This window comes from Gymnogyps californianus, chromosome 8 (genome assembly GCF_018139145.2).
Source record: "Gymnogyps californianus isolate 813 chromosome 8, ASM1813914v2, whole genome shotgun sequence".
NCBI classification, from domain to species: domain Eukaryota; kingdom Metazoa; phylum Chordata; class Aves; order Accipitriformes; family Cathartidae; genus Gymnogyps; species Gymnogyps californianus.
In genome coordinates, this window is record NC_059478.1 from 16,416,271 (window position 1) to 16,560,449 (window position 144,179).

The 144,179-nt window shown below is 40.8% G+C and overlaps 1 long non-coding RNA gene across 3 annotated transcripts; it reads right to left on the bottom strand.

The window, feature by feature from the left end:
- Nucleotides 1-38,491: 38,491 nt before the first annotated feature.
- Nucleotides 38,492-101,091, bottom strand: LOC127019147 (uncharacterized). 3 transcript variants are annotated; one of them, XR_007766865.1, is made up of 3 exons: nt 101,020-101,091; nt 100,535-100,761; nt 38,492-38,537 (listed from the first exon to the last, which is right to left on the bottom strand). It is a non-coding gene; the product is annotated as an uncharacterized LOC127019147 (long non-coding RNA). The 3 variants fall into 3 exon arrangements; XR_007766866.1 differs by lacking the exon at nt 38,492-38,537 and adding an exon at nt 57,016-57,061; XR_007766864.1 differs by lacking the exon at nt 38,492-38,537 and adding an exon at nt 87,506-87,674.
- Nucleotides 101,092-144,179: the final 43,088 nt, after the last annotated feature.

A 144,179-nucleotide genomic window follows, 5' to 3' on the forward strand; every position in this document is an offset into this window, starting at 1 on the left:
GTGTTACAAGAAGTGTTCTCAGTTACAGGTGTCCAATTCAGTCATCAGGGATACGTAGATAACAAATTATCCACAGTTTCAAATTTTTCCCTATCTAGTTCGTAGCTGCTGTACAAAACCTTGCCTGACAATGGTATTTTTATGAAAGCTTAACTCCCATCGACAATACATCATTGATTTAGGAGATGTGCTCTAAGTGAATATTTATAGTCTGAGTTTCTGAGAAAAGAAAACGTTATCCAGGAAAACTGTATACGACAACAAGAAGCATTCTTTGGGAGGGGGCAGCAGTACACAAGTTACAGTCAGACACCACAGCTTTTACATAAAAATACGGAGTTTACTGTAAGAGGTGCAAACAGCAGGGCACTGAGTGCTGAGAGAGGCAAGGATATAGTACTTGTGTTTGTGAATAGGACTGTGCTAAATGCTGAAGCCATTCAAGGGCACAGTGCAGAAGCGCGTGTTTACAAGAAGATCTCAGGCTTGTAAACAGCAGGGCTTTCAGCAGGCGGAGAAGAGTTCACGTTCCTGAGAAGGGAACGCAGCACAAAATGTCCTGCTCCTTTGCAGAGAGTCACCCCGCTTGCAGCTGTCTAAAATTAGAGACACAGCCATTGTTCCAATGGATAATCAGGGCTAAGAGCTTTTTTAGGACATCTCTTGACAGCATGAGGGCTGGTACAATTCGGCATGTCAGTTTAGCTGCACTGAAAATCTGAAAAGGCCAAATTACAGTTTTATTTTTCTCTATATTTCATTACAAAGATACTAACAGTATCAACAGGATTAATTTGATGATGGGATTAAAGAGGTGTTAATGCCTTTTAATGAGATCAATCACATTCTGAAAAAAAGATGAAACTTTATCAGGAGGGAGTCAGGGGAGTGATTTGAGAACAGGTTTAATGCAAGTGCAAAATTTGGTGTCTGTAAAAGATCTTTTGCAGAGTTGTTTAATTCACTTTAATCTCCACATAGTAGAGTCTGGAAGTCCATTAGGGAGAGAACTATAGTATTCCAGTTTTGAAATTAGAAGGCACCACAGTAATTAATGTTCCTGCATCAGTGTCTGAGGGGGAGAGCTTTCAGTCGCCCCGCATTTCCGAGGAAACGGGATGCTGATAGAGGATGGCAGAAATGAGCTCACTGAAGTAGAGCCCCTGATAACGGCAGGTACCTGCTGAAGTCCTTGAAATGGGCCCAGCGCTGCTACACAGCAGAGTGTCAGTTTGCTTGAATTCACTAGAAACCGCTCTGCTTCCACTTTGCTATCCAAGACACTGTCTCCAGCAAGTAAAATGGATGATCAAGTAGGAGACACCGTGGTAAAGTGGTTGCAAACTAATATGTGATCTGTACCATACAGGATATGGTAACAATAAACATCATATGAAGAATAACACAGAAATCCCAAAGAACCAAAACTGTGTAACCCAGGATCAACAAATAACAAAGAAGGAAAATATTAGTTGGCAAGCATGCCTGATAAACCATAAATTACTCATTAAACATTACAAATTATTCAACAACTTTCTAAATTTAATTACATAAGGTCTTCCTACAAAAATCCATGCCTTTGCAGTCCAAATTTGAATATGATGTGAGCAAAACATTCTATTAATGCAGCAACTAACCAAAAAATTACATTAATGAAAAAAAAGTAATTACAAACCAGAGCCATTTTTGTGCTCTAGAGCAGTAATTTTTCCTTTCTCAGCACAGTATGGGGCTCGCTGTCCATGTTATCATGAACACACTGATTCAAAGTTTCACAAATGTTGATTCAAACTTCAAGCAAGCATTCTGTTCCCTATGATTTCAGAGGATTATAATATTCAGAGTTTATTATTCCCCCAATTCACTGACTGCCCCTTCCACTTCAAGGAAGCTCAGAGGACTCCATAATTGAGAAAACAGGTCTCCCAGTCCCCCTCTCCATCTGCAAACAGAAGAGTATGATTATCCAGACTGCTCTTTTTTACTGCTGTGACAAGTTTAGTTTTTGCACATTGACTTCTAAATTTGCAGTTCAACTGAGAATTGCCATTTTGAGTAGGAGCCTACACCATACTTGATTGCATATCCCACTCACCAAGCGTATGCTCACGTGTCCTACACATAAGAGTCTGGTGCACCAACGTGTTCCAGACACACTGTCCGAATATACTGACTCAACTGCACTGCAGCCACCCTACTCTTACTTGCAATCACCATCTCTAAAAGAAGTCTGATTGCTATTAACAAATGCCATGGGAGATACTGCAGCAACTTCTCTCTCTACTTACAACAACAAGAATAAGCCCAAGGAAGCTGCGTAGTTAAACAGCAATGCACCCGGTAGCAAATGCAGTTTTCTGAACAGCACCACCAGAGCCAGTGTAGCTCCTTGCCCCTCCAGTCCCTGCTTGCTGCACCCTCCTCGTCCACCCACCACTTTCTACTAGTTATCACAGTACCGAGAAGTAGACACAGCGCTCAGGGAGCAATCATGCCAAAAGCACGGTCAGTCACGTTTCTTCCTTTCTGCACCATCACAAAATGCCTGTGCACATGCGGAGGAATAGGCATTTACCCCTTCAAGTCCCAGGGCGGGGAGGCGATATTATTCTGTGGCCCCAGCTCTCCATCTTGCAGCTGCTTCAAATTATACTCTTTTAGGTGGTCTCCTCCATTTCTACCAAAGAAAACCCACTCCACCTTTTTCAGCCCATGCTCCTTTTTTCTCCAGTCCATGGCATTCCCCGTCCTAGCTGCAACTGTACCTCTCCATTTCTTTGCATCGTTTTAATGTCGTATTCCTTTCTAACTTTCTTGGGTGATACCTTCTTACCGATTAGGACTGCTCCAGCCTGATCAAGGCAAACAGGATTATTCAAGATAATTAACATTTCTATAGGGCACTGACAACTACACACAGATTTGAAACCCAGAATACAAAAGAGCGACACCAATTACAATTCTAGGAGGATTCTCATTCATTATCATGTTTACTTGCAAACACGAATTTAGTGATGCCTGGATTAAGATTAGAAACAACATGAACTGCTATCACAAATAAAATCTTTTCAAGTGTATTTCACACATAGTACACGCAGTATCTCTTAAAATATCAAAATTATAGTATCAAAGATACTCTAATGGAGGGCATTTTTTTCTTAAGAGTAGAAATACAGCTATATAGAATAGAGAAAATGGCTTATGATAATTTATTTAGATTTCTTGCCAGCAATATACTTTTAAAAAGAAGAGGCATAACAAGCTGTAAACCAAGGTATAATATTTAAATTAAACTTCAAAGTTCAACTATATAATTCAGAATCTTTTTTTTTAACAAAAAATCACAAAAGGGTCATAAACAGAGTTCATCTTGTTTCATAAAACTGTATTTGAATGGTAACATTGACGTTAATTGTTAGAAGTCAATTTAAAAGATAATTTTGCTGTATGCCAGAGGTTACAGGAAGAACATAGTGTACCAAAGATAACAAAGTTGTACTTCACCCCTACAAAGACAGTGCTTTTTCCCTGGTCAAAAACCTGAGGGTGATTGTAAGTAAGAGAAAAAAAACTAGCAATAATTAGCAGCATTTAGTAAGTCAGAAACAACAAACAGGAGCCAAGTGAATGGGGGGCTTCTGAAAGGCGCATATGGCACACTTTCCTCTGACAAAAGGCCCCACAAGCAGAAGACAGTAAATGTGAGCAGTTAAAAACCCGCCACCCTCAGCCTTACAACCTGACAGTGGAACAGATCACAGGGACGTAATTAATACACATGGCAGGAAATACATTTGAAAATAGGGGTTTTAACTGAAATCTGTTCATTCAACCCCCTGGAAGATAGCATGTATTTTTCTTTAAACACAGTTCAACAATATCCCAAGCCATGACCACCCAACTCAAAGTCCCTGGGAGGACCCACTTACATGCTCCAAAATGGCGCTCTCGCCCTGGATAAATTCCTGACTGCTGCAGACTCCTGTCCTGCCTGGCTTGGCTTCACCTATGACCGAGCCTGAAAACAAATACATCCATTTCTGCCTTTCTTATAAGGCAGCCTGAGCATCTTCAAAGTCTTTCTTCATTTGATTAAGTTGATCCAAGGTACAAGATACAGCTCTTTGGAGGACTGGGACTGAGACGTCCTTGGGTTTCCAGTATTTGGGGCGGGGGGAGGCATTACTTCCTTTTTCCCAGGCCTGTTTTTTTGTCTCTGAGAACGGAAAGCTGCTTGCCTCCTGCTCCGAGGCCATGCAAAACCAACAACACTGGGTCTCAAGCCTTTGCTAGGCGTCTTTGATTTTCCTGTTGTCATCACGTTAGTAATAATTCCTACCTTACTATATGACACTAAACGTCATAGCAGTGTGACAGACACAGTAAAGGCAATAAATACAAGCAAAGCAGTAAAGGGCCTCTGCACGTAAATTGGGCTTTGGTTTGTCAGGTTCACAGGGACCTTCCCAGAGCCCGGGAAGAAAGGTTGCCCCAGGGCTGCAGCCCCCCAAATGCTGGTGAGGAGGCTGCAGAAGACTTTGGGAGGTCTGGGTTTTAGAAAATGATTTTAAATTAATTTCTCTCCTCATTTTAGGACAGCCATGGAAGAGTAACAAAAGCCGTATGCCAGACTCTTTTTTGAAGAGGAAGTGAAAAAAACAACTTAATATTTTGATTCCAGACCTAAATTTAGACCGTAACAATTTTTAAGTGAATTCTCTAAGTAACGAACTGAGTTCTTTCTCACCTCTTCTTGTTTACAGTCTCATAAACTGGGATCCCACACTACCAGTGTCACACAGGATGTCATTTTTTCTCTTGGCAAGTAAACACATGTGAAAGAAAAGGCATTGCATTTATAATGATAGCAACAGAACTTGCTAACATAGTTTTTACCAGGTTTCAAAGGGACAACTTCAGCTTTCTGATGTACAGTGCAATGTCTCTTAGATTCACATGTATTTTTTTTCTACCCTGCTGAGCACAGTTTAAAATGCAGAAGCAGCATAATTCAATATTAGACTATTTCACAGTACCACACGAGTTCAAAACAGAAGAAAAAACATTAAAAGCAGTGAAATCAATCAAATGAATTATCTGAAAATAAAATTAGAGCATAAATAAAACAAAAGTAGGCCCAGGAATAGACAGACTGTCTCCTCTTTTTCTCTCGGGACAGATTTCTTTTAGTATGGCTTCAGTCACTTGCCCTGACATTTCCTCGGACTCCCCGGAGCCCCTCACAAGCATGGGTCAGGATTGAGCACTGAAGTTGGAAGACGCTTCTTAGCATTTACTTAGCAGGAAACAAGGGAAAAACAGCCATGCTCTTAAAGCACAGAATACCTGTGCATTTTGTAAGGATTTTCTTAATCTTTGATTTAATATGTAATTAATTTTCAAGTACTTTTTAAATTTTTTTAATCTCAAAAACACATTCCATCAGGACTTTTATATATTAGCTCTCACCCTTGATTCTGCCAGACTTTAGTCTTTCTCCTCTCCAGCATGCTGCCAGCACCAGACTGCTGCTTGCCTCCTGCTCCTAACTCAGTTCCCTTGATTTGAAATAATTTCTCCCTTTCTCCTTAGATATTATCTGTAATGATTGATGGTCAGTAGCTGCTCTGCTCCTACAGCAACTGGCGGCAGGCAGGGAGAGGCAGGGCTGCTGCAGAGCGCCCAGCCTGCGGTTTCACCTGAAACCCAGCACCAGGAACAGCTAAAACCAGACCTTGAAGACAAGCAGCAAGGGGTGTCTGTCGGCAGATCTCCGCATCTAAAAGTGAAAGTCCACAGCATGAGTTTGGCGAGCTCCGTCTGGCACAAAAGGGAAGTTTGGGGGTTTCTCCCCTTCCCCAGGGTGCGCACTCTGGTTTGGGGGAGATGAATCAGGAATACATTATCAAAATATGATAGCAAAAGATAGAGTTTGTCACAAAAGGAAAGAAAAATGAGAAAAGAGTTACGCTTAAAGGGAGCCCTAAAGGGAGCAAACTTCTGTTTTGTGTAAGAGGAATGAAAGGTTATTGCTCCTACATGACAAGAATAGCATTTTTAACATTCCCTTTTTCAATAATAGCAGCTAAATTCTCACAGGATTCAATTTTTACGCTCACAAAAATCAATTTTTCCCTTTTATTAAAAAATTATGTACAGTAAATTGCCGCTACAACACAATCTACATTGTTTAACATACCCTGCTTTGATTTACTGTTCCATTCATAATCTGCTGATGATTAAGCTTCTCAAAAACAATCCACTAGCCTTTCTAAGTGATATCAAGTTGTTTGTTTTTAATCTGCTGAAAATCATCCTGTAGACAGATGCATTATTGAAGAATTACATTTTAATTTATTTTCATGCAGTGTCTGTGATGGGCATTCGGATTAACAGAGTACAATAATGCTTCTTTATGCCTGTATCTATTCAAATCAGAAATTACCTGCATACACTGTCTCTGATGGTGGTCAAAAATTGTACAAAGAACTGAGAATAGTGCTTCTTAATATCACACAGCCCTGCTGCTCATCAATGAGTCTTTTTCTGTTCTAATGCTTTTGTCATGTATATGAAAGTCATTATGTAGTTTAGAAAACAGGAGATGAAGTGAAAGAGGAAGATCAGGGACCTGGGATGCATTAATATTCTACCAGCGTCAAAGATATTTCCCTCGAGGGGCTCCTACAGGCCACACTGTTATTACAGTGCCTATCCATTATCTTGTGCTGTACTTGGTATTAAGACAATAATGGAGAGAATAGGATTATGTGCAGATGATAGGAAATGCGAAGGCAATTCAGCAAGATAGGAAATGAATGGAGACATGATTCTTTCATCGAAGCTGAGGATGGTTTAGCATAGGGTAAGGGAGAAGATAAATGAAGCAAAATGAAATCTTTACAGGTTAGCTGGGGTAAAATGAGTGTTTACATAGAATCCGATGCGTTTAACCTTTTTGATACAGAATATCGCAGCATCTTTCTTTAATGCACCAGTGTATATCCCTTCAGAGGTCTGGTTTGATCTGAAAACTTACTCGACACACATGGGGAAATGACCAGTGTTAATTTGATAGAGGTGGCCTTATGTAGCAGATAACCCTCTAATTCACTCCAAGAAGGGGAAAATTCTGAACGCCACTCCAGGTTTCTGCATTTCAACTACAGGCTAGAAAAATCGTGTCCTGCCCACTGAACAAACAGAAAATAAATCAAAAAAAAAAAAAGCAATAAAGAAGGATTGAGCATAACTAAGTGAAACGCTGATCCCACATTGAAATGCTCACATTCTGCTTTACTATTGCACACCTTTTAGTTCCACAAGCAAGAGCCTGTGGCTGATAGCAAGTAACAAAGGCTAATAATTTTAGGAGGCCAGCAATGCATTATGATAGTGATAAACAAAGACAGGACCAGATTGTGTCATTTACAGACATTTCTCTGGCTTATGTCTGTCATATTTTTTTAATTAGGATAAATCACACTCATGCATTTGCGATAACAGCACAATGCCAAAAGAGATCATTTTTGCTCCCTAAAGTACAACTATAATTTTATTCTTTTTAAGCAGCGCTTGAAGGCTTTCCTTCGGCTAGGTTAAAACCCAACAAAGTAGATCAGCAGCACGATGCATCCAAACGAAAGCAGACATCAAAAAGGCATGAGGCAGCTCTATCACAAACCTTGCAGCACACACGCTGCCCTGGTACTGGATGGTAGGAATGGCAAGTTTGCAGCACAGCGATTAACGCACACTTCACCAAACTGAAATGCCACACTCCAAGTCAAAACGAGGATCCTCACTAACGTACTACCAAGCGATGAAACGTGCCTGTATGCATAGCAGAGCTCCCAGCATAGAAAAATGGTACTGCTGTTGCTGTTGTGCACCGCAGGCGCTTCCTCGCAGGCCTGGCCCTGCATCAGGCACCTGCCGGCCGCACCAGCGTGGCTCCATGCTGCTCTCTGCTGCTGTCTCCCACTCACCGCCTCCGCATCACCACGCTTTCCTACTCCTCCCTTTGTCTCGGGCCCTGCTGTTTGTCCATCGTGGCTTAGATATTGGCTTGCCTTGGCTGGTGCTGCCGGCTAAGCCACGTGATGTATTGATCCCGGCTGCTATTTCTGCTCTATACCTGATCTCCCTCCCAGCTCTGCAGCTGTCCCTACCAGCGACCGCTGCCTGCCAGCCACCAGCTTTTACACCCAGCCTGATCACGCAGCAAGGCTTTCCTCGGCTCCCCACAAACACCCCCACCCTTCTGGGAACTCTGTCACAATGAGGTCTTTCTTCATATGAGAGGTTTCCTGTATTTAAAGTTTGCAGGCCAGACCCTGAGCAGATGAAAATTAAACCTCAGAAGTGCATGCCTGTATGTGGCACTGCCTGCACTACGTTAGGCACCACCTGGGCAATGGTGGAACACTTAGGTTTAAAAAAGCCGATTTCTGAGCTTTTAGTCACATCCTGCACTACTTCGTAGCACATCCTGCAAGGGGGCAAAGCCATCTGTACAGTGATGATTGAACCAGGCACTTGTGACAGCCCCTGCGCAGGCAGTGGCAGTGCTCAGGGAGAAGAGCAAAGTGCGCTTCAGAGCAGAAGCGCAAACTCTGCACAGCCCCGTAAAATTGGAGCACACCTGATGCAAGGCCCTGCTCCCCATTTCAGCTGGGCTGGGGCAGGGGCCTGGCTGTGCCCCCCTACCCCTGCCAGCGGCACCCAGACCTGTCACTGAACCTGCTCAACCCTCCCGGCCCCAACAGTGCAGAAAGCCGGGTAGGGAGCTGCTGTGCAGACCCCGGGAGGAGGAGGGCTGGAAAGTGTCAAGTTTCAATATTGCTACATAGAAGACTGGTAGCCCAGATGCATCCCAAACACCAATAGCTCAGGGCCCCATAGCAAGGGGTTGAGACAGCAAAACTACCCAGCTCCGAGCTAGGGGGTCATCTAGTACCAATGACACCTTCCTTTACATTTTTTTCTCTTTCCCCGTGATCAATAGGTGCGAAGTTCAGCCCCTTCATACCTGTGTTTCACCCCACAGTTCAGCAGGGCCAGCATGAGCAAAGGCACACAGCACCAGCTGAATGCAGAGCATCCTCACTACAGCTGGGAGCGAGGACAAGGTTTCCTTAGTGCCCTAAATCAGCTTTTCTCATCAGTTTCAGGTGACAAGAAGCACTTCTGTGAGAAGTGCAAATCAGCAAACTTGGGGAATTAGGAACATACTCATTAATTTTACATAACAGACATAAGTATGGGGAGAAGTTAAATAGCAGCAGCAGAGCTAGGTGTCAGGATTGCCCCTTGCACAGGGAGGTGGGGACTGTGCTGCACTGCTGGGGGCTCTCTGCTCGCCCTCTTGCATCAGGCAGCACCACATACTCCAAAGATATTGCTAGAAAACCCACAAAGAAAACTGTCCACCGAAGAGTAACAGTCTGAACTACGTTGTGTGGCTGGCTGGTGACTTGAAGAAAAGTGTTTATAACAAGGGTTTAATGCTTCTTAACATAACAAACATTTATATAAATGTCTAATTATGTTTTGAATTAACCAAGTATGAGCCTAGACTGTCCCATAACAACACATGGGGGCAATGAGAGATAATGATGCATTGTATCCTTTTATCTTGTCACCTTTTAATCTTATGCAATGTTACTAGCTTTTATATTACCAGAAAGAGTTAACAAGAACGGCCAATTTAATTAATCTGCTCTACTTACTTTGTTAACTGCCATTTCTTTCTCAGCTGAGTGCAGGCTGACTACTCATTTGCACTAGAAATTACAAGTGAGTGAAGCAAGTAGCTCCATGAGTCATAAACTTTACCAATCTCTTACGTCAGTATCTTTTGTCAGAAGTTAAAGGCAACCAGTTGATGAAGCCACTTTCAAAAAATATGGATGGATTAAGCACTTTCCAAACCACCAGTTTCAGTATGATAAGGTCTGACTGCTTTGAATGACCCAGAAGGTTGCCCTAGCATGAGGTCAGACCCACTGTTTTGGTTTGCTGCATCATATTTTATTGTCTGGTTTAAGAAACAGCTGAGGGATTTTTCACCTGGCAAGGCTGACTAGCTAGAAATAGTCAATGCAACTTATGTAAGGGGAAAACCTCAACAAGTATTTCCACCCCAAGGCTAAGAGCTGTGCAAACGATACCACAGCCAACTTGTCACGAGCAAATCATGCCCAAGAACATAGATATGGCGGCTGCCCCGCAATAAACACAAATGCAAGAATATGTATATAAAGGCAAAGCCACACTTCTCATAAATGGTGACCTTGGGGACAGCCACAGGCATGGCCCTGCCCTAATCCTCTCTGCCCCCGTCTGCCTGCAGGTGACATGCTGGGGTAAGGGCTGGGCACCAGCACTGCACAAACTGTCCCTGTCCCCCCGTATGCCTCTGGCCTCTCTGCGGCATCACTGGCACCACCACAATGGGACTCCTGCTCCAGCTGGTGCTGGGGTTAGTGCCTCTGAACGGGACTCCTATACCCCTCGTAGCCTCCCCCTAAAATATGGCCAAAGCTCTCAAGTCCTTCCCTGCTGGGACTTCTGGATGTGCAGGCAGGATAGGTTCATTCAAACCAGCATCAGACTGGAAAATCTCGGGAATCCTTCTGCTTCAACTCTCAAGTCCAATGCATATTCAAATTGCGTGGAATGGGGTCAGAGAAGTAGTTTAATGATTAAATCTATAATTCAATGGCTACAATTTGCTCCTACAAGGAAACTCCAGGCTTGAGGATGTTGTTTTGTTGCTTGCTGCCCCCAAGGAACACAGATGCAGGCTAGAGAGCCAAGGTTTACAGGGAGAAGTAATATCTTTTATGAGACCAACTATTAGAGTTGGGGGAAAAAATACACAAGCAAATAAGCCATTCTTCAGGTCTGAAACAGAGGTTGCAAACTGCAGTAAAAGCATGTTGGGAAGATATGCTCTGGGATGAAGTTATTATATTATCAATTAGACAATATGAGAGGAAAGGACCACTAGCACCTCTGGAGCAGACAGTGGCCCCAGCACGGGGAGCCATGCAGGGGTCACTCGCTCCCATGGGACAGCAACGAGAGAAACAAAGATAGTTGGACAGGAGTGAAAAGTTAGCAGGAGGGGAATGAAAATTACAAAATGTCATAAACCAACCCCTCTCTGTTGGGTCCCTGCTCTTTAGTATCTCCTAGAACGAGCAATTTTAATTTGCAGGGTTTCTCTTCAGCTTGTTTTGTAAATCTGCTTTGAAAATCAGGATGTCAGAACAGACAGTTTTTCTGAAAAAAAAAAGTTCATAATGGTGTTTCTGTACCTCCTTGATTGCCTGAAGGAGTTAATTTTGGTGTATAGGGCTCATTGAGTCTCACTCACACCATTTCCACAGACCCTTCTGGTGCACTGGGTAAAGCCTACCACAGTAATGGTACCTATATGCAGGATGCCTACACTGTGGAAAAATAAACTGGACTACAAAAAGACTACACAGTACCACTACATAAATTAAAGTTGTGTGCTTATCACAAAAATATCAAAATAATTAAGAGAAAACCTTTCTTCTTTTTTTTTTTTTTGGCTTAGCATTCATGGATTGAATCAGTGAAAAATAATTTACTTATGATCCGCACATTAGCTTTTTTATTTTTTCTGCTTTGCCTAATACATTCAAAATCATTGTGGACACCATCATAAAGAAGTCAAAGCAGAAATACATTAAGTACACTCCTCACCATTTCTAAACAGAAAGAGCCCAGAACACCTTTGTGAACATGAAATAATTGCTAAAATACTAACTACTACATATCACAGCAGACTGCACCTACCCTGGCTACCAGCTTTCTGCATCTCGACCTCTGGAGGAAGAATAAAAATGTTTGGAAACACATAGAGCAGGCAAGAAAATTATTATCTTGGATTGCAGAAACATTACCAAGTCTAACCTAAGGTAAGGATTCAACCTTGTTTTGTTTGATCCGGTGGACATTAAATGCCACCTTTCTGCTGACCCCAGCGACTTCCAGCTCAGACCCGTCACCTCATTAAGACGATTCCAGCATTTCCGTGCGTCCAGCTCCTATGGGCAGAGCTGTCCATAACGAATCACCACTACCTGTACCCAACTCCCATACCTATAAGATACATTCAAAGGGAATTACAGACTGCATTTATTAAGACAGCTAACAAGGACAACAAAGAAAGCATAACATCAAGATGGAGCACACTTTACCAGAAATATTTTGCCTCTGCTAACATTCATCTGGTTCACAGACAGCAAACTATTAGTCTGATACACCTGAACTGACACTCCTGCTTGTTTGAATTTCTCCTCTAATTGTAAGGAGTTTCTGGGTGCAATGTGCCCCATCCAGTTGCACCCTGTGAGCCATCTCCTTTCACAGCAAGCACTGAGGATGCTGGTGGCTCTCAGACCTACCCAGGCTCTGGGCTGGAGATAGTCGGGGCACTACTACCTCTGTTCTCCACTCTCATAATTGCTTAAGGCCCAATCACCTCTGCCCATCAAAAGACTTTAAAGGGAATGTTATTGAAGATCTAAAATCAGGCTGTATTTTGGTTCACATCACTTACCATCCTCCGAAAGACAATGTTTTCCTTGGCAGGTGATAAGCACCACCTCCCACGTTCTACTGTAGATGCTGCTAATTAAACCACAGTGAAATTCAGATAATTAGCAACCTTTTCTAACATGGCAGGTTACTTATTCTAAACCTTTTTCCAGATGAAATGGTATTTAAGACATTTTTTAAAATCTACTATTTTCCATGCTCTCAAAATTATTTTCTGTTCTAATAGGAAGAAAAGAAAAAAAACAACAAAACAGAACAAATCATATAGGATCCTGAAAGCAGGGCAAGCATTCATCACCAGTGTTTGTTAGCATTTGCATTGTTTGACCATTTGAATACTGCAAAGAGTATGTTCAACCTCTCTAGCAAAGACAGTCCCTCAGATTATAATGATATGGCATTTTTATTTAATTTTAAAAACAAAAGTAGATTTGTAAAACCAATTCAATGCCTGTATACCTTTAGTGGATGTTCTTTTTAACTTTCAGCAATGTATTACATTCCCAATGTTTGGTATGCGGTGAATTATCTAATACTTAAGCACATGTTGCTGATGTTTCTATAAAAGGAGATTTGTTTATATTTAGGATTAATATAGAGATGGCATAATTACTGGGGTGGAGGTATGCCTATCCCATAGGAAATACTGCGCATCCACCAAATCCTTCCCTTGCTCTGCTGGCTGAAACCTCTGCCCACACACACGCGTAGGGGGACTGCCCCACCTGCCCTCTCACTCCAAAATATTTATGCTATTGTTCAAAACAGTGGCCATAGAGAATACAAAAACCTCCATTCCCTTTTTCTCCTGACTTGCAGCCGCAACTGTCCACTCCATCCCCTTCCCGTCACACTCTGCCATGTTTAGCAGGGTTGCTGAAAAGGACGTAAGCAGGGCAGGGTTGCCAAAGCTGCTGTGCTGAGGGACCACAGCTGACCCTCACTCATTACACTGCAATTCATCTGGGAACTGGGGGGCACGGTTGCAACTGTTGCCTTCTGCTGCCTACAGCCTTTGAGCACCCCTAATTACTATTATTCAGCTGTTCTCCCCCTTCTACACACCTCTAATCACACTTCTCCCTCATCAAGCTGGGAGCTCTGCAGGGGTTAACCCTGAAAAATTTTACAGTAAAGGCAGCTTTTATTGTAGTGGCAATTACAGAAAGAGAAAAAGCAATTTAGTCTTTTATGTGGCTCACAGTTTCATTAATGCCATACACTTTTAGCCGACTTGAGTTGTTATGCATTGACTCAAAAAGGCATGGTACACAAACACTGCTAAAATAAAAAATAGCGTAAGACGGGGCAAACTTTAACTCCTCAAATACAGGCTTAATTCCTCAAATACCAATAATGCTTTTATATAACAGCCTCATTAGTGCCCTCAGCTTCAGGCCAAAGTCACTATGAAGTAAACTGCTCAAACAATGCTGCAGAAACAAGAAAGAAAGAAAGATTTAAACAATCTGCAAAGAATTCCTTACTCCTCTTGTGGTGTACTGGGGAACTCTGCTCCTAGCACTTGCTGCACCTCCTGTCGTGTGACGACAAGAGGAACTTAGATAAAAGGCAACGTGCTGCAGCAGTAGTAGTTACATAGTGTAAATCTTCCAATGCTACCTACACAGCCCATGCTTCCCCTCTGCTGGGAACAGCGACCAGGAAAACAGCAGCCACTTCAGCATTTCTCATGCACCCGCTATGATTCTGAATATTGGCCTCCTCCTTCCCAGCTTTCTACTCAGGGATTTCTTAGCCACAGAGAGGAAAAGCCCACTGTACTCAGCCTTTCTGGAGCATCCCACACTAACAGTCCATGGAGACTCACCAGCCTAACATCATCTAAGCATAACACTGCTTTCTTTTACTGAACACTAAGATCTGTTATAGAAGACCAAGAAGTGGCTGTGGGGCTTCCTGATCACAGCAGCTTCACAAAGCTATCAGTGGTGGCCTGAGACAGCTGGTACTTACCATCCAGGAGGCAAGCATCATGCTGATGACATCTTCCCTTCCATTTGCCTTGGTGGCCCGTTGAATCAGCTGAGCAGCAACGAGGACTCTCATTGCCGTGGGACACCCCTGGTGGTCTAATCTGTTCAGAAGCAGACTTCCATAATCTTGGTTTCTGCTGACATTGTGCAGCATTGCATGCCTCCAGCACTATCTTGTCCTGTTGGTCATTACCATTTGTCTGGCATTAAGAATGTCATTCCCTCGAAGAAAACTGTTCCAAAGACAGGCTGGAAAAAGGTCTAGTCAGTGTTTCCTCGTCCTTTCCTTCCCATCAGGTATGGATTGAAGCTCTCCACAGAAGCTGAGAGATGTTTCTGGCATTCTGCTGATACTATAACCATGTTAAATAAAGTTCCTCCAAAGTGATAAGTATCATTTTATCTTTGGCCTGCAAAAAAGCACAGAGGACAGACTGAACTAAGAGTAATCACAGGAATTATTTTGGTGAGCCTCAGCCCCAAAATTCCAGAATTTGGAATTGTGTGTGAAGAGTTGCTGGCGTTGCAGTGCCCAGCATGCAAGCAGATGCCAAGCACTTATACTGAGGCTTTCCAAGTATTTCTGAGCAGTGCAGTTACAAATAAAGAATTAACTCTGTTACCCTGTGGGATCAGGATGTATATGAACAACTTACAAAGCAGTTCTCACTTATTACTTAACACTGTTACATAAAACCCGTATCAAATTAAGGGCATGACTACATGACTATGCTTTAAATAAAGCTTGTACCATATATCTGTGTCTATGGGTTTTTCTACAAAAGATCATTCAGGAAATTTAAGATAAATCAACTAAACCCATGATGATAATGCATGTAAGTTAAAATGTGTTGAATTCCTGTGTGGATATACTCACTGAGAGGTAAAGTGGTCTGACTTTACTGTAAAAGAGGATTAAGCTACCATGAACTAAGGCCATTTTCCTTTTGAATTAGAGCATCCACAGAGGAGCTTAAAGCACTGTAGGTTTGGTGCACTTACTTCACATTTCCTCTATTTGTCTGAATTTTCCTACAATTGGAAAAAGCCTTGGTTAAACAAAAATCTCCCCTACTGTATTTCTGGCTGATACTAAAGCACGTCACCAGTTTACTTGGTTTACAAATGTCCTGTAAAAAACAGCTAAAGCTGTTTTGCAAATAGCAGAACCAGAGCCATCCCTTTGTACTGCAGAGGAAAACAACAGCAGCAGGCGCAGAGCTTGGGACACCCAACAGGATCACCGACTTCAGTGCTCATACTAAGCTGTTGCTAATCTTGAAAAGCAAACAAACCAAGAAACAAAACTTGAATTCAGTGTTACATCCCATCTGAAAACATCTCCTTAGACATGAAAAGACAGACAAACAAGGCAGTCTCCTGGGACAAGGTTGTGATGGAAAGCATCTGGCAACTTTGTCCTCTAGAAGCCTGAGCTGGGCAGGCATAGCCCTGGGGTACCCCTTGTCACTGAACAGAGGATACGTTTTTAGAGGTTAAATAAGATGCACTCTGAAATTTACCCATCCCAGGCTCACAGATGAAATGCTAACTAATGAACAAGGAAGAGCAAACACTTTCTCGGGTCTGATACCAACTCAGGTGTTAGTTTATCCGAATGCTAAATTTTACACTTGACTAAAAAGTAATTGATACAATTCACATTCCCGAGTATTGGCAAGTAATTGAGATGTGGCAAATAGAAATGCAAAGAAAATAAAGCAAAAACATATTAAACAAATATTCCTCTTGATCGCTAAAAAGCGGTTTGGCTTCAAAGGTGTCAGGGAACAGAGAGCATTAACTATAATACAAAAAAAAGCAACTAATTTTTAAAATATTGTCTTTATCCAATTTTCTCCACAGCAGATACAGGCATGTATCTGTAATACAGATTTTGCGCTAAACTATCTATTGCTATTCCCTACAGATCTGAGCTACTAACATTGACAGTGGGAAAGTTTAAAAGAAATCTAACATGGACAGATGTTGAGCTTCTGTACTTCATTTTTTATTATTTCTTTGTTATTCCTCGACCTTCCCAAAAGGAATGAGAAAGGATATGCCTACCCAAACAGGGCGGTAGCTGCCAGGCCCTCTGCTGGCCTCACACCTGCAATCCAGATGTCAGCTATGGCAGCAGCTCTGAGTGCCCGGTGCAGAGGCGGCAGCCCTGCTGCCAGTGGTCCCGCAGGAGAGCTCTAGAAACTGCTGCTGCTTTGATTCCAAGCAGGTTACGATTGCCGCCTCCATGCATCTCCAAATAACCAGTGTCAAGACTAGGTTCGTGTAGACTAGACTCTTACACCTCTTCACCAATGAAAACTTGGGATAGTTTCTCTGGTCTCTGTGATGGTATGGTGATCTACATCAGGTTAAACAAGAACCACATCTGAGAAAAGAGTCTGGCATGAATTCAGCAAAAACAATTGAACTGGAAGGAAAATACTATGTATTGTTCATGAACTAGGGAATATGCTACCCTCACATGTGCCAGTAGAATGTTTGAAAATTGCTCAATCATCCCCTACAAAAAAACAGGAGATTCCGATCATTTTTCTTACAGGTCTCTCCTCCATCAATGCACAAGCCACCCCAGAAAGAGCACCCCTACAACTCCCACAAATATAAGACCTTTCATACTAGCTTATAACACAGACTTTTACTTGCTTTTTACACCCAACATGCTGGAATTGCCATTTGCACTGCATTGTGTTAAATCATTATTATTTATAACTTAGATTTATTTAATCCCTAGCTTAAAAATTCCCTGTGCAAGGAGTTTGGAGAGCAAACTGTTGGCCTGAAACTCCTAGCTCTGTCACCCTGTACTTCTATCTGAGCTGGCTTGAACGTCCTTCCATGCTCACGGAGCCCCTCTGCGTCCCACCACCCTGCAGCCAGTTATCCTGAGGGACAGTGCAAGCCCTGCTCCTTCTGCAGGCTGTCCCTGCTGCTGGGGACACTGCAAGCCACAAGGGTTCCCATCCCCTTTGATCCATCTCTCTCACTGCTTGCTGAGATGTGCTATCAATGGGACTTGAAATGGGGCCAAGCTAAGATGTTCAGCCTGAACCGCTCAATGTACACGTGCCAGGTCCTTCTGTCTGGCACAGCTTGAATCTTCTGCATCGCAGAGAAACATTACTTGAGAGCATATGTAGCTGCAAGGGACCAGTCATTCAATGCATAATTCTCCTGCAAAACTTTCTTCAGCATCTGCACTGCTCTATGATTATCTGAATGCCATTCAATCTACCTCTAACTTCAGTTGCCTAAGTATATTTGCATGTATATTGTAAGCTTTATACTAAATGAGATGGGACTGCCTGTGTAATCATGCCATGATTCCCCTTAGGGAAACCTGGTAAAATTATGTTCCATTACATTTGTAAAATACTACCCATTAAAAGCAGGAATAAAACTTTTATGTTCATGTGAAACAAAGCAGAAAAGATTCTCCACCCTTTAACTTGTATCAATTTTGATATGAAAGAAGCATTTTCCAGGCAAGTAGGGATTCTGAATTTGACTTTAGTATTATGCACTTTTGGCTTTGATTGTTTGACAGTTAAGCCTCTTTCCAAAAGTCTCTTTTTTTCTTAATTTAATATTATGAAACAACACAGAACAAAACCAGTTCATCTGCCTTGAAGAGGATAGACAGCAGCTTTGGAAAAGTCTTTCTTGGTGAATTTTTCTTATTTATTATTGTCCATGCCATGAAAGAGAAAAACTCTTTCTACTGCACTATTCAGTGTCCTTTACTCTTGCTGATGGTCAATTCATTGTTTTAATTCCTTGATGCTCTGGCAAACTTTCAAGTATGTCATGGGAGAATTTTAAAAATGAAGCATTCATTTAGAAGTCACACAGTGGTGATATATATACAGAGCTTCAATTTAAACCATTATTGCATACCATCCTTTTCCTTTTGTAATAATCCATTAAATGCTTTCAAGTATGGAGAAGAAATAGCAACCTGTAGATCTGAATGGAGCCCAGATGGCCTATAAAATACATCCTGCCTCACTGCCTGACTAGCTTCAGCTCTCATCTCTAATGGTTGCTATTGTTATTCTACCATCCAGGCAACCACACACATCAATTATACGTTCTTCTGGGTCACGAATCCATTTTCTTAGGTGACATTTTTGTCTTAATGCATGATGTTTTTTCTTCAACCTGTGAACAAAGTTGAAGGTCTCAATATTAAAAAAATATTACTTTTTCTTAAACTGTGTTGATAATTGGAAAACAGCTTCATGAAAATCAGAAGATACAGCTTTTTGAACTATTTAGAAGTGTGTGTTTAGACCATATATTGTCTCTTTATTACACCAAATGTATTAGGCAGTACTTTGTGTTGTAGGTGAACATTTTTTCTTTTGTTATGTTAGTGCCTGGCAGCACAGCTATAATTAAACGTCCTTTGCCTTCTCTATTTTATGACACTCACAATTCGGTCATCTTAATTGGACTTTCCTTAGCATATAAATGGCTGGCTCAAGAAGCAAAACTTTTTTTCTGTGAAACAAACTCAAAACCTACACTATGGACTATCTCAGTGACTTTTTTAGAGCCTTTGACTTATGTTTGCCTTTTTTTGAATGATCATGATGACAAAAGCTTCAGATAATTCTATTTGAAGTATGTCTAAGACAGCTTTCCAAATTAAATTTTTTGCAGATATTACTCTAACAAACAAAGCGTTCATTATTACATTTCCAAAGGGGTAAAGTCATTTCACTTTCCTGGTTGACAAAATAAGTTAAGTAGTTTGGGGAAGGTAACACATCACTTCCACGGGATTCTCACATATCACGTATATCCTTAAAATATTTCTGTGGTTGAAAATTTAAAGTGCAGGTTTTAAAACTCAAGAAAGTGAGAAAATTCAGGGTAATGCTCCTGAATCCTCCTCAGCAGGACTTGATGCCCAGGTCTCAGCTTTGCCTAGCCGCAGGAGTTCATGGCACCCCAGCAGCAGCCAGCAGCAGCAGCAGGGCCTTGCCAGTACTCCCAGGGGCTGGAGGAACATACCCAACGCAGGATCACTCACTGGAGCGCGCAGACAACCTGCCTCAAGGAGATTGCTTCCAGTCACAGGATGCTTACACCAGAGATGCTGTCTGAACAGCCCAACACCAGGTTCAAGACCAAGTCAGTGGAACAATTCCTCGCAGCAAAACTGTGGTATTTTCATCATTTGCAAGCTCTAGTCTCAGCAGCCTTCCCAGCACGGAGGCAGTTTTGCTGGCTACAAGATTAGGCTCCTCTCCTACAGGCACATAGGGCACCACAACAAAATCATTATATATTTCAGTGATGCAAACTGACCTACTGAAAATGGATATTTGAGATGGTCAGTGAATCTTGTAGCTGGCTAAGTAACTCCACAACCAAGAGCACTGTGAAAACATCCATTCACTGGCAGACACACACACCTGCCAAACTGGAAGAAATCCACAGATGACTACAGAGAACCAAAAATTGCTTTGTGTGTATATGTACACACATAAATGTTCACATTCATACAAATACACATTCAAATACACTCACACACCAGTGGGCACAAACCTGAACAGAAACCTGCTGGCCTTTCTCCTACTGTTTCCTCCATGCATAGGCAGCTTTCTCGGGGTAGTGTTGCAGTCAGAGGCTTGTGCACACTCATCAGGTCAGGCTCTGCTCTGTCCCAGTGTGGTCAAGGCACATCCTCCTCCTATGCCCAGTCCCTGCCACGATCCTCATCGGGCAGGTCCAGCTGAATTGCTGTGCACAAAGCAGCCCTTCCCTTTGGAGACCCATGACCAAGGGTGTGGCATCATCAGGCAATTGCTTTAAAAAAATGTTTTCATGTTCTCTTCTCTCCTTTCTGAAGGAAAAAAAAAAAAGTAATTTCTGAAGCTGGCTTAGAAAACCTTGTCCTTTTCAAGCCTATATAGGCATGGGATGCATTATCTTGACTCACTTGTCTTCTTGGCCTGGTTCCTCCTTTCCTTGATAAGATCAGCCAAAGTAGTCACATCTCTCTAAGGACATCAACATACAGAGTTTGCAAAGGATTTTACACCATGTTCAAACACGTACAGTTTTCAGGACAAGCCAATGCTCAGCATTCAGCACCTGCATCTTCCATGCCGCAAACTTCAAGTGAGGTTCTTCAGGTGTTGAGGGAGACAAGAAAGGATGGTAGTGGAGCCGATTTCAGGCACTTCATCACCACCCCATGAGGACCACATTAATTCCCAGTCTCCCACCCCTTCCACCCAATCTGTGCCTTCACTCACCACTCATCAAGCACATTTTTAAAGAAAACTCTGGTTTTATCCATGTGAAGACAGAGGTAGCCTCACAGGAGAGCTGAAGTTGGAGGGGCAGCCATAGCTCTGCACTCCTGCATTTCGCCTGGTCACCAGTTTCAGGCCTTTAAAGCAGCCAGTGGGAACCATTTAGCTGAATCCTATTCAGATCTACGAAAACTGAGGGATAAATGTTATTTTAATATTGAGGTTTCTGGTTGGCTGGTCTGTTTGTTTGTTTGCGGAGGCAGGGGGGTGTGTTAGGTTTAACTTTATTATAACTAAGCCTATATAAATGCAAATAGTGTTTCTGTAGATATAATTTCATAAAGCAAAACTACCCACAATCTTTAGCAGTGAAATTCAAGTGGCAACTGTGACAAGCAAAGAAAAATGAATGCAGTTAACTTCAGCCATCCCTGCTCATCTGAAAGCTTGTGTCAGTTCCTAAATAAGCTTTTCATTTTCCTATTCAGTCTGCTGATCTTTGTTGATTTACAGCATGAATGAGCATGGCACATTGCAACTTGTAGAGTATATTTTTCCTAAATAATAAAACATTTATTGCAGACCCATCAAGCCTGCTACTAGCTTTGAATTATTATTGCAATGAAGTGCCATGTTAACAACTCATTTACATTGTTGCAGAAGACTCTGCGTTAACACTATATGTAATTTAATCCCATTCAGGAGAGAGGACTCCTCAAGATATACCTAGAGCTGATAAGTTACAACTTGATGCTATTTTTCTAATCAACCGTTTCCCAAGATGAGGCTGCCTTCATCAAGTCCATCCCACCCTTCACCTTCCACAGCATGTCGTTTCCACATGGTCTTCTCCTCCTCACCATGCCCCACCCTCAGGTCCTTCCTCTGGTGAAACAAGAAGGAGAAAGTATAGTTAGTGGAGAGCTGCAAAGATCGTGTTGCTTTGGGAAGGAAAGAATTTGTTCGGCAGAGAGTGAGGTCAGTATTTTGGTGGCTGTTTGAGGGGTCTGACTTACAGCTTCAGCGTTGGCCTGGGGTGGGTAACAGCCGCCCAGCTGAGGAGGCACAAGAAGCACAAGCTGCCTGCAGAAGCATCAGTGTTGGGGCTCAGGGTTTTTGGCAGCTGCTGTGCTTGGAAGGAGCCCCCGACGGCAGGGCAGTGCCTAACGCTGCCACTCACCCCTGCTGCATGGTCCCAGAGAGAAGGGGAATATCACAAGAAGTGGCTTCTGCTGGAGCACTCACATGTTTTGGGTGGTAAAAGAAAATAAAATAATAATGATAATAATAAATTATTAACAAATGAGGGGAAAAAAAATCCCCCAGGAAACACATAATTCTCCAAGTACCAATCAGAAAGGATCCTGTCCTGGCATATGTTCCTAAAATTGGTTGGATGGTACTGCAAAGCCTGTATTAGCCATAAATAAAAATAGATCAGCAAAACTTTCCTTCTCATAAAGTGAGATTAACTATGTGGATTTTAAAATGATATATAATGCTTGAGGAGTGATCCAAAATACCAGTGGTTTAATGGTGAGGATAAATCTGACTTCTTATATAGAGGAGCCTGCCTGGAGCAGAGTGACTTGATATTTAATTGGGTAAAATAAACTTGTATGGAAGCAAAAAGCATCATTTATAAAGGCACTGTAAGACAATACCCAATTGATCTCCCCATTTTCGCTCTCACAAAATATGGGTTCAGGTTTACAATCCAAGCCTATGGCACTGACATACAGAGGCAAGAGGTTCCTTCTCAGTCATGCTCTACCATTATAGGTCTGGCAACCCACACAGGTTTGGCGTCAACTTTAACATTACAGGTCCTCAGCTGCTTCAACATCTTAAGGGTGAATGTTATTAAGCACTCATGACTATGTTTGTGTCTCATTAGTCAGATACCGTAGTCAGTGTAACTCTTCTTTCTAACAGGATCCCCTTGGCATGGACAATACACTGCAAAACCCCCTTTGCATGAGCATCCTGCACTTTGCAGCAATTGCCCCAAGGCTGCAGTGAGGCCAGAGCCGATGCAGCAGATGGAAGGAGAGGCTGTCCAGCACACAGGGGACATACCGTGATTGCCTCCAGAGATGGTGGTATGGTGTCAGAGCAGGCACAAGACACACCACCTCCACAACGAGCAGCAGGCTGCTGCCACGCCACCCTGCTGCTCTTCCACAGCTAGCTGTGTACCAGTGCTGCTGGCACGGCCACAGCACCATGCCAAGACTAACACAGTGCCCTCAAACCAGGCTTAGCCACCCCAAATATGGGACATACTCATGTACATATGATACCCAAGTTATGACCACTTTTGCACTGTGATACCCAGGTTTTGCTAGATATCCACAAGCCAAAGCACAAGTTATTGCTCCTGGAGGCTTGTGGGCTTGTGATTTATTTGTATAAGACCAAGAAAATAATGTTTCAACAGTATTGTTTCTAGTTCTTAACATATAGCTCTGCTATTTATGAGTACATCCTTTCCTGAACATCATTTAATTTAAATTGTGTCCAATGAGTCCAAATTCTTCCTGCATAATCTTCCATTTCTATCTGATAAGTTACGAGAGGCAACATGTTGCTAACTTCTTAAGTTCTCTTGGGTACTGTCCGTTCTCCAAATTTCGACCAAGTCTTGCCTGACAAATGTTTTGTACCACATCATCAGGCACCCAGTCCTTTGCTGAGATTATTCATTAATAATTTGATCTCCTCAGTCTTTTTTTAAGACATTTCAAGGTAGGTGAACTTCTTAGTATGCTAAAGTGTTACTGTCATTTTCTGAGTCCCTGAGACTGCTGATAGTAGAGGGCAGAATTTTACTTCTTATCTCCTAGTTTCACTTGCAAAAACATGGGGGTTTGTTGGGTTTTTTTTTCCCCTGAGGAGAAAATATTAGTTTCCTCTGTAGTGCTCCAGGATGAATACTGACTTTATTCACTTGAAAAAGCCTTCTACTTCAGCTCCATTTCAATCTGCTTCCAGGGGCTGACTCTAAACCAGCAACGTGCACATTTTCGTCTTAAACTAAACAAGCCAGAGCCTCTTTCCTACCACCAGTTGCCTCGTTCAGGCCAGCAACAGGAGCCAGACGTCGCAGGCACACACACCACTTCCAACACGCACTTACCTGCTCTCCTGACAAGCATTGGTGAGAGAGAACAGAAAGGCCATAAGAAAGCAGTAGCCATGTTGTAAGAACTGCTAAATCTGCCCCATTAGTTAGAGAAATACTCTTGCATGCAAAATCACATCACTATTATTCAGCTAAAGTTGTATGGCTGAAAAATACAACCATAAAACCCCTATCCTACCAAAAAATGGCATTTAATATGTTAATCTAACATGATTTCAATGTCCCTTCCACATGAATACACTTATTCTGCTTTATTTCAAATAAATTACCCAGTTAGAAAAATTATTTGAACAGTAAGGCACAAATAAGTGAGTATTATTGTTTGCTGGTTGACTAGATAAGGAGTTAAACATCTAGAGGTGAAGTGGAGGACAATTAATGTACTAGCCTGCTCAATTATTATACAATGCCCACTTCTCAGGGAATTAGAGCTATTATGATCTACTCCTATGAATAAATGAGAATTTCAGCTCTCAGAGGGTAATGCAATAGTTTTGGAAATAATCTTTTTATGAGATTGTGGCTTTATCAGTTATGTTTTAGAGTCAGTATAAACACTTGTGTATCATAGGATAAGAACTTCACACAGGCTTGTAATTTAAATTTTGTTCTCATATTGGTTTAGTTCACTTTTCCTATGCTCTTATTCTGGAAACCAAAGGAAAAATTACTTCACTTTTTCAGGTCTTCTCCTTTCATAAAACATTACCAGAAAAGTAACATCCAAATAAAAATACAAATAAAGATTTGAGCAATACAAATTCTGCATAAATTGTTTTCCAATGCAACTGAACACCCACTGAAAGTAGTCCTGATGACACTCAATGGTGCTGAAACAATGGAGGGTAACTCAATCACAGCTTCAAAGACAAGGAAAGAAGAAAGGACATTTCTTTTAAAATTTCACGTGATCTACTAAGACATTTGTTTGTATTCAATTTTATATAAAAATATTCTTTCTTGGACATTTGGACCCAAATTCTTTGAGTCTTTATCAACAGAATTGCTGATTTTCTCTACAGCTGCCAGGTTTCAGAGTTTCATAGTCATCTTCCCAGCAGACAGAACAAACCTAAATATACGGGAGTTTTAAAGCAGCCTGACCACAAAAGAAAGCTTTAGGAGACCCAAATAGTGGACCATATGTGATATCAAATGGGCAAGCCATTAGCATCAGCTGTGAACATATTGTACCAACTGGGAATGAAAATAAAACATTCAACTACCAACTGTTATAATCTGTAAATAGTCAAACCAATTCCTCTGGGTTCCAAAAATATATGAATAGGGTGACTCATTGGGGCCCCATTGTCCTGTTCATAGGTAATGCAGCAGATTTGCTCCTAGGAAAAAAAAAAAAACCACGAAACTGTGGTTAGTGAGATCTGATATCAGAGACAGTCTTTGTATGTTAAAAGACTCCTGGGCTTTTTGAAACTATATCTAAAGATTGCACATTAAGGATAACAAAATAGAGAATTCTTTTGAAGCAACTTCTCTCTGTACAATGTGCAGCACCAAAAAAAAAAAAAAAATCCCCATTGCAAATTATGTTGAGAAACTGGCAGAATACTAGAAAATTTATAGAGGGCACCAAACTGCTGAGAATTCATTGTACAGCTGGCAAGTGCACTCCTACCTACTAGTTGCTTCACATTTAATAATGCATGTTATGAACAGATGGATAGAATGTCAATAAGGCTCTCCGTATCATCAGTGGTAATGAAATACTGGACTTTGAATGCTTAATAGCACAGAAAACAAAAAGCCTGGAGGAAATTTGTCAATGTCATGGATGCAATACTTTAGCAGTGCTTTAACACTGTTAGTGTGAGGCCATATGTTTCTTCTAACAGGATCTACTGTAGCTGGGTGCCAAAAAAAGTTTGACACTTTTTTTTTTCCCTAAACTCTTACAACATGTTAAGAGCAAATACCCTGTGAATCAGTCAAGCAGAGTAGTCAGCTGAAGTGCAATATCATTACTCTTTTTATTCCATTTCTCAATGAAAAGAAGCTAAGGATAACTTGCTAGTAAACATTGTTCTTTATTCCTGTTTAAGAAATACAGTTGGAAGTAATCTCTTTAAGATTAAATACAGGAATAAAGGCACTGAATTGTCTGTATTAGGTAGTAAATCTCATTGTCAAGAGCTGTGGAAGATATGAATCTGGAAAATATTGCAAGCATAAGTAAGGCAGAAAGTATACCTAGCAGTGTCTAGAAATTAGACACACAAAAAGGAATAAAATAAAAATTCTCTTAGGCAAATTATCGTAGGCAAATGTCAGCTAAAAGATCTAGGGAAAATGCTTTGGAATAGTCAAAAGGAAGAGGATAGCAGAAAGCTGCCATTCTGAGAGATGCAAACCTGGGAATAAGCACACCAGGCACAGGCTTTCCCTGTGAAATGGATGGAGAAACAGCAGCCTGGTAGGTAGCAGCACCTACAAAGTCTACAAGGGCACCCGGAGTGGTGTTTCCACCCTGCACGCTTCTCAGGGAAACTCTGTGGTCAAAAAATCGGAAGGTGGCAGACGGCTGTGGCAGGTAAGCCTCTGTGAAATGTGGAGATCTCAAGTTCAGCAATACAGCTGGAATCCTAAGCATTGCGTGTCAGCAGAAATCAATGTGAGTTTAACTATTGATTCTGGGAGAACAATTAGACAAGCTCTGGGTGTCTAACAGTCTGAAAAATCCTTGGGAAAGGCTTAAGTTCTTTGAGCAGAAAAACACTACTTTCTGCCTTGTGACTCACCCACAAGTGCTCAGACTCCCTACCATGCCCTCCTTCCCCACACTGTCTCTCCAAAACCTTCCTGGGCATCTCCAGTGCTACCCAGCCATGATGCCCTCAAGTGCACACCTTGCCAGCCAGGACACCCAAAAGTGCCCCAGCTGATTTCAAAGCCACCACACAGGGCCGTTGTGGGATGATGGTATCTTTGGGACCTCTACCACCACTAGACTCAGCTGTGAAAATGTCCATCGTGTTCAAAAGTAATTAGAGAAGGTTGACAGACAGACAGCATTCCCTTAGAAAACCAAGCTAGAAATAACAGTCGAATACCATGTAAGCCATTTCAGTTTCTTTCCCTTTTCTGCAAGCCAGAACTAACACTCATCACTAATAATAAAAATCTAAGTTGCATTAAAATGAAATAAATTTTTTCCAACTGCCTACAGTAGATGGTCTATATAGCACCAGTATCCATCAACACGCAGCAGGAGACTGCTACTGCTTCCCTTCTGCAGCAGGGGAAGGATGTGCAGAGAAGCAGAGCCTGTCTCTCAGTGCCAGTAATGCACTGACTTGCCTGCGCTCAGAGTTGGCACAGGCTGGTCCCCCTTCTGCAACCCTGAACTACGCAAACACGAGACTGGTCCACACTAGTAAGTCCACCTGAGAACTTGTTACAGCTCTCTGCATTTGCCTGCATGGACATATTTTAGTTCCTCCTGAATAAGGAGCTAAAATTCAACCCAGGACTTCCAAACCAGACCTTGGATGAGAGTAGAGCATCACCTTCTCTTGCGTTCTGTTTCTGTGGAAATAGGCTAAGCCCTGACCACAGCAGTTGCACTAAACAAGAATGAAGTGAATTTTGTGTGAGCTGCGGAAGTACAAAGACTAAGAAGACTGCAGGCTTTCTGTGGAGCAGAGCACCAAAAGGTGGGAGATTAAGAACCAAGTAGCAGCCGGGAGTCCTCATTCACAATGGCCAGAAGAGCTGTGCAACGAGAAGCAGAAAGAGAGGGACCTTTCTCAAATCACTGATGAAAATATTCTACTTACCAGATTTCTCTTAGCTAGAATCTCCTATGTTTGTTGGACTCTGAGAAAAAGGACCTGAAGAAAATGCTGTGGTGGGCATCTGACTGTAGTATGGTTTGATAGTAAATGTAGTTCTCAGCCTAGAAGGTCTTAGGTGGGTTTTTCAAAACCAAAAGATATTGATAAACTGAAGAAAGTTTCAGGAACAACTTCTTAAGGGAAAAATATAATAATCTATAAATATTTGAAGTGTGTAAAGCCATCAAGGGAAAAGGATATAACTAGAAATAATGGAAAGAAAAAGCTTAAGCTCAATAGAGTATCAGGAAAATCTTCCTGACAGCGAGATGTATTAGCCTGTGAAATAGTCTCCCAAGGAGAGATATGGAAGCTTTCACTTGGGATTTTAAAAACTAAAGTTGACATAACACTAAAAAATGTTCTCTATGAAATAATCCTACATTGGCAGAAAAATGGACTGAATGATCTATTATGTCTTTTGTCTTTCTAAGTTTCTTCAGCCGTTGATGCTTTGGGAACACATCCTGAACAGCCAAAGGTTATCAGAAAGGAGCTTCTTCAATTAATATGATGAACAACAAGATTACAAAGGTGATCATTGTGAAAGCCTATTACAAAGCATCTTTTTAAATGCTGAAAAGCATATGCTTTTCAGACAATGGAAATTTTTCCCAAGACCTGCCAAATATGATCTCAATCAACCAGTTTTCAAGTACATGCTTAATTTTAAGTATGTGTTTATTTCCCATTAATTTAAAGACAACCCAAACCTTTGGTCTGAAAAAAACTTATAAGAAAAGGGTTTCCCAAAAGTCTTTGAAAATTTCCACGCTCTCAACACGAACCTGGCAAATGCCATGTATACTCAAATTTAAACAAACAATAACGTTTGTTACACACGTATTAGCATCTTTCAAGTCTCCACTGACAAAGACAGGCTGTGTTAGTTCAGAGATACTGTCTTGATCACTGGTCGAAACCACACATCTTGCTGCACTAATTCCTATTTAGTTTGACCCACCTGACACTGTGAACAGTGTTAATGAACATTACAGTCTGTCATATTGACTTGTACGCAATAAAAAAAGATGCTGAACTTACTTCGGGAAGTATACTCTGAATTACGTTCTGCATGTCCATCTTGAAATCGTCCTGTCTTATCATACGTTTATGTCACTACCAATATTAATATTTAGTGCATAGTGTATTTCATTCACTGCTCCAGATCACTGATGGATAGTTAAATATTAGGGCCACGGAAATAATTGATTTGCTGGGTCAGTGGCTGAGAATGAAAATTTTTTAAAAAGTAATCAGTAAATACAATCTACAATAATTTTTTTTCCACTTTTTCTTGCCAAAACAAAACTTCGGGACGATTCCATTTTGGATCAAAAAGGGTTCTCTTTTTTTGGAGACTGCTGAAGGGCTGCTCCAAAAGCAACAGATATAAAAGGTATGGTAAGAGCCTCTCTCAATACAGCAGTTTGAGCCCCCTCAGTAGAGTTTGCCTTTTGTGCAGCAACAAGGTGTTAAGGAAGGATGGACGAGCCTGCACCGTTCGCTGCAGCTGCTGTCCTGCACAGGAGGAGAGATTCCCACTGCAGTGAAGCCGTCAGCGTGCAGCCCGATGCTGCCCGGCAGTGCTGGTGGAGGGAACAGACCTTGTGCCGTGCAGATGTGCTACCTCAGCACATCGCCGTGGCCATGCTGACATCTCTATAGACATGGTCCCTCAGCGGACATTACTGGCACCTGCCACAAAACCCGTGACTGAATGGAAAGCCAGGGCTTTGCTTTCCTTATGAAAACACCTGAGGAACTTACCAAGAATAAATCAATAGGGATGAACAGACATTACTCCGAGCACTTGGAGACTGCATCAGAAAATGTTAGCCCATCAAAAGCTTTAAGGAATCCTATTAGTTCTACATCAGAAATACAACTTCTTATTAAATACTTTGATACCAATAAGTCGTAATCTCCTCTAGGAACACCACTGAGGGTAAATCAGGGCTGGTTTAGAAGGAACTCTCCATTTATGTGTTTTAAACAACAATGTACTATTTGTATATTTCTAAGAAATTCAGCCTGTACACCCATGGACCATACAATATAGAACTTAAGAATGAAAATATCAAATATCTTGTTGTCCAAAAGTTGCATTTGCAAATATTAAGTAACTCTAGAGCACAGGTGCCCCTCACTCCCTTAGTCATATTTTAAATCCTCCACCCGCTTCCACCAGGATCTTATCCCAAAATAACTCTCCAGTTTGGTAGAAACACAAAACCTCAGCACACTGAGACGGCACCGCTCTGCCCTGTCAGTCACAGGAGTTTCTTGTAAGCAGTGAGAGTGGGGAGGAGGAGGAGGAGAAGCATTTGCTCATGGGCTGCCCTCCTACCCATCCTGCTGCTCCTTGGGCAGCCGGGTACCCCACTGCCCTGCAGGGACCTCTGCTCTCCTTCCTCCCCTCTTCTCCTTCCTACCTTTTCTCCACACACCCCCTTTATTTTTCCCTTTTATTATAAGACTTTTCATAGGGTTTTTTATTATTATTATTTTTGTCCGAGTTTTACAGCTGGCACATCATCCCCTGCTGCACTAAATCAACACTTGTGAAAGCAGCAGCCTTCGAGTGACTGACTAGAGCCGCTGCTTGCAGAAGTGTCAATTTGGTACAGCAGGGGATGGGGTCGCAGCTGCAGAAGGAGAAGAGAGGCCCTATTTTATGCTTTAAAATGGTAAAAATGTCAGAGGGGAGGGAAATCTATACAAAATATAAAAAGGGTGTAGAACAAAGAAAAGAAAGAAGAGGAAGAGGGGGAAAAGGGGCTGGAAAGAAGGAAGAAAAAGGAAAATGACACTGCACAATGCAACAAAATCACTAGTGAATAAGATACAGGATTTTTGTAAGTGGGCACTTTCAAGTTAAAAATAAGTCACGTGCATATCATAAAATATAAACCTGGTGGTAGTATCCTTCTGCTTTGGGGGGAAAGTCTGGCTCATTAAACTTAAAGTATTCTCTTAACTATGCCTATGATAGGTTGGGATGTGCTTCTAAGCACAAATGCTTGGCATAAAAAGGAAATTATTTCACAGAAGACTTGATTTTAAGAGGAGATTTCAAGTAGAAGACTGAGAATCCTGCATTCAGAAATTCGAATCAGCAAAAGTGAACAGAAATTCCATGTTCTGGAGTAAGCTTGGACACCCCCAAATCTAGCACTGTTTAGAGGCCCCCATTTGAAAGCAGGTACCTATTATTTTGGAAGTTAAAAGGAAAATAAACCAAAAGAAAGTATAGACCCCAAAGAAGAATTCACAAAAAATCCTTTGGTTTTCACATTACATAAATATGTAAATGCATCTAATACATATCTCAAATATTATTAGCATTAATGTTTTGCTTTAAAGGTTGCCCTTTGTTTCTTCTAATGTTTTTCTGGGAGCTGCTGCTTTACTTACTCTCTATTAATTTTCCAAAGTGTACTTGCAGTAAGGGAAAATGAATGGGCTATATAGCTCTAACACATATTCACAAAGCCAATGTACTCCTAAAAAAAAAATAATCAAATAAGTACACCGTTTATTTATCTATTTCCACAGAAAGTGAAACCACCTCCCCTGCACTGCTGTTATGCTTTGGCAGCCTACAGCATCCCAGGCAGAGCAGAGACAGGTTTCCTGAAAAAGCAGCACTCTCGTACAGGATTGCCTCCCTCACGTTTCTCCACAGCCCACTCAGCTACACGTGTGCCATGTGCAGAATTTTTTCCATCCATGAATTTTAGTGAAAATATAGAAAGCTGCTGCCAGGTCAGCTCTGGGTACGGAGAAAGCCTGGGAGAGCAGAGGTCCCACCTTTTCCTCAGCAGTTTATCAAGAACCACAAACAGCTTGGCTTAGTTGAAACCCTGTGCTCAGGAATCCATCCTGTTCCCTTTTAAGCCAAGAGCAAAGCTCTCACTGTGTGATATGGGATATTTTAGTAATATTTCAGGAATATAAGTCTCCAAAATTTGCCTCTCTAGGTCAGCTTTTACATGCCTAAGCAATCTCATTTTCTGTCTCCACTGCTTTTCCTCGCCAATGTCACCAATCCAGATATCAGATGAAAAGAATAACAAAATTCAATAAACAAGTAGACAGAACTAAAAATCAGAAGCCAAATAAAGAGCCTTTGAAAGGAAAACTTTCAGACTAGATATTCCCTAACAAGACAATTCAGCTGTGCATCACTGTTGAAGAGACAAGGTAAGCTGGCCTCGTGCACTTTAGTGAAAAGTTTCAACAATTTCTCTTTAAAACATTTACTGAGAGTTCATCGATTTGCCTGGCCCAATATTTAACCCACTTTGACAACAGCAGGACTTGTACGTACCTGCAGGGCTGCGATCCCTCCTTGCATTTCAGTTTGTGGTAAGGCGGGTCTTGGCCGTCCTGCTGCCCATTGCCTGCTCTGATGGGGTGGATACCTGACCACTGTGTGCCCTTCTCCATCCTCTGAGCTCCTGGTCCCTAAACTGACAGAAAACAATGAATTTGTGCCTGGCCAGAGCCAGGGGAGCCCAGCCAGCAGGTGACACCCAGCACAGCCATCTCCCACAAGCTCTCCTCCTGCAGGACTGGCCTGGGTGCATCCTGCAGGATGTACTTGCATCCTGCAAGGTACACTTGGCTATACCAGCAGATCGGCAGCGAGTCCCCGTGCTCCCCAGGAGATGTTAAACACAGCTACGTGACCTTGAGAGACCCCGGTGCAGCTTGATGCCTGGCCCCTGTTCAGACTCCCAGTATTTACAATGCCTGTGGCTCCAGTGGTTCCCCTGGGTGCTCCTCCAGTCCTTCTTCAACCAGGTGGCCTTTAACCAGCTGAAGTTTTTCAGATTTGCTGTGAGGATTTTAAGGCACCTCTGCATCACCAGCAATACATGTGGCAGGGCCCAGGTGCGCTGCAGGTGTGGGTTTTGGGGCCCATGAGGGATTGGGATAGAGGCTTCCCTGGCTCTCCTAGCCTGAGATGGTATGTGACCTGGGTGCATCTGGATGTGATAACCCAAAGGGGCCCTTCCTCAAGACTATGTTCCTACGTTTTAGGGCTTATTTTCTTTCTCCATGCATTGTGTGGCTTGATTCAATACTCACCCTGCTGTAATACCTCTGCCCTCCTGTTCTGACCTTATCCAGCCCCTACACTATTCATAATGTGAACTTTCAACATACTCCATCAAAAGGCAGATAAAACGCAGATTCTGCCCCAAGGAAAAATCCGGCATGAATACATGTAAAGAACGAAGAGTATGATGTCTGCAACTGGTCTAGGCATATAACATTAGTCATTTTTCAAAGACTTTTTGGAAGGACCATATTTGCAGGACAGATTTTAAACGTGGTCTCAAAACTCAAACACTTTACCACAGGAATTCATTACTCCCCTTACATCCACTTAATTTTGCAAAGTAAATTGTACTGCCCCTCAGCTCCCATCACTATTCTGTTCCCATGTGGCGCTCACCACTCTTTTTTGATACTCCCATTTGACTCCATGCTTCATGTTCATAATAAGTTGTGAAAGGATGCAAACATTCTTTTCTTCCTAATTTGTTAAATTAAAAAGCAAATATAAAAAAAGGCCATGAAAAAACCCAACCTCCAACTACATCAATATTGAAGTCAATATTCAACAACGTCTACTAGCTTAGGTACGTGGCCTTGTTTCTCTTTAGTGGTTAGACTAGCAATACAAATAGCAGGCAAATTATTAAATAAAGAACTCCTTTGTTCAGCTGATAGAGCCATTGGGTGCTAAAGAAGCCATGTTTAGATTCTAGCAAGATTAATGTTATGTCATCTCACTATATTATATCAACATATTGATTTACCAGTCTAACTGTATAGCATTCTTCAGGCTTGTTCTAACTGTATACAAAAAGACCCCCCAGATAAGCACAGTTTTTACGTTTGTTACAGGCTCAGCCTATATAAAACATATGATATGCAGAAACAAGAGCAAAAGATGGCCCCCATGCATGTTAGGCAGTTCATCAAATCAAATACATCTTCTCTAATCCTAGTTCTTGCAGCAATCTTAATGTAATTGAAAAATTCTCTATGAACAAATTTAAAAGCACAAGACTGACATTAAGCAAATTAATCATTATCAAATTGATCTGTGTCCTTTTCATTCACCTTCCTCAGTTGGTCAGTATTCACTTAGCTCATTGTGTATATCAAATTACAAGAAAGTCTCAGACCATCTTCAGAAAGTATTTGCACAGTATGAACAATGAGACTACCAAAGACAAAGATCTGTTCTCCTCCAGCCAAATTCCTCTGTCTTTTTCAAGATCTACAGTGTTTCAATGAAAAGTCCCGCTGTAAGAACAGCCACTCCTCAGCATTAAACGTGCTTCCAGGATGAAAGAAAGAGACAAGGAAAGAAACAAGGAAAGAAACAAGGAAAGAAACAAGGAAAGAAACAAGGAAAGAAACAAGGAAAGAAACAAGGAAAGAAACAAGGAAAGAAACAAGGAAAGAAACAAGGAAAGAAACAAGGAAAGAAACAAGGAAAGAAACAAGGAAAGAAACAAGGAAAGAAACAAGGAAAGAAACAAGGAAAGAAACAAGGAAAGAAACAAGGAAAGAAACAAGGAAAGAAACAAGGAAAGAAACAAGGAAAATATTTTCCTTTGATCTTTATATAAAACATCTATTCAATGTAAACACACATAGACTGTAAAGCCCCACTTCTTTAAAATTGGCCTATTTTTCTACCATCACTAATTCTTTCTCCAGTTTACACATTTTTCTTCCCTTTAACCAGTGGTGAATTACTACTGCCTGTTTAGCAGCAAGGGTCAGCTTAACTATTCCTGGTCCCCCAGGGGTGAAGTTTTGCTCTAGAGCTGCTCTTGTACTGTGTCACTCTGGATTAACAGCTGATAGATAAGAGACTTTTCATAAAGCTGGAAGATGAACCACAGTTAAACAAGGACTCAAACACTTCAGTAATCCCTGCTTTGAATGGGATGCAATAACAACTGCAACAGCACTCAGCTCTGTCAAAAGGTCTTGTGTTGGTAATTGTGTTGTGTTTGGTCCCTTAGTTACACTGGTGACAAACATTGGTTTCACTTATCATGACAAATGACAGATGTTAGTCATGGTGTTTATGGCACACAGATGCCATACTGGTGGGCACAACATAAAAGAATCCAAAGAGAGCAGGAAAACACATTTTGGCTTTGGGTGATATCAGTGTGTCCTGCTAGCAGAATAGATCAAGATAAGAAAATAACAGCTGAGCTAATAATAATATGCTGCATGACAATAGTTATCGCAGTTGCTAATGCTGCCATGGCTGAACTTCTGGCCTGCTTTCTACAAGTCTTTATTCACACAGGCTTACAACTCAGAAAACCAGTAGATAGTAGCCAAAAATTTCCTCCCACAAGAAAACTTTCCTCTATTAAAAAACTAATAACATATACTCCAAAAAGATTTATAAATATCAGAATTACTGTATCACTGGTTGAAGTCCAGGAATTTTTAAGCAACTGATTTCTTAAAAATCAGAATTCACAGTCTTTAAATACTGAAATGAGCAAGTACTACAAGAAATATTAAGAAATAACCATCCTTTACACATTTATCCATGATCATCCATTCCAAAATAGCCCAAAATTACAAAAATATAGCCAAGCGTACACTCGCTGTTACAGGACTACCACAGTACATTTCCCACTCTTGGGATTTAACTTGTGAGGATAGACATGGGTCACTACGCTATTTGGGGTGGCAGTAAGAGTTTGGAGGACACTTGAGAGCCAGCTTTGGTGGCAGAGGATGTCAGCGAAGGGCCACACAGCCCCTTCTTGCCCCGTTCTCCCGCCAGCCATATCGCTCGCTGCTCCCAGACCCATCAACACAGCTGTTCCCCAGACAGCTCTACAGAGCAGATCAGGATCTGATCTGCCTTTTAACCAAAACCAGAGAGCTTTTTACCAGCTCCTGCTCCTCACCAGCCCGAATCCACGGAAGGGCACAGCCAGCTGCAATGATCTCAGATGCTGCGTTGTCCCATAAACACTTCTGGATTATTTCTAAAATGCTCTCAAACACAAAGAGGGGAAAAACATTAATATCAATTAACTCTTAGCAAAATGACAATTGTGAAAGTGGAGCAAATATTTATTTTCTAACAAGCGTGTTGTTATGGAAACAGCTGCAAGACCCTGTTTGTTCCGACACGGTGTGCCAAGGCTTAGGCGCCACGAGGCACCCCATGCTTTGGCACTGCAGCCCCGCAGCCATGGGCTCAAGCCAGGCAGCCCTTGGCACCCAGCAAGAGCAGCACCTAACAGGAGGTTTGCACGTGCTGACACAGGTTGTTGGTGAAGCGAATGGGGAAAGCAGCACTAATTCCCAGAAAGATACTGCAATTTACGCTAGAGCAATTCTGACCTACTTTGTTTGTAAGCAGCAAGTTATGTCGTTAGTTTGCTCAAAATAGCAGATCGTTCTGTATGAAGAGATGAAAAACAAAATCCATCATTTCCACTGAGGGGAGAAACACGCCGAACGAGACAATTCAGTGCTTGTCACTGCAGCTGTATTTTCTTCTCCTAGGTAATAAACAGATGACCATTAGATATTCAGTTATATGTGCATGCGATGATAATAACTGAAGCCAGCATCCCTCCGCAAGCTGTACATGGGAGAGGCTAGTGCCTGCAAAGACCCCCATCCCGCGTTAGAGCTGCCAAAGCTGAGCTGAGCAGTCCTCGTCCCACCCGTGGCCACAGGATTCTCCCTCAGTGGAGGGCTGAACAGCAATATTTGGTGACTTCTAAAAGGGGTGTTATCCAGGTTTTGGTAACTAGTTGGTCTACAAGCATTTTTCCCCTTAAAGCTTATTTGTCCTTATAAAACTTAAACAAACCTGGTAAAAAGGAAACAAGAAAATCCAATAAACTCTAACCCTATGACTTTCTCATTTTGCTCATAATAACTCATTCTTTGGTCTTTTCTGTATGATAAAAAATTGTTTTGCCTCTGTAATTGCAATTAATTTTGTTTTCAGGTTTATATCGTTACTGTATCCATATATTAAACATACAGTGCATACATACATGAGCATGTTCAGCTAGTATTCAGATGGAGGAGTGGGAGAATTCCTTTAAAAAAAAAAAAAAATCAATGTTTCTTTCCAATTATAAAAGAAACCAAATCTTCAAACATTGGAGTACAATGTAGCTACCCTAGAGAATAGATATTTGGTTTTCTGACCAGCAGTAACAGTTGGTAATTGAACAGCTGCAGAAAAGAGAGGAAACAAACATACCAACAAATTAGTTTTCAAGCCCGTGTTCACAGAAAATTTTCTACTCTATTGTGCTTTTGATCACAGTGTGATAAACAGAGTTCCTCACTTACTTCTGTGATCTTCTACAAAACAGATTAGAATGGCCCATAGAAGTTTAATCTATTATATTGTATAATGCTTCACTCACAGGAGCAAATTAAGCACATAGTCGAAGTATTTGAAACCTGAAGTCTATTCACAGCTGTAAGGAGTGTTAGAGTGCATGTATTAATTCATTTATTAAACAGATACAATCCTTTTCGAAAAATTTCTACTATGTTCTGATTAAAGAAGGGTACCTTTTTCTTGGTTTTTTAAGTGCCTTGGTCATTATTAGTATTGTAAACAAGGTGTCAGTCAAAAGAACAAGGCACACATTTAATCGTATCTATTTTAAAAGTAGAAACTCCATTTGTATATTTTCAGAGAGAATGGAGGGATACATCGTAAAATATGAATTTAATTTATATATGTGTATGTGCACCTATGTATATTGGTATAGTCTTCTACCACTGAAGTCATAAATGTTTTAATGCATCACCTGTGTTTGTTCATTTCACATTTTCAGGGAAGGAAGAAAAAGAAGGTTCTTTACTGCAGTACAAAGAAAGATGTTCTAATACCAAAAGATCCAATTAAAATAATAGGGCCATTTATTTCAGTAGGATTTCACACGTACAAGAAAAATGCTAACCCTTGGGAGAATGTTCTCAGCTCATTTAACAATATATGTTTCCTCCAATATGAAAACTTTAGCTTTTGCATTATAACATCATTGCTAACAAGGCACACGTATATATCTCATAAGTAGACGGAAACGTGAATGTGGGAAGAATAATAATAGTTCTTTATCCATAATGCACTCATCTCAGGATATACATACATCTGTTTTGTACTCATGCTGGGTAGCTTTTTCCTCTCCGCACATTTAATATACACACTCAAGAAAGGCTCTGTACACTGAAAGACAATAAAAAGATTAGTAAAGGACTAAGAGAGACCAGTCAGGAAAAAAGCTGTGAAGGGAAACAAAAAGGAAGAATTTGTATTCCAGATCCATGACTGCCAAAACATTTTAAAGGGTAGCTGGCACACAGCTTTTTTTCCACCAGCCAAAAAAACCCGATCTGCTCCCAGAGCGAAGTGTAGCCTGGGCCACCCCTGGGGGCTCAGGGCAGCGAGCAGCAGCAGAGGGGTGGGTCAGGGCTGCACAGGCATCAGTAGGCTCCCTGGCCTCTGTCACCAGCCCAAAGCACGCTACCACACCTGAAACCTGCAACTCAGAAGATGCTGTCTTCATGGCGGGCATCTGGGCAGAGAATGGCTTCTTGATAGCTGTAAAATAGAAAGGCTAAAATTATTGGGTCATTCAAAGTGTACTGCACATTTTTGAGTACCTGAAAAAAATTCTAATCGAAGATGAGCTTTTCAGGGTATGACTGATTTTATAGGTCAGTTAAAGATATTCAGGACTGGGATCTGATGTCAGCCAACAATTTCTAACACTTGGGCATTTTAACATTACAATTAACTCATAAATTTCCCAGTTTATACTAGCATTTAATTTTCTCCGTTTGTAACAGAAAGTTCAAAATCAACCAGTCAAGCCATTAATGAGGGAAGATTTATTTTTGTAGATCGCTTTCCACTGACTGTCAGCACACAAATATTTCTACCTAACCATGAGGACAAATGTAACACTAAGATTTAAAAGACCGAATCCCTAAATGAATTAAGGCAATAATCTCAAATTACAGATACAGTCCTACAGTCAAAATGTCAAAATTATGTCCATCCAATTCAGGATGGAAACATGAATGATGTGATTAGGCATTTCATAAAGCATACGTAAGGGACAGACCTCTAGGAAAAAGTTGGTCTCTGAATACTTTTTTCCTGCAATACAGTACTTGTAAGCCTAGAACTAAAACTTACACATGCCTTGTATATTTGATTGACTCCATAAGGTTTTCATCTAAATTCAAAATATAACTGTGTTTAGATATATTTGAACATTTTATTGCATTTAGTTATGAGATATGAATTTTTCCTGAGAGAACCTGGGGCACGCAACATTGCCAGATCATTCCAAACAAGTTAATTCTGAAATGGGCTTGAATCAATAACACAAAAGAGGCAGTAAAGCCAATTTTTACGGTAGTCATGGTTGCATAAAATAATATCAAGACAGTCAGATTGAAAGCTCCCTGCATCACAAATATAATTTGCAACCAACTCTAAGCACAAAGAGGAAATAGATAGATAGGTGGAAGATATAGATAAAAACAAATGATAGATACATAGGACAAAAGGAACTGGTGGAAAAGAAAGAATGCAGAGTAATTGCCATCCAATACAGTGTGAAAAAAAACAAACAAGTATGCCATGTAAGTAATTCAAGGTAAATAGAATGCTTTTCTTTCATTTAGGCTTTAAAACTGTTACAAAAAGGCTCTCTTTTCACTCTATCTGTAAGGCATAGACAGACAGGGGATGAATGTATAAATAAGTATGTCACTGCAATACTTGGCTTTTAATGAAAATGGATTTTTAATGATCCAAAAAGCTACATTTCTCTCTGACTTGCTCCATTTCCAGACTATCAGCAGGAAGTAGGTACAGCAAATGCACTTGTTTTCCATGTCCTTCACTAAATCCCAGGACGACTGAGCATCCAAGCACCATAAAAACCAGAGTTGCCATTATGCAGAACAGATACAGAGAAGCTGCACGTCTTTCATTGTTTTTATTGAACTTTCAGAGCTCTGTGACACCGCTGCGCCTTCTCCCACGACACACCCTGGTGCGGGTTACCTTGCACTCCATATGCATAAATAAAGGAGGATGCACAGCAATGTGCCTTCCTGTTGTTCTCTGCCTCAAGGACACTTGTTAAAAGCGTGCCATTCCTCCCACTCCCCAAAGCAGGCACATTGTGTTGAAGTGCTCCATGTGAAACTCTGAGCACACAAATACCGGAGGATTTAGTCTGCAAACGAAGAAAAGTCACAAGGGGAAAAGAGGCTGATGCAATCCATATCCGTGCTGTCTGGACACAAAGAGTTCTTCTTTCCAATGTCAAAGTTCCTATGTCAGTCAGTAATAAACAAAAATCGCACTGAAAAATGTGTAATCATGTACCAGCTAGTATAAATAACATTTTTTTCTGTTTGTTCATGCAGGCAACAATATTTTTGTAGACTTCAGCATCATCAGAGAATAATGGGACATTTTCCTAACTTTACCTCTGTCCATGAAATTTCATCTACAAATGTTTCTTGTAAGGTATGTCCATAGATTGGGAAATTGCAATATAGTTGCAATAAAACCAAGGTAGCATTTAAAATGGGCTGGGACTCCTGTATTCACTTCATGTTCAATACTTCTCAGGTAAGCTTTGTGCAATGTATGTTACTTGGAGAAAAAAAAAAATCTCCGTGTTCATTTCCTGTGTTAGCATTTTTACTACTTCTTTCAAATATTAGAAGACATAGAAGGAATCAAAACCAAGAACAACACTGATGGAAAAGATAACGACTGTGAGGTGCCACACAGTTAACAAATGTTCCCATCCACCTACTGAGTCAAAGGGATACAGCCTCATGAAGGGCTCCACCGAAATAGAATCAAAAGGTATCTTCATCCCCTTTCTTTTTTCTTAAAAAAATATAAAGAAATTTTAAAGAAATAAGAAATCCCATTTGTGAGGCACTCCCAAACTCATGTTTTTTCCGTTTTGTCTGTTGTCCTTACTCAGAGTGCCTGCCAATTAATATTTACCAAATGTCTCTCCCTTCTTCATCTAAATCAGTTCAAAAACTGCACCTGTTTCATGAGACCTATGTGTGCTTCTGACAGCTGGTATTTGAGAAATAACAAGTCAAAGTACTGAAAAATCCTAACTAACTGCATTAAACTGGAGTCAAGAAAGACAGCGCTAAGATTAGCTCTGCTAGTACAAGACACCAGCAAAGCACATGGGGGTACCCCAGAGACACAGGAGATAGATGTATGGTGCTCAGCCTGGAGAGGATACCACACATATGGACAGGAGCAGAGAGGTGCGTCAGATAAATGAGAAGTTTCCAGACCCTGTGCGGCCCTAAGGCCAGGCCAGTGCACACCCCAGAGCAGCGAGTGCCATCTCCGCAGCTGCGTTTGGGAAGGATGCACAGGATGGGCACTAACGGCTGCCCGAGACACTGGGCCACAGCGCGGATGCTGCACGAGGCCGCAGCAGCAGGGCCGAGGCAGGTGAGGGGCACCGGCCTGACCTGCAGCCCAGCCGAGGGCAAGCACCAGCAGCACGGGGGCAGCTGGGGGCTCCTCAGCAGCACCACTAACAGCTGGCTGCCTACGGCTTCGTGTCTCCTCTTTGAGTTTTTCTGGTGTCTTAACAAAGATTTCCCCATCGGGCATGTGTAGCATCTCTCTGGCATTCAGTTAAAGGTGAGCAGTTATGCAGTATTTATGTAGCTGTACTCCAAGAAACTTAGTATCTTTGAAGCTCTGTCCCACGTCATCAAATGTGGTTGAAATGCAGCGATGCATTCAACAGTTAGTAAGTGCCCTGGAGACACCAGTGTGGCCGTATCCACCTCATTCCTCTAGAAAACGAGGCAAAAAAAGCCTGCAAGAGTGCCACAAAAGATCAAGCTTCAGAAAGCTACAGTATTCAAAGCCAGAGTTTGTTTTAAACAGCAAAATGTAACCGGCCAGTTAAGAAAAGAGCTTCAAAACCCAGCAACAACCACTGTGGACAACAGCCACAGGATGCAGCCAAAGCCAAGGCACAGACAGCTAGAGCCACTTGCCAAAGCACAGATTCACTCCAAGCTTCATTTAAAATAAAGTTGTTATCAGTGCTTCTATACGGTACAGGGGAGGAATCAGATTTGCCCTAAAAGGCTGGACCAGACTCTTTTACATTAATTTGCTAATACATAACTTAAAGTATTTTATACAGCACTTTTGTTGTTTTATTTTATATAGCAGTTCTTCCAGATTATCTAGATAAGAGGCAATTGCACAAGGGCAGGTAAGTCTTGTTTTCTAACATCCCAAATAATGGGGAAGATAACATCCAACTTGTCTGTAAAATAAACAGAAAACATCACAAGTCTGTGTGTTGTGTACACTGAGGTACTCTGCCTGGGATTCTTTAAATAGAATTTGTGGAGGAAGAGATTGAGGCTTTTCCAGCTCTTTGAAGTAGGTTCCTTCAATACTGCCATTCCCATATTTCCAATTACTTTTTTTTTTCCTGGCCTCACATGATCTGCAGAACCTGAATCAAGAATCCTGCACTCTGCAGGCATTAAGAAACCGGGGTTACTGGAGTAGATTAACAGCTGTAGGGCTGTCTTCTATGGCAGTCAGCAGAGTCCCAAGCCCACAGGTGCTTGGTGGATGTGGCCAGCTGCCGGTCCAAATCTAGGGACTGTGATGTGACCCTGAATGTCAGAGGTTCATGCTCATTTCTGCATTACTTCAAAGATCCCTCCACGCCAGAGCACCCTTAAATAGAGCCCAGGTCACTTCTGTACCATAGCTCATACAAACTAACTTCTAACATACTGCTGTCGAACTAATGGACAAAATTCAAAGAATTTATAACAGTAAAGACATTTTAATGTGTTATTTTCAAGTGCCCTATTTAAATTGTATCATTTCTTTAAAGCAATACCTCCTACCCTTGAGTCATATTTGTTAATTCTGCATTAAAATGCACCCTTTTCTCACTAATACAGTGTTTTAATAGTTATACCCACACATTTTTAAATCCCTATTCAGTATTAATCAAAAACATGATTTTATCATAAACTAAATTGTGGGGTTAATTGCAAATGCAGCCAGTTGACATGTTCTCTGAAATATGTGTAAAACATACAGAATGCAAGTTAAATAATGTCTAATCAGTCTAAGTTTAAAGTTTATTTTCACTGACCTACACTACTTTTGAATGTGAAAGACAAGTCAACCAAGCTAAGAGAAACAAGAGCAACCATCTACCATGGACAACACTGTCTATCTATACCTAATAACTGTCAAAAGTCTGAAAATTTTCTTCATCCACCACTCATGACAAGGAATCACTTAGGGTAAGGAACATCACTGTTTATGCCTGTATCGCATACACTCTCTTTTTCCTACTTTCTCTTTACTCTTTCAATCTGCCGATCTTTCTCACTCTTCACGTTCTCTCTGATCTCTTATTCTCTTATCTCTTTCCAAACCCTGCTGCAACGGGTGCATTCCTGCAGCACGGGTGCACAGAGGGCAGCTCAGCCCTTGCACCAGCTGGTCATCAGCTAGCTGCTTATTCATCCCTGCAAAACCAGGGTAAGCCCAGGATCACTCGTGTCACCATAGGCAAAACTCATTCTCGTTCTACTTTTGAAGTACACACAAATAATTTTCAGCCCAAAACTCAGCCTTTCTTGCCACCCTCAGAAATTAATTCTTTCTAAACTTTTAAATTAGTTTCTCAAATGAATTTGTCAGCTGCGAGTGATTTTTTTCTGCTTTATTTTTCAGTATATGGATTGTTGGAGAGAGAATTCTCTTCAAATACCCGCAGTTTTTAGTCCCCAGCAATTAGCTCATTGGTGACTAGTTCAGTCATTTTGCAGTCTCTTCTCTGATTATATTAAGCACAGGCAGATATGCTACTGACACCCACATGCACAAATGTAAAGGAATGCCAGCAATTTGAAATGAAATCAGTTTTCTTTTTTACTAGTTAGATGTTATTACCAGTGTTAATGCAGCTCCTCAGTGCCTGATCCCATTTTTTAAAATTTTACAGTCTCCTTTTTATTTTCAAAATGCTTCTTATTCCCCTGTTGCTGTGAAAACCTGACTGTGGATATAAACTCTTTTATTAAATGCTTTAAAAGCTAAACAAGGTAGCAAAAAAGAAAATATTTCCTCCTACATTTCATCTATACTTGTCTTCAAAATTGTGTGAATATATTGGATGTACATCTGGGTATTTTTGAAAAAGAATATTTAGACGAGGTATTAGGTTTGCATGGCAAGGTTTTGGTAGTGGGAGGGCTACAGGGGTGGCTTCTGTGAGAAGCTGCTAGAAGCTTCCCCCATGTTCAACAGAGCCAATGCCAGCTGGCTCCAAGACAGACCTGCCGCTGGCCAAGGCTGAGCCCATCAGCGATGGTGGTAGCACCTCTGGGATAACGTATTTAAGAAGGGGGAAAAAAACCCCAGTGCAACGGCAGCCAGAGAGAGGAGTGAGAAGATGTGAGAGAAACAACTCCACAGACAGCAAGGCCAGTGAAGAAGGAAGGGGAGGAGGTGCTTCAGGCACTGGAGCAGAGATTCCCCTGCAGCCCGTGGTGAAGACCATGGTGAGGCAGGCTGTCCCCCTGCAGCCCATGGATGTCCACGGTGGAGCAGATATCCACCTGCAGCCCGTGGAGGATCCCACGCCAGAGCAGGTGGATGCCCAAAGGAGGCTGTGACCCCATGGGAAGCCCGTGCTGGAGCAGGCTCCTGGCAGGACCTGTGACCCCGTGGAGAGAGAGGAGCCTACAGTGGAGCAGGTTTGCTGGCAGGACTTGCAACCCTGCGAGGGACCCACGCTGGAGCAGTCTGTTCCTGAAGGACTGCACCCTGTGGAAGGGACCCATCTTGGATCAGTTCGTGAAGGACTGTCTCCCATGGGAAGGACCCAACACTGGAGTAGGGGAAGAGTGTGAGGAGTCCTCCCCCTGAGGAGGAAGGAGCGGCACAAACGTGTGATGACCTGACCGCAACCCCCATTCCCCGTCCCCCTGTGCTGCTGGGGGGAGGCGGTAGAGAAAATCAGGAGTAAAGTTAAGCCCAGGAAGAAGGGAGGGGTGTGGAGAAGGTGTTTTTAAGATTTGGTTTTATTTCTCATTATCCTACTCTGATTTGATTGGTAATAAATTAAACTAATTTAAAAAAAAAAAAAAGAGAAAAAGAAGAAATAAAACTCAAGGAAAAAAAAAAAACAGTGATGCACAATGCAATTGCTCACCACCCGCTGACCAATGCCCAAGCAGCGATCCGCCCCTCCCGGCCAACTCCCCCCAGTTTATGTACTGGGCATGACGTTCCATGGTATGGAATACCCCTTTGGCTAGTTCGGGTCAGCTGCCCCGGCTCTGCTCCCTCCCAGCTTCTTGCACACCTGCTTGCTGGCAGAGCATGGGAAACTGAAAAGTCTTTAACTTAGGATAAGCGCTACTTAGCAACAACTAAAACATCAGAGTGTTAGCAACATTATTCTCACACTAAATCCAAAACACAGCACTGTACCAGCTACTAAGAAGAAAATTAACTCTATCCTAGCCGAAACCAGGACAGACAGCAATATGACTTAAAATTTTTCGCAACCTTTAAAACACTGCTCCCATAAATACCTGTAAAAACAGCCCCATTTAAGTCCTGAAAACACACCTCAGTACAACCTGCCTAAATATCACTTTCGGGAAAGTACAGATGAAGTTCTGGATTTCCAGCTGCAGCTGCAGTAAGGCAAAAGACCTCATAATCATAATCCAAAGAATCTTTACTAGGATTTTTTTTTTTTTAATACTTAAGAGGTTGACACAGTAGTAGTTATATCCATAAATAAGATATTTTTATTACAATCTAACAAAATCAAGACTGTAACAGTGATTAATTTTTTTTAATAACCTCAGTGCTTCAAGACTTCCAATCCTAATGGGGCAATCATGCATCACTGTTGTGCTCCAACAGAACTATTAGTCTCTGTGCTGTGTTAGTGTAATTGCAGTCTAATGGTTTACACTATCATAATAGCACTAAATATTTTACTAAACGGAGTACAGTATCTAAAAAACGATTTAAATTGTTCCAGGCTTTAAGATCGTACATTCAAAGATGAAAAAATCAGTTCCTTTTTCTCTGAATTGAGAGTAACAAAGCTGCCAAAATTAGTTTCTTGTTTGTCTTCTTAATAAATTGGGTAAAATATAATATTAGAAACAGAGATTAAAAATTACAGCATAAAAGGACCTAGTAAAATATGACAAACATTTCGTGATGTTTTGATGCTCTGATTTAGCAGGCTGGCATGATTCAAATTGCCAGATTATCAACGGATATAGAATGACTCTAATCAGAATCTAATTTATTTTTTTAATCATTTAAGAATTTTTGATTACTTTAATAAAACTTTAAATAAAAGAACCACGCCACGCGAGTGTAGCATATCATAAAAAATTACCAAAGCAACTCTGCATTTGTGATAAACAACATCAGCAAAGCTGCTGAGATATCAGCAAGCCACAGCACCGCATCCTTCCCAAGAAGGCACTGCCCAGCTTGGCCAGGCTTTGCAATGACCATGAATAGTGAGGTCACATGCCAGTAACCTGTTGAGGACCTAAGTGTGTAGATGCTTTACATGTTCAGAACATTCTTACTCACAAAAATAACTCGATGAACTAAGTCAAACTACTTACATAAGGAAGGACTATTAATCCAAGTAAGGATTTGCTAAATCTTGCCATTAACATACAACAGTAGCCCTAGCTGCACCCCATAACACATGCTGCCTTACTCCCTTGGACAAAGCCAAAAACTTCTGTAACTCCACAAGGGGCCCTGAAGATAACACTAGAGGTGCTCAAAGCTCCTAAGTCTGCCTACAGAACTCCTGAAATTGATTTTAAAAAATCCACTTCATCTAAAGTTAACTTATACCTCATTCTATTCACTATTTTGATACAACAATCCTATTTTTTGAATTTCTAGCTGAAGCATTAATTTACAGTGTTTTTCAAACACAGTTTTCTTGGAAAATAAACCTTTTTTCTTTTCCTAAAAATCAGCACACTTTGTTCAGAAAGGGTCTTTCGAATTTGGACTAGAACACCAGGGGTTTTCCAAAATTTTGTTTACCACTAGTATTTTCTACAATATTGATGAGCTTAAAAAAAAAATAAAAATAAAAAATACAGGGAAAAAAATTATGTTTGTACCATTTAGAGAACATTTTTCATAGCTCATAACTCCTTGATTTAGGGGCTGCCAAGATCTAGCGTCACTTCTTACCTGGAGAATAAATTTATTATTTTAAAACAGAATAAAACAAAGCTTGTCTTTTAACTTCCACACGAACAATTTAAAAATTTCAAATGTAAAACATATAAAATAATGAGTTAAGTAATTTGGTACTAAATAATCTTTGAGCATGCACAAAGGTGCCAATAATGAGAACTGTTTATTGCTCACACCGCAAATAAGAAGCTGTAAAGATGGAACTTTCTCTTTCTAACATTGAACAAGTCCATAACCAAGCCCTGCTCAGGCATACAAGCATGTCTCCAGCAGCAAACACTCCCACAGGGTTCAATATCTCTACTACATTTAAAAAAAAAAAAAAAAAAATTTGCTAAGGGAAAATGTTACTTAAACCAAACTTCTCCCATAAAATATCAATTTTGCCAAAGAACACTCAAAATGTACTTTGGGCTTTTGTTCCCATTTGGATTAGGAAATATTTTTTAAAAACACAGATGCAAAACAACAGGTTAGAAAATCTGTTTTCTAGAGATCTCTGAAAGGATTTATTGATGCAGTATACAGACCTAACCTATTACTCTTAGATAATTACCTTACATAATATCCTCATTTCATGGAGAAGTTTAATTTTAATTTACAATTTAATTGTGCTACTTAAGGTAAGCCTGTCACCTGTGTCACTTTGTGGCTTATAATTGTAATCCTCATTTAATTATTTACTTCAAGGGAGCATTTTAATTATGGATATTACTATGTGTCTAAAGTAAGTTATACTTGAGCATAGTGAAAATTTATACAGTAGAGTGCTCACCTAAATTTCCACTAGCCATAACTCTCTGTACATGTGTCTCAGCTGCAGAGGCTACTTTTAAGACTGCAGAGCACTGGTATGTACCCTGTCTGGAGGGGGACCACATCTGGGGTGCCTGAAAATGAGCAGGACTGCCAGCGCACAGCTGGCTTGGATTAACACTACCAATAACTGCAAGGGTCCCAGCTGAAATACAAATGAGAAGATAACAACTTCTCATCTCTACTTTTGACCCTGCAGATAATCTTTGGACACAGGAGCAGACATACAACATTGGCGCCAGGGCAAGGCCAACACTGTGCCCTGTCTCTGTGGTGGTCAGTAACGGAGGTCCAGGGACCAGGAAAGAGGCACAGAGCACGAGCATTCTTCTGGTTTATTTCTCCAAATGTGAGCAACCAACGATTTATGGGGTTCCTAAGATGGGGGCTGCATGTCAACTGTCATTTTTAATAGCCATCAGTCGACCAATCTTCCATTAATTTATCTAGTATCTTTGCAATCTGTTTATATTTTTAGCTTCCCAAGTATCACATAGCAGCAAGCTCCACCATTTAATCCACTGCATTAAAAAAACCATAAAAATATGGTTTGTGTTTGCTTTAAATCTGCCAAATTTGTGGGTTTGTCTGCTATCGCTGGGTCATCTTTCCAGTAATTTTAACTTCCAAAGCAGACATTTCATCATCACGAGTGGCACTACGCAACTTTCCTGCACCGCACCAAGAAATATTTTTCATTGCCTGGAGTCCCGATGAGCAACTTTAAAAAGCTGAAAATATTTTAATTTTTAATATACAGGGCACAATAGGAACCATTTCTATGCAGACATGCCCAGCCAGAAGGGAGAGTAAGGGATGCCCTGTCCCCAGGCTTGCCGGCAGGCAAGTAGGGCTCCATGCCTGGGGCAGATGTGGCCAAGGGGCTGCCAGGCCTCCTGTTCAAAATACAGAAAAGCATGTACCAGAAAGAGTGAAAACCAGGAGACCAGGTCTTGCAGAAATCCTTTTTTCACCATTAAAACATTTCCAGTATTTGCTATCCCCCTGATTTACTGCTCAATACTCCTGACTCGCATGTCTTGCTTAATGCCCAGAGAGCTGAGCAGCCCTGCAGGCAGTCGGGAGTGTTTCAAATTGGGATCCTTCTCCAAGCCCTCTTGAAAAAGCTGCTTCTGCAACTTCCTCCTACACAGGAGGAGACACCCAAGCGCTACCTGCCTACCAGCAGACAAGCTAAGTGCTGGTGGGATTTCTGAGGGACACAGCTTTCCAGCACGTCCGGCCATGCAGGAAGGGGGACATCAGGCATGTGGGAACCACAGGCCACCTGCTTCCAAGGTAAGTGCCTCTCTCACTCGTCACTTCATTATTAACGACTTCCAGATCTTCATAAGATGCTTATCTTTTTTAATAAACAGAAACCGTTACTGAAGTTGTTTTTTTGGCTTTTTTTTTTTTTTTAATATTGGGATAAAATCCAAAGAGCTGCAGACGTATTCTTTACTATCTATCTTTCTGCAGTGATGGATGTTTGTTCAGGAGCTGTGTCATCACATACAATTTTTATCATCTAGATTGTTCTATTTTATCAAACAACCTAGCAAAAACTTTCTTTTTCTCTTCCCCCTTCCTAAAGAAGTGGCCATGGTACCCTTTAACCTACAATTTGTCCGCTGCCTCTCACAGTATCCTGAGCACAGCCATGGCCCCTAACAACTGAGGGCGTTTAGCACCTTCCAGCATTGAGGATAACACATTTCCCATCTGAAATTGCTTACCTCATCAGTCACTAAGGGCCCAGTTTGGAAGTCATTAAAAATAATGAGAACACTGGCACTTCTCCCAGCAATAATGGCATTGGATTCTGTGTTACTTTTCTACTTTAAGACATTTGTATATATCCACAAATCATTTAACTCTTATCTTCATACTAGCTTTAATGAAACTAATGGCTGCTGAAACTGTGGGCTTTTTATTCTACTTTTTAGTTAAATAAGCTTCTGCCCACTCCATCATAAAATGACACACTTATACAGCATATTGCATCATGAAGGCCCCGAAGTGTTTACCAGGATCACCATATCCATCACTACAATGCAAGCACTTCTCAGTCAATAAACACTTCAGCTGACAATAAAGTCACAAGAGAGTTTTCAGAAGGAAAACTGAAGAGCAACAAATCCAATTTGTCCAAAACAAAATTAGAACCAGTACGGTGGGTAGAGTCTCACAGGGTCCCACATTTTCATCTCCATCTGTACCTACTGTAGCATTTTTCCTCCTAGCACCATGCAAAAAGACTAACTCCATATTAACTCACTGAGTAACAACATCACTCCTTCAGGGTCCGTATTTTACGAGCTTTGACAAGATAATGAGCCCTCGGTAATATGCTGCAAGCCATCACAAAATGCGGCTTTAAAGAGTTTCATTAATCCCTTCAAAAGAGAAAATACTGATTGTTGGGAAATGCGTATTAAAACTTTAAACCCCTCACCCTTACTTTTCAAGGTCTAGCTCAAGACTAATGTAAAATTTCTCACCACTGCTATACTTTTCCTGATAAGAACATGTATGACTTACATGCTTTGAAATAAGTAATGGTAATATAAATCTGAAAAAAAAAACCACCAAAACAAAAAAACTTCTTTAGATATATGTGTTTAATTACTCTAGGCATACATTTGAACCGTACATTAAAAACAGACCTGTTCATGTGGACAGACTCAAAAGTCATAGATCCAGCACTTCCGCACAGCAAGTGTGATGTTTCAGGCTCCTAAGAAATTAATCACAGTATATAATGTGACACATACATTTTGACATCATCTGATGAGATATCCCTAAGATGCAAAGGACTTGCACTCCAGGAACCCTGGAAGTCCATCCACACTGCAAAAAGTCCAGAAACTCCGGACTGCTGCTGAAAGCTGTATCCTCTTGTCAAAATCAGTAGGGCTTAGTATGACTAAACTGACTGATATACCTAGGTGGGAGCATAAAACTAAAAGGCAGATACAAACCAAATAGTAATTCAACCAATAATAAAACTACAAGTACCAGATTTAGCAAAAAAGTTCCCTGAATGCTTTGTAAGGTGAATTTTAAAAGTGTTTTGATGTTGTTATCAGCATATGTGAAAATCTGAAGAGTAGTATTACCATTGCTTAAAAATTAACATCATCCAAAAGCCTATTTTGTTAGGGGAATGAGCCACTCAGTTATTAAAAATATATTTTTAAGGCTGTTAAATGTTTAATACCTTTGCAAAGTATTTTCTTTGCATTTATTTTTAAGTGGTGGATAAGGTCTGTTTTAGGAACACATATTGCTTAATGTTCCCATTAGTTAGTGTAGCACCTTTTATCTCAAAATATTTTAGGCCATGTTAAAAATGGTTTACAAAGCCACAAAAAAGGAATCAGCTAGCCATCCCTAGCAGTAAACAGAATATCATTAATTTGACTTCTCTCATCTATTAGATCAAGGAATAAAATGACAGCAAACTAGCTTCATGATTAACCTTTAAAATATCTACCAAATAAACACCCACAGAACTACTGGTGCAAGCTATACAATTTAACCAATAGGTGCAAATGTTCAGGCATCATGAGTGGTCTCACCATTTTAAGACATGAGAATGTCCTTACACGGTTCAAATAAGAAGTGAAGAACAACGCAAAAATTGATTTGAGGATAATATAGAACAGCGAGGACAAATAAAGTTGTGGCAATTTCAGTTTATGAAAATAGACATATGTTTTTAGAACATTTGGGGAAATTTTATATTCTATTTCCTCTTGCAGTAAATCATGAAATGAGGATAATAGTTTTAAGATATTTAAGGCTTGCCTGTGGCTCATTATCCAATTAATTGATATGACTAAATTGGCTAAATCAAGCTAAATGACAGCTAGTTGCTCTACAAAAGGTAGAAGTATATCAGAATAAGAGGCTTTCAGATAATTAAATCAGTGCAGAGGTCTTCCCTTTTGAACCTTAGAAACACATTAAAAGACATTTATATAAAACATAAATTTATTTTATAAATTTCACCTTTTGTTTTATAAATTTCTCACCTTCAGAAAAAAGGATGACAAAAAAAGTATGACAAGTAGTTTATATTCAGCAGCTCCTTGAGAAGATTACAGGTGTTGCAGTAGCAGTGGAGAGTTCCATTGCAAGAGCAAGCCAGCATTTTTTCGTATAGACCCTCTTCCACGAAGAGGATGAAATAAGATCTCTCATACTTGTTATCTGACATGCCTCTCTCCTATCATCCCCAAGGAAAGAGAAGAGAGCTCAGTGCCTCTGTTCTCCCATCCCCTCTTACCAGCGCACCTGCTACACAAATTTGAAGGTATCCTGCCCTCCAAGGTGCTTCTTTTTACACTGAGACAGGAATGACACACAGGAGAGCTCAAGGAAGCTTGTTAGTCTCTTACAAAATTACATGGGATAACTACTTTTAAGGTCTTGTAAGAATCCTGTCTTGGCTTTGTGCAAATCTAGCGTGGCACAGGGGATGGCACAGGACTGTTAAAATTAACAGTTAAACAAGCCAGGGAGAACTGAATCCAGATTCATTACATTGGGGGTAGGGTTAGAAATTTAGTGCCAGGTAATGCAGGGAAAACAATATAAACAAACTCCCTTCTGTTTTGATGTAAGCGTCAATGCTGACTAACTGCAGGTTTAAAATCTGCTCTTAGGAATGATAATCACATAAAAGCTCTAACTATACTCCTAAGCCTGAACTCTGCTACAATGGGGAATACACACTCTCAGGCTGCACAGAAGCTTCCGTTACGTGAAAAAAAAAAAAAAAGCACAACTTTTCTTACCGTTGAGGTACTTCTCAACCTTTTTCATTTTAGTGGTGGTTTGTTTTCCATCCTCCTCCTTCCTGCCACCTCAGACAGCAGCAGCCCAGGCGGACAATACAAACAGATGGGATGTTGCTATTCATCTCACTCCTCTCTCTTTTTTGGGTTTTTTTGGGGGGGGGGGGGGGTTTGTTGTTTTACAGGCATCAGAATGAGAATTCTGCCCAGGACACTGCCTGTGTCAAACAGTCTATGTCACTCAGTGAACCTGAGCACTGGGCATTTGCTGACAGCTTTCATCAAGCCGATCCTGAACTGTGGCAGCCAAGAAGGTACAAGTAATGCTCAGTATTGACACAAGGACAAGGTGCATGGGGTGCATGGAGAAGGCTGATGTGTCCCCAAAATGCATGGATGCAAAGGCTATCCTGGGAACAGAGAAAAAGAAGAAAATTACCTCAAAAACATATGAGGTATTATTATGATTAAATTCATATTCCCACCTACATTAACAAAAAGACAAAAATTAGTATTTAAACTCAAAACAGATCCTTCCTCTCTCCTGTCAAATCATTTCAAACACTTCATGTATACAAATTAAATTTCTAATGGCCAAACACTTCTAAAAATATAGATACTCAAGCACAGCAATGATGTTGTTATTCTTTCCATTTCCCAAAGCCATTTATTGCATGTCCAAAGAAGAGCAACAAAGCTGGTGAAAGGTCTAGAGCACAAGTCTTATGAGGAGCGGCTGGGGGAACTGGGGTTGTTTAGCCTGAAGAAAAGCAGGCTCAGGGGAGACCTTATCACTCTCTACAACTACCTGAAAGGAGGTTGTAGTGAGGTGGGTGTCAGTCTCTTCTCCCAACTAGCAAGTGATAGGACAAGAGGAAATGGCCTCAAGTTGCGCCAGGGGAGGTATAGATTGGATATGAGGAAAAATTTCTTCACCGAAAGGGTTGTCAAGCATTGGAACAGGCTGCCCAGGAAAGTGGTTGAGTCACCATCCCTGGAGGCATTTAAAAGACATGTAGATGTGGCACTTAGGGACATGGTTTAGTGGTGGACTTGGCAGCGCTAGGTTAACGGACTGATTCAATGATCTTAAAGGTCTTTTTCAACCTAAAAGATTCTAAGATTCTATGATTCACCCAGGTCAAGTTACCTTCCCAAAATATTGCATACCAGTAGAAAAGCCAAGCCTTTGATTTTCACATCCAAATACTAGCTAAGAAAGTGCTCAACCCTGAAGACATTTTCAGACAATTAGTTCAGAGGCTTTGCACAATTTAATCAGAAGTTTTAAACTCTGATTGTGCAATTAAACACAGTATACTCTTGCAGTTGCCATTTATCACGCTGCTACCGTGTCAAGTAATCTGGTCGACAAAACTGTCTGGTACCTAGGAGTGGAGAAATGAGAAGGATAATGTTCTGTAGGAAAGCAGGTCTATCTAACATTTTACAATGCTAAAAATACCCTTGGGACTTGTTCTGATATCTTGTAATTATGCACACATATCCTGATTTATGGTGCACGTCTCCCAGCTCAAAGAAGTATGCACTCTGCTTCATATCTTACCCTATTTATGTGTAAAATACTTGAGTCCATAATGTCATAAAAGAGAGGACAGGCTCATTGCACATGTTACTATCGATTTCATATGAGCATGGGGCATAATCTAATGATCCTTTTCAGCTAAGGATAAATATGCACAATTTAGCCTTAAACAGAGTCAGTGCCTTTGAGAAATGTGCCTGTGATACTAAAGATCTCTGCTGTCCGGCCTCCTTCTTAAGGCTGCAGAGAGTGTGGCAGAGGAGACAAAGACAAGCAAGCTGGAAAAGGGACAAGAAACATTAGCACCCATCTATCAAGAAACATAACTTCTTCAGGCCAAACTTGCAAATTCATGTCCCACTTCCTGCCCCCCCATCATCTCCACATTACCTTGCTCTCTCACTGGACAGCTACAGTAATTAACAAAGAAAAGAGAACCCACCTTGTCCAAGTGAGCACTAGCAAAGGGCGAAGTGGTTGATAGCAAAATAGGTATGTATTTTAATCATGAAGTTTACCGAAAGCATCTTAACTATATACAGTATATACAGCTCCTTTTCAGTTACAGACCATTTCAAAAAAAGAAAGGACGACCTGGTTTAGATCAAGAGACCTGATCTCCATTCCCCAAGTCTGCTCTGCAACCCTCACACAACCATAGGCACGTGGCTGAAATCCTCTCTTTGTTTGGAGACAGAAAGCAAAAGAATGACCAAACATTCATTTGTTAGTGGGTTGGTTTGGTTTTTTTTTTAATTTTCCACCACTTTCCAAATAAAACAGCACATGTAGATTTAACATTGTATCATGTTTCTCTCTACCTATTAGATACTAATCATTGAAAGAGGAAATGTGGTAAGTGCAACGGGGCAGCCTTAGCTGCTGCCTGTACAAGGAAGAGCTGGAATTTGCATGTGCTAACAAGGGATGCAAAGACTATACTGGGGAGAAGGGTCTTCAAATAATTTCAGCTGCGATGATGCCAAATACTGGGGTCATTAAACTTTGACTACTTTTTTTTTTTTTACCTACATCTTCAATTTGTTTTACAGTTGTATACGTATTTACTCACACACAGACAGGACAAAAGTTATTGCAGGGTTTTTAAAATACTTTTGAACAGGAACCTATCAAGGTAAGGTCCAGTTTATCCATGAAGTAAGTTCATGTTTTGACTGACTACCATAGTAGTTCTTCAAAAGCAATTTAGCTTGTAAGCTGAATCCAAGCCTTATTTCATTCTACAACACAGCTTCAAGTTTCTGTTCTCCAGCTCTAACATCTCTGTACTCTTTTCCTTATTGTTCAGATACAATTAAAAATCTACTAATAGAAAACTCACAATATTACCAATCACTGCAACATAACTACCAATTCACAGAAAAGACCACAACCAAAACCTGAACAGTACATAAAAACATTATTTCCATTTATTTATTTTTGTATTTACCTACAGCCAATACACATCATCTATACATTTATACTCTCTCTCGTGGTGGTTCCACTGCATTTTCCTGCGTTATGATAGAGCTATTTCTTTCTACTCAGATACAAGTAAGTTTTTCTTCTTCATTCTGGAATTGGTATGTGAAGTGAGTTGTGGCTCAAATGAATATTTTCCCTCACATAAGCAGGAGCCACAAAATTTATGGAAAAGCAGCAACTTAGGGAAGAGTTTACAGAGTTCTCATGCTTTTTCAGCAAAGTTCATATAGATAGGTATGCAGCCAATTTTATGAATAACCTAACCAAATAAAAACAAGTGACACTTGTTGTTTGCATACTTCTCAGTTTTCATATTTTAAACATTTTTGAAAAAATAAAATTAATAGGTTTGTTTGTCCTGACCTCTTTTTATAAATAGTTCCAGCATCCATGTTTGTTAGCTTTTTTTGTTTTGTTTTTGAAGGGTACCTGTATTCCTGCCAAATAAGATCATTTTTCTTGGCACCCCACTAACTTTTTTGAATGTTCCCTATTTCAGCGGGCTTATCTATTTAAACAGGTAAGGGCTCTGTTACACCATCATGCACCAGATGTAGCCTAGAAATAATTTTAATCATCCAAAGTCAGTTAGGTGCTGTGACAGTGAGGAGAAAAACTAGACTTCTTAAGACACAATCCAACATTTTAATGACAATCAATACCTTCCTCCCTCTATAAGTGAGCTCTCTGATTATTATTAATCTTGACGAATGGGAAGCTGAACACTGGACAGGGTGAAGGACTAGACTGTGCCCCTGCTGCCAGTGTGGTGTTGAACTGAATACAGAAAAGCAAGAGTGGACATTTTTGGTTTCAATTCTCTCAGTGTGACTAGACCATGGAAATAAAGTTCTCATCAACACGCTGTTGACACAAATTTATAACTCAGGCACAGAATAAATTTAAAAAAAAATAACTTTTAGAAGACAGAAAGAGAGAGAACATTCATAAAAGCAGAGAAGAGGGTTTAATTCTTTGGGTTTGGTGCAATTGTCTTACAAGAATCTCATCAGAATAAGAGAAATGAACCAAAAAAATCTTGAACTACATGCTTACATGGAAGCAAAGAGATATCATAGAAATGATTGTTCACGTAGATGATTTAGGAACTGCCCTTTGTGCATCTGAAAACCCACCTACAGAAAAAGAAAGGTAGAAGTAATCTCAAGCAACCTGTGGTTATAGCACACATATTAACACCTTAAAAATAAGTGATGAAAGCTTCTACAGCAAATCGAAAACACAAAATAAGCTATCATCATGTTAAGAACTAGTATTTCTACAGTGATATTTTATAGGCAAAGTCAAAATAACAAGAGCCTTGATTCAGAAAATAGAGAATATAATGGCATTACTGCTTTCTAGCCATCTGGATCCACAGGGATATTTAACAGCGCAAAGAACTAGGGCCTAACACAGAAACCATATGGACAAAAGAGAGAAGGATGGACATAAGAGAGTCATTTAGCCTCAAGAGCCCAAAACTGCCAGGAGTCTACTATTTTTAGTTTGCAAGATATAGCACATATTTAGCATCTGAAAAGTCTGGATTTTGTAATAAGCACCAGACTCAAACTTAATGTGCAGAGGATATAGTCTCTTTGTAACACATTCAATAACATGGTACTTGATCGAATAAGAGCAGCCATTTAGACTTTACATATTGAGCAATGGCTCATCTACAAAATATCAGCGTATAGAAAAAGCAAAAGAACACATTACAAAAGGATATCCAGTCCTTCAGATAAGACTTAAAAGCAATATATAATATATCCTGGATTAATAATATATTAATAGCTGTGGCAAACTCATACCATTCCAATTTCAATAGCCTGAGCCAAATAGGGAATGCATCTGACTTCTTCTTTTCAGTAATTCTACTTTTTAACAGTTACATTGAATCAGGTCAAGCAGAACCCAAGATACTTTATTTCAAGCCTATTTCAATAGTTAGAGCAGCAATTTGAATAGAAAGCGAGAGTGGTACTGTTCTCTGTATTTTAAACTATTTTAATAGTTTAAATAAATGAAAGTTATTGAAACTGGTTTCCAGAAATTAACTTGAATCATGCACAAATGTGCTGTTTCAATAAAGAATAAGATCAGCAGCGCAGAAATGAATTACATTAAAAAGCAAAAATATGCCAAATCAGACAAAGATTTAAAACTCCAATACATCACAGGTGATTCTTCAGTAGCACGTGTTTCCACCCAGAGTACACCTATTGCACACAGAAAGCAGGAAATGAAAAGAAATGCTAATGCATGCAACAATGCAGCTTCATGGAAGCGGTGAAGTGACACAAGGGCTTCAGTCAGGTCCTTAAAAGCAGGCATTGGGTCAAAACGAGATATAGCAGGATGCGAAAGGACTAGGTGAGTGACTCAGACAGGGAAGGGCTCCCAGCTCCCTCTCTACCCTCTTGTTAGTGCTCCATGAAGCAGCTGCCTGCAGCACTGCTGGAGTACATGTAGGAAAAATATCTTTGAGAAATTCAGGCACTAGACATTACATGGTGGTGTTTCAAAGCACAATGTTTCTAAGATCATTCTCTCATTATGTTTCTTTTTATAGACACAGACCCATGAAGGAAAGACCTTGCTGACTGAAGCAGTTTCTCTGCTGAGATATTCTATTGGCATAGAGCTGGCAAAATTATACTAAATTAAAATAGAAAGCTTAGCAGTTACCTTCACTTAAATACAAAAGCATACACATACTCTGCTCTCAGTGAAAGAGCAAATAAACAGAAAATAAAACTGTACATAACAGCAACTTCTTCTTTAGCTGCAATAACAGTAATGTTCATGCAGTTATTGTCTAGTGCTCCCAAGCCAACGTACTAGTTCATCATTACACAGGAGTAATGGAAAGAGCTGAATAAACCAAGCACCCTTCTGCCATGCTCACACACTGCTTGCTCAGAGCAAGCCTGAGGACCTGCAGCATCCCTGAGCAGTGCCCACCATCCAGCACCACACAGCAGAGCCACGCTGGCAGGACCTGCTTCAAAAATCACTGGAGAGCACATGCCCACAGTAAACCCCAGCCACAGATACACAACAGATTTAGGTATTAAGTACCCACATTTTATATTTCAAACCAGGACTGTAGTCCTCAAAACCCACATCAACTAACCCTGGAGATGCTAAGATTTTCATCACAAAGGCTAGGTAGGCCCCAAAATTTCCACATCCAGCAGGCACACCCAGAAACACCTCAACCCCAGCAGGTCTGAGAAATTCATGTCTTTGAGGCCTGTGCTTCATTAGGAACTGCAAACAGAGTTTCTCCCCCCGACATCTTGCCTGAGGACATCAGTCCCCCAGGTAGGCAGTATTTTTACCTAGACAGGTTCCACACAAAAATGCAGCATTAAAGGCTTTCCTCAAAATCAATTGTTATCATCACCATGACAGAGGTGGTGTATCTTGCACTCTTCCAAACAACTCTTCTCAGCTACGATGTACAGGAATTAGTTGCCAATTTCAGGCAAGTGGAATAAACCAACAAGGTGGGGCGAGAACCCAACGACCAGACGTTGCAATTGGTCACATTCTGGCTGTAAAGTCCCCTTATGAACCTACACTTAATTTGACTGGCAGCTCATTCTGTGTCAGGAGTGAAGGAAAGGGGAACAATTATACTATCTCAAATCATCGTTATTGTTTCAATGATTGCATTAGCATTCTCCAAGCATAAACGGTCCACAAAACATTCGAGGCAGACATCAAATGATGGATTTTCCCAACAGAGAAAGCAATTCCTCTAAGCAATAAAACAGTCTGTGAAAAATCCTGCAGTCATAAATCTAGTATTTCTCATTACAAAATTTACATCAGCCACGAAGTGATTACTTCTAAAATTACAAACCCTTGTGGGCAGCAATATTTAGTAGGTTACCAATTGCCATTCTCATGACTCATGAGAAAAGCAGTCCAAATCATAATAGTCTTGTAAAAAACAAAATATCAAAAGAATTAATTGCCTTATTATAGACAGAAAGTTTAGGGCATCCACTAACAGGCACCTAGGCATCAAAGTACAAAGACCAGCAGTAAGTCGCCATGGAAACTCTCAAAGGTTACATAGGAAAGTCCCGAACAACACAGCTTTGTCACAACTTTTCAACACATCCTCCACAAAAGCAGTGCCCAGACCCCTCGGCCCTCCCCATCTGTTTCTTCTTGCAGTCTTCTCTTCCCCAGACACTGCAACCTAACAGCAACCTGACACACGAGAATCGGGGGGCTCTAAGGACCACTGGGATTAAACCAAACACATTTTAGTAGGAAAAGCATGTCCTCCAACACCTTGTTCAGGAAGAGATAAGTGTTAGAGATTCCTTGAGGAAAGCTAAGATATTGCAACAAGCACCTTAAACACAGGATTGATCACACAGCGAATATAATCAGAAATAAAATAAAATCTATTTAACTCATCTAGATTGATGCTTTACATACGTTAAGAAACTTTTCTAGTTTAACTGCAGAGAAAGCAGAGGAGAGGAGCCCTTTGCAATCAGATACACTCAACTGTAAAGCTCATTTCTGCACGACTAGTTAAACATAGTGTGTTATCTTGGTTTTGACTGCTCATGGAAATGGAGGTCCACTCAGGAAAAAAAACCCAAAACTAAAAGCAAAGTAAGAAGTTGTAAGACTTTTTTATGATCACAAGGTATATCTTCATGCATAAATTGACCTCGCTGTGGCTTGCTCCCTTCAACTTGTGCTCTCATCAATCCTCTTGAGTGCAACCCATAAGATCCCACAGCTGAATCATGAGTCAGATCTGTTTATCTGTCTTACAGAACATATCTAAGCTCTGATCAGCTTTTCATCAGACCAATGTACTAATTCAACTTGCCCTGAAACTGCTCAGTTGCAAGATCACAATCAGTACCCGTAAGAATAGGCAACAGGAGACCTAGGAAACAGGGCTGCCCCACTCACCTGCAACCCACAGGGAGGCTGAATTCAGGGCAATGCGTGTGCGTACACACGTGCTGCACATAGCTGCTCCATATATGCAGAAGGCAGGAGCTTGCATCTTCTGTCACTGTCTCTGCTTCTCAACAGGAAAATGATCCACCAAACCCATGAACACACCACTACCAGTGTGGGTAACAGTTCAACACCAGCTCTGGCTCCTTGACTAACTTAAAATTTAAGTACTATAGAAAGCATCTCCCCAAAAGACAATGACTGCTCTAAGGGCTTTAATAGGAAGGAAAAGAAGGTGGTTTCAATTTTTCTGCTGCAAACAGATGAGAATATTCATGCAGAAAGAAACAGGAACCAACTAAATCTGGGCACTTCATTAAACTGAGAGACACTGTGACAGCATTTTCCCTCCCCTCACCAAGGCAACTGCTCTGATGACAGGCATGTAGGAAGAAGACTAACCTTGACTAAGTACCATGGCAGATGAAAATCCGCTGTGGAGCACTGGCACCATCCATCGCTGTTAAGCTTGACTTTTTAGTTTGTAAGAGGCAACCCAGGAATGAGCAAAGAGGCCATGTTGCTTCCTGAGTGGCAGCAGCAGAGCAGTGATGCCAATTCACAGGCACAGATGAGGGACAGGGGAGGGAGGGTGGGATGCTCAGTTGAAGGCAAGTCAGGTCGCAGACACAGCACAAGCCACTTTGAACCAACCTGAGCGATTAAGGAGGTTGTTCCTCAGCATGCTGAATAACCAGGTTTTGGAACTGGCTGCTCTGCCTGCAACTACTCAGAGCTTGATTGAGACCAGCCTGAACACAGATGGGGGTAGCCGTAGCTCACCGCAGTTGTATGAAAAGTTATTAGTATTTTATTTTTACTGCAAGTCTGATCATTGGCTGTTGTGTTACTTGCTTTGCACAGCATGGTACAAAATTTATTACAAACAAGGTAACAGTAGCAAAAAAACCTGTAAATACATGCTTGCAAAAGAAATGAAGTTTTATTACATGCAAAAATATACTAAAAGAATACATTCCCACAATTTATTACCTCATCTTCACATACCCTGTGCATGTCATTTTAACTATTCAGGGAGTAGCCTGGTCACATACTCCTTGTTTATGAGAAAAATATTTCTCAACTATTTCTATTCCTTACCATTGAATGAAAAAATATTCAACAGGCTTATGCTTTCTGCCCTAATAATATATTTGAAATTTATAGGGTTGTAAAATGATATCCTAGCATGGCATTAGCTATTTCGATCTTTGATCTATCGGTGCCATTTGAGTAGATGATAATCGTTTACCGGCTCAAAATACTAGCCTAGTAAAAAACACTTCACTGCTCCCATAATACATTTTACAACTAGAGGGTAAATATTTATTTCCTGTGGGTAAATTTTCTATTTTAATAGATGTCCACATGCAATATTGCTCTTGTGTATATGGTTCTACATCCACCACAACCCATGGTGTCACTTGTTCACAATTCATTACAAAAAAGCATTTTGAGAAAGAGAGCTCAAAACACCTTTACTTAGAGACAGATAAAAATTAAGGTCTCATATTTGAAAACCATCAGCAGGTGGATTTGCTCTAATCTGGGGCTGTCTGAGATCTGCCGATGAGCACAGAGTGAGGGGCAAGTCCTCCCATCCCTTCTGCTGGGAGAGACGCTCCGCTCCTTATGTGGTCAGCAACTTGCAGGACAGTTAATCTGGACACTGTTGAACTCTGTATAAAAGTTTTTCTTGTCATCTCCTTACTGCTATTAGGTGATTATGAAAAATATTTCATTGCAACCCAAAACCAGAAGCTTTCTATTTTTGTATAGAGCAAATGTATCTTCAGCAGTAGCCAAGCTACTTTCCCCGCACTGACAATCCAACAGGACATCACCTATGATCAAGACCAGTGATCTCCACAAGGGATTGCTTTTTGCCTCTTTTAAAAAGATGTTTCAAGTTGAAAAATTAGTTTTGATATGAAAGTTAAAATACTTCATCTTGAAACTGTCAAAATGAAAAATTCCAATTTCCTGGATTGTTTATTAAAACCTCAAAATAATTTCAGTATTTTTCAAAGCCCGCCCCAGCAGGGAAAGAACAGAGGAGAAGCAATACTGTTCACTACATCAGACCATAGTTCTTGTACATTCCCACTCCTTCCCCACTCTGATTTAAAAAAAAAAAAAAAAGGCACTTTTTTTTTTTCCCCAGCATATGTACTATTCAGCAAAGAACACCTTCCCCCTTTATTGGGAACATACTTGCAAACATGTGGCCAAAATATCACTCTTCACTCCAAATCTTTCAAAATTCCTTTTGAATTATTTTCACTACAGTTTTTAATAAGGAATTGGGATTGATATTAAACTATTAAAATTTGTTAGGGCAATTAATTAGGATAGGGAAATTCAAATTAGCATGTTTTTCCAGAGAACAAAGATCTAGTTTCACACAATGAATTTCTAAAGTAATAGAGGCTGAACTAATGCCAACAGCATCTGGCCCAGTGCACAACTGATCACTCTTCAGACTGTAGTCATGAGATCAAGTTGTGAAATTAATCTCTTATACCTGATTAAACCATGTCCTTCAGCTGAGAGACTTCTTGCCATATTGCCAGAGCATGAATCCTGCACCTACAGTGTCTTTCAGTGTGAGAACTTATCCTCCAACTGTCTTCCTGCAGGGTCCTGTCCTCACACTGCAGGGCGTAATTTACACCTGACATCCCAGTGCAATTTGAATACACGCTTTCTCCAACTTGTGCTAATGTTGCAAACAGCTTGATTTACAAACCAGCTTTTTAGGCGGCACGTGACAGAGGTGAACAAACAAATGCTGCTGCTGCTTTTGTTTCAAGGATAAAGCACAACTTACAGGTTGATCCCCAGTGGCGTTTTACAGGGAAGTGTGCTCAAGCTTGTAAAACACAAAATTTTCATAAATGGTCTGGAAAGACAGTGAACAGGGATGTGAATATGTTTGCTGGAATTGTTCCTTTCCTTACAACCCCAAATAACTTAGAAACAATGAAACACTGCAAAAGAAACTTATGATACAAAGTGACTGGGTGCTAGATACAAAGCCAGATTAAATTCAAAATAAGAAAAATGTGAATTGATACTCATGGGGCAGGAGGGGTGGGAGGAGGGGAAGAACTTTCCATATATAAATGATGGGGTCTGAGCTGACCATCACCAATCAGGATAGAGACTTTGGGGTTACACTGAATAACACTATAAAAATTTCAGGACTATTCCAGAATTTCTGTAGCAGCCAAAAAGCCATGTTAGAAATTATTAGGAAAGGAATGGAGAACAGAAAAGAGAATATCATAGTGCATCTGTATAAAAATATAATACTGACGCTACTTAAATACTTTTGTGCAGTTCCAGTTTGCCATGTATTTCAGCTAGAAGGGGTAAGAGGAAAGGCAAAAGGTATGAAACAAATTCTGTCTGCGAGATGATGAGATAGATCATGATGCCTCAGCCTGAGTGAAGACAACAGAGGTTGTGATAGACATGTATACAATGCCAGGTGACAGAGACAGTGAGTGGTAAATCACTGCTCACCATCTCTTCCAACACAAGAATGAGGGTCAAAAAGAGAAACTGGTAATACCAAAAGAGATGTCACTTCATCCATTGAATAATTAAACTGAGGGAACCGACTGCTATAGGAATTAGGTGATAAAGATTTATCTAGGCTGGGAAGTGTCTGGAGAAAATTTATCAAAAGCTGTTACATGTAAAGATGTCATTCTTGCTGAGGAAGTCTGAGCTACAAATCTTGGGGGGGGAGGGGGGGGGGGAGGAACACGGACACGGGTGGTGCAGCGTGTCTTGTAACATGTACCAGGGAAGTACTGCTATACTTTTGAACTGTTCTTTGCTGTTTCTTAGGTATCATCTGTTCCCAGACACACAGCTCATACAAGGCCAGACAGACTTTTCGGGGGGCTTTTTGATATATACACTTTTATGTCATTAGAAAAACAAATTTAAAAAACAATCAGTCTACATCACTTTTCCTCTGCATACAAGAATAAAGAACAACTTTCATTAGAAAACCCACTGCTGCCAGGCTAATGCTATGACTTTGGGAAGTTCAACCTACTTTGGAAAGGGAAGGCGAAAGACATCAGCAAACAGAAAAGACTGCAAATCAGGAATGGAGCTGACAGGTTGGCAGAGTCCTGATATTGCTCAGCATTCATAAGCTGCAGATAAGGAAGCCTCAGATCATCACAGCACGGTGCTTCACCACAGCTGTTGGGGTGGCTGTATAGAAGCAGGTTGTTTAGAAGTTATTCTAAACAGGTGCTCTTTCAGCAAAGTTTTGCAGGGCTTATTTTGATAGTAACATCCACCAACAGAAAGCCAGAAGTAGTCTAGCTGTTTTTTTCTGAAAGGAAGAGGTGGGATATGAAACGGGCTGAGAACCGACTGTGTATGAAATATCTATGGCATCATTTGAAAGGGGTTTTTTTTGTTTTGTTTTTACCTCAGATAATATTTTTCCTATTCTTTTTGAGTGTCTTGCACACTAAAAATGAGGTACAGATATAAATTTTATTTATCTGACAATGAAAGCTTGAAAAGTAACTTCCCATTTTGGACCATGAGGGTATTTATACCTACTTTGATTTCTTTAAAGAATTTTAGACTATATTGGCTAGAGAGTGTGACAAAATAGATACATTAGTTGAAAACTATTTTTATTCTTCCCAGATAAGACTACTCTTACAAAATCTTCCTGGTAAGAAATTTCAAAAATTGACATGGTGTTGTTGGTTGGATTTCATTGCTAGTGAAATATATGTTATTGCATCATGTCATAAACAGAAAACTGAAGCACCCTTTTTCAATTCTCAGCACTGCTGACACTTCCAACAAGTACTTCAGTATTGGTTTTGGTCTTATCTGTTTCTAACAGACAGCCTCATACCTTGGAAATCTGACCTGAAAGAAAAATTCAGCCCCAAGTATCTGCTGCCAATTGTGCAGAAAATAGGAGATGACAGCAAAGTCACTTCTGCATGCCGAATTAGATCTCTTTCCAACATCTTCTAATGTCATTATTAGCACTCAAATACACTGTGTCAAAATGTGTCTGTATAGGGAGATGGACCAGGCAACATCAAATTTATCTCTTAGTCAATATGACAAGCTGGTTTTGATTCAGACTTTTGAATAGGGAGAGACTCTTAAGAAAAAGTATCTGCTCCATCATGAAGGTTTGTTTATGAATGTGGATATTTAATGGGTGGAAGCGGTTAGGAAAAAACTGTATTATGCAGCTTCATTGAATTGCTGGAATCAATAGTGCAATATGAATTGCTAAAATCATTGGTATGAGCCTTAGTGCCTCTACTCCAAATAGTCAATGGTGCAATATGAAGAGTTTAGACAAGAAGATCATCTGCAGGAAGACTACTATCTGCTTCAGAGCTAGCCTTAACAGCAAATACTAATTCTAAAACAACCACATAAGTGTGGATTTTATCAGATGGTTTTAGAACAATATTCAAAGGATGGGAGAAGGGAACCACATCTGCAGAGATTAAATGTAAGTAATTTGTTCACAGTTTTCTTTCTTTCTGACAAAATGTATCCAAATAAAAGTGAATAATCATACACAAAAGGCACTTAACTACTGACAGAAAGCAATTCCTGGAAAGTCAACAAATTCTATCCATGTAGCACTGAGAAGAAAAAGAGTGTATCATCTAAATACAGTGTCAGTGCCTAATAAATAGCAAAAACAGCAGTCATTTCTGCTCTACACCCTGCATCTGTATGGTGAAGTTCAGAACATTAATAGAAGAAATGAAATAAACTACAATGAAAAAGGTTTGGATTCTCATACACATGGGACTATTAACTAACCTAAAGAGAAGAAAAGGCTACTTAAGTCCATTAATAAATGGATATCAATAAAATTCTCCTATTCTAAGTAGCAAGATTCTTCCTGTTATTTAATCTTTTTATGGCCTCTTAATATCCATTTCATTCAACTAAAGGCCAGGCAATTATTATTTGGTAGTGACAATAGAGTTTTGTCCCATCTCATTAAAATTGGATGACTACCAAAAAAACTTTTATGAATGTTTAAATGTTTTGGGTTTGGTTCTTACTGAGCGTGTGAAGAGGCTATAAGCCATTTACACTAATCATCCACAACGGAGGTGGTCATCGTCTGCCTTCTGTTCTGGGCTCACAGATTTGTAACCAGCATATGCTGTGTCCTGAAAATGCTTAGAAAAAAAAAAACAATAATAATCAAAGTAGTACAAACCCTTCCACTCCTTAATATGATTTAATCCTGTGCAACAACAGCAAGTTTGTGCAAATCTTAACATTCTAATTTCTTAACTTCTAATAGCACCGGAAGTTAACCATGATCAATGTATATTTTAATGCAAAAACTAAGTATCTCACTATCTTACCAAAAGTGAATTTTACTTTTTCCTATGTTAATTGTAAATATGTTTAAAGTGGACTTCAGTATATAACTTTAACACAGATTTTAATAATCTCATTAGCATAAAACATATACATACACAGTTTCTCCTACCATATAATGGTGCTCCTTAACAGAGAAGTATGCTATCATTTCAGTTCTGTGTATACACAGTATATATAAGACACACCAACTTTTGCCAGCTACAGCCAAGTGAACTCGTATCTCCTCAGCTCATTGCCAAATTAAGACTGAATAAAAGACTGAAGGGCCAACAAGCAAGTGACCAGCAGGAGAAAAGACACACACAGATGTTATCTCATAACCTTTCCCCCTTTCTATTCCTTTTCTCAATGACCTGCATATAAACAACAGTTTACCTGAATGTTGCTTCCAATATTTAAAGTTTTGTCTGTTTGTCCATTTCTATGAAAAGAGCAAGCCCCCTGTTGATTTATATGAAGGTACAGTAAGAGAGAGGCACAGTCCATCTCCCCTGCTCCCCACCTCCCCTCTAAAGTCAGGCTGGGAAAGTTGGCACTATTTTTAATCTCATCACAGAAGAACAAATCCAACCAAGGCTGCCTCAACCCCAGCAGACTAGAAAAGATAAGTCTTAATCTCAAGCACAATTTGGGGGAGGGAGCAGGGGCAGAAGGCATAAGGACAAACACTGGCTACAGTTACTGCCACTCAAGTAAGCCTCTCCAGGTTGTAGACTCTTCAGGATAATCAATTAACCCTGAGTTAAAAGAACAAGCTAGCACTAGTCTTGCTCCGTATCTTCATCTGTCAGTTGATACATCTTATACGACGTGAGTCTGCAGACTGACATTCCTCCAACAAATGCACCAAAGAAGATCAAAGATTTTGAAAATAAACTGTAAGAAGATGGGGGTATAAGCAAGGTCACTGCTGTAGTGAAAGATGAACGCAACAAACAGGTATAGTTTTTAAAGTAGCTCTTTTCAAAGACTGAGCAGGGGCCAGGCACTATTCACAACTACAATGGCACAGGATCGTTGTTCAAGAGGAAGTGATAAATGGCTTCTTGAAGGTCAATCTTGCATTTGGAAAGGAGAAATGGCAGAAATTACTGAGCAGATGTGTAAGTGTTTCTTGTAAGCTCTTGCGCCTCTCTCCTGGTAGGGAGAACTTGGGCACCCTCTTGCCTACGTCAGCAGCTGCCTCCCTGCAATCACAGCAGAGCAGATCTCGGGTTTGGATTGCTCTACTTTGGTCTCCTGTCAGGGGCTGGAAAAGATTTTTATACCAGATGGGCAAGTACAGGGAAACTGATGGTGGGGAAATACCTGGGAATTCAGTTCTAACAGGGATGGCGTAACAGGAGCATGTGTCCAGCATAAGTCATCATTTGGTAGAGCCCCTACCCCAAAGAACCCCATCTGTAAATAGATACAGGAGAAAGCTTTGTCAAGTATTTCTCAAATGCACTAATAAAGAGGCAGCCAGATTAATCTATGTTCCTAACTTTCTCTTATATATTCCCCAAAGACAGATAGGAATTAGAAAAACCTAAAAGTCTAAACCACGTGATTTTAAGCATATTAATCATTTCCTGAAAGGGACATATAGTTGTCAGGGCCATACAGTTAACCCAAGAAATCAACTGCATATGTTTTTTGCTTCTCAGAATGAGTTTCTAAGTGATGAATTAGATGAAACAGTCACCTTCCCCCCATCCCTGCCAAGTAAATGGCAGTAACAGTAGGAATCAGGGAAAAATTGTAAAAGCAAAGAATCAGGTAACTAAAATTGATGAAAGAATGTATTAATTCAGATTTACAGAAGGTTATGTGAGAAATCCCAACCAATGGCAACAGTGCTCAGAAAAACATAGTGTTTAACATCAGAATGCAACCTCCAGCATCTTCCTGCATGGGAAGGCACCAAGAGCTTAAGATGGTGACATGGCATAAAGTAAAAGGTGAGGAAAAGGCACATGATGAATCACTAAGCTACCACAGATGAAGTAATGGATCCATCATTTACCAAACATGTCTCCACACAAACATCTTGACATTTAGGTCTGGCCTACAAATACCTCCTGCAGCTTTAGTCACAATTATCCTACATGCAACTTTACAATCCTGTGCACAAGATGACAAACAACCTTGGCAGTGGTCTGTGGACCAGAAGTCATGAACTGGATAAATTTCAGTCACCAAGGTTGGTGCTTTTGCCTACCTCCAAACTCAGTGACTCAGCTAACCAAGGACAAGAAGCAGCCACCCCATATCCTCCCATTATCTCTACCCAAATCCACTTTGTGATTGGATTGCCTAACAAAATGGGGAAAAGGAAAGAGAAAGAGAAGTGGGGAAAAAGGATGGGAATTACCCGATATCTCTAAAAGAAAGACAAAGTCTGGCAAGTAAATAATTAAGTCAAAATAACCCATATGGGTGCTAAGTACATATAATACAGTACTTTATCTTCAGCTCACACAGATCTCTAATTTAATAAACTCAGCAATTAAAAACCGATTGTAAAGGTACACAGGATGTGTGCATGCTTCCCTCAGCTGAGCAGTATCAGAAAGTTTCTAGCTCAAGGAATAATTAAGTTTCCCTAAAATGATCTCATAAGGCTTTCCTGCACAGAGAAACCAGGCCCGCTCATGTTATACTACACGAGCAAACAAGTTCGTGGAGAAACAAAGACTGATAAAACTTTCTTTTAGCATTCTTCACACTGTAGATGGGCATGAAAGCAGTCACCAAAGAAAATTAGACAAATCACTTTTTTCCTTTCCTTTTTTGGTATGTTTATATAAAACATCAAAACAATCAATAACACTTTTCAGACCAATAAGTTTAATTGATGAAGACAACCATTAACACAGAGTAATTTCTGAACCTGTAGATATTAATTATTTTCTTTCAAAACCTATTACTTATTTTGATGACGGTAAGGCTATTGGAAAACCAGGAAAATGGCCATGCTAACTCTCAATACTCTCCTATTTACTCTCTGTTTTACAAAGCGTGCTGCAAAGAGCCTCAAAGGTACCAGACAGATCTAACGGTAACGCAACCATCATACACATCACCCTAGCACTGCCTGCCCTCAGCAGTCCTGGATTACATATGCTTTTGGCCTCCTACCAGTCATGATCAAAATGCAATTTTAGTTACGTTTCACATAAGTTACCTGGAATGCCAGAGATAATATAAAGCTCCTATAAGCATTCAGAATCTATCTATCTAACCTAATTTTCCATATATTGTGCCTTTTTACACAAACTCTTAAGAGAAAGACAATTAACATACTTTTAAGGAAAGCTAACTTCGTTTGAAACATTCCAAAGGAAGTTGTGTTTGGTTTTGGTTGTTGGGTTTTTTTAAACCAAACTTGAATTTCACTTTAGTAGAGCCAAGATTTTTACTTGTACCTCATAGTATGAAGACCTCATGCAAGACAAAAAGAGTTATACAGCCACAGTCATAAAGAAACCAGGTCCACGGGTATCCTCACATTTCAAAATCAGGTGAATCAGCCAGACCCAGGCTCGGGGGGGGGAATCTATTTATATTTATTTTGCCAGTGAAAAGGCCTATTCTAATAGCCAGGGAAGATTATAGACTTACTATTGGTGATTTGCCTAGGAGTTTTACAGATACATTAATAAAAGAAACAGTATTCTCTGTATTGAACTTATAACTAGTAAATGTAACTGTTGTTTTAACTGTTTGCTCAGTCATGTGGTCTTGGGACCCACACATAATGTTATAAACAAATCATATCACTGCCTAAGGGAGAAGAGGGCAGAAAATTACTTCAGCAAGAGAAGTGAATGAAAAGCACTCTTCTAGCTATAAACTTACGTATTTGTGGTCAATATTTAACGGTATTTGTGCAGCAATATTTCTGCAATTAAGTTTATGGACCCTGTGCACCATAGTCCCAATGAAACAACACAAATAGCTACTTTCATTTGCAACAGTTTGATTTCTGAAACGAACATAAAATTAGCTACAAGAAAGTTTTGGGGTTTTTTGTTTTTTTTTTTGTTTTTTTTTTTTTAAAGACACCCTGTTGCTTGAGAAATCATACTAGGAAGAAACCAGCAGGAAGTGTACTTCTCTCTCAAGTTTGCAGGTACAGTAGTACAAATTCATATTTTGTTTCTCCATTTGTTAATTGATTAACATATGCATAGAGGACAAAAACACAAACTAGAAGACCTACTTTGATATTCCCTTCCCATGTTTCAACAGACACGGTCCCTTCAACTGAGGGACCAGATACTCTTTCCCCATCCTGAACTTCAAAAGCCTCAAAAAGAAATGGTGATAATGGCATTGTGGTGTTTGCAATGTTTGCAAAACAGGAAATGGAGGAATTTGAGCAAAAGAATAGTCCTCAACTGTACTGAGTGAAAGCAAACTGAACAAAGTTAGCCAAGGCTTGAGCAGTCATGTGAAGGAACTGTACTTCACAAACAGAAACGTCATAAACAAAGGACAGCTATTTGCAAGTCATAAGACCAATTCTGTTCTGGATTCAGGTGATGTTCAGAAGGCAGCAAAGGCAGTGTAAGAGCAAGCTACAACAAATCTCTTCCTTGCATAAAGATTTCGATAGTAATGCGTTTGAGAAACAAACTTCTGGGTAACATTACTACAAATACTAGAAAAAAAGCTATTCCTTACTTCCCCCTCAGCACTACTGACAACTCGGTCAAACAGGTCAATAAGTATGAAAACATGCTGCACTGCAACAGAAAGACCTTCCCCAGCAACAGTGCTGACAAAACGCTGGAATTCAAACATATGATCAAAGTTACCAAGTGACTGTGCATCAGCTGAGCCCTGGTGACTGTCAGAGTGCATTCTCAGCCTACAGCAAAAGCAGGATAATTCAGCTTTACTCAGCCTGCAGCCTAAGCAGGCTAAGTTACACTGGAGAAGGCTAAAGTTACCCTGAATTCTGCACCTTGCACTGTGCAGAAACATGCACTCAGCTCAGCTGACATCTTAGTTTGATAACCAATGGTACCTTGATAAATAAACATCTAAAATGCTCTAATGGGTCAGAGCAGAGGTGCAGCTAGCCCAGCACTCGGTCTTTGAGTGGAGGTGTTAGTCAGGGGGAGCACAGGAGCCCCAAGTTCTCCCCCAGCAGCCACAATTGCTGGATTAGTGATGGCAGCAGACACATTCCTGCCTAGTCTTTTAGTATCTATTTATGGACATGTTGTCCAAGAATCTACACAAACTGTCTTTGAAACTGCCTGCCTTTATAACCTCCTGCAACAGCAAGTTCCAGAAGTTCACTGCTTTACAAAGCAATACTTACTTTCTCTTGCTTTTAAGAGTTACTGTCTCCTACTTTTATCAAGAACCCCCTTTTTTCCAGTACTACAGGCTTTGCTGTAAACAGTTCTACGTTCAGCTTTTCTACTATCCACTTATTCTGTGCTAACTTAATTTCTCTAATAACCTTTGAAGTGGAAGCCTCTCAGTGGCTTTTTGACAATGCAGTAAGCTATGTGCACTGTATCTCCTGTATCCACACATCCACAATACCCTCACAGCAGGGCACTGTGGTTAGACTTCCCTTCTCCACAGCGGCACTGGTTTTTCCCCAACAGATCATAGAATCATAGAATAGTTTGGGTTGGAAGGGACCTTTAAAGCTCATCTAGTCCAACCTCCCTGCAATAAGCAGGGACATCTTCAATCAGATCAGGTTGCTCAGAGCCCCGTCCAGCCTGACCCTGAATGTTTCCAGGGATGGAGCATCTACCACCTCTCTGGGTAACCTGTTCCAGTGTTTCACCACCCTCACAGTAAAAAATTTCTTCCTTATGTGTAGTCTGAATCTACCCTCTTTTCGTTTAAAACCACTACCCCTTGTCCTATCGCTGTAGGCCCTACTAAAAAGTCTGTCCCTATCTTTCTTATAAGCCCTCTTTAAATATTGAAAGGCTGCAATAAGGTCTCCCCATAGCCTTCTCTTCTCCAGGCTAAACAACCCCAACTCTCTCAGCCTTTCTTCATAGGAGAGGTGTTCCATCCTTCTGATCATGTTTGTGGCCCTCCTCTGGACCTGCTCCAACAGGTCCATGTCTTTCCTGTGCTGAGGACTCCAGAGCTGGACACAGTACTCCAGGTGGGGTCTCACCAGAGCGGAGCAGATGGGCAGAATCACCTCCCTCGTTCTGCTGGCCACAATTCTTTTTATGCAGCCCAGGATACGGTTGGCTTTCCGGGCTGCGAGCACACAATGCCAATTCATGTCCAGCTTTTCATCCACCAGTACCCCCAAGTCCTTCTCCGTAGGACTGCTCTTAATCCCTTCAACCCCCAGCCTGTATTGATACCAGGGGTTGCCCTGACCCAAGTGCAGGACCTTGCACTTATGTTTAGCCATGCGTTGAATAGTATTATTCTTTAAAAGGGATGCTACCATCTCACCAAGGATGGAGGTCAGACACCCTGGTCTGTAGCTCCCACGTTCCCCTCTAGAGTCTTTTTTATGGACAGGACTCACACTGACAACCCACCATTTCCCTGATTTGCAGCCCCTGACAATGCACCGGTGGGGCAGCAGCAGCAGCACAGCTCCTGGATAGTCACTTCAAACTGATTTAGATCCTCTGACCCACCTGCTACAAAAAAAAAAAAAAAAAAAAACCACAGCCAAAAAACACCCACCACCACCACACCACACACACAACAACAAACTCATATGAAAGATCTCCCCAGCATCTTCAGCAGTACAGACCGACACAAAGAATTCACTGAGCATCTTTGCCCCAGCCTTTTCTCTGAGTGCCCCCAGTTATGCTGCTGTTGTCAAGTGGTCCCGCTGATTTCCTGGGTTTGATATACTCAGGAACTTTTTGCCAACAGCTTGAGCATCCTTTGTAATGCACTTTTCTAATTCTTTATGAGATTTTTAATTTCCTGTTTGTGTTTGACCTGCCATGTTTTAAGGACTTTCCTCTTCTGCTCATTTGAGCAGGCTTTCCCTTTTCTAGCAGCCGGCCATTTTGCTACAGTACCCTCCCCTGATGTTTCTATCAAGCGAGGCAGGCTCCTGGGGAAGATTTTGTTTTCTCTTTTCATTGTGGGACATATTTGGGGGCTTCTAATAACTTTATTAGAATAACTGTGTTTTTAATAGCCTGCAGGCTGCTCATAGGCTTTTTGGACTAATTCTTTAAGGGTTTTTTGCCCAATTGCCTCATTGGTCTGCAGACCCTATACTTGAAATCAAATGACCATGTGCTGCATGTATTTATTCTGCTCTCTTCAGCTATAGAGTTCAACCTAATCTTTTGATGGTCACTAATTACCAAGCAGCTCCAGTGCACCACTCCAGATCACATCCAGAATAGCATCTTTCTGGATGCACCAGGTGTTCTAGGAAGCAGCCACTTCACACATCTGGATGCATCCTCTCTGTCTTCCATCCTGATGAGGCACCAATCCAGTCTCTATGGGGCCCCTGTTGAAACCTCCCACTGTTGCTGCCTGTCCTGAATTTGCAGCTTCTCTACTCTCATTTCACATTTCCTGAGCACTATTACAGATCTAAGCAGGGGGCTGGTAACACAATCTTAGCACTACGTTTTTATTAGAGCACAGGATTTCTGCCCACAGGGGTTCCACAGGCCTGCTCTTCTTCCATAATATTTTTATGGTGTTGCACTTTATAAAATGCTTCATGTACAGCGCCACTCCCCTGACTGTACGTCCCTCTCACCTTTCCTATAAAGCTGATGTAGCCTGGCAGCATTGATTATTCTCCTTCCACTAGGCCTGTTTTTTCAAGGCTATCATTTCACACCATACAGTCCAATTCCCTCATCTTATATTTTAGGCCTTAAAGCCGGTGGGACAGCACTTGTAAGTTTTTCCTTTCCTCCATCTCTTCATACTGCTTGTTAACTAGCACTGCAGATGCTCTGAGAGGTCTCCCTTTCTCCTTACACTGTGCTGCTCTTTGCCGCTTACAGCCTTGTTTGGTGTAGCTCTGAAAATCAGCCATGCTCTCACTGCAGCCCCTGATTTTCTACCCCTGAAGATGCCCCTGCTACAGGAGCACCTCATTGCAAGAAGACACTGTGGAGTCAGCTGTCAACAGTTGCATCCGAGAGATCAGGTCACTGTTTTCTAACAGCTGCTTCCTTCCCCAAAAATTGCATACTCCTCAGCAGCGCAGAGGCTGCTGCCATGGTGGAGGCTTCATCTGCAGCCTTGCTAGAGTCCCACTGCCTTGCTCACAGCTAATTGGAAGACACGCACACAGAGCAGCTCTATGGGGCTATATCACTTACTGGTGAAAACGGGGGATCGAAATGAAGGGGCCCAGAAGAACATGAAAGAACACTGAATGGGCAAGGTCAGGCTGTATGAAGCCAGTCCTGATCACACTATTTCAATTTAACTAATATTCATCACCTCATCAGTACAACCCTGCCTGCATTATGCAGTCCTTCCTCAGCAACATCCATCTGTCAAATTATGCACTCCTTGCTGAGACCAGAATATTATGGCTGCAAGAAAGCATTTAGCCCATCATGGTTGCTACTGCAAAGTAATAAATAATACTTAGGGAAAAAAGAAAAAAAAAAGTGGGAGATTTTTTTTAATTGCATTTGACTGAGTTGATGGCCTTCACCTCTTAATGCTATGTTGTTATTGCTACAGTAAGAAGACATTTAGCTTCTAATTGTGTTTAAGACATCTGCGAATGACTCATTATTGCTTTCTCTTCTTACAAAAGATTGGCTTCTGGCTCAACTCAAGAACAAAAAAAACACCAAAACACTTGGGCACCAGAACCATGCTGTTCTGACTGCTGATCCATCTGCAGAACAAGCTGGCTACCTGCTTGATCGAGGACAGTTCAATAGGGAGAAACTCTTCATGTTTCTCTATAGCTATGCATCCCTCACCCAGAAACGGGTAATTTGTTTGTTAGCTGCTCACTAGGTCCATTTGCTTCTATCAAAGCATTTTAGAAATCAACTAACTCCTAAGAGTTGTCACGGGTGCCAGCCAGGTGTTGCAATGTATCAGAAGAGAAACTAGAAACACAGGTTTTAGCAAATGAACAGGTACTTTGACAGTAGCAATTTTGTTTCAGTGGGATAGATTTGCTTATTAGTTTGGTTTATTGGTTCATTTCACTACTTATTGAACTCTGATTGCAAGAAAGGCACCTGAACAGCTTTAAAATATTTTTTTTAAATGGTTCTGTATGACATAATTGATAACCATCATTTTTCTAGAAAGACAAATTGCCTTTTGATTGGCTGTCTGCTATAATAATTACAACCTGAATAATCAAATCCTTTTAAAATAACTTTCTCCTGTCAAAAAATAAAAATATGGAACGAAAACAGATATTACATGCAGCTTCTAATGTTTTTTCCCTTTTCCCTCTTATAATTAAAGGGCTTGATATTCCAATAGCTGTTTTGCTATTGCTGTTACTAAAATGATCTGGAATTATTCTAAAGTCTCTCTCCATATGTATGCAAGTATTTCCATACTATATCACTATGATTTTTTTAAAAATTAATCTTACTACGGTCAGCAATTCTTTTTTTTTTTTTCTCACAATGGAACAAAAACATTTCACACTGGCATTAGCTCATTACCCCCGAGATCAACTAATGCCACAAGTATTTTTCTGTAAAAAGAAGAATTTATAGGAAATATTTCCTTTGGATTGAGAAGTAGTGTCCTGCTCTGCCAACATTAATAGTCTTAAGTTAAACATTTTAAACAACTTCATTATTTTTAACTTCTAAAGCAAAATAGGTCATGACTTGAGAACCTCCTTTCTGAGGTACTGGGCTCAAGGACTAGATTCAAAAGTTCAGATTACTGAGTTAATAGGAAAATCCCAATTCTCAGTCCTACATGTCATCAGAAGTATGGAACAAATTAAATAAGAGAAAAAAATACCATTAATTGTCCATACCCATAACTATTAGATGATCAGTACAAGCCAACTGTACACCTGACTCAAGTTAAATTCTGCACTTTGCAATGATGTATTTGAAGTGATAATGGGAAGAGGAAAAGGATTGTTATTATGAGCACAAAATGCTAATCTGCTGTCTAGGTCTAAATGTTAGGGGAGAGGTTCAGTAAATCTAAAATGCTTTCAGCTCTTAAATTCACCTTCCAAAACTAGTAGGAGGTTAAAGCAGGATCCAATGGGAGGTTACATTTATTTAATATTCAGTCCTTTCTCAGATGAAATATTGCAGTCTATCCTTACAGGTATTTGTCAAACCATTAGAGTAATGGTTTATAGCTATTATGTGAAATTGTAGTTCTATTTGTAACTACCATTGACAAAGGATAAGCAAAGTGCATTCATTTTCTTTGAAAAATACCCAAAACCTTTGCAGTAGAGCACTGATGGAATGTGCCCCGTTAACTAGTTCAGAGCTGTAAGCTGAGGCGATGCTAGTAAACGTTGTTTGGCAGACAGGAATCTGCATCTCTGTAACACCTGCTCCAGCACTACCATTCACACCTTACAGCTCTATAGTTCACTGCAGACACATCCTAAGAGCCCTCTGGCACAACTCCAGTTCCTGTACCGTCACATATTAACAGCACCTGTAAAATAATATTCATAACTAGATCTAGAAATCGGTTATTTTTATAACAGCCAGCACATTTGGCAAATATTATTGTACTTACATTTCTCTAGTGTCCATTAGAAAAATAAGATCATCAGAAAGAAGCAGTAATAACATAATGAAATACACAGAACCACCAAACTGAACCTGTCACAGAAATCTCTCATGTGCGATTTACTGGAAGTGCAATGTGCACAGCTTCCATTGACTCTGTGGATCTCAATTTCAAATTTGCTTTTATGCACTGAGATTTATTTCTAGGAGTTTAATTTTTACTTTTTTCTCTCTGTATTTTGCTAAAACCTATGAAGAATTTTGAGAAGGAAATATAAAACGATCTATTATTTTTCTTAGAAAAAAAAAGACTAAAATCAAATTAAACAGTCCTTGCAGAGATAAAACTCCACTAACTCAACAGCCCAGAGTAAAGTGGCTGTACAAAAAAGTGTGATTTCCATATTTGTCAGCTCTAACTGAACACTGATCATCACTACAGAAATAAAAACATTTTCTCAAACTTTTTCTTTATCTTCAGACAGGAATCTGAAGGGTGATTGAGGCAACTGATTTCAAGAGATTAATACCTTAGTGTGGCTAGGCAGTTTTGACTTCCGTTAAAAATTTTTCATTTACATGTCACTCTTACTGACAGTGAATAAAAGAGCAATGAGTAGTATTTGTTGCTACCACTTTGAAAGCTATCCTTTAATTAAAAGGGAGTCTGATGTGAAACACTGCCTTTTGAGAACACCCAGTTCATGAGAGAATTTTTTTTTCAAATCTGCTAAAAAAGGTCCACAAATCTAGTGTCATTCTGCTTCTTAGATATAGTTTCATCTCTTATTTTGCTTTCAATTTTTGTAATTTTGCAGTCAAGAAGTAACTACTGATAAGAATAATATAGACCTTGGGAAGTGCTGTAGCAGAATCAAAATAAAGTGACAAAGAAAATATGTTTGCTCTAATTTTGGCTTTTGTTTAAAAAATTAAAAAAAAGTTTAAAACTTGAAGCCAGCAGTGTCCCTTCACTGTCACAATGAACACAACCAGGGCACAGTTTCAGCCCCTGCCAGCTGCCAGGTTTCTGCCACCCTCACAGGATGGTGCCTTCAAAACACCCACAGCTGCAGTACACATGCGAAGGACAGATAGGAAATTCTCGGGTCCCTGAGCAAGACATACCTTCCTTTGCTCCCGACCACTGCCGGGGTGAAGCTATACTGCTGACAATTATGTTATTTTCTTTCTCAGATTAGTCCCTCTTAAAAAGCCTTTCCTATTATTGCAGCCTCTGTTATACTCACTGTGAACATCTGCATATCCAGCTGCTACTTTTATTATTTCCACAATTCCAGGATTCTTAACATCAAGGTTTTTTCTTTTTTTTTCTTTTTTTTTTTTAAATAAAAAGCTACACTTAAGGTATGAAACACCTATAATTACATTTTATGTATAGTCAGTTAATAATGACAGTTAATCACAGCCTTCTCAGAAGGAAGATGCTACTAAGACCACAGCTGAGTTACACCATCGCGAACGCAGAGACACACAGCCAGGCAGACAAACTGACTCTCAACCACTGCTTCGCATGTAACCTTTTAACGCTTTTTTTCCACATCTCCCAAAACTATGAAGTCAACAACACTAAAATGCTACAGGCATAAATACAACATCTGTGCCAAATCCAGACACGTTCATTTTCACTAGCTACCAGTGACTTTCCACACAGGTTTACAATGCTATACACATAACAGCAATAACTGATGACTCCTCTGCTCCCGTTCCAGCACCGGGCAGCTGGAGGAGCTGCCAGCAGAGAGCCACCACAGTGAAGACTGAGAGACCTTGAAACAAGGAGATCACCGCCGGGTGCCTGGCACTAGCCTGAACCATGCTGCTCTGCCTCCAGAGGCACGGTGTGTCCTAGATGTCCCCTCTGTTGCTCTTAATGATTTTTTTCAGCAAAAATCAAGTGGGAAACACTAATACTGAGGAACACATTCTAAAACATTTCCAAGGATGCCAAGAGCCACCCCAACACCACAGCAGCTTGCTCAGCCAGGGAATGGCCGCCCAGTTGAGCACAGGGCCCTGGAAGCACAGCCAAAACCAGAGCTCCTTGAAGGCACAGGGCAGACTGGCAACATAAGAGTTATAAATATTGAGCATTCAATTGCTAGTTTGCTTCTTGCCCTTTGATAACCAGAAACAAAATTGCTTTTCTGTTGCATAAAGTATGTTTCAAATTCAATTGCTTATCTCCTCATTCATTTAAGAAAGACACCTCAGATTTACAGGAATGAGAGGCCACAATACAAATACACTATATTAAACATACAACAGACACCTGAAAAATAACCAAAACGAACTCTATTGATTTTAACCTTCAATATCAAGGTATCCTCCAGCAGCCTCAACTGGATCCAGGCTATAAGAGTTTCCAATTATTTGAATTCCTATATATGGGATAAGCATTTAGTTATCAACATCCACCATAAAACGTATTTTCGGTTGTTGTTATTATGGCACTATCACTATGTGAAATTGATGCGTTGCTACTGCGAACCACGCTGCCGCTGAAGCAAGAGAGACCGCTTCCTCATACGCAATCCCCCACCGCCATGGCGGGCAGCCATAGCAGGGCAGGTTTGTCGCCAGCGGGCCCAGGATGGAGCAGGGCAGAGACCCTGGCCAGTCCTCACGCCTGCTTGGCTGAACGAGACACCTGCTTGCATGCAGGCACTGCGCTTATAACGAGCTGCTTGAATAGTGTTTATCACATTAATTACGCTATATGAGGATTTAGTTACAATCCTGAGGAATTCCGTGTCCACTTGGTGAAAGGTCACCTTGAAATGAAAAGCATAAGCGTACTTTGTGTTGCTCAGGTACCTACGGTACTGCCAAGAGGTCTTCTGTTTCTTAACTTCCAAGCTCTGTGATTTTTAAAAATCATTACGAGTGAAGAGGGAAACAAGGGGGTGGAGGTGGTCCCGGACTGGAGGCAGGGCCTGAGGTGGCCTCCGCAGGGTCTCACAGGGCAAGGGGCCCCGCCCTGGGCACCCGGCCGAGCCCGGCTGCCTCCCGGGGCTGGGCCCGCGGGGAGCCAGAGCAGGAGAGGGGCCCCAGGGCACAGGTGCTCTCCACTCCCACCGTAAATTCCCTCTTACTGGAAAAGGTAGGAGGGGGAGATTTTTCTCCACAAGCACTACAGATATTATAAATACTTCTGCCCAGAAATCCTGAGCTCTGTCACAAATAACCAGGAGCAAACATCAGGGTCTGTGTAAATCTGGCAGGCACACCCCAGCCCTCTAATGCAGGTGCAGGCCTGGAGCCGGCCGCAGCCCCCGGCAGCAGGCCCACCACACAGGGCTGTCCTGGGTTTCGGAGGCAGGACCAGACCTTGCCAGGCTCTCTGTCACTCTGCAGACACAGAGAAGTCCCCAGAGAGCAGTGAGCAAGCGATGGCTTCATCATGGCATTTGAGTATTTTGTGGGAGGCTGGCCACCCTGGGGCAGGGAGCTGGTCTGTACCCCTCAGGTGGGAGGCCTAGGTTACTGACCTGCACAGCCCTCTGAAGAGGAGAAGCCATAAGGGTGTTGTGCAATTTTACTAAGCTATCCAAATCATACTGTGCTCTGTTACAGCAAGATCCTGAGGAACGCAAGGTACAGCAGTTTCCCAGCCTGGTTGCTGCTCAACAGCTCTTTGCTGCGCCCTGCCCCAAGTCGCCTCAGCAGTGACCCTGTGGTTATCAACATTAACACGTTGCTTTGGTGCCAGGTGATCCATCCCAGGATGGCACACAGCAGGAAAATACTTCATTCACAAGAGAGGGCTGTGCAGCACTAAGAAAGCCAAAAAGTGAAGCAAAATAATTTTTCTCCTTCTGAGAAGCTGGGTAGGAGCATTGCTTGTTATGTATCTGACTTCAACATTACCAGCAGTTAGGATTATTAGTACGATCTACTCTCCTTCGATCAGTCACGACAGTCAGCCTAGATTTCGCAAAACCAAAAATAAAATTTAACACGGCATTATGGTTAAGGGCATTATCACAGACTTGCATGGCTCATCTGCACGCCACGCCACTGCAGAGTCATACTGCAAAGAGTACAACTACAGACGTATTCAGTGATTTAAAAAAAAAAAAAATCTTGTCTTAATCCTTCCTTTTTTCCCCAGCATTTTCACAAACACCAACCCACAGTTTTATGGAGATAATGTAAAAGGGAATAAACTGTTCATTAAAATGGCACTTTTCATTGTATTTAAAAAAAAAAATGTTAATTTAAAAGTAAAGTACAATTCTCACTGAGAGCTGTTAATGAAACCTCTGCTAAGGGACTCTGTTCCTGATGAAAGGACAGTCATCACATCTGAAAGCAAAATAAAAGCCTCTAATTTGTATATAAGCTCTCAGTCTACTGACTAATAAACTGAACTTTAAAAGTAACATGTAGGTCCTCAAAATAAGCTCCTGACACGTTTCATCACCTTACTTCAACTTTCCCAACCTTACCATCAGAGGTACTATTACCTGCATTCCTTCACTCATGTGGTGAATCCTTAAGACTCTCTCTCCAAACTTTGATGGGTTTTTTTTCCCATATCAACTCAAATATTACTTCCCTAATTGTAACTTCAGTGACCAAGCGAGGGAAAGAAGCACCAGGGCAACTGTCTGAAAAGGACTATCCTACCTTTGCAAGCTCAGGCCACAGACGAAGTTCCTTTTTCTTGGAGGACTTGCTCTGACTTTCTTGCAAGGATTTTATCAGGGTTATCTTTGAAATGAACAACTTCTGATATGAGGCAGCAATCTTGTTTGAAAATAGGTATACTTGTAGGTTTACTCCACTTTCCGCAGATCTTCTAATCAAGACTTGGAACAGAATAGTTGAAAAGCAGACACTGAACAGATTCAAAAATGTAGCTGCAGAGCCTTGTCAGACTGCAGTCCCAGACAACTACAGCACGTGAAGCAGCTCTCCAAAACTCAGAGAAGTTTTGATACGTTGCTGTATATATCACCTTAGCACATACTTCCAAGATGCATTAGCCTATCTGGAGAAAGATTGATACTGCACTTGGTATCAGAGACCTTTACAGCTCATAATGACAGTAGGTAGAAGAGTCTAAACGGGTGATTATACTGAACCTTCTCAAGGTAAAAGTAATGATGTAACTTTTAATAGTTTTACAGTTGCATCTTTATAGTCAAAAAATGAAGGTACAGTGTCTTGCTTTGGTAAATTTAGCTAATTTTAAACACTCAAAGTAGCTTCTAATAGGTGTCATTATGCAGAAGCAGCCACAAATTTCTGTGGGTTCACTTTTTTTTTTTAGAAGGGAAGATAAGCCTTTGAATTTGCTAACATCTTTATTATTTCCCACGCTGAACCTAAGAGTAGAAAACCTTTATTATATATTTATTTTTAAAGTTGTAAAAGGAGTTTGATTACTTTGTATGCGAACTTACACCCAAAGAGAGTTTAGAAAACAATGATCTTAATGTACTGGTAAATACAGCAGTTTGAAGAATATCCTTCTAACAGTAGAAAGAACCATGTTTTATTGTATTCCCATGACACTGCCGAGCAGTGGCAGCAATAATCCTTCATCACATTGTATAATGAAAAAAGCACTACAACTTAAAAAAAAAAAAGAGACAATTTACTGTAGTTTTCCTTTAGAGTGCTATAAAACGCAACCACATTCGCATGACAGCGTGTGTGTATATATGTGTCTCTTAATAAAGCTTCTCTGAAGGGCAATACAGCATGTACCATGGAAACAGGGGTTGCCATGGAAAGAATGCTTTTTAGTGGATAGCAAAAGAAATGAGGGCTTGATTCCGCCTCTCTTGTCTTAAAAAAAAAAATTAAAAAAAAAAAATCAGTGTAACTATTGACATCAGCAGAGTTATTCCTGAAAAACATCAGTATGAAAGAATAGTCAGACCCAATACATGCACAGCAGATAATTTTTGGTATTAGGGCTGTAGTGATCTGTATAGCCCTGTATTTTCAGAGCAGCTCTCCAGCTATCCCTCACACCACACGGCTCTGCAGCCAGCCCCCCTGGGGCGTGCTTGTGACATGCGTCCTTCGAAACACGGCAGGGGCCAGAGCCACAACAAGCCGCAGGAGAGTGGATTCGCAAAGTCATTGTTCCTCACTTGCTCGATCCTCATGCAGAAAGTGCCAGAATCTTCTACCTACCAGATCTTTTTCTTTGCTTAAGTACAAAACATTTTCTGTTAAAATGCACGTGGTGTTACAAACGAATGAAAAGCATGAATCAAATTAACTTAAAGCATATTGGTTTCCAGACATGCTTAAAATGAAGTCCAAATTGATGTGTTTCATCTACCTTATTCATTAAAATGGCATTCTTGATGTCCTCATGTTACCGTAATCTCCAAAGCACTGGACAAACAAGTACATTTGTTTATCTTTATCACTCTTTCCTTACTAAGGAACGGGGTTTTATTAAAGAGATCAATCACCTGTGTACAGTTTAATAGCCTGAGCTGTGCATGTAAGACAGAACTTGCTTCAATAGCCCACAACTCCCAAAGTATAGAGGGGCATGTAAAACCATTTGTGGCTTTAATAAAACAAATTTTTTCTCAGAGCTAGCAAGTACCTTATTAGAATTAGTAATTTGAGACAGAAAAGCAGTGCTTAAAAGAAACCAATTCTAATAAAAGGAGCAGAATCAATCCTGTTTGCTTACCTCCATGAGAGCCCTATGCTTCTAACCAGAGACACAAAAACACTTTACATGCTTAATGCACTGCCTTTCTCTTATTGAATCACACTTATTGTGGGAGCAGTCTTTTGAGGCTTCTAGCTGTGTTGAAGTAATTGGAGGATTGCTGCTTCTAATGAATGGTCTCCTTATAATGGAGGCCAAAGTGTTAAAAACTTAATGTCAGAGGCAAAACATACAAAGGAAGGCTTTTTGGAAATGCTGATGAACAGTCTGAAATACACTGTTTTACTAAAAGATGGTATTTCTTACTAGGCTACTGCTATAGTGTAATGAAGTTGCATCAGCAGAGGAAATAGTGTTACGTACTAACACTGTTGGATGTTACCACAAACTGTAACAGCCACCCCTTTTATGATGAAAGGCTGAAAAAAATCTAACATTAATTAAGATCACACCTTTGAAGACTTTTCACTTTTTCACAATCAAGAGTTGGTAAACAGCTCAGCCCCAAATTTGTCCTTCTACATATGTTACAGTGAAGAACAGAAACTTTCTCATTAGATTAAAACTTGTAGTTCATTGACTGTCAAGCTTTTGAGAGTTCTTATTAATTTTTGAACTACTTAGCTTTATAATAAAATTCGCTGTTTAATTTGGGGAAAAAACTCCCTTTAACTGCCTACTTTGATTAAGTAGTGGTTTTAGCAAATGGACATGGTATGCAAAGCAACTGCTGGCAGCTGTAACATGAAAGATTATTGAAATAACGTTTTAGAAGAAAATAAGCCCACTATAGGTAGCACCAACTAAAAAACCACTAAGGTGATCAGGAAGTGCTTCACAGATTTTGAAAGTAAAGCCAAAAAAGGAGAAGAGAACCAATCCTTCATCTCCTATCAGCTGTTCCTGTTGCCAGTGATTATGGCAATATTTCACAGAGAACATATGGCAATGTTTATAGCCATCAGGCAGTATTTCACAGAAGCTGCGACACCATGTGTCCACCAACTAGCCTTTGTGATTGCAATTAATTAGAGAAGAAGCAGGAGGCACTTTTTAAATAACATTGTCTCAGAGATTCCTGAAGTTCCATGGCCCATGGACAAGACTAAGTGACAGGAAAATCTATTAGAATTATAACAAGCCTAGTACAGCAAGTCTGTCCTTGAGGAACAAGGCCTAATAAAAAAAATATACTCTTTAAGGAGCATAAGAAAGAGCAGGTATAATAAGCTATTTAGGGTGGTACCTTGGAAGCCTGCAACAATAAGGAAATATTTGAAGACCTTTAACAGGCCATTTTATGAAACATATTCTGCAGAAAATTTGCCACAGTGAAAGTTATAGCAGTTGTTTCATAGTTGCCAGACCCAAGAGTATGTGTATCAAAATTACACGGGGATCTATTAAGGAGCCAAGACTTATGAAATACACGGTGGTAGTCATTTCATGATTCCTATTTTAATTTTCCTCTCTTGCTTGCTTTTATTAAGGATAATAAACTATCTGATAGGTTTTCATACAGAAGTGGAAAGCTGAACTTTCCCAGCCAGGCCCTGCGGTTGAATCTGGCACTTTCAGGTAGCACCACTCAGGGATGAAGCAGTGGCAGGGGTGGGCAGCACAGGCCCGCACCGCAGCACCTTCAGCAGCGCTGCAGAGAGCACTGCAGACTATAGTGTAATGATTCCCATGAAAAAAGCTTTCCATCACAGAGGCATTTTCCCAACCCAGTCCAATCTACCCACTGGGAATGAGCCAGGAGAATCACACAAGCTCAAAATCATACCCAAACTGATGCAATAGGCAAGGCATCAGTCAAAACTGCTGCTAAAAAGTTCAGCATCACATTCCTGAATTTGGGATTGGCTCATAGCATCCTCTCCCCCTTACTGGACGTCTTTGCCCCACACAACCTGCTTCCCTGCTGCTCCTTGTCTCAAGTTGGGATATTCCCTGGAGATGTGTAATAAGAGAGCAAGATCGGGGGAAAACTTGCCCAGCTGTAGTCTTAGCAGGGCTCCTTTCTGCCATTTCTCTGAGCTCTAATCACATAACTGAGCTCACCTTGCAGCTCTTCCTACAGCTGGGGTACAAAGGTATCTCTCCCTTTTCTCTCCACACTCTTATTCTTACAAAACTTCTCGAAACTCAACACCTTTGAGATCTCTCTTCACCTGTCAAATTTTGCTAAGTCGGCCAGCAACCTCAAAAGTTATTAAGACATGCTAACAGTGCAGTCATACAAGCCTCATTTCCTTAAGAAAGAAGGCTTTTAAACTCCTCTACCATTATATTGTTGTTATTTTAGCATTTCCTTTATTTCCCCAAACCTCTAACCTCTGATTTTTATTACAGAATTCTCATCTTGAGGCTTTTTGAGACACAGAAAATGCAAATGGTGTTGGTAATAATGGAAGCATTGGTTTTTATTAGTCTTAAGAGCAAAATTCCACATTACACCCATGGTAGATCTCAAAAAGGTAATCTAATGGCCACAATACACCTGCCTAATTGTGATACAATAACCGAGGATCTGTTCTCACAGATGTGACACGACAGAAAGTACAAGCCATGTTTAAAAGTATGTCAGATTGTTGTGATGGGTAAAAATCTTTCCGTCAGCACTGGGCAGACTATTTTAAAACTCCAGATGCAGCCCTGACACCAATCAGCAGCTAAAAATGAGCCACCATTCCACCCACCACTACACTTGCATGATGACAATAGGGTAACTTTATAAATAAATAAATAAATACCAAAATAAAATGACAGCTGGCAACTGTCCTAGGAGCAGAGTTAATATTTTGAGCTGCACACACAGAATGCTCTCAAGGTTTGTACTCCATCAAAAAAATTCCGAAACTGTGAGGCTGACAGCTGCCACCAACTTAACAGCTATACTAAAGTTCCTGGCACAACTTACAGTGGCTTCTCTGGAATTTAAGAGGATCTTCAATGCTGAAAGAAAATTGCAATATATTCCTTAATAAAGCACATTTCAATGAAAAGATGAACAATAGAGTTCAGAGAGAAACTCCTGTCCAATATGCTACCCACCAGCTGTGGTGCCATCACTACAGCACCATCCTATTACTCGTTATTTTTAGGACAGTAGCACAATGGCCACTGATAATCAAGAGCTGTAGCAGGGATCACCCTCCCCAATTAAATCCCTACTTTCTCCCCTTTGAAAAGGCTCCTGCAGGTGTGCTGCTTCCCATGTGGACTGGGAGCTGGACAAAGAGGCACCCAATCCATGCCCCAAGGGACCGTCAGAGGTGCCCACCCCTGCAGGCTCTCCCTTCTTTGCTGAAATTCAAGGGCACTACAAGGAGTAGCTTACACCCAGGGGCTAATCCGACCCAGCGATCCCAGGTGCCCCAGCAGATGCAGCCTGAAGCCAGGGGAGGCATGGGCCATGATGGAGCCTGGGGAGCTTGAGGGCAGCAGGACAGGGGCCTGGGTATGGGCAGGGGCACCACTCTACCTCAGCCTGAGCCTTTACCCACATTGGCACAGCCTTGGATATGACCCACTGCATAGAGTTATGGTCTTTAAAAAAAAAAAAAAAATCCTAAAAACATTAAGGATTTCAGCAGGAAGGAGACATCACACACAGAGATACTCTACCCCTCACACTGGCTGCTCTAGAAAGATAAGCAGATGAAAAGTAGAAGAGTAATTTGTACCCCCACTAGCTAAAGTAACAAAACTATAATTCATCCCAAAAACACCAGGATTTAACAGTACAGCTTTCTTTTGATTAAAAAAAAATAATTCTTGCCTCAACTATATGCATAGTTATCCTTGTTACAGTCATGTCAGCGGAAACAGTCACAGCAATAAAAAAAATATATAGGATATCTATGAAAAAGCCATAATTTGAGCAGAGCTCATCTGAATCCCAGCACACTGCACTAGCCAGCCTCCTCGTGCCAAAGACCCATCCTTAACACCAGACACACATGACTTTTTCACTCGGGAATTTTTTCTATTTAAGTCTATGCTTCTCTCTGAAGAACAAAAAATCCGAACACTGAGGTGTACAACCTGGCATTCCCCCCTGGTGAGGGATTATTGATTCCAGTCCAGCACCTGGTATGCTGTCAGCCCACTAAGTGATCAGATAACTAGATTAGAACAAAATGGAAAAACCAACATGGTTCTGGTAATCATACCTCACACCTCCCTGTGAAACTGAAACTGCCCTGAGGAGCTAACAGATCAGCTGATGATCAGCGCCAGTACACGTGGCCTGTCCATACTGTGTTGGAGAGCCTGAGCTCTGTCACTAGTTCACATTGCGTAAATGAAAAATAATTAAGAGATGTAAAAGGTCATTTTAATGAATAATTGACTTTTACTGTAAATATTAGAGCTGTGTAAAACACAGACACTCTACAAAGCGTTCACTGATCACTCCAGAATTTATTTGTACCAAGTACAAGTACCACAGCACCAAGACTTAATTTAATTTTCTTTTAGGCTAACACAGGAACTAAAGTTAAAGCTGGGTTCAAATAAAGAGTTTTTCTGATTTCACAGCGAAGCCATGAAAAACTGAACTTGTTATGCCCTTCCTACACACACCTTGAAAGAGTCAAGTTGAGAATGAACAAGTCTGAATTTCCAGTTCTTGTTTAACAAGGCAAGTTATGCTTAAATAATTCATGTAATTCTTGTACAGCTCTTCTACTAGTTGCAACTGGAAGAACACACATGAGTCACTCTGAATCCACAAAGGACTGCATCTTCAATGTAGTTCACTTAAAGACGTACCTAAGCATAACATGCTGTTATCTGGATTACCTTTAACAAGAATAAATGGATAATATGAAATATATCTTGACAAATACACCCTTTTTATGCTTATGGAATTTGACAATATTCTAATTTCCTTGCACGGGCTGTTTAGAAAGGAGTGCTATTATCAGATGTCACAGGCTGCTCTGTCACCTTTGCACATATCACACAGAGAAGCGACTGAGGGCATTAGAAACCTTAGTCAGAGCCATCCTAAACATAACACTCTTGAGATTCTTTTTGACCAGAATACTGATATTACAAAAAAAATTTAAAAATCTAAGCTAGATTGAAAGCAGTTTTGCCTGTAAAAACAGTTACAGAAATCACACTGAAAATACTATTTTGGAAGAATTTTGAAATATTCTTTCTCAATTCTTACTTTATTCTTTGGATGCTTTTTAATGATGCATTAGTCCTAGCAGCCATGTAGTATGTTATTACAAAAGGCAATAGTATCCTCTAGGTCAAACTGTATCCTGGTTAAGTTACACCAGGAGAATTTATGGTTTATATGACATAGTTACATTAAATAAAAACAAAAAAATAATCTAGAGAAGAAATACAAAGTATTAAGCATTTGAATACAAGGGAAATAGTAACACAGAATGTTGCTAGTGGAAGAAGATTCTAATTGAGTAACATGCAAATAACAAGCAAAATAAGAATCAAAATGAAATTTGCTGTCTTTACTAATAAGGAATTTTCATTTTATATTTTTTCCTAAGGAAATGGTCATTTAGATAGCATTTCTAAGGAAATTTTTTCTCCCTTTTCAATAGCTGCTTCAATTAAAACTATGTTAATGGATTCTCCTTGTTCTAACCCTAAAGAGACTTTGGTCAAGACTGACATGGAATCAAGATCACTAATTACTGCAGAAATCCAGCATTAAGAAAAAATGAAGGAAAACCCACCTTCCAATAGACAAAGGATCACTAAGAGGAAGAAATATGCATTCTAAGTTATTCAGCTTAACCAAGTTTAAAAGCTTATCTAATAATACAAACAATATTGTTAAACAGCTTAACTTTTTGTTCAGGGTCAACTATTTCTTCATTATCTATTTCAAAGTTATCTTTTTCCTCAACCGACAATGAAAAGTTACATTAGATTACAGTTCCGGACTTTAAAAAAAAAAGAACATTATCTTGAGTCCCCAACAGAAACCTTTCTTCAGAGGAAGATTTAAGACCGTTATACACCTTTTACAAAACAGTATTTACTTAAACTTTGAAAAGTGATAAATGGGACACTTACAACCTTTGCTAAACTATCCTAAAAAATAATAGTTTGTCAAACATTTTGAGGGCAGATCTTTCACAATTATATCCAGGCTGTGATGGGCAGACCAAAATGTTGAAACTTCTGATTTTGGCAGTTTGGAGACCTGCAGGGTCATGCTTGTACTGTACCCAAGCAAAGGGCACAAGTAACTCTTTAAAGCACTTCTGAAAGAGCAGCGGGGTTGTGCCGGAGTCCTGAGCTGTAAAACAAACACAAAAGGCTTGGAGGCGAAGGGGAAGGTCTGTTTTGATTTGGGTTTTTTTCCACTGTACATTATTTGAGGTAAAAAGAGGATCCCCACACTTGTCTGCACACTGCATGCCCAGGGCCTTCCACGGGCTTCAACCCCGAAAGCCCACAACTGCAAAGCTACACACTGAGGACCAGAAGCTGCATCCTGATAGTGGGTGCTCATCCTGTTTGGGAGGGATTAAGCAAATACAAGTCATTAGATGAGATCTGTGGCTTGCTTTTAGAGGGAAAGAGATGAGTTGATCATCTTTAAAAAAAAGATTAGAAGCATCCAACCTTGGGCAAAGCCTTTTTGTTTGACACTGGTGTTCAGATCATATTCTCTTTTTTTGCTACTGTAAAATAAAACACAAGCTTGTATCACGGCCATGGTACTAACAGAAAGGAAGATTACATTCTTCATTGGGATGTTTTGGCTTTACCAAAGGGCACACTGCATGACAAATTAGCCTAAGCTGATCTACTATTAGAACAGCACAGAATAACTTTCACATGCTTGTGTTTCTTGTGTTGTTCTTTTTAAATCTATTTCCCATGAGATCAGAATTCACAAGACATCATTTGTGTTGGGAAGAACGCTAACAATTAGCTTATTTATACTTTGTTCACATTTTCTTCAACTGAAAATTACTGATGTTAGAATGATATTTGCAAACGAATTTGTATTCACATTTTACACTTTGAAGACAATGATAATTCTCCAGGAATGCAGAATTCTCCCTATCTTTTTGTTCTGAGGAAATGTGACAATAAACTAGTAACTCTCAGCTTTTGATTACACTCCAACATAGCTGTAAGTCTCAAAAAGGGTCGGGGCGGGGGGGGGGGGGGGGGAACCAAAACAAACCAAAGCCAACCACACACCCACAGGGCATCCATGGTTGTAGTTTACAGCAGTGCAAAAATTGAACCACTAAACCTTTAGGGCTGTCAAAGACCTTGAAAGCTCACCTAGATTACATTTCTTCATTACCATAGCATTTATCTGTTCTGGACGTTAGACCTGCTTCAACACCATGGACTTGCCTGGCAATCACTGCTGTGTGTCTGACCCAGATTACTGTCCTGGGCCGGCCCCATGCACTGTGTGAGGGCACTGCAGGATGCATACCTTTCCGGGGGTGCCCGCCATGCTCATCCTTGACTCCGGGCTTGCCAGCCCTTATGGATCAGCCAAGCCCGTGCTGCCCCCAGCATGCCCTTCCCAGCTTTTTGTCTTCTAGCGCAACCATGCATTAGTGTTCTCAAGGACCAAATGTTTAGCATTTGACTCATGCTTACTGTCAGTGTCCAGTCCTGATGCAATTTTTTGGATATTAGAAGAGTTTTACACCAATCCCAAATGACCACTGCATACAGATTGCTTAAGTTCACCCATATCTCTTTTAATCTTGAGACAGTCCTCAGTCAACAGCCAACATCCCAGGTCAGGACAGTATTACATGGCTGAAAGGAGCTCCCACAGTCCTGTTCCTCAACACTAAAGACACAATCAGCCACCCACCTTGATTTGGCCAAACAGTTGCTGACATGGGCAATATTATGCCATGCAGCTTGTGCAGACGCATGGCAAGTGCTGCAGCATGGACAATGACACACATCATTCAGAAATGCTCCCTACTGAGGTTCAGCAGCAACAAATAATGAAAAACAGAGCAGCTGCTGCATGGTTTGGCAAAGCACGGTCTCTGGACAGACAGGCAGCATAACCACCCGTGCTGTGTACAGTATCAAGATCTTAATTTTTAGGTCTGCTCGAGTCTTGAGCTTTTTTTTTTTTTTTTTTTTTAAAGTCATTGTCATGGTTCTCAAATTGAAAGTGTGAGGTCATAAACTGATATCTTAGTTGTTTCTTGGAAACCTAGACCAGTTTAGATCATTGAGGGCTTATGAAGTGGACGTCTTCCTTGAAGTTACAAAAACGACAAACTGAAAGCAGCACAACACACAGAGGCAAAGGCAAAAGGGCACATATGTTTTCCCCTTTCCACTGCATTATAGATTTATTTTGTGTCCATAATCTCTCCAAAGATTGCAATAGCATTGCTGCTTCCTTCAGCACAACGTGTTTTCAAAACTCCACTGATCCGAGCATACTCTGATTTTCAGAGAATGCTTTGAGATAGTTCTTCCTACCTTCTCATCTCTCTTTGTCATTGATTTATTGCATTAAACAGCCTGTAACTATTATCTCTTTTAGTAAAAATTTAAGCACAGTAACAATTAAGCATTTCATCATTTTCCTTGTCAAGCATTATTTGTTCTCTTTCCCATTAGGTAGCAGAATTGAACTTTTTTGTTTGTTTGTTTAACCATTTTCTCATTTCCTATGTACTCATAAACCTTTATCTTGTTCCCTTTTACACCTGTTACTAGCAGCACCATTGTTTGTCATTCTTTAGTTGGTGCCCAGATATCCTTGCTCTTACCCTTTCTGGTAATTTTCACTCTTTCCAATATCCTAAAAATTTCTGCTCCTTCACACCTTTTCGTACTAGAACAAACTGTAGGAAACATTAAGAAATGACAGCCAGCTGTGTCGCTAGTAATCTGGCCTTCAGAAACAAAGAATCTGTCCTAGTTTTGAGAAACAAGCTTTCTCACTAACCCTAAGTCAGTGTCAGAACAAAGCCACCTCTGAAAATTGAAATTTGAAAAGAAATCAGCCCCAGTGCTCTGTAAGTGTCCCCTCCCAAGCATGGCCTCTGGCCCGAGGAGACCAGGAGCTCTTGCCTAGGCTGGTTCCCCACGCTGCCCACCCCAGGCAGCCTGCGCGCCGGAGGGCAGGGCGCATAGCGCACTGCAAAGTGTGGATCCACAGCTGGGAACCACAGCGAGCGGGGGAACAGCTCAGGAGCTCTGAGCTTGTCTTAACGACAGTACACCACAAGAGCAACTCATCATACAGGAGGCGAAGCGCAACGGGAGCACGCAACATCCTGAGCCTGAAAGAGGGGCTGCCCTTGTGTCTTTAAAGCAAGCACAAAGCCAGCTCCCACTGCTGCTCTGGGCAATAAGCTACAACCACACAGCTCTGCAGAAAGAGAAAATGAAGATTTTTGAGCAAGGCTGATCAGAAGTCTCCAAACCATCCGCCCTCCAGCCTGCCACTCTGTCCCTGCCTCCTGGCTTGCTCTTAGGCCCAGAAACTTCCAATCGCTTCCCAGTTTGCAGCAAGTTCTGCCCAGTCCCCACTGAATCCCTGGGAAAAGTCTCCTTCATGTTATCCACCAAGACCTTAGGTGATCTCCTGGTCTCTCTTTAGGATTGCTTCTGCTGCCCTCCTGCCCCAACACTTGTCCTCATCCCAGTCCATCACCCCAGGAGCTACTTCCAGCCCAATCCACTAGCTGGCCTCAGGAAAGGGCATCTCCTCCAGCTATATCCGAGAATTTCCCCATTTTCAGGGCTCCATCCAAGACCAAATGGACTCCATTTGGATGTGGATCAGAGCCTCAAAAAAGTCACTGACCCCAAAGTCATGTGGCATGACCAAGTTAGATAGAAACAACACAGAAGTCCCCAAACACCAGCCAGCAGGAGTTCTCCTCTGGCCAGACCCTAATTTGACTCTTCTCTGACCTCTTCAACCATTTTCTGCCTTGGCAGTCGGTCAGTATGTGGAACTGAGCAGGTCAACGCTGCTCTTCTGAGAACAAATCCAACAGGTTCTCAAAGCAAATAAATAAAAGCAAATTTTTGAAGGGTAGCCACTTCTACAGTGAATAGTAAATATAGTGGTGATGGAGCAAACAATCCAAACACCCTTGAATTTAAGGATAGAACACGATATGAACATACGTATCCCTAACAGTTGTTTATTTCTTGGTCCTCTTGTTGAAAGCAGACTCTTCTCCTTTTTGGTTTCACAGTGTAATGTCAGATTGTCCTTTCTTTCTGCCCATTTTTCTCTTTGCATGTATTTGATAGTTTTGTTTTTAATAAAAGTGGAGGTGTTCTTGGCATTTCTGCTGCAACAGCAGGGCTTGAACTTAAGGTCAAATGAAAGGAACAGTGTGTCCAGTTACCATGGCAACCATACCAGGCAAATATCAGGTACTAAGATACCAAGAATGAAGTGATAAAATCACGACATTAGTTTAATAAACAAGTTCCTTTGTCATCATTTTACTATATATATGGTTCTTTGAAAAAATATCAAATTTCAGAATTTGCTCTGCTTGGCCTATTGTTCATTATCTAACAAAAATGAAAAATTATTTCCTTTCCTCAAGAGCTTCAGAAATACAGGTATGTTGAGAACTCGTTAAGGCTGCTATACATTTTAAAGCCATATTCTAGGTACACCAAATTTTGCAGACCCTAAAGCAAACCCTAATTTGACATTTAATTTCAATTCTCATTTTACTTTTTCATACTCTGCCTCAACCTTTTAATAAATGCATAATTAAGTTTTAAATATAAATCTTAATATGTCAAACTACAAAATCAAGAGCACACCTTAAAAATACTTTATACCAAGAGGATGAATGTGAACGAAAGCCCTTCTCAGCACGCATCCAAAAGCCGGTGCAGAGAGCTACCACTTGGGCACGTCTCCCACATCCCTTACCTGACACCCCAGTCCAAAGCTGGTTCTCGAGCCAGCAAGATTAAATACCCACAGAGCTTGTTGGAGCTGGCTACAGCTACCCTTGCAGCTGGTGAAGGGGACAGAATCTGCCAGGCCTGGATGTGAAGTAATTAACACCATATGGTTTGAGGCAAGCACCTTGAGGAGCCCCTGGAAGCCCAGGCAGATGCCAGCCAGCAAGAGCATGTTACTACATCTAACGCCGGCTTGAGAATATTCCACCCAGCTCTGCCTTCCCACTGACCTTCTGGGCAGCCTGGAGTAAGACGGCTGGTGAAGGTGCCAGAGACACGGATCACAGCACCATGCTGAACAAGTGACTCTATATCAGAATTGCTAATAAGACACAGATTTAAAATGTCAGTTTTGGCTAGTGATGGCAATAGTGGCTAGAGAAATAATTAACACTGATTTCCATATTACAGATAATTCTGCAAATGAAAATGAATGGGGCCAAATGGTTCTGAAAATTCAAGATAACTCCAGAAAGTCAGGAAATCCAACAGAGTCTGAGCAATTTATTTGCAAAATAATTTGAAATTACTTTGCATAGTAATAGGATTCTGGAGCTATGTTGTTAACCATGCAGAACAGCCACATTGATTGAGAGCTGCAGTAGAGAAAAATAAAACTTTCTTCCACAACAGAGGATTGCAAGACATCTTTGTGCCCTCTTTAACCAGCTAAAAAACAAAAGTCACCCCAACTCACCCACCACAAATCACCAGCACAACATCACTCAAAAGAGAGAGTTCAGCAGGCACCACCAAAAGAGACTGCTTGTTTTCATTAGCCAAACCAAAGCAGCAAAACCAGTCAAAATTCCTGTAGCATGTGCTTGATTTCCTTGTGTGCCCCTCAGACATGTTTATATCAAATCATATCATCATTGCAAAAAATTAATCTTTTCAGTATGTGAGATAATATTTAGAAAAAATGCTAATAATTTGGTCTTATTTACCTTTTAATAAATGTATACAGCTAATATTTACCTTCCAAATAAAGTCAGACCAAAAATGAATTGCTGAGTTACAGAAACATGCTCACAAGCTGCTATCAAAGTGCTGCTGAAACACTTCCAACTCATGCATTCATCTGCTTCCTAGAACATGCCGTTTTGTATCGATTTTATGCAATTGTGTCAGCCTGATATTGGTGAAGTAAACACTACACAGGAGTAGCCTATGGTCTTCCAATCACATATCTATACACAGCCTCAAGTACTGTAAGGATTAGAGCTGTAACTGCCAGTTTCTGCTAAAAAAAAAAATCTCAGGGCAGAAGGACAAGCTGACCTAATCGGGGGGTTGTTTGAATAGGTTTTGCAGTGGGGGCATAGCTAATCCTTGGCTGACAGTCCAGCCTGGAGATTTTTATTTTTTTATCTGTGATTAATGGACTTGACATCCATGTTCCCACAGCTTCTGCTAAACATGCAGTTCAGACCTTATTGTTAAATACCACCGAGATCACAGAAAACTAAACTCTTATGACAGTGGAATGACTGTGCCAGAGGGCAGACTTTTCTGAGACAAGTATTGGATTACACCAGAAATATAACACAGAATAATAGGGCACTACAAAAAGGTTCACGATCTTGGGCCCCTGAATATCTTGCATCCTTAAAACTAGACTGACCTTGCTGAATGGATAATAGACTGTGCAAGTTGAGAGATCTAACAAGATAACACATTATCCAAAATTATACTGGGAGATCGCACACACATGCGATGTGTTTATCCTATTTAAGTCAGAGGCAAGTGCAATCACCTTGACCTTTCATTTTATATTTACTCACTAATCAAAATCTTAAAGCAATTTGAGTGAAGCACTGAAGCGCTGATGGAGATCTCTCTCCTCCAGAACTTGCAGGTTTGGACGTGAGGCATGATGCAAGATTTGGAAATAAATTTTAAATCCTTAAAGTCTGAAGATGTTTGGATCCAATTAATATCAATAGAACCACATGTTCACAGACAGAAAAGAACAAAACCTCCAGACAGATAAACTTTTTTCCCCAACTACTCTGAGGTATAAAATTTAATTTTCTACTTCCTGTACTACCTACACACAGAATGTTCTGGTTACTCCATATAATTGTTTTCTAGCCTCTCAGCTTCTATAAAAAAGTGTTGATGAGTATTTCCTAATTTCTATATTTCTGTACATTTTGCACAGAAGCCAATAGCAAAAAAAAAACCAACCAAAAACCCACGAAACATGTCAGTCTGAAATAGAAGAGCAATGTCAGTTCATAAAGGACGTTGTTTAAACAGTTAGCTCTGTCTGAACTATCCTTATTTTAGACCGGGAAGTATTTTAAACCTTAATTACTGCAGTCTGCAAGACTGTGACAGATCTTTTTCTTATGGGCATCTTGCCAAGCTGAATTCTTCTTTTAAGACAACCATACTTAATTAGTGCTTTAGCTAACTTTATGGTGCTTGTATGATTCAATAGACTACTTCTGGCTCTGGCAAGTACATCTGTCTGCTGCAGTTTGGGGGCTTCTAGGGTCAAAGCTATGTTGCATGCATTTTCACAATTTGTCATTATGTCTATGTATCCTTATAGATTTTGATTTCTAAATGTAGAGAGAATAGGAAACAGAAGTTTCCAAACTTGACAAAAAAACCCTACTCTGAATATTCCTTACTATATCAATATTCACTGCTTGATTGCTGCTTCAGTATGTTATTATAGAATTCAGATATGTATTTACAGCAACAGCTCCATATGGGAAGAGAAGCAATAGAGATGGAAGAGCTGAATTCAATAAGGATAAAAACATAAACACATTACCCATTTTGACACCAACCCTAAGCCAGTATTTCATCTAGAGCTGCTATCCAGTACTGGCCTGTTGCATGCTGCTTCTGCTGAGAGAAAACCTAAGGCCTGTATTTCATTGCTGCAGCTGTTTTTCCATGAGCACAGACGTTGCCCTGCTTTCTGAGCACAGAACGCATCAGATGGAGGCCGTTTCTTTCCTTTGCTTGTCGTTCTGAGCCTCTTCCAAGTCAACTTTCTACCACCAGCCCCTCTCTTGCTCTTTTGCTCGACACTCGATGAGAGCTACTCTGCCTATTTCTAGTCTTGTGGCCTTTCTCTCGGTTATCGAACACAGACATGGGTATCTGAAGTAGCTCTCCGATTTCCCACGTTTGTGTTCAGCCCAGTGAAACCTGACACTGCACAGCTCAACAGCCGGGCAGACTTTTGGGTGGCTGGTGCTTTGCCTGGGGATTCCCCGAAGCAGCAGAATTGTCTTTTACACTTAAGCATTATGCAAGGTAGTTATCTTCACCGTCACACCCACCACCTTCAATGAGGTTTCACTCCAATGTTAACTGTATAAAACATGTTTCAGCTCTACCATCAGCTCAGGGTCTAAAATGACATCATCCCTATGAGAAATCCCATACAGATGTCAAATAATACAGATGTGTGTGTATATATATATATATTCGTATAGCCTTTTCTTTGTCAGGACATTTTCACATCTCCTATCCAAATTGAATTTCTTCCCACTCAAACATCAGTTCCCACCATCTCTCCCTTTGCTCAAGTCCTCTCTGGCAATCCTGTAACATTGGTAGCTCTCAAGGAATACCCACTGTTTCGGTAAAATCTGCTATATGTGACCTTCTATTTCATTCTGTTATAACGGTCTACTTACTGTAGTGAGGCTGTAGCCTCAGCTTTTGGGGACAGCCACCCACAGTCCTGCCCTATTCATCCCCACAGTGCATTCCTTACCGCAAACCTTGAACTTAGCCCCTACAGCCAGCCGTACTTCTCACCCATCTCTTTCCCAGCAACCATGTTCCCCTGAGCTACTGCTTCTCCGTGTTGCTCCAGAAGCACAAGTCCCAGCTCTTACCCGGACGCTATCTTGGGTTTCTGCTCTTCCTCTCATCATGTACACCTGCTTAGGTAACTTGCTGCAAACCAAACCTGAATGCCACTTGTTCAAGTCACTGAAGACTCAAGGAATTTCCCTCAGCTGAATTTATAGCATGGCTTTCATTGCCAGTGAAATCTGAACCAACACACTCATCCTTTACTATCACTCTCTAGGCTCCTTAAAATCCCAGAGATCACATGTGGCAATGGGCACATGCTCCTTGCTAGCGTTGTTCAGGCAATGGAAGAAACCAGCAGCAGTATTTGGTACCCACTGAAGCCCCTACATGGATACAAGGAATTGGAGCAATTCAAAGCAAAAAAGACAACATATGGGTCATTCTGGCTGTGCCTTGGCCTCAGGATGTGTTGCCCAACAAGACAGGAAGCACAGCCTAGTACGCTGGAGCTGGATGATATTTTGTACCAGAACAGTATGAGCTGATCAAGTTTCACAGTGAACAGAACAGAACCAAAGTTTTATCACAACCCTTAGATAAACAAGACCTTTGTGCCTTATGCAAAAGGACAGAGACAGAGAAGATGCTGGCAGGGCTGGGTTTTCAGAGTATTTCCTCCTTCCAGTTCTTGTCTAGATCTGAATTTCCCAAGAGCTCCCCTGTTCCAGGCTGTACAGCCCATTAGCTGTAGCCGTGCTAACTCCGGTGGAGAACAGGACAAAACACAGAGCTGCCAACAAAGTTTTTACAGCCTCATCCAGGTGCCAGGAGAGAGCACAGACAGCAGCCCTTCAAAGGGGAAGCAGCCATAGATGCTGCTAAAAAGTGGTGTAAACTATTTACTATTTACTTCTAACTATTTACTATTTACTTCTGCCCTTCCTCCTCCTCCTCCACTCCCTGATCTAACTGCTGCTTTGCCTGCTTGATCCCAGGGGACAGTTTTCAGGAAGGAGGAGCAGCTGCCCATCAGCGTACCCTCAATGCTCCCGGAAAGAAAGCTTTGCAGTACTTACCAATTTATCCCCATGAGTTCCTGGGGACAAGAGGACCCTGTGCTCTGTGAAGTTCACCTAAGAAGCCAAGTAGTGTCAGAGTGCTGTGTCCATGACCAAGTGCCAGCTATATTTTGTGACATTGGGTCAATGTCTTTTTTCCTTTTTATTTTTTTCTCCTCTTCTATTTCTGCTACTGTCTTGGTCTTTGATATCTTGGTGAAATGAGCGTGACATCTTACATGCTTCTGTAAAAACAGAATTAAATTTATTTAAAATGAAATAAAGTAACACTTATTTCATCTGCCTTCCTCTAAGCAGAGAGGGTACATTGTTCATGACACCAAGTCAGGCAGCAGCACCCTGCCATCAGGGATCAAGTTCTGGCTAACAGCACACATAACATTCAACATGTAACATCTCCACTGTAAGTTTGTTACCTTAAGCAAATATTTTTGCATTTTTTAAACTTATTTTTGGTGAAGAGAAAGAATCCAGTAAGGTACCTGACTACATCTTTTACAGCAGGACGGGTCTGTAACCTCTGTAGCCCACATCATCTTGTCCAGGAGACTGTTCCAGCTACTGAAAAAGCACAGTCAGAATGCAAGAATGATGCTGTATTAAAAACATGGGAGAAGGCACGGATCACCTGGAAAAAACAGTCTTGCTTTAGCACTACCTATCACCTCTTGGACCACATCTGGGCTGCGAAACACCCCCAGCGCCGTGCCATGGCACTGCCTCTGCCCACTGGAGCCCTGTGGGCAGCAGGGAGGCCACCTCGTGCTGGCCCGGCCACCACCCCATGCCATCCCTCAGCTACATCTCCTGCACTGCTCCAGCCTCTCCACTGACTGTGCCTGACAGGGGAGATGACTGATTAAAGTGACAGACAGGGTTTCAATCGAGAGAGGAGCTTGTTTTAGCACAGGCCTGTCTACTTCAGTAAATCTCTGGTTTTATCAGCTCTGTGCAACTGACTCATTTAGATCCGATCAGTGGCAGTCCATCTCCTCGCAGCCCCTTGTCAGTGACAGCCCTCAGGTGCCTAAGTATGCCAGGCTTGATACGGTCAAACCCTGCTGCAAACAGAGATTAACCTGCAAAATCATGCAGGGCTCTTTTTAAGTGTATTCTAGCCAGGCACAAGGAAACTACAGACTCCATCAGACTTGGGAAACTTTCTTTAGCTTCTCCGTGTCCCACATCTCATTTGCATTCACTCTAGAGGCTGAACAAAAACAACCAATGACCCTGGCAGCCTGACTACTGCGCAGGAAGCACGTGAGCAAAAACATTTCTAAGTAGTCTTTGTATAACAGAGTAGTTTGTCAGAAAACACTGAAATGGCTTTCAAAAATCTGCATAGCCATGTAGGAGATGAAATATTAATAGATTTAATATTAAAATATTTGATTAAATTAATATTAATTCACCATTAAATTTTAAAGAGTTTCATATTTCATAAGAAAATCACAGTGAAACTACCAATAGGGATTTAACGCGTGAAACCAATTATACAAGATCATTAAGCAATGCCTCGAAAAGCAATCCAAAAAGTTTTCAGTGGTAAAGATGAATTAAGTGAATTCTGTTTACAAACAGCACTGTTTGTCCAAGTTCTCACTGGAAAGGAGATTTGCCACAAATATTTCATGGATGTTACTAGAACATTAACACGTTAGTCTTCTTCAGTTCTTTCATATACACATATAGTCCCTTTATTCTTTTTTTTCCTTCCTTCCATTTATATATATTTTGTGGTATCAAAAACGTTCATTAAGTTTGGGTTAGCTTCCTCTTGCCAAAGGAAAAAGAAAAATAAAATACACCAAAGGAGAGTAAACCCTCTGTATTCTTTCTGTGATTATTGGATAAAGCTCTCAGAGAAGCTGACTTACCAACAGCTGAAGACAAAAGCTTTGATTGCACTCAATTATCTTCTGACAAAGCAATGGGGAGAATGGCAGAGTTTTTTTTCAAGTGGGTCTATTCAATTTTTGCTACTACTTCCAAGCCAGAAAGTTAACTTCTTCTTGAGGATCCAATTTTCCTTTCCATAAGTACACCTGTATTTCTTCTAGCAATGTTATTTTTAAGAGTTCATTTTGATAACATCAGATTCATTTAAAGCATAAGCAATAGATTTTGTTTAGTTATTCCACCTCCTTTATATGTTCTTATAAGACTCTTCTCTCTTTTGTTCCTTTCTCAGATATTCATAGTGCCCAACAAACCCCAGTCAGAACATTATAGTCAGTTCACTTCAGATGAGCTACCAGTCTATAAAGTTACAATGCAGAATATCTTTCACTGTAGTACAGTGTACCCAGACCTAAATTAATTTTTCAATAACATTAAAATCTTGTTTGTATAACCAACAACACTGGACTAGAATGATGCATGGGGTTTCATAATTAGATAAAGCCATTGTTTAGAGTCAGACAGTGCCTGTTTGCAGTTCAATAAACAACTTGTCACAGTTGCTTGGTCAGAGCAGACCTGGATGTCAATGGAAACAGTTAGCACCGAGGTAGCGAAATAAATTGGTCTCCTGGGTAAATAAATTGAGCAGCAATGTGAATACGCCTCATCAGTAAAGACTGTAATTTATAAAGGCTTTGTAAATAGTGTTTTATATACACTGACATTTAAGGAAATGCCTTATCTTCTCTTATGTTTAAAAAGTTTAACAATGGTCTTTGGTCCATAAGTTTTTATGTATTAGTGTAGACAATACAAAATAATACCAGCACTTACAGCAAAATAGTGTTTTGAATATTTTTCCTCAATAAATAAGTACAAATAATTATACCAGATTATGGTACATTTACATTTCCCATGTTGGTTCTGCCATTTGGAAGTACCCAAGAGAATCAGGCAGAAGCATACTGAACGCTAACATGCTTCTAGCCAAGATGTAGTATAATTTCTCAGCTCCACCAGCACCATCAGCATGCATATCCACCAGTGAAACCTAGCATGTGTGCACACAACGCTATGGAAATAGAACACAAATTTTAACTTTTGAGTGTGATACTACTTTATCCTTAACTCTTCAAATGTTTAAATTTATTTAGAATTTTGCTTGTGAATAATCTCAAGAAAGTCATTAGTCTTGTGCAAGATCATATACATTTATCTACTTTTTACTTGAGTGGAACTAGATAAATGGCTAAGACTACAAATGATGCTGAACAATTTGCAGACTAAAAGCTGTTCAAAGAAAATTTCAGGCTTGATGAACATCTACTGTCTTTTAAGAAAAATTGAAGTGGTAAAAAAAAATCTGAATTTTAAAAAATTTGTATCTATGTGTGTGCATATATAGATATACACATACACACACACACCCCATAAACTGCAGCTGCTCAAAATCATGAAAATCCAAGTACAAAGGTTCCTATTAATACTGCACTCATTTGCAAAAATCATCATTATTTCTGGCCTGTGTCTAGACTGATGAAAAATTGATGGATTGCATTTTCTGGAACACTTCCCAAACCAAAGGACATCAACAATGTTATTATTTCCATGGAAATAGTTTGCTTAGCCCTAAATTAAATTTCCATTTTAGCACATTAATCCATGTACATCTATAAAAAGAGGGGGTGGGCGGGTGGAGAACAATAACATTAGTAAAATTATACATAATTCTGGAAAGAATTAGAGAAACACAGTCTGTCTTGCTATTTCCTTTATTGTTCATAATATGTCTCCCTTTGACATTTCTAAAAAGGAAGGAAAAAAAATCTATTAGGTTTCAAGTCCAAAGCAATTAATCATGTGAAAACTATTGAACTATTTTAAAAGTTACCTCTTCAAAATGCATAACATGTTTGTTCCTAAAATATCATTATTTTATTTCAATGCTATTTATAAGTGACTTATTGAACCAAAATGCCTTTCACTTTCAACTCTCAGTGTATATTCTAATGCTTCTGAACTCAGTATGCATTACTAACCCACCACTGTATTTTTCTGTTCTTTCCAATAGAAACATATATCACTGCCTTTTGTACAAACTGCAATACTTCTATTCACCAGCCCAGAGAGACGACGAGTTAATTTGCTCCTGTTTCTTTGGAGTTAAGTCTAACATTCTCTATTTTTTCCCCAAAATCTCAAATTATTGGACTTTTATTCTAATTCAGCCCCTTCTGCGGTCAAATATCAAGTTCATTTTACCTGAGAACAGCTAGCTCTATTTTTCTTTCCAAAGTGAATCTCAGAAACCAACTCAGGTCCAACTAATTACAAGCAGATTTATTAGAAAAGAATAGATATGGGTAATTTCAATAGAAATCTCTGCAGGAAGGGAAGAACTGCACATTACCATGGAATACAAGCGACAAGATTATGACAAGCTCCCTGTGCCTCCCTTAGCACCTCAGTACTGTTCTCCTTCAATTTCTGTGTCCTTTTTAAATTCAAAGACAAATGTCATCGTTTCAGTCCCTCTCTCACTTTCTGTCCTTACTATGTTAGAAAATTAATTCCTTACTGTATCTGAAGGTTGGCTTTAATAACCCTGATACATACTGCCCAAGACAACTTTGATCAGCTCATCTGTATTTCTTCACAGCCCTTGATCTGACACGGTCATTTCAGGGCAACATGACTTTACCTGCTCAGAGGCATATTTCTATTAAATTGTTGCTCCTTTTTTCCATGTAAATGCCTAAGAAATTATCTTTACAAAAATTTCTTAGATCATTTCTCTAGCTGTCATCCCACATTGTTGTATTGGAACACAAAAGTAGAAATTCCCTACACAGAAATTACATTCAGTTTGAAAATTCTGGGCAAAATTACTAGTCATTTTTCCAGACAACGATTTCTCTCTATTTTTATTTTTTTCTCAAATACACACAACTCACCAGCATCATGCTGTCTGTACCCAATACAAAGGAAATTCCCTCCAGGAGGGAGCCAAGCTGCAGTTCAGGTAACAGAGGAAGAGGAAACAGCACAGTCGGGAGGATTTGTGAGCATGCAGCCTCTTCTGAAAATGTGGTCTTCTATTTAAGTACATAATCAAGACTTTGACACGCAGTCATAGATACAGTTTTAGTACAATTATTTCAGCAAGTTAATAAAAAAAAAACCCAAAAACATTGTTGCCACAACAATAAAATTGTAATTCAACTCTATAAAACTCACAGAGACATCCTCAGCCTAAAATTACCAAATACCATAGTCAAATAAAGATACGAAGAACAACTGAAGCTAAAAGAGCTCAAGTAAAGGTTAATCATTTTGTTGCTGTTTTTCCAAGTTGGACAATAATTCCATGCAGCTGTTTAATTTCTTTTCCAGTTTTTAATCGCTTTACAGTGGAGGATCTGCCATGAAGTAACCTCATTCCCAGTTTTAAGTTCTTACCTCTGGGAGGTAAGTAATGTCAGACCACCAAAAAACCCCTCACCTTTTTCCAAATGAATACCACCCCTGTTGTCTTCCTTCAATCATTCCACCCTCTCTGGCTTAGGAAATATGAAAATCAGACTTCTGTCTTTAGTATTCCCTGAAAGACCTATCTTTCTCACAGTTGAAAACCATTTTAAACTGAAATTACATTATTAGCATTACTGTACAACTGAAATAGTATGCAAACCGTAACAAAAGGCAGTATCGTAATGCATGAGTATGAAAGTCCTAAAACATGGCACTGACCATGTTAATCTTGGAATCTCCTTCCCCTACTGAAAAAGTGCCTTTGCAACCTTCGTGTTCCCTTAACATAGCCTTATTTTAACATAGCAAATAAAGGAAAACTCTTTTTCTTCTTGATTCAGGCTGTTTTTCCTTCAGGTAGATGAACACTGAAATGGAGAGAAATTGTTAATGTCGTACGCTGCCTGAATGAAGTCACTATGCCTCTTATCACAGAGCAGAACCAGGAAATACATCAATAAATAAAGATGTATTATTCTAGACTGTCATTTTGGTTATTAGGCTAATGTATTCCAGAAGCAAGGGAGGAAGAATAGAGTGCTTTTCCAGTAAGTATGTGGTTCTGCAGGTATTAACTGAAAAGAAATACTGTAGCAGAGCTCCAATTTGCAGGAGCCTGCAGCAAGGTTGCATTCACAATAAGGTCAGTAAAAAACAGCAAACACATTAGCAAGTAAGCTACTCCCATAAGTGTATAACACTTTTTCCATCAATATTTTGTGGGAATTTAAACCACAATGATTTTATTATTTTATAAATTTAGGTTAGCATGTGTATAATGACATGTCAGTTCATGCGCAGTGTCAATGTAAAATGCCAGTTTTGAATTCAACCAGGCATGTTATTAAAATGAAAAGTTCTGACTGACATTTCCAAGGAACATTAGTTCTTCCTTAAGTAACTCAGACCTCAGAGTAACCCATAAATAGCGTGAAGTATGTCCACTGCAGCATCCAGCAGTCCTCCTACACAGGGTATGAAGCAGAAAGTCATTTCCCTGTAGACCAAGGATTTAGTCTAATACCATTCTGTTCTTTTCAACGTAGGGGTACGCAACACCACAGAGGTGTTGACCATCACCAATGGAAAGGTCCAGCAATGCTTTTGGTTGTGAAGCACATAGCAGCCAATCACAGCTTTAGAGTAACAGCTTTACCAAGCTAGTCTAAGTAGCATAAAGCTTTAGCAACATGTGGAAGAGTAACCTGTAAATGATCTGATCATTTTACTGCTGTTTTTTATCTGATTTGTAAGCTAGTGGTTGAATCTTGGTCTTACTGAATTCAACCAGACGCATCACTGACTTGAATGGACTGAGTATTTCCCACTGCAGAGAGCTTTCTTGAAACTGTATTCAATAGAAATGTTTTTAGCTGTAGAAAAGATGCATTGTAACATCCACTAGTCAGTACATAATACAACAAATCATACTTCACTCAATTTCCTGTAATTAAAAAGAGAAAGATAGATACTTCTTTGAATAGCTGGATCATTTAATGCAGTGAGGCAGCATTCCCTTTCACACTGCACAAGCACTGCCTGGCTAAAGGAATTGAAAACAGACCATTACCTGCTGCAACCAAGACAATTGCAAAGTTGCGAATGAGAGGTCAAAGCAAGTGGAAGTGGTTAAAGGGCTGTCGAGGCATGGCTGGGTTCCACCAAGTTCCTAAAGACTAACTGAGCCAGCTCAAGGCTTTTCAGCAGGGAAGGGAAAATCTGGTTTTGCTAGGCCTGCAGAATAGGTTGTGAGTGGCAGGAAGGAGCAACAGAGGATTATAAGAGGTCAGTGGGTAGTCAGGTGTGGGTGCAGCTGAAAGGAGTTCAGGAAATCTTGGAGGCTATGAGTGGGGAAGGGATGACAAGTAATAGGTTTTCAGGGGGAGAGGTTGGATGGGAGCTAAAAGAGGCCAGTGTGGTTCCAAAGACCGTGACCAAGGCTTTTGTTCCAGGTCTCCTCTTAAGCAATAAATTCAATTAAAATATTTCTTAAATTTATTTTTACTAAATAATTTTGGCTAGCTCTTTTCTAGAGCCATCACCAGATGCCTGCAGTTCCTTCTCTAGGCATTTATAAACATATGAAGGCAAGATCTTCTTGCATGATCACGAAGATACTTGTGTTCCATACACATACCTTTCCCAAAGGTAAACAGGCTTGAAATCCAGCCATTGCCCGCATACTTCTTGCGGAGGTGAAAAGACATTTACATAACAAAGTACTGACATAAGTACCTGAACCAATCCATCAAGAACTGTCAAAACAAGGCAGTGGTTAGTAATACTACTGTCTGCTTTAAGCAACTATTATGAGCAGCAGAGTGCTCCATCAATTTCAGCTTCTAGGTAGAGTTTAGGGCAATGCTAAGTAGAAGGTGGTGCAAAATACATGTCTGAAGTTTACAGGAAACTTGACTTTTTATTACTAGCTGTGATAAACGATAGTATTCATTTTTCTCCTTAACAGTCAGAGTTGGCGAGTAGTATTTTTTGGTGGTACATCTCTGGTTCTGTATCCAGAACAAGTGGCAACAGAACTGGGAGGTGGTGTGCACCGAAGCACAGATATCCTTAGTCAAAGGGGAAGGTAACCAGCTGCCCACCCCTCAAACTGCTTTCTACCATTGACCAACAGTGCTTCCACTTTTTACGGAGTGAGCCAGGTATTTTGCAGCCAGCTCTCATTTCATGCAATCACATCAGTCATGCCTGCATTTGTTGAACCTATTCCACTGAAAGCACAGCTGCCCATTTTGGGGGACAGTGCTTTTCTTCCTCATAATGGGGCTGTTACCGTTATGCATATGACTTCAGAAATTGGATTTCTATTTAGAAGTTCCTACAGAGGCTGCCTCCCCACCTCACCTTCAATTTATCCTGCCCTCGGACCTGCATCTCACCTCTCACCTGTGCTGTGGTGCACATGCTGATTCAGGTCTGCAGCAGCAAGGATGGGGCTTCCCTGGAGCTACACTATGGACCACATTTAGCAATGACTGTCTAGTCAAAAAAAAAGGTTACAGCACTACAATAAAGAGTTCTGGTTTACATTAGGAAGCTATTTTTTAGTGCTCGTCACACCCAGGTCTCAGGTTTTGTTGTTTGATCTTGTCTCCATTCATTACACTTCTAGGAATTTCCAAAGCTTTATGTGGAGCGTGGCTTCATCCTGCCACACGACAGAGCAGCACAAACTTCTTTAGCTCCTTTACAGTGCAAGTTGAGACACTGCAAGGGTAGAGAGATTTTTTCAAGCTTATAATTAGATATTGAAAACAAATTTGCTAATAAGTGATTAAACAGATGTTTTGTTCTGGGGTGTGTAAATATTTTGGGTTTGTTTTTGATGAAGAGGACTATCTTCACCAGCAAACAAATAATTACCCATTTAAAATCTAAGATGTAGATGTAAAAACTTTAAGTCACTCTTACTGCAGTTGAAAATTACTGATCAGTAGTGTTGATTACCACTGCAGTTTTTCAAAAAGCTTTAAGATTAAGAGATATTCACTGCTCTTCTTCTGTCAGGTGCCTCAAAAGGAAACCATGAGAAGAGACACACAATGAAAAACAGCAGGTTATACCATATGAGACTCCTTATTAAAAATATAAAATGCCTTTCACTCTTGCTTTTATTAAGTCTACTTTTCAAGCCAAATGAAAGTTAGGTGAGCCGATTATAATACAAGTCACGTCTAACTATTTCATTATCCACGTCCTGCAGCACGATAGCCCACAGAATACCTTTTGAAAGCTCTGGAGTGACGGCAGCAGGTTGAATATAATGAACAGCGTTACAAATGGGGACATGAGACGACAGGTCTGGTGAAGAAGGAGTCTCCTGGAAACTGTATGGCTGTAATTACTGAGTGCTGGTGCTGTCTCAGTTGGCTTCGAACAAAGGTAACTGCCTTCAGCAAGTTATATTTCCTCAGCCAGCTAAAATGAAACCAGTCAGAGACACAAATATTTATGATACACAATACATAACCAAAGTCATTGTCTGCTTTTATTACCTTATTTTTGTTGTAGCTTTGAAGTCTCCCAGATCAACAACACAAGAGAATTAAACAGTAAAGCACTGAATTATTTTTAAATTAGACTTCCAAAACTAGAAATGTTGAAGTCATATTTATAAGAAGATAAAATGCTCTTCTTTTGGGCACTTTGCTTGCATGTCACAATTGTTTCTCAATAATTCATTCAGTTTGTTGATCAAGAATCCGTCAAGCAGAAGTCAGTGAGACATGAGACCTCTGCCTCTTTGCACAGGAGCTCCCCTCAACACACACTGAGCAGGAATAGTTTTGGTGATAAAGGGATTGTCGGGTGCAGACCACATGGTGCTGTAGGAGACAGCAAGACTGAGAAGAAAGCTCAGGCTAATCCATGTTTTCTCACCTGTGACCTGCTAAATCTCAGAAATCGGCTCACTTGGACTTGTATTAGCCATACAGCAAAAAATCATAGGGAACAGCAGACAAACGTCATAATTAGATAAAAAGACAGCAAGGTGAGAAAATATTATTTCTGTTGAAGTTATTCTCTGTTAGTATCTGCATGCCCCAACTCCTGCTTCCTTTTCTCTTACCTCTTTCTCCTGGAGAAATCATGAATTCTGAAGATTCATTTCCTAACGCTAGTGATAACCATTAGGTTGTATAAGAGAGAAGACGACTGGAGCTATTATATCATTATTCCTCATCTTGATACCATACTCTTTCATGGTCAATTATTTAAGGAAAAATACCACAAAGCAAAAATAGAATAGGTTCACAGAGGTGCAACAAAAAGTACTACAAGTTTGGAAAAACCTCTTTATAATGAGCAATTAAAAAGGAGGGAAAAGTTAACTAGTGAAGAGATGAATAAAAGATGACACAATATGACATAAAATATAATGAATGGAATGAGAGAGGTCAGCCAGGTGCACCAGTACAGCTGTCTTTTCAATCTTTTCGAAGATTTTGTATCACACAGTGCTCCCAACGATATAAGAAGGCAACATATTTTAAAGTGGACAAAGTGACATATAAAATGAGCCTGCAGAAGTTACTGCAGTAACATTTGGGTTGTATCCGGCAAATCTAGAATTTCATTTTATTTGCTGATTACCAGTTGTGGTTTACCTTTCACTGTGGAGGAGCAGAAAGTCACCCACAGCACAGTTCTTGATCAACTCTCAGCCAGTTCTGGCTCTGTCACTGTCACGGTACAAACACATCAGGAAATGGTACATGAAAATTGCCCTGCAGAAGTGCAGCAGCAAAGAATTAAACAGGAATTGTTTTACATGCACACGTTGTGAAAGAGAAGCCATTTTACCACTACCATCACAACAGGAAAGCAAGAAGAAATGCACCAAAGGACTCACAAGAAGGTAAAAACAGAGCAGGGCTCGCACTCTCAATCACGTTTCCACAAACCTGCAAATCTCCCATTCTCATTTAAGCTTTGTGAATGAGAAATTCATTTGATAAAGGGGGTTTTTATCCTTTATTGCTCTGTTCTCCCTGAAGAGGTGTAACCAAAGCTATAAGGCAAGCATGCCTTTGTCAGATCAAGCAGCAAACCTGGGGAGAGTCTAGGACCATTTTGGGAGTCAAAGTGATAGAATTGCCGAGTCCTGTCCAAAAAGAGTGGCTGCTGTGGAGTCCTTGGAGACCCCAAATGAGAGCCCCAAAGTACCTACTGGATCCCAAGTGCATGTGAGATAAGAAAACAGGAGCCAATCTGAACAGCTAAGTGTTTCAAATGGAAAGCAGGACCAGAACTGGCCAGATGCTGCTGAGGTCACATGTCAGAAGCCAAACATGTGAGGGTCAAGTTCATAGGAACGAGACTGTCACATAACCATGGAATAAACCATTACGCTGACCATAGACTACACAACACAAAAGTTCGTGGATCACATTGTGCGTGCAGCTGCAGGATTGTAAGCACCCATTGCATGCAGCCCTGCACGCAAAAAAGTCTCCTATGCAACTAATATATCCTTTCCCAAGAAGCACCCACACTTTTACCCTGCCTACCACCCAAAGGTACTGCAGGACAAAAAAAAAATAAAACCTTGAAATAAGGCAAAGAAAACAGTGACTGTTAGTAAAACTTAACACAAATACATAAAAGCAGAGAAAAGCAAGTCTAACTGTCAGTACATACTCTCTACTTCTTCCCCAGAGGCTCACATCTTACCATTACTGTAACTACTGTGCCCTAAAGGCCTCTGCACCGCAACCACAATTCTGCCTTTTTTAACAGATGCCTGCCCTCCATCACACCCATTACCACATTACATCCTCCCACTGCTACTTTAAACACTTTCTATTCATAGTATTGAGAACGGGCCATTTCACAAGGAGGGCAAAAGTAAGGCAGTCATGCTCAGTCTGGAACACACAAATCAACTGTACTGTAGACTATGTTCATACTATTAGTACTACTAGCGCTACATTTTCCACTGAAGTGTTTGGTACTGCCAGTGGCCTAAGATGCTGAAAACCAAGCCTGATCGAGACCTGGAATTCCAGTTTCCTTTCCCTCCTGTACAAGCTGTCAGCTTTCTGCAGGTCACAAAAGGTAAATACACCTGAAATATCAACCCATGAATTTTTCAGGTTTTTTTAAGCTCCCAAACGCTCCATCTTAGCTAGTTGGCAGAGCACATTAGGAACCCATGAGACATGCTTCAATATTTGACATGGAATGAAGCACATGCCTCTAGTCATACAGTGCACTGGAATGGAGACCTGTGGAGCTGCTTCCCAGCCCAGGCACCCTTTCAGCAAAGGCCACCTTGCTGCGAGCTGTGTTGCTTGGCCAGACGTGATTTACCCCAAACCTCAGTGTACTGGGAAGGTAGGATAGGCAAGGACTGCCTGGGTCATCAAGCCCACTCTCCTGTCATCAGGCAGCCATACCATATATGCCTTTTTCTAAAACCTATCAAGCTCTCAAACTACATCTTAAAACCAGTTGAGGAGGGGTTGAAGAGGGAGATGAAGGCAAGGTGAGATACTGCTATTAGACTGAAATTATTGCATCTATGACCGAGAAATGTTTTTAACATATGCTACTAACAGGACATCTGAACTTGCTTAAAAAAAAAAAAAAAAAAAACAACACACCACTGTCTTTCTGCAGAGGCTGTTCAGCTCAACTACAGACAAGCTGTACGGTGTAGTACAGCTTCATTCCGAACAGAGAAACTCCAGCTGATTTCAATCACTGACTCCTAGATAAGATATTCAAATAAACGAAGTGACAAAGAAGATTGAAAATCTTTTGCATTCTGATAACAGTGTGTGTCACGCATGGTTACTGAGGGCATTATTAACACACACACACACATACACCCAGTGATGAAGATTTGAGGGTTTGCTATATATGATATGAGAGTTTGTAAATTTTTTCATAAAAGAAAGTCATTAAAGGCATTTGCTACAGGTTTTTGCTGACTATAATATTTTATATGACTACCTTATGTGGAGGGTGAAGGGTTTCTGCCAAATTGGTTCCTAATTGTACCTCATCAAATACAACAAAACCATCTATCAGTGAAATGATGTCTGCTACCATGTGATTTTCATTACACAAACCATTTTATGTCAGACTTATGGAAATTTTGACTGAAAGCAAGAATTCAGGCTCCTGGTTTGGGGCTTCTGGGTTTCTCCTACATGTAAGGAGGCACTGAAAGAACTATACAAATAAGGAAGTCTCAGCCTGCAACATGTTTTTTGGTAAAGTTGAAAGCCTTCAAAATTGCGTTCATCACAAAAAAGAACAGAGTTCAGAGGCGCTGCCTAAACATGTTAAACAATTCCTGCACTGTACTTCTAGTGGTAAATATCCACTGGCTGACATTTAAGAGCCCTGGATGACCAAGAGAGATTGTTTTTAAAATAATGTCTCCAAATTCACTCAGATAAAAGTTTATATCTCTATATTTCTGATCAAAAACTTAGGATGCAATTGGGAATACATGGCACAGTAGATTTGTCCTACAAAAACTTATACCAGGAAAGCAATTGCAATCATATTTTGAGCAGAGATTTTGAAAGAGGAAAAACAAAGAGCAAAATATAGACAATAATTGCTAATGTCAGCCCATTCAGACAGTATTATCTTTTATCTGCAGACTGCCTGTAATGCTCACAGTAACGACTTGGTAGGCAAGGCAACAAGCAATATCCTTTCCAACTTGGTTCTTAGTTAAAGAGTATCCCTTCCTATATGCTACATCACTTGCATTGTTCATATTTCTGTTGATATCAAGTGTGTTATGCTGCCAAGTGTGCTAAAGAATTCAGCATCTGTTACGTATCTTTTCCCTATTTAGGGTAAACAGTATGTATTTATCAAGAACCCCGTCTCTGTTGATTAACCACCCTGTTTCTCCCTCCCTTCCCCATTTGCAATTCTCCTCCATAAAATTTCTGCCTGGACTAAATCTCTGCCTGCACACACACCATATGGCACAACGATATAAATGAGATGAGTCTAAGTTAATTGGTCATATTAGAACCCATGAAACAGATTTTAAGTTCAATTATGAGCATTTTTGCACCTATGCAGACCACAGAGGTGTTGCCCGAGCCGTGGAGCAACAGGCTCTTGCACATGTAAGTTATTTGTGCACAGAAAAGAGGAATTCTTCCTTCATGAGTTCCCCCATCCAACCTGCCAGTTCCCTTCATAAACTGGAGATGAAAGAGAATGGCAGACTTTACTTATGTATTTGCTTTACGAAAATATACGTGTATCACTGGAGTGCGCATATCTAAGAAGAGACACAGCCATATCTGGAGCTCAAAAGATAGGTGAAGGCCTTTCCCAAGCAAAGCAACGTAAATCTTGAGAGTCCAGCAATCACATTGCAGTAACTTTACTTGCAGAGGTATTAAAACCAGGCTGAGACAGACTGCAAACAAGTGCCTTTCTCTGCTTTTCCTGCTATTTTTTTGAATCACTTGAGTATCTTGGGTTGGAGGGATACACACAAGCCCCATGAGCATCACTCATGTAGTTTTACTGTCTGTTAAGCATACCCCCCTGCCTAAATTCAGTTGAGCTTTGCCTGTAATGAAATCTGAGGAAAAAGAAATCTGTCACTTTAATACAGTTTCCAAATCACAGCAGTGCTAATAAGGTATTTTAGAAGAGAAGATTTTCTATCTATTCAAAGCAAAGAGCAAATACAAAGTACTTTCCTAGACAAAGAAAAAAAAAATCAGAACAAGAACCCTAATGATACAGTAATAAATAAGAGAAATACAATGCTGCTCTTGAGCATGGACATAAATCAGATGCTGGTGTGCTCCCTGCTGCTTATGTGTGGTGTTGCTCATCCCTACCTTAATTTATACTTGAAAAAAAATTCCCTTTAAAAACAAAATTAGGATATAACTGATTTCAGTGCAAACTCAGAAAGTTGAATGATGTTAATCACAAACAAAATATTTTCCACTAAGGTCACTGAGCAACTGGAAATTCTCAGAGAACACGACCAAACCCACTATATGGGAAAACATCAATTTCATTATTTGTTAACTTCTGGTAATTCATACAGTAGGCACAGGAGTTTTCAATTTCTTTTTATAGAATACAAAGTATATTAGTTGTACAGGAAGACATTCACAATTTTTTTAATGAAACTTCACATGACCTGTCACTATTTCTTTTTGTATGGTTTTAATTCTCAAAATATAAAGGTTTCCATATGGAACTGTCTTCGCTTTCCCAAATATTTCTAGAGTCCTTTGTACTAAACCTTGCAAAGTAGTTGATCCTCAACATTTTTGCCTTTCCCCTCGCCCCACCACTAGAAGAGGAACCACAAGAGATACGGGTTGCAACTCCAAAGCAGAAGTCAGCTCCATGCCAGTGAGTTACCTGCCCTAGGTGAGTACAATCTGCTCGTGGCTCCACGGGCTGGCTCTGGCCCCTGGAAGGGCCAGGGGACTCCTGGGACCCAGCCCGAGAGCCACAGGTCTCCCCGGGGACAGTCCTCCCCGGACAGACTGGGGCATCTGTCCCCTTTAAAAAGCAAACGAGCTTTTCACTATGGCTTTTCCTGCGTGAACTGGGTCTTTATGAAGCAGAGGGCATCCATGCATGCTCCAGAGAAACGTGGTCTGCTGTCAGCTCAGGTTTTTTCTTGGCAAGAAGGGTTAAGACTCTCCCAGCCAGAAAACCAGAACAAGTAACACAAGACTGCTGGCAATCCTGCTGTAAGTGGAGGGGGGGAAAAAAACAAACTCAAAACAAAAGAAATAAGCAGTTTGCCATGTCAAGTCATTACCAAGAGAAAGATTTTGGGGTAAAGTGCTGCCTGAACAGGCAAGCTTGGGACTGCAAGGCAAGACAGTGTCTCCCTACCGGGTGCAGGGAGAGAGTCTGTACGTGCACTCTGGGTAAACACAGAGCACTGCGTCAAAGACACACCTCACTCCACCAGCCATTTTTCCACCTAATGGCAATAATCTGGAGGACCCCAAATACTGCCTAACAGCTTGGATCAAAGAGGACAAAGAAATATTTGCTGTACTCCAGCTGAATTGCAGTTTGCACTACAACAAAGATAAAAGAGTATTTGTTTTTCCTCATTACATGCAGCTTTTTCAACAAAATAATTAACTGTAGCGTAACAGAAAGCTTCACTGGGTAAGAATTTTTAAAGCATGTGTTGAAATCTGACTATTCCACTGAAAAATGAATTTGAAAGGCCATGTAGGAATATGGAAAAAAAAAAGATATGAGGCTTTTTTTAGAACTTTATTTTTTTTAATATTTTCTACCCTCTTAAAAGCATAACTATCAAAGCAAATAAAAGTTTAATAAGTAAAAAAACATTTTAAATGAAAAACCATGATTAACTTATTAAGACCCATTAAGTGTATAATTACAAGGATTCTATTACATTAAGATACCAATTTCTTTAAAGCCAGAAATAATACCTGCTGAAACTTTAATTATTTAAATGAGAAGAGAAAGAGGCATGTTATCTTCTCTGACAAAGATTAAAATCAATTTAATTGCTTCTCTGCTGCATTGACATGATTCTTGCTGTGAGTCAAGCAACCAAAAAGGGAAATTAATACTGCAGCTGTTAATCAAGTGATATTTGTGTGCTCCATCTTATTATAGCAGGAGAAAGAATAACTGCTACTTTGGAGAGTTTGTCCACACTATATTTCATAGATTTTTTTTTTTTTTTTTTTTTTGCTTCAAAGAGCACTTTTACTTAATTTGAGTTGCAGGCATCTCCAGGTGACATGCAGCCTGAGAAAATTGTATGTTACATTGTTTGATCCCCTCGTAAAAATTGTTCTGCCAAGAGTAAGGTTTGTTTCAAATTAAATTCACCCTCGGGTATCTGACTTGCTAGTATGAAATTACGAAGTCACACCAAAAAGGGATAAAAATACAGCTGGAGAAGGGGGTTGCCTATGAATCATAATATGTTTTCAAGGAAGAAAGCAGGTCAAAAAAATCAACAATTTCAGTAAAATTAGAACATGCATTTGAAAACATGTAACAGCTGAGCACACAGCAAACCCACGGCTTCTATCTGCTGATTTAAAAATGTTTATCCTTGCAGTGCCTTTGTTAAACCTCTGCACCAAGTGAATATTCAGCAACATCTACAGTCGACAAATTAATGTATCTGATTGTAAGAAAAATGGTATTGTGAGATATTTATGAGTTCTGAAATACAAACCCATGTGGTGCCTCATCATCTCTTATCAGCCCTTGTTAACTTTACAGATGATGAGAAGCACCAGAATAACTGAGGTTGTCAAAACTAATAGATCTCAGAGGCTCAGCACCAACACAGTTCAGTTCCATCTACAGTCCATTTTTGAGAAGTTTTAACTCCTTCACTCCTCTTCATTGAGCAGGAATCAATTCCATTACCTGGGTTGTTATTTACTGTTCGCAGCACCAGGTGGCCCAGGCGCTGCCCTAGATACTTCAGGATGCGCAGGCAGCACTTTTGGGGAAGAACTTGGTATTTGTCTGTCACTTTATTAACACAAGTAACTGGATTTAAACAAGACCTAAAGCACTGTCTGGATCTTACTGGAAACTCTAGGATCCAGAAAGAGCAAAATAAAGGTAAAATTCTTGGAGAAGGGGCTTTCTTGGGACAATATGTGTGTATTTGCTAACAGGGCTAAAATTATTTGTAACACTATTTGTGCACTTAACACACTAGCAAGCGTTAAATGACTAGGAACAGAGTTAAATGAGTGTTTTTAAACTGCAAAACTGGTTTGATTTGGCTTTATTTCAAAGAAGCAGTGAATGCAAGGAGTCAAATCCCTTTTCCTTCTAAATTATTTAAGCAGTTTCATGTTTATCTAGTGCTTTAAACTGGGTACCTGGTCACTTGACAGTGCCTTCTGCAGCTGACTGTGCTGCTATCCAGACCACCAGCGCATCTTCTGTTTGACCAAAAGTGGCTGTGACAGATCCCAAAGGCTGGATTTTAAGAAAGGAAAGCTTCCGTGGGTTTTGATATCAGACTGCAGTAACCAGCCCAGGTTTGTGTTGTGACAGACTCCCAGAGCTCAGATGTTCTTTAAATTGGAAGCCAGGGAGCCCTATTTAGAAGGGATTTTGGCTCCGTGTTAAGATCTTGTACCTAAGCATTCGAAAGCAGACCTAGTCCTGAGCCTACCTTTTGGTTCACTGGGGGCAAAAACAAGCCACTGCATGTAAGACAGCCCAGTTAACCAGCCATCATTACTGCCTCACTCTTATTTTATCTTCCTTTCCAGTGAGCGTCAGGGCTCCCCCCATCACTCCAGGATAACCTTGGGAAAAACGCTCTAGCGAGACCCACAGCCAGAGAATTTCACCAAGTAAATACAGCACATTTGCTTCACCCGTGCATGTCCTGGCACCCCCAGGATGGGGGCCAGGCAGGACTCACTCTGGAGGGAGACTGGAAACATTTTGGACACAACGGCAGGGAGGAAAGAAAACATCAGACAAGCCAGTAGGACTGCACGTGAAGACAGCAGCATTTCATGGCATATTTACTTACTTTCTCATAAATACATAGATCTAGTACACAGGAAACTGAACTTGCAAGTCTCCTGGAGGCCTTGCAAGTCACACAGCTCCCCAAGTTGCTGCGGGGAACAGAGGAGTGGCAGAGCAAGGCGCAAGGCACCCACACGCTGGGCGACGCACTGATGGCTGCAGGAGATGCTGCAACCTGGACAGCAAGGCTGGCATGCTCTGGAGCAGCAAAGTGGGGCCTTGGAGAAGAGGTCAAGAAATTCGAGCTGCTATTCAGCGGGGGAACAAAGCCAAGGAATCCAACAGCAGCCTCTGATCAGCATCAAAGAAGATTTTCCTGGCCCATTTTGTAACCTGTTGAGCAGGGCACCGCCTGCGTTAGACCAGCCTCAGAGAGGGAGGTTAGTGCCACCGAGAAGGACAGAACATGAGCAAGAGTCACTGTAACCGTGCAGAGGAAAATAAATCTGTCATGGAGATGAGACAGGAATAACAGCGAGCTTTCACTGTGCCTGGCAACCGCGGGCAGTTTCTGCACGTGTGCACACACACACCCGCGGGCTCAGAAGGAAGCCTCAGCTGAACACGACACTACCAGGGGCTCGAAACAAGCCACAATATCAGAGTAAAACTTTTCACTCGACTGACATGGCAAACAAATATATCCAATAACAATCACATCCTCTGGGGTGTGCAGCAGAAAAAAAACAAAGAGGGTTAGAGAAGGAGATTGATAGAATGAGTCCAATTTTATTTTCCACGAAGTGTGACACAGCAAGCTTCACTTGCTTTGATACCTGTCAGAAGGTCTTTGTCACCAAGAGACAGTCTGTCCATTTTCTAGGCGAAAGTGGGATTGACTTTAGCGATTGCTTCTCATAAGAGTCCTAAACGTAATCCTACATATCTCTAGGAATAAACAGAAGTGTTCCATCTTGTTCGACAAGGATAATGTTATGTTCCCTCTCTTCTTTCCCTCACATCTTGTCCATCCTACCTCTAGCTGTAGGACGCCACAGGAGTAAGAGTTCTTGGCACATGCTGTGAAAGCCACATGTGTTTGGCAGCAGCTTTCTTCTGTCTACATGGGTACACCTCAGTCAGTCAGGCTACCGTTACCATTTATATTGATCAGTATGCGAGGGTTTTGCGGCCAACCACCTTGCTAGACTGAGCAAATGACTAGGAATACAAGAAAAAAAAAAGGGGAAAAAAAGTAAGAAAAACAGCCAAAAGCCACAAAATAATTTTAGATAATTCAGTAACATCCTTTGTCATGAAACATTAAAGCAAAGTGCCCAGAATTGTTGGGTGCACACAATTCAGCACTTTGCAGTCAGTCTGGTGCTCACCTTCGGAAGAGCTGCATTGCCAGAAGCTGTGTACCACCCTCCTCGAGGCACCAGGGCTCAGCTCTGCAGAAGCAGAGGAGGGAGGCAAAAGTGGGGGATCCTTATGGGGCAAGGAAAGTTGGTGGGAGGGGGAGAACAGGATAAAAGCCTCCTGGCTCTAGGATACCCATTCCAATCTGTCACTGGAGAATAGCATCCAAGCATCTTGCATGCACCTTCAGCAGCTTGCACAAAATGGACTTGAAACCATGATCCAGCTCACAGCACTGCCTTCCCAAAAAGGCTGTCCACATGGACCCTAGAAAGCAATGCATTTGCGTAGCCGAGCTTCCTTCCACCAGCTGTAACACCAGCTCACAGCCAAGAGACACAACTGAAGCAGGACTGAATGATGCTGTGGCCCAGTCAACATTACCCATAAGTCATAGATCCCGTGAAAATGCTAAGCACAGTGCTTCACGCTGCTTAGGTCCAATGCAGACCCAAATGTATTTAACGGGTCTGGAGAAAAAGAGATGAGAAAAATATTTCTGGAGTTTCAAGGGATGGCAGTACTCCTCTTTCATGGGAACGTGCCGAGCAAAACCAGGTTTTGTTATTGATTTCAAATGAAAGAAAGCACAAAGTTGATTCAGGCCATTCTTCTAGACATAAAAATATTTTCAACATGTATTTTGATACATTATTGTGGAAACTCTTCCAACAGCCATCTTTCTTGTCCGAGTACTTCACTTTCACAAATAGCAGATGAACATAGCTTGCTGTTATTAACTACAAGCCTTAAACCCTTCCACTCCTCTCAACAACACCACTGATTCCAAGTGGATTTTTGTACTTCTTTCCTCTCTTTGTATAGATGGAGAGAAATGTTCTCTAACTGCTCAGCGTGGTGCCAGGCTGAACCTTTGTAACACTTGCAATACTCCATAGCCAAGATCCCACTCCTGCAGTAGGTGTTTGCAGTAGAGGCAGGGAGGCATTATAAAGGGAAGTAAAACCTGATTCGATTTTTCTTGTGAGCATAATTTCACTGAAGGAAAATGGGTCAGAACCCAAGGTCAACAATTTCTATTTTTCTTGAGCCAGGCAGATTTGGTGAAGGTTTCTTCATAGTCTTCCCTACCATGTATTAGTTCTGACATGGAAAGCACTATTAGAGAGCACGTCAAGCTGCTGGTGCAGAGAGGGCCTGATCTGTGATGGCAAGTGTGTGAAGAGAACTCCTGCTTGTTGTTCTGGTGTGCTGAGAATGGAGTCATGTTTCTCTATAATTCTGCACAGAACACCAAGGATCCACGTGAGACAGTCACTTTTTCTGGACGCTACCAGCCAGGACAAAAATAGAGATAAGGCATATTTTATAACCATTATTTTGGCCTCAAAGGTCTTTTTCTCAGCCAACAACATTTCATAAAATTAGAAATAGCGTGTTCAAAACAGGTTTCTGATCCCATACAGCCTGCCAAAGGACATTAGAAGCTTATCAGGTTTCTAGCATCTGAAGTTTTCTTCAGTCATGCATTCTCCCTTCTTTCCTCATGACTTCTTTCAACATTGACAATTTGCAACTAGGCTAGCAGAAACAGGAAGGAGGGAGGGAGCAAAAGGTGTCCCCACATGTTTCAACATCAGTAGTTTTTATATGCTGACAATATGGGAACATAACTAACAGCTTAGCATGCATCACTCTTGATGAACAGTCATCAGCAGGGACACAGGAAAAATACAGAGGGAAAGATATGAAGATTAGCGGTGCAACTTAGAGATTTGGGAGCTGGAAAGCCCCATACTTCAGATGCCTAACAGGATTCTGCACTAGTGGTTCTACAAGGATGCTTGCAATGATTAATTCATGCTTTACTGCTATATCACTGACATCTGCAGCAAGTTAACCCCTCTGCCTCAATTTTAACTTCTGCAAATTACAGATTATAGTTACCTACAAATGATGGGCTAGGGATTAGTTAATATTTTAAAGGGACCTAAGGCTTGAAAATGCACAGAATTGCCACCAACTATTGGGGAAAAAAAAATGGTTTGTATGATGCCAGTGGATGTGTAATTCAATACTGTATGAAAAGAATGCACTCTGGTTTGTATGTGAGACATGCTGCGGGGGGGGGAACCAGAAGCCTTTAAAGATAGATAGCAATTGTGAAAACCATATACAGCAAGCTCAGAGCCCCACAAATGCTGCGGATATATGAAAAGAACAACTATAACTAATATTATTCTAACTCCTGACAACGGTTAGATATGGCTCCACAAACGGGTTCCACCTGGGAGGTTAAGTGGGGATTTACAGTACATTTACTACTCTACTGTATCTACCCACATGTATGCTTTTATTGTCCAGTAAATGCAAGGCAGCTTATGTCACATTCATTGTCCAGTTCATGTAAATTCAATTACATCTGAATCTCAGAGCACTATCATTAAAAACACATGCATCTGAGGTGATAACAGCAGGTCCTGTATGACACCAGCAAACAAAACCTGAAATGAAATTCAATACAACATAATGTAAGCCAATGCAAGATGATGTGAAAATGGCCTTACTGCAGGTCTATGCGTTGAACAGGCATTTAAATCTTATTATGCCTGATTATATTGCACTATTTGCGCACATTTCTAGATAACTATAAAGAAACATGCCTAGTACTGCTAATTCCCGACATGAAGCAGATGGTTTCACTGTAGTGAAAATGTGTGTTTCAAAGTCAGACCCTATGTAGGGAAGGTAATGATGGAAACCGTGGCATCCTGTTTCAAAGATACAGAGCTCAGAGATTTAAAAAAACCAAACAAACAAAAAAAAAAGTCAAATGCAATACAAGCAGAGAATATAGCACTGATTTACTGGAACTTTTGCAACACTAGGGGAGCCAGAAGTGAGATGCTGATGCTTTCTTTACTTTTGTCATGTAGGAGAGCAGCTACACAGAGCACAGCTAAGACGTGGAGATCCAAACAACTAAAAGTTATTTTATGTGCCTGGGGTATCAGAAAAGTAGAACTGCCAGTTCCAGTCCTAAAGGAAAGCTCAGCAAGCATGAAAAGCAGCAACACCACCTCCATAATCCAGTGAAGAAAACAAATACCTTTCTGAACACCTCAGGCAGCCCAACCACGTCAAGTTCTGGCTCAAGTTTCTTTCTGTTCAGAAACACTTTGTCTTGAAGGAGACAGGGCAAGCTTATTTCTAAGAAACTCCTCCATAGGGAAAGAATTTGCCAGCTTTTTGTGTTAGAAAATAAAGAGGGTAAATATATGCACTCAAGGCAAATTAGACCATCTCTGTCACTAATTCCCTGCAAGCACGAGCTTGTTTTGCTTGATGCAGACTTGCATTTTGGCTCACGAGCATCCCTGTGAGTCTGTCCCACCTTCCCCTGAATGCAATCCTTCCTTGGGGCCTGCCAGCAATCAGCAGAGGCAGCTGCCTTTTACAGATCACAAGCTGGGGAGCAAAGAAAGATGTTTTAGTAGCCCTTTATGGTATAACCCTTTAGGTAGAGAAATGGGCTTGGCAAACTTCTCACCAGCTCCTATGAATTTATGCTCTTTGAGACCAGCGTGAGTGAGGACAACCAGGCCAAGCATTTTATATTTGATATCCAAAGTTCAAAAGGAATTAAATGAGCGTGAGGTTTTTGGGGGAGGAGGGGCTTTTCCCCCAGGTATCTTCAAAGAGACTGGCAAAAGACAGCATCGTTTATTCCACCCCTGACTCCTGGCCCGGAGGAAGCCCTCTCATACAGAGTTATCCCTGTACCGTCCTGGCAGGGAGCAGGTCTCTGTGGAGGCTGGGTCTGGTTTCCAAAGCGCGGCTGAGCTGAAGGAGGAGCCAGGACCTCCCCGTGCAGTCAGAGACAGGTTGCAGGTGCTCAGTGCTGCCCGTGAGCTCTGCGTGCAGTACTCTGTGCCAGCTATCCCACAAAACCAGCAACAGTTCAAACAGGGTTTTTACTACTTGCAGAAGCTTAGTAAATTTTTGCTGTGATTAGACCCACATGGGATCTGTTTGAGACTAAGATTTCTGCATCCCCTATTGGGATGTAACTGAGCCAAAGAGATGAGATTCACCAGGATCATCTCCCTGTTCTGCCAACCAGGGCACATCCTGTATCAGCACCTTCAGTTTCCCACAGCCCAGGGTAGCAGTCTCTTTCTTCCTCAGACCAGAAACCACACTGAAGGCATGTCAAAGCTTTTCTGGAAAAAAGTTTTTCGTAGAAAATGCCACATCCCCCAAGAAAGTTTTGGTTTCAACAAATTGCCACTTTCTGACATTTGTTTTATCAAAAAATTTCCAACCAGTTCTGTGAATACGACATTAAGTCTGCTGTACAAAAATAAACATTTACAGAAAGCTAGATAATATAAATTCAGAAAAGTGTTAATTACAGCTAAACACATAAAGCATATGTCTGTTACTAATGTATATTAAAAAGACAGTTAAATGTAGCAGTTTGTTTTCCATCACTACAGCTATGCAACAGCTCGTGCAAAATGAGATGTGAGAGGGCAACATCTTGAGACAGCACATTAATATTTACTCTGGTCACTTTACCGGTGTCCTATGGATGTCATAGGTACTGAAGACAAAACATCACTGCTTTTCATGGACCTTTGACATGTAAAATGCAAGTATCAACTCTGCCTCCTTTATGAAGGGCAGCAAATCCTGAATCAAAGGTATTTCCTCTTAAAGCTGCCATGGCTCAACTATGAGCAAGCCTGAAAAGTCTTTGGTAGCAATTTATGGCAGGATTTGATTATACATACAGCATCTATCATCTTGGAAGAGTTGCTTAGTGTCTACAGAGTCTACTGCTGGTAGTTCACCAGAAGTTATGGAAAGTGTCCTCTAGAGTTAAGAGGGGAAAATAAGTATATAATACAAATAGAGTGGTTAGTATCAGCTTTAAAGTGAAGGACATGACATGTCATTCACAGAAACAGGCCAAACAACCTTTTCCTGTAAGTGTCATTCATTGCTGGGCAGTAGCCAAACTCCTCGTGCAGATGGGGAAAAGACAATGAATTGTCTATGCTCTAATCTAGAGTCTGTTCCCAAAAGCAGACTGGCCCATGGCACCACTAGCTTTGCCACAACCAGGGAACAGGTCTGTCTGGAGCCATCTGCCACAGGCCCGTGCAAGCACATGCCTGGCTACTTCATTACAGACTCCCCCGGCCAGGCTGAAGGCAGCCCAGGCAAAGACATATTTTTGCACTGGTGACCAAATGTATTGGATCCACTCACGAGAGCATGGCTGCCAGCAGGAACCAAGCCCAGGACTTTCAGTTACAGCAGCGCAAGTTACTACCACCAAAACCAAAATAAAAACCCATGAACAACAACAACAAAAAACCCACACACCCACAAAAAAACCCCACAACCCACAGATATGCCTGGTCTAGTTTCCAGCAAAACAGAAATTACTATACCAAGAACCTTGGGTGAATAACAGCAGAATAAAGACCCTAAAGCCACAGACATTCTGGTCACATTTGCACTAACCTGAGCATCTCATTGGTATCCTCCAAGGTAGAGTTTGCCCTTTCCCCATCAAATGCTTAGTTAAAATTTAGAAGCAATCAATAAGCCTTCCAGAGCAGATACCTTTTTCTGCATGTTTCAAGAGTTTCCTAAATCATTTGTATACTATACTAGGGTTTTTTCCTCCCCCTGCCCAGAGGCTAAGCCCTCATTACACTAAAAGAAATTAAGAAAAGCTGCAAGTGTTCAGAACATGGGGTGGGCTGTTGCTATCATAATAATGTCTTTCATGCATTTAGGTTTTACAGAGCTGGTTATATCTAGAACAGATAAACATACAAGAAAGTCAAATGCAATAAAGTGAATTCCTAACTAGTGGCTACTGAATTTCTTTGATAATACGACAGACAAAAGTTGAAAATAGCAGTGGAAAAATATTTGTTCCTGTACAAAAAATTAAAACTTAATATTGCAGAAGAAAACCTCATTGAAGTTTTATCACATTTTGCCCTTGCTGAGTAGTCTTGGCTTCAGCAGCTGCTACATGAAATGTAACTGTCACTACAGTGAATAAATAAGTAAGTAGTGCTATAATGCAGCTGCCCCCAATAACAGCATTAGTATAAAGCCTTTAGTGGTAACCACAGACCAAACCAGAAATGCATTCTGACTTTATAAAGATGTGCTTTCATGTCATCGAACGTCTCAGTCTGTAGGCTATAAAGCGCATGTACCAAAGCCTGTCATTGATTTTTCCTCCTCCTTCAGAGAGGATGGAAAAGAACAGGTACCTTGCCCACTGCTGATTTTGGCTTCCTCCCTATAAGACACTTCTAATGAAAAACATAAAATGTTCAGGTCCTCTCCACCTCTGGCACACTCCTCCAGCACTAAGGAGTTCCTCTCATCTCTCCCCATAGCCAGCGCTACCACAAACCCTCTTTCCCCTTTCATGTGTTGTAACACAACCCCCACCCACCGCAAGCAAAATATGGGTGCTGGAACAATGCCTGAGGGAAAACGGACAAGGTAAGATCAACTCCCTCATCTATGCCGGTCTGCAGATTTCATCAGAATACTGATTTCAGGGGGAAAAAACATCCTGTTCATTTTACTAGGAAACTTCAAGAGCAACAGACCTACACAGATAGACAACAGTGTACCAAACAGATATTTGGCAGTATGAAAAAACACCAGTTGCTGACAAACAATTTTTATTACAGTTTTAAGTTGAATAGCTTGTATTTATTTTCTTTTTTTTTTTTTAATTCTCATGTGGAATCTCAGTTAAATATAATCTCACTTAAATAGAATCACAACTCTTCAAGCCAAGTGATTTCCTTAGTAGACAAGCTCTTTTCATAGAAATGAAAGACGATTCTTTTATAAGGTCACCCTCAGTGAGCTTGCCCCGATAGAGATGAAAACATTAACAAGGATCTGCTCTGCATTCTAGAGAAAAATAATATTTAAAAGAAAAAAAAAAAAAAAAATCAGACAAGCAAGAGCCAGGTGGGAAGTCTTGCTATCTACCCATTCAGCACTTCTGAAAACAAATCAATTTAGTCATCTGCAAGCTTGGCCATAAGCTCCCTGCAGGAATTATAGCTCATGCATACACAAGCCCCAAAGAGTTTTGTTCAAAGTTTAATCATATGGCAGAAAAATATCACCAGTTTTATTGTGTATGCTAGCTCAAGTTATGAGATAACATCACATTTTTTAAAAGGTGAAAGAACCGGGTAGCACTGACAAGGTGACAGAAATCATTTAAAATGTTCAATTCAGCAGTTATTCAAGATATTCACACAAAGAGAAAAAAAAACCTAACGCAGTTATGAAGGAACATGTGTGAGCGTACCGAAGTTTAAGTGTTAAAGACAGGAGTAGGACTATAGTATCAAATACTAAATTCAAATGAACCCACTAGGATTTTCTCCTTTCCCCACTGCAAGGACGTTGACAAAAAAGTCTAGAATAAAGAAGTACCCGTGTTTTCTGAAAGGAACTGTTTCATTTTATTGATTTTTTTGTTTGTTTTTTGACATGACTGGTTTCTGTCCCTCCCTCTCACGTTATAATTTCAGTTTTATGCAGGAGTGTGACCAGCACGTCTAACACATCTTTTAAAGTACTTTACTTGCTTGTAACCTCATACTACTACTGTTTCAGTGTTTCCTCTGTCTTACTTTGTAGTCTACAAAGATGATGAGAAACCTAAAGAGACACAGTCAGCTACCTTCAAAGCTTTAGAATGTGTGGAAATGGTTCATTTGCCTCAGAAAGCATCTTTTTCCTTGGCAACTATCTTTCAATTTCACTTATCCCTGGTGAGTCTTGTTCTTTTTTTACAGAAAAATTGTTAATTATTTAAGTGTAGAATAAGCTGCTGAGTATGTCCATACGTGATCATTTGATCTGGGCTTAAGCTAGGTAAGTCAGTAAATGGTTTATGCACCACAGCTACTAACTAACAAGGTGGTCAAAACTACCTGAGACTTCAGGAGCCAGCTCCCTCAGAGGATGGTCCATCATTACACAGTGGTGTTCAGGTAGCTCTTCGAAAGGATAAACACAAAATAAGCATGTTTCCCAAAAAGCCTGCCCACAGGTGAGGTCAGGAAACAGAATGGAAGGAAATAAAGGCAGGGTATCACTGCTGAATGGCAGTTTGCTCCTCAGCTGACAGATAATCAAGAGGGAAACTTTTTGTTGCATGTCACTACAGGACTTTGCAGTGCTACAGGAGGCATTAACACTAGCAGGGCTTTCCCGTCACATACGCTTATTCCCTACTCATGAGTAATTATGTAGTGCAGTATCTCTGAAACACTTGCTTAAATGATTAGGGGGGCTCTGTGATTGCATCCAAATAAAACTGAATTCTTGATGTATTATTTGGAGTTTTAAGGAGAAAACTGATAATCCTAAACACCCATTGCCATTCAGAAAACCCGCAGATCAGATTCTGAACTGCTATGGGGCCATGGTTTATCTCCAAGACGTTTCATTAAAAGAGACCAGCGTGCACCAGAAAAGCAGCCCAAAACACTATAAATGCATACAATAATTAACCATGGACAGATCTGCATCCCTGGTAGCACATAGGGTTGAGTGGTAACCAAAGCCTCTCACTAGGAGTTGCAAGACAGAAAGCAGTATTGATTTTCCTGCTGTATCTTTGTTTGCTATGCAAGTTAGAGTAATTTCCTCCTCTGCTTTTAATGGACATTTTATAGTCATTTTACACATCCACCAGTCACCAAAATCTGTGCAAATTAGTGCATTTACATCAACTTCTGGCTAATTCATAAGTGACATTACATAATTGAAATAATTCCAAAATCCTGTGCTACATTATTCACACTCTATAGGTAAACCACAACCATAAGGAAATGGCACCTTGCTTTAATCTCTTGCATGTATGCATTATGATACTGCTGCAAATTGCAGTCACCTTTTACACACAGGTTTGGATTCACAGGTATCTGAAGCGGCGAGACACTGTGACGATGACCACCGAGGAAGACCCACCAGGAAAACAGACCGGCTGGGCCGGCTGGGAGGGCATACAGGCAACAAAGCACAAACCCATGTATACTGCATGCTTAAAGCAGAAATATATAATTAATTATTTTAATTCAGCAGCTACTGCCTACCCAGGGCACTGAACGTGGCCAGAGGAAGAAACAGCTCAGCATGCAGCGGGTGCTTCTCCAGCCTAGGTGCTGAGCCCTGGCACGGCTCTCAACGCACACTCTTGTTAACCTTGGGAGGTTTTGGAGGTACAACAAAGGCCTCCAGCTCAAAGTTATCTGCTGGATTTTAAGTGTCCTTTTAAGGAATGAAGATGCTGGGTTTTCCCCTCAATGAAATGACTCTACAAACTCTTCCAATTAAAAGAAACTTGCCCACAGAAAAAAAAAAGCCACCAAAAAAAAAAAACCACAAGAGAGACAGAGCACATGAGAGAGGGAAACAGAGACAAACACGGTAAATTTTGCACTTAGGCACACTCTGGAAATGGCTGAATTCAAACTTTTTTTTAAAGTGAACAAAAAAGTCCTGCTCAAGCCAGACACCAGGTTGAAAACTTCAGACTCAACAGTTAAAAATCAGACAATGTCATAAGAAATAAAAGTCATGATCTAAGTTGTAAGTTTGCCCTTTACACCTATGTAATGCAATTTACATATTTTATATCATTGTATGATACACTTGCAGTAGTAGGCAACCAGGCTGCAGACGGATCTTGGACTGTGACTCTGATCCACAACTGTACAAAACACCTCCCCTCCTCTCTGTTTATCTTTTTAAAGATTATAGTATCGTAGCTGAAGATAGAGGAAAGCCAGCTTAGCCCACCATCACTAAGCACCATTCAGGAAAGCCTGACCTAGACGAGGAATGCTGCATTTCCACCATGTTTTCCTTCCCTCTCAGCCATTTTTCCCTTCTCAGTCTCTGCTCCATTGGTTGAAAAGCAACAATACCTCAACCAGTATTTAATTTGAATTTTAAACCCATTATGTTTTCAATTTGTACTTTCCAAAATGGGTCGTAAATCAGAAAAAGGAAGGCAAAAGTAAATCCCTACCACACTACCCTGCGTGGTAAGCAACCCAGCGGTACACCGAAGGTACTTAGCCAGCTCCGCTGCTAGAAGGCTGAAGGAGGAAGATTAAAAGCTCCAAATATCAGGGGAAAGCCAATCTCTTGCATCCATTTTTAAGTAAGCAGCCTGATTTTCCAGAACAGCTGAGCTTGCAGCTTTTATGGTTGTGAAGAGGCAGTATTATACACTCAGGCCACATGCCTAGGCGCCCAGTTTCATGCTACTATTTTTGAAAGTTGTATTATAGATCTGCTTATTTTGACTCCTTATTTGGCTTTTACCACTGTCCTCATTACCAGGTTTCAAGAACTTCCAGATGTACATATTAACAGTGCTGGCAGCTTTTCTAGAGAAAAACAAATCTCATCTTTGAGTTGTGCTTGGCAACATCTAACTTCTACGAGTGTACATCTACACTGCCTGTCACAAAGACAGAAAGCCACCTTGGGCCCAAACTCTCCATTCCCCCAGAGAGAATTACAGATATGAAAAAAGAAAATCAAAAGGCTTTGTGATTCCTCTGTGGCACACTGAGCCTGTAAAACTAAACCCATTTTATTTCATCATATTCAAATCCCCACAGTTACAGTGAAATTTAATTATACCTTCACTTTGCATAATTAAACAGTCATTGCGTGGCTTTCTAAAGCATATAAAATGACTGATGAGTGTAGTGGTAAAACTTTCAGAAGTACTAAGTGGTTTAGGAGGCTACAGGTATGTCTAGACAGCAGCTAACTTGCATAAAAGAAGCACTATTTTGTTTGCCCGGCGGGATTAAGTACGTCTCCACATATGCCATGTTTCTGCAGCTCAACTATTTCTGGTATTTTATCTACCCAATTTACAGCTAGCTCAAGTAATTGCATCATGTAGAACAGATATATCCAAAATCCTATGGATTATCAGATGGGACTCAATATTTTAGCCACAAAGGAGCTTTTGGAAGGTTCGTAGTTTGATGGAGCAGTAGCTATGGTACTGTCAAGTGAACCCTTAGCACTGGTTCATTCCAATACATTAATTGATTAAGAAACCACATTTTTGCCTCCCTCTGCACTAAAAATACTGATATTATGTGAAGCTTTCTACCTCATTTTGTGTATGCCCTGAAGGACCTCTTAGATCAAATTCACCATGTTTTGGTAGGTTTCTTCTTCCCTGGTTTTCTATGCCATGTTCATCTTTATGGTATCCAAGTCAGCCGTCCTTAATTCATTCCTCTTTGAGAAGAGGTGCTAATGAGCTGTGGTATCTCTGACAGCAGAGCATGAAAGCTTTTTCTAACTTTTCTCCTTTTGGAAAACTGGTATTTTGGAAGCAGCTAGAATAGGATTCAAACATATCATTTGAAGTAGTATCTCTCATTTTGTTTTCTCTCTCATTCCCTTGTCTTTTCAAAGAGATTGCCTTTGCTGATAGAACGGTTTCTGAAGCTAAAGGATGCATCTTACAGAATCCTTTCTTTATACAGCAGCATAGGTGATAGGGGTTTTTCAGTCAACACATTGAGCACTGAACACAATTAACAACAGCCTGCTTCGGGAATGTATTTTATGTTTCATGCGCTAGGTGAAGAGTAATGTTTTTTACCATTCTTCTCAGAAATTCTACAGAAACCCTTCACTATGCCCACAGAGTGCTACCACTTTATATATAAAATTACTCAGATAAAGTGACAACGGATAACACAAGTTGATTTGATTATAGCAAACATTTTGCTTTTTAACTCAGTCGTGTTTTAACAAGTCAGTAGGTCATAACTTAAGATAGCATTTCTATGCACAATGCGTAACCTATGAACGTGCCTTGTAAGAAAACCTGAAAAAACATCAGCTAGGACTCCAGTCTGAAAAATACATTGTGCTTCAAGTAGTGAAACAGGTGTTTTAGCTAATTTTACAGGTTTGTAGTCAAGCACAATCTTAATGCAGAATGGTAAAGACTAAAAGGAAAAAAACACAGATGGAGTAATATATACATACCAAGATGTGAAAGTATAAATAAGTATATGGCATATATGTGAAACTGCTTAGATCATCAGGCAAAAGTCAAATAAGAGCAGCATTCCATTTTAGTCTCCAGTCATAAGATGGACGGTCTTCTCATATTTTTTAGAAAGGTTAGAATAGTCCTTTTTCTTGACAGACTATTACCACACTCCCTAGACGAAACATTTTTTACTCGACTTCTATTACTCAGTTTCTAAAAACACACCTTAGCCTGGCTCGATCGCTGGCAACTGCGCAGAGCACACAGACACGATTACAACAATTCTGTGATTTAGCATTTCCAGAAATCCACATGTAGCTGCTAGATGTGCATAGGGAAGGCCACCTAAAGTTTACAGTGTACACATAGATGGAATAACAATACAGGAGAGATCCTGATTGAGGAAAAACAACCTTGAAAGTCCACCAGATTGCATAAACTAAAAATGAAATAGGTAATGCTAATAATGAGAGACTCATATTGAAGCAGGGGGAAAAAAAAGAGTTTTGGACAGGGAGGAATGGAAAGCAGAAGCAGCACATTATGAAAAACTGAAAGCCAGACCATCAGGTTTGGACCACAGCACAGTAACAGAGATTGCTTCTGTTCTGACCCTGGGCCTGGCCACATTTTGGTAAGGGGATGCCAGAAGCCAACACAAACAGAAGTGGAAATTGCTGGAGAACCGTTGATGCAACAGACAGCTGACATACACAAATATAAAACTGATTTAAGAAAAATAAGCAACCTGCCTTTTCTTAGAAGATCCAGCCTGAGGAGGTGCAGCACTAGGAACACCCTGTGACCTTTACAGACCCACTCAGCTGAGGGATCCTTAAATTGCTCTTCTGACACCTGGAGCCAACAGGACCTTCAGCTGGGACTGGTGCCCCAAGCACGTCGCTGCAGTGGTTTAACAGGATTGCCACCTCCACCTGCTCGCTGCCACACCTCTGCGGGAGCCTGCCGGCTCTGCAGGGGAGTCAGAGGAAAGTTCATATGCCAACACCCTAGCTGCCCCACCTCAAACTCAGGGTTTTAATGCAAATCTGCCTTTGACATCAATTTAAGCTACACTCACTGGACTGGCTGAGGCACAAGTGTCTGTGCAGAGAGCAAACCACCAGAGACACTAATGTCTTAAACTGCTGCTGGAAACCTTGCTACCACCAAGGTGTCAGAAGTGTTACATGCATGGAAATAGAGCAAGTGTCCTGAGCAGGACAGCCAAGCACCAGGCTTCTTCTCATCCTCCTGCTTTATGTTATGTCCTTCTCTAGGGCAATACTCCACCAGGCACAGGGAGGTGGTTGCCAGCCATGCCCAGGGAATGATGTCCTACTTGTATTTGCTAACTTGTTTGTACCATAGGCAATATTGTAAACTACAAAAGCATTTGCCACGCAGCTTCCTTTTACTTGAGCACGATGCCAGTTTGGGCAGGTGGAAAAAGCAAATGGGGAGGAAATTCAGTTACCTGCTCTAACACTTTAAGACTAACTCTTGGAAACAAAGCTGTAGCGTTCCCTGCAATGAATGCAAAGGAATTAAAAAACAATCCTCACTTACAAATGCACATTGATTTTCAGTAAAGCCATTTGCACATATTTTTGTTTGAACTCCAGGTTGACTGTCACCACTGATTTACAGACAAGATATCTCTATATAATATTATAACTACTATTATTTTATAAGCATTAAGTATTTTTTTAAGCATTTCTGCTTCCAACAGTGAGGAAAATAACATGAAAGCAAAAAAAGAAGAGAAGAATGCAATTTGATTTTCTTATCTTTCCTGGTAGAATTGCCTGGAAAGCTGAAAGAACACATAACCTTACCGGATAAAGAGGTATTTGTTTTGAAACAGCAACACAGATCATACTGGCTTTTCACCAGTAATGCTGCTAACAGACCGACCACAGGAAATTAAGAATGGACAGCTCTGGGAAAGCTTTTCATGATTCACATTCTAGGTGAGTAGCAATTTTTTTCTTCCTCTCTCGGGACCTTTCCACTACAAAACATCCACGTACTAGAAGGCTGTCAAGCAAGAGCAAGAGGTCATGTGAAGAAATTAAAGTAATACAACTGGCTGATATAGGTCAACCTGGTGATAGCAGACCTTCTGATTCAGGACTACCTGAATTCGGCTAACAAGTAGGATAGTCCCTGAAAGAGCAATCAGAGTAAAAATGTATTAATAGAAACAGGGCAAGGAAGTAAAGAGCACCTGTTTGGTGATGCTGGACGCTTCACACACACACCCCCCCTTGGAAATACAAAAGGAGGAAACCTTAGAACAAACCCCTTGTCTATTTTTCATCCACATATAGTACCTATGGGATCTGATTTCACTTTCCAAACAGATGTAACTACAGCTGCTTCACTTGCGAGATGTCTCCTTATGCCGTTGATGAATGGCCCTACATTTATCACCCAGGGACACTGATCAGAAGGGAGTCTGCCTTGCGCTCCAGATTTCAGTAAAAGTGCCTGAAACCATGAAACGCCACAGACAACCACGGACTCACCTGGGAGTAATGATGCCGTTGTTATGACTCCTAAATAGTTTTCAGACCCTGTCAAAACAAAAAGCGAGCGTGCGATTGGAATGGTTAACAACGACAGAGGGGTTTTATACACTGCAGGTCCTCTTTCAAGCCCATGTCTTCTTCAGCCGTGCTGGTCCCCGGCTTTTTGCCAGGACCCCCCCAGCGAGGGCTGTGAGTCTGCCTGGCCTGCTTTAGGGCCAGGAATCTGGTACAGTCATCAATTCTACATTTCACCCATTAGTATCAATATTTAATATTAAATATTTAGCGTCAATATTTAACAGGGATAAATGAGACGACCCAGATAATTATAGACTTCTCAGCCTGACATGAAACCAGGGGAAAATAATGAAGCAGCTGAAACAGAATGTGGCTAAAAAAAGTGATGAAAGGTGGTGTGATGTCAGACAACATGGTTTTATTGAAAAAATAGATCTTTTCAAGCGGTTTTTACCTTTCCTAAGAAAAATACAAGTTTCAGTGAGAAGGGTAATACACTTAGCCTTCTGTAGGGTATTTGACTTTGTAGTCCTGATAAAGGAGATCAAATGATACAAGATCAGCATGGTAAACACTTAACGTATTAAAAACATGTGGTCAGGTTTCAGCTTAGTAATTTGAAGTAACTAATTGTAGTTGAAAAATCATCACAAAGCAGGTGTACTTGTAGGGAGGGCCCCAAGGATTTGCCTCTTGAACCTACGCTGCTGGCATTTCTCCTAGGGACATGAAAGAAAATAGAGACTCCCCACTGAAGAAGGCTGTAGAGCAGAAGATTAGGAAAGTGGTCAGTAACAAAAACACATCCCTCATACAGAGGACTCAAGAAGTCACATGCATTTCAGGACAGCCAAATGTACATGTCAAAAACCACAGACAGTCTAAAAACAAAGAGTGAAAGTCAAAGTTAAAAAATTAATTTAAAAAAAAATATTTAAAACCCATTTCTCCCGGCATGGGCTCCTGTGCTCACCTTTCTTTGTGTTGGAGCTAGTGATCATGCAGCATGGGGCTGACTAGTTGTCTTTGCAGAGTTAGTTTTCCGTTTGTAAATTTTGGAGGCTTTAAAAAAAAACACAGAAAAAAAGTTTCCAGACCTTATGTGGAGCTCTCAAGGCTGCAGCTAGCTAACTTAAGGGGAGGGGAAAAAAGAGAAATACTCCAGGAGATGCAGAGAGGATAAAAGAGAATGTTACTTGTTCCAGAAAGCGCCTCACTGATGACCCTGGATTTCTCATTGTTTCCGATGCCGTGGAAAAGTCGTGCATGCCGTGGATGTTCCCACATGTTGTCTCATCATTTTTGACAAGTGAGCTCTAAGTAAGAAATGACAGGTCACAGCCTGGACCCAGAAAGTATCCTTTCTCAGGACAGCACCTCAGCACATGTTTAAAGTATACTTCTGCACTTAAAGTGTAGCTAAATATATGTTACCTGCCTCTGATTTTTGTGCTTAAGAATGATAGCTTCAAGCACGTGCTTAAATCAGAGTCAGAATCCTTCACTTCTTGGCTGAGCAATTAGTGTCAAGTCAGGGAAGGGAAGCATATTTTTGTTGTGTGAACATATGCCCAGAGAGAGTAGGACTGAGCCCAAAAATCATCAAATATGGTCCTGAATGTTGCCTGAGGGTAACTTTCAAGTTGTGTCAGCTTGGCCCAGGTTTGAAGGAGTAACTTTGGGCAGACAGGCAGGACTAACCTGCCAGCCCCGAGAGCCATCCATTATGTCCTCCCTGACACAGAAGGAAGCAGGTTAATTTTGGTTCAGACAGCCCGGCAAAATCCTACTCCCTACTCATACAAAGTGAGCCATTCTTCAAGGCTTGTTTTGAAAGGCTTTTTTTTTTAATGGTTAAATAACTACTTGTTTTTGCGTTGTTATCAATCATCGTGGTGAACGGCCAGTGATAACTGAAAAAATTGGATGTGTTCAGAAAGAAAGTGTACCTGGGGAGCGGGCTATAAACATCCTTCAAAAAAAGCATCCTCAATGGAAAGCCGGGTTTTATTCTTTCCAAACACATATCCCAGGCACACTGGCACTTTGTGAATAAACATTTTAACTGCTTTAATTAAGGCAATACAGCTAAGCCATCACATCCAGCTAAGCTAATGTGACTTCTGCTGAACAATAATGGTAAAAGTATTATTCCCCGAAACTTGGGGGAGGGAGAGTTTTACAAACTATTTACTTGCCAGTCTGTCCTTCATGACTTTTGTGTGAGACCAAGTTCGTGGTCTTTTCCATACTGAAACTCACTGAGCTGGAAAATGTAAGACTAGAAATATCCAGTCATCAATCCCTGCTAGAGCATCACTTTAGGAGACACCTGATAAAAATTTTATTGGTTTTAAAAGCTGAAGTCTGATATCACCATTCTCTCCTCTCTCTCCCCTCCTTTTCAAGGCATACAGTAGGTTTCAATGGTTTCAGAAGGAACTGCTTCTATCACAACAGTTGAAACTCTGGCAAAAATACCTAATTATGGAGAAGGAAACAACAGTGCTTTAGGTTTTAGTGTTTGCAGGGAAAGAGCAATGCCTCGTGTTTTAAGAAAAACAACAATGGAAGAATAATACTCTGCATCTTGTATAAGGCAATTTTAATCAAAGGATCTGAAAATATTTATGAACATAAAGGACAAAATCCACAAAAGCAGGAGCAGAATTGTCCAGCATAGGCAAAAACACCACTGCAAAAACATCCCTGACAGGCACAGGCAGTGTGTCCTGGAGCCTTCCAACACAATAACTGTTTCCTTTAGTGAGAAACCAGCCTGGAGACCCTCTCACCTGCGGAGGGCCCCGGCACTGCAAAGCTGAGGGGCCAAGACCAAGCTTAGAGTTTGGGCACTAAATAAAAGCACAACAAATTTTCAAGTGTAATTAAAATAGTTTCCAGAAGGATTTAAACATGCCTTCATGGTATCTTCTTCCCAGCGTCAGCAGACTGCTGGAGCATAAGGAGTATATCAGCCTAGTAGCCTCTAGACTAATTCCAAGACTATCGAGGATCTACAACATTATATGCGTATGAGGGTCCTGACCAGAGGTTTATTCTGAATTCAAGTAGCCTGCAAAGAGGGACAAGGAGGAAAGAAGATATATGCCTTCTTTCATTTCTTTCAGAGATGCATTCAACAAAGCCCTGGATTTCATAGCTGACTTTTGTTTACCCACATGTACCTTCTTAATTCTAATTTTTATGCTTAAATTAATTATGCTTAAATTAATTACTCTTAAATTAATTATATTTCTTTAGTAGCTGACTTTGTCACAGAGACATACAAACTGCCTTCTCCATTCAATACTGGGTTATTTTTGTAGATAACTGCCATTAAAGCTATTTTGTACCCTTACCCCTTAAAAGTACCAAAAACTTTGAAAGAATAAATTCCCCAGATATACTCGGAGATAATACCTCTGTCCTTAAAACAATAACAACCAGAAAAATTGTCTCTCTTTTAAGCTGATCTTAAGATGGAGAAAATGTGAAATGTGGAGAAAATGAAATTATAAATCTCAGCAGCTTCTAAGGGACATACAGCTGAGGGGGAATTCTCCTGACCCGAGGCACGATGACAGACAAGACTGGAGTCCCCTCGGACAGGTCTGTGCTGGCTCAAGGCACTCTGTGTGCACACAAAATCCTACTTCGTGCCCTGTGGCTGCAGAGCTGGGGCCTGGCTGTGCCTGCCATGGGAAGAGGGAAGGAGAGGACTGGAGATGGAGAGAGAGGGGACAGCCTTGGAGACTGGGCTCACTGCTCTCGCACCACAGAGTGATGAAAGGGCTTGGGGACAGGCACCAGGACATCCCTGCCCACAGCTTCCACCCTCATCCACCCCTTGGCACAGGCAAAGGAGGCACAAGGCCACAGCCGTTTTGCCACAGAAGGAAAACAGCTGCCCAAGGCAATGGCTTTTTTTGTCTACACTGAGGATGAATGTCTGGCCAGACATCCCCGCACGTGCACACACTAAGCTGCAAGAGAAGCTGGGTCCTGTAGAGTCACCGGCTGCACAGGCGCTGCATGGCTGTGATCCTACCCACAGCCCCAGCAAATGCAGGAGGCAAAGAGTGAGCCCCTACCCTTGGGTCTACCTCAGCATGCAGTACCCACCCCAATCTGTGTGCTTTACCCCTCTGTACCACCATACCATTTGAGTGGATTCAAATATTCGTGCAGCTAGCCCAGACAAGCTCCACCTGCCTACAGCATCACGGTTATTTGTGCTCAGATCCCCTACTCTCGGGTTAGCTTAGACAAGTTTACATGAACTGCAGTTGCACCTTTGAACTTCAGTGCAGGTATAAGAAATTAGCTGAGGTGACCTGCCCAGCCAATGCACCCTGGTGCTGCTGGCAATGTTGCTGGGACATCTGTCCTCTGCAGCACACACACCCCTGGAGAGATGCCTTTGTTCCCCCTCTTTCTGACCTGAATCTCTCATGTCGCACCTCCTGGGGCACAGCAGAGAAACCTGGCCAGATGTTTCAATTTCCTCGTATTCACAGCTTTGATTGCATTAGACTAGACAGGATTTCTCCACTGGCACTACCCAGGGGTAATGTGAAATGAGTTATGAACATTATCCACTCTGCAGTGTACATATCTGATGCTGAGAAAGCCTTAATAGGGTCAAGTGGAATTTCATGCTTGAAGAATCTCATATGCTTGGACATGACCCAACTTCGGAAAATGAGTTGGTTGCATGTCTGCACAAAGGCTTTGGAGATGTAGTTCCTGGTAGAAAGTGACCGCCAGCTGAGGAAGCCCAGCGTGATCTGTCCTGAAGGGGAGTCCTGCGTGGGGAGGCGGCTTTTTGTCATTTAGATTATAAACCGTTTGGTGCCTTAAATGGCTCTTATTCTTTTTGAAAGAGTGACTGTAGCAGCCTAGTATAAGTGTTTGGTTCGTTTATTGAAATGGATAACCTGATCTACAAAGGAAAGAAAAAAATATGAAGTTTAGCTTTTGAGCAAGTGGTAACCATGACTCAGCTCTTTGCATGATCTCAACATTTCAGATGCTTAACAGAGAGCAGAGGACACACCGTCTCTTCCTAAACCAAAAGCTGAAGGTTTTGATAAAATTCTCTAAATTGTTCAGTGAGTAACAGCATCAGTGAAACCTCACTCTTGCGCACATCTCTTCCTAAGGTGAGTGCCTGCAGGCGGCTCCGGTGTCTCATCTGGTTTAACACAGCGCTGCCCTCGCTGGTGTATCAGGAGGATTTTCAGATGCCCTATTTAAACACGTAAGGACTTGATGCCTTTGAAATCCCCACCCTCAGTCAAACCAGACTGACATTGACCGAACCCAACAGGTCCAGAAGGGACAGGGACAGAGGAGAGGGAGAGCAGTCAGACAGAAAGAGCAATTGCATAATGTCTCATTTTGTTGAGAAATTAGGCTAAAAATCGTTCGCTAATTAAGATGATCATTTTTGCAGTCGAAACACAATATGTTTGTATTGACTGCTATATACATAATCAATAATAATATTTAGCATTGCTGTGGTGCTTTTTGCATGCAGCATGCACTGATTTAATCACTGACCAAGCAGTACTGAGGATGAAATTCTGATGCCTGCACAGTTTTTACATAATGACAAGGGAGACTTGTCTGACAAATCCTGGATTAGGAGGAGTTAACATGTAGTGCACACTTATCACAAAAGAATGGGTAATTGTCTTAAGATAAAATATATTTATTTTCTTTTAAGCACAATAGCTCACCCAATATGCACTCCATCACATCTGCATGCCAAAGATTTGATCCAAGCCCGCTCAATCAGCTACACTTATTAACTTTGCTTTGTGTAAATTTGTGGATTTAATAACAGAGGAACTTTGGGAGCAGAGCGTCCAGCAATCCATTTACTGCTGGCAGAGGCTGGTTACCACATGCTTCAAAGGAAAGTACAAGAAACCCTTCATAGACTTATAGGGAATAGCCTGTTCAGAGAAAAAGCCCTAATTAGTCAGAAGATGGCTTGTACCCTGAAGCACAGGAGACATTCGAAGGTAATTAAATATAAAGAAAATTAGCATGTAGTTCATGAACCACACAAGCAAGACGAAACAGTGCCTGGTAGCACTGAAGTGAACTATTCTGGTTCCACAGAAATTAATACTTTTGTTATTAATGTGACCTTTTCCTCAGCCCCAATTTAAGCCTGCAAGAAAAGGAGAAGTAAGGATGAGAATTCAGGAGCAACTGCAAGAGACGCCGAGACTTGCCAGTGGCAAACACGGTGTGAGGAGGAGGCAGAAACGGCAATGGCTGCTCAGCCCCAACCAGGCACCCGGCAGGGCTGGACGCGGGGTGCCACCGCTGTGCCTGTTCCTGCCCAAATCCCGTGGGAAACACACCAAGCAGAGCACCAGATGGTTTCCACTGAAGAAAAAGGTGGAAAGGACTCCAAAGAGCAGCTGAAGTTACTCGGGGGGGACACACCAAAACAAATGAATGCATTACGAGGGAGGGCATCATCTAGGAAACATGCCAGACAGGCTGGATGGGTGCGGGGAAGGGCAAGGAGAGATGTAGAGAAAAGTAGTTGAAAAGCGAATTTCCTACTGTACTCCAGTAACATCCTACTCAGAAGTCAGGATGAAGGGACTTAGAAAGAACTAAAGACATGCAGGAGCCTGACAAGCAAATTAAAAGGAAGCACCGAAAGGATGAGAGACAGGTAAAATGAACTTGACAGTATAATACGAGAGGTAAAGTGTGTGTGATACAGATCATGAGAAAAACAATGGCATCTCAAGTGCAAATACACGCTTCTCCCCACCAAACTACACATATGAGGAATTAGAGGGGAGCATCAGTGCATATAAAAAGGAAATGCAGAGTAAATTCAAAACTGTATTAAAGACTGCAGTGTGTGCCAACAGCCTCCACTAGCAGTGCACGTCAAGTTGCTGGTTTTTCCCAAGCCATGCTACGTTTTGCAAGGATGGGACGTTTGTTTGGGGAAGGGGGATTTGTATCTTCCCTCCTCCCCCCTCTAAGCTGCAGGTATCTTTCCTCTTGGGCTATAATGTCTCATCACAAATGTCCCTGGGCAAAGGTTTCTTCTCTCTTTTCCCTATCAGGCCTTCACTGGAGGACCTTGCACTTTGTGCTATGAAACTCATCCCACTTTTATACTTCAGTGTGCACGGTGACCTATTTCTGCCCATATAATAGTCTAATCCTTGTCTCTATTGAGAGTGCCTCCTAATTTTTATCATTGTATCTGCCCAAGAACATTGATTTTTTCAGCCCTGCTATTATTTTTCAAACTGTAAATCAGTTCTCCTTTGGGAGTCCATGTGAAATACATCCTCCTACACTCACCTCTCCTATTTTTCTTTGCAATTAAACTTTTACGTTTGAATTCCTTGGCATTGCTTACAGCCCTGATATGTGATTTCAGACCCTTCTTCCACGTGAGCATTTCTCTAGCATTTTGACTCCACAAGGCACAGCCCCAATGTCCCAGACAAGCCCCGTGACCCCTGGGTGCAGCGATCTCTGCTGGGTGACCATCCTTCCTGCTTCAGTGGAAAGTCTTGAAACTTTCAGGGAGGAACAGAGTTGAATTTCAAAATCTCAGTATTTTTCACAGGAACATAATTCCTGTGTCATTTCAATTTTTAGAATTTATAAACAGAGCAAGAAACCCGGGGAGCACTGGGGAGGCAGAGCGGGGTGATTACCTCCCCAGACCTGGCACATGGCTGTGTTCCCGCTCCTGGTATCTGATACAACAAAAGCACATTTGGCTAATCCCCACTAGCAGCTATCGTTTAGGCTTCTGGTTCTAGTGGCAACGCAAGGCAGCTAACACCCCTCTAAATGCCTGGGAGATTCATGTGAAAAGAAATATGGGCACCTAACTGGAAAAAAGCACTACAGAGCCATAAATCCCAAGTTAAATTAGGAAAGACCTTCTCACACAGTACTGCAGGCAAAGAAAAAAGTGAATATATGTATAAATGGTGACAAGTTGCATGTTTACAGCCGCTCGTCTTTTGAGCAGGATGCCTCTTGTCTTTAATAAATATACACAGCTTTTTATATATGTCAATGCAGACATACAAAGCGATCAATAATACTGCTCAAACAGTAGATAGCAAGCCTGAATGAGTAATTTTATAAGGAGTTTATCAAACTATAAACATGAAAGCCACAAAGTTGTCCTAAAAAGCTATACATAGCCAGTATAAATTAGGAACGACATGGCTAGCCAAAGCATTACAAGTGTACAAAAAAGCAGCACCCACCTTAGGTATTAAAAGACCACCACAATTATTTGCCTGTTATTCAGAGTATCTGTTATAGATGCTTATTTGTCTGCACTGTCTGCAGGAAGCCAGGGTCTGGCAGCCTTGGGTTACAGCTCATCTCAGTTCCTCGCTGCAGGTTTGGACGCAGACCTCGCAGTTGGTTCCTACATTGGCTGGCACCAAAGTCTGAAGTAGGTGGTTCAAAGGCAACCCGGAGCCTTAACAAGAGCTGACCTCAGCTGGTGCTCAGCCCATCCCTCTCCCACCACAGCCAGTCCTTGGTATTTTCAATAACAAGCTGAAGTCCCCAGAATCGTAAGGTTTTCAAAAAGCTCATTTATTTCGAGCCACAAGTCTGGTGAGAACGGGGTTATCTTATACGTAGACCCTACACTCACTCTCTCGTGCCTCTCCCTGCAGCTCCACCTCAGAACAAGCCTGTTCCTCTCCTTCCCGCTCTCGGGGCAGAGCATCGGCTCTCCAGCCCACAGCTTCGGCTAGGTGGCTCAGGCAGGCTGGGGGACTGGTGGAAAGCCAGCAAGATGCCTTACAGCTTCCTTCACCAACTGCTCGCTGGGCAAAGCAGAACTCTGCTTCTACTTCCTTTCTAACCTAAAAAACAGTTTATATCAGTTTACATTTCCAAGGCTATCATGGCAAGGAAAAGTGCCAGAAAGTTACTTTTTTTAAAACGAAAGCCTACTTTACATGTTTAGCTTCTCCAAACAAATGCAGCCTACACCATGTTTTGAGAGGCCCAAAGTCTAGCTCTGCGCAAGTGAGAGAAAAACTCAGGGCCTAAATCTTCTTGAAATGCTTGTTGAGTGTCTGTGATTACCAGTGGAAACGTGCCATAACATGCGTCAGTCTAA